Here is a 140,954-nt window from a genome sequence, read left to right on the forward strand (position 1 = left end):
AGCAATTTCGTCGCCGTCTTCGGCTCTTTCGGTCCGCCGCCACCATCCCTCCCTCCGCAATGGAGCGCGCAAGACGGAGGTGCGGTCGGAGGCGGGCGGCACGCAAGTGGCCGCGTAGGTTCACGCGCCGGCCGGCACGCGAGGAGGCGCGCAAAGGGGAAGCCGAGGCGCCCCCCGCGGGCTCGTGCAGCCCGCCGCTGTCAGCGCTTCCGCCGCGCGGCGACAGCAATGACGACGTCAACATAGACGGGCCGCCTCTCACATGCAAGAGCTCAGCGGAGGCGGCGCCGTTCGAGGTGGTCGCGTTCGTCGTCGCATAGGCGTCGTCGGCGCGGAAAAACCCTCCTCCGCCGCAAGAACAGCCCCGGTGACAATCCCGGAGCTAATTTCGTAGTTTGACTAGTCGAATTAATGAGCGCTGTAGGGTTAGTGAAGTATTTTTGGGTAGTATTTATAAATTATCTTCAAATGTAGCTCGATCGGAGCAAGATTTGGTTTCATTTCGCAAGATCATCGCAACACATTTTCCCGCATTGTTTTATTTTCCATTTTCCAGTTCGCGAGTTTAGTTTCTATTCTGCGCGGTGACTAAAAACATCTAAGCTGAACAATTCGAGAGACCGAACTCCGTGTTTTCGGTTCGGATAAATACGAGCACTACTAGCTCTAAGATTGGTCCCTTGGACAGGGTCGCAACAGGTAATTTGGCGCCGGTTTGCTTTGGGCTGCGCCACTGCTGCGGGATTGCACGCTAGATTTCAGACCTTTTGTTTGTAGCTACAATATAGCATTGTTTTCCAAATCAAATAAGGCACACATAATTTGTTTTGAAAATCAAGTATTTCTGTATAACATGTAAAGATGTACAAATGTGTTTTGTCTTTAACGTAGGCAGTGCGTTTTCATCGATAACGTCAAACAAGAGTTGCACATTATAAAAAAAACCTACATCCTCTGGTTCAAAATAAGATACATTTATTTTTGGACAATTATTTTATACCGGAGGGAGTACCAAAAACCATATACGGCAGGACACACCACGCCGACCCCGAGGACACTCCCACATGAGTTGGTGACCAAGTCGCTCTAGCGACAGAAGTAGACAACCTAACAGCTCAACGCAACATGGCGGGTGAAGAAAAGGACAACGCCAACAAGAAGAACAAAGCAAGCATGGCAAAACGGAAGGTTAAGGGACTCCACAACGGTGCCTTCAAGGAGGGGGAGCGACAAGAGATAGCGTTGCCATTGCCGACAAGAGCTGAGTCTGATACATGGTTTTCACCTGGAGCTCATCAAATCCGTAGTTGTGTCCGCCTGTTTGCCTTAGCCGAGGCTCTGATATAGGAATTTCATCCGCAGCTCACCAAACCTGAAGTTGCATTTGCCTGACTGTTCTCTCAAGCTAGTCGAACTTCCAAGGAGAGGCTCCAAGAGGCAAACAATGCAGGAGTGTCGCCTTTTCGATCCCATGTGGCATCTAGGTATCCCCCGAGGAAACCTGGGCGGAGGAGAGAGGACACCACCATGACGACGCGACGCCCAAGGACGTTGTCATCGTCGGTCTCGGCTGCAGGGCGGAGCCAGGAATGAGGTATAAGGGGGGCAATCTTAATATGAGGGGGGCAGAACTAGCTAAAATCACATAATAAGAAGCTGACATGCCTTGTGTTCAAAGAAAAATCATAAGCATAGGGGGGGCTGCGCCCCCCCCCCCCCCCTCGTCCCCCCTTGTCTCCGTCCCTGCTCGGCTGGCTACCAGGACAAGGCTTTCCCCGGGTAGTGAGTCGCGAACCACACACCCGTCATACGAGGATCGTACAAACCACCACCTCCAACCATCATGCAAACTGCCAGCACACACAACCCCCGTCCGATGATCTAAGGCCACAAATAGAACTAGATGTCGGGCCAGATCTGCCTCTTGCAGAACCACCTCCTAACTCAACTACATAATAGATAACTGCCATCCTAGGCCGCCTCCCTAGCATCCGGATGCCACATCAACATGGGTGGGCATATGTGTATTCATGGGTATGCACGATGAGTACCCAAATTTTGTGTCAAAATTTTAAATTCATATGGTACAACTATCGATTATCGTTTACATTGTATAAAATCCGCTCTAGATATTGATAAACATAAGTTCTTGATCTGCTGGCTAGAGGAAGTTGGCTTATATAACCATGTCCTGGTCTCAAAACCTGGATTCCTCACTATATTTGTTTTTAAATTTTTGTATATTTTTAATTTTGAATACCCATTCACAAAGTTCTAGGCCCGCCCATGCACGTCAAGTCGAAGTCCGACGGACAGCCTCCAAGCTCAGCAGACAACCGCCATCCGCCCTGTAGCTAGAAGTTTGCAAACTATCTAGTTGCCAAACCTAAAGTTGGGCGCCCTGTATCTTTCATTTTTGTTTATTTAGTACTACGTATCATCCAATCCTTTTATTAAGTACGTTAGATATACATCCTCCGGCGGATCAACGATCAACCAAGGTTGTTGGAGTCAGCCATTTTGTTCAAGGGATTTCTATTTTCGTGCCCTCAGGTCCTTAGTTGTACTCAGTTTTCCCCAGCTCCTTAGTTTTTCCTCAGTTTTCCCCAAGCCCTTGTCTGAACCGCAGAAGGAGCTCGGACGGAAGGAATCCGTTAAGTTGACCGTTCCGTGCTGACGAGTGGGGTCGTGTCGTTTGTGGGGTCGCGTCGTGTGGGACCGCGTCGTGTGGGGCTGGTAGGAAGGGACCGCGTGGGACAGGACGAGGCCGTGTTTGTGTGGCCGTAGCGTGTGGGGCCGTAGCGTGTGGGTCCGGGACGGGGGCACGAGTGGTTTCTGTCTCTTTCGCCCAGATTAGCAGTTTTCAATGTACCTTTTTCCTCTCTATCGCTCGATCTCATTCATATTTGATAGCCCAAATTGGTAGCAAATCTAGAGCAGCTTCTCCTTCTGTTTTTTAACGCCATTCATTTCTTTATGCCTTCGTTTTTACCCAATCAGGTAGGAAATCTAGGGCACAAATCCAGAGAAAAAATATAGGATAAGCTGCATACAGCAACCAACATAGCATAGATATATTCAGGACAGATCCAAAAGTAGTACCGATAGATCCAACATAAGCTACATTTTACATGAAATTAAGCTGCTCTCTGAGATAGAGCGATCACATACGAGAGAGTGCAGTAGGCACGTTCAACGCCTCCAGGGAGCGCGTGTGACTCGCTTGGAGGTTGCGCAGGTGAATCCCAAGTGCTTTGTGTTTGGCCATGTACGCATGCACGTTCACGGTCCTTCCAACTCTAGCGCCACATCTGCCAATGGATTCAGCATGGTTCACCAGGGGAGTTGAAGTCGGTGGCGCGGAGCTTCTGTTGCAGAAGGGGCACTTGTAAATGCCTCGAGCAAAAGGGCCATCGTAATGGCCGGACTGCAACCTCCCGAGGACGTGACGAGTCTTGGTGTGGAAGGACTCGTCGTCGTCGCCGACGTCGCTTGCTCGCACTGTCACGTAGCACCAAAGATCGTGCAAAAAACACGGAGTCAATTGCAACGATGATGGAACAGAGAGTGAACAAAAAATCATGCATGATAATATGGGCTCGAAAAAAAGAGGTAGCCTCAGTTACATTGGACACACTTATATCCAGGATTTGAGTCAGCAAACCAAAGATCATGCACAATAAATTTGTACACACCAATTGTTTACTGACCAAACCCTGAATCAATTTATGCCCAAATATTCATCATCATCGGCACAAATCTTAAACAAAAGCAAATCACAAACACTAATAACGCAAGATCTAACACAAAAGGATCGAACTAGGAACAGATTTAACAGTAATAACGCAAGATCTAACAAAAAAGGATTGAACTAGGAACAGACGAACCGTAATAACGGTAGAGCTAACACACAATGAGTGAAATGAGATACGAACAAGGGACCAAAGGGTTACCTCCGGCTCGTTGTCGACGAGGGTGGTGTCGTCGGGGTTCTCCGGCGCGTCGTCCTGCAGGGGTGCGTACGGGTCCCAATCGACGGGGGCCTGGACGGGGGCGGCGGCCGATGCGCCGGCTGCTACGATGGAAGCAGCGACAGGGGCCTGGACGGGGGCGGCGGCTGATGTGCCGACAATGGGCATCTCATTCTTCTCCATCGCCGGCGGTTTTATTCGGGGTTTTTTCTTCGGTTGTGGAGAAGATGATGGGACAGGAGAGGCGGTTGCAGTGAGCCAGTGAGAACGTGCGTCGAGGGAGAGAAAGAGGGGCTCTATAAAGACGAAGGTGGCGTGTACCGCAACACGCGTCCGCTATGCACGGCAACACGCGTCCGCTATGCACGGCTGCAGCGTGCACCGCTACCCGAGTCTAACCCTGGGACGGTTGGTGTAGTCGGTTATAACCTCGGGCCTTATACAGAAATTTTATACTGTACTCGGTTTTCCCCTCGAGGACTTAGACCGGCAAGTGCAATATACTCAGTTTTACCCTCGGGTAGCTGGTCAACAGAGAGTCAACAAATGAGATTAACATAGCTAATTGAGTCATTTCATGCGCAAAAAAATCCAAAAAATAAAAACATAGTGGCAACTACTCATGGAGTCTTCGTACGCAACCTGCCACCTAGAAAACCTTAACAAACATATATAAATCAAGTTTTACCACAAATTGCCACTTCTCAGAATCACTAGTGTAGCTATGAAGATGCATGGTTTTCCACCCAAACCCCTTTGCAAAACATCTTTCCCAAAACATAGTTTGTCTAAATGATGCCATAATTGTCACACTCATGTATATTTGAATTGCAAATAATTTGATGTAGCCCAATATGAATTATATTGTACAAAACACACATTTTTCATTTTGTAATTCTTTTGTTTGAATCCCTTAGTCTATTTACTATTTATGTGCCCTTGGATTCTTAGTACTACTCAGTTTTGCCCTCAAGTACTGTCACAAATGCTCCGAGAAGCCCAAACTTATCCCGATTGGTTGAGCCGTTGTCACACGGATCGACTCCACGAACCGTTGATCCACTGATCTAACAGGCAGTATACCCCTATCCGTCTCTTCGTGGCAACCTCTCTCTCTCTCTCTCTCTCTCTCTCTTCGTGGCCACCCATCTCTCTCTCTCTCTCTGTCCGTCGGTGGAGAATGCAATGACGAGTTTGCCACTTAATATAGTTTGGGATATAGTATTGGTATAAACATGAGGCATACATATTTGCGGATTTCGGTGATTGCATTATTTGTCAGCCCTCTAACAATTATCAACTATCTTGAGCTGTCCTTTTCTTTTAGGGAATATAGTTTGGGATATAGTATTGGTATTTTGAAAAGGCCTAAAAGTGGTATAATTTTGTTATAAACATGAGGCATACATTTTTGCGGATTTCGGCGATTGCATTATTTGTCACCCCTCTAACAATTATCAACTATCTTTAGCTATCCTTTTCTTTTAGGGAATATAGTTTGGGATATGGTATTGGTATTTTGGAAAGGCCTAAAAGTGGTATAATTTTGGTATAAACATGAGGCATACATATTTGCGGATTTCGGGGATTGCATTATTTGTCACCCCTCTAACAATTATCAACTATCTTGAGCTGTCCTTTTCTTTTAGGGAATATAGTTTGGGTTATAGTATTGGTATTTTGAAACGGCCTAAAAGTGGTATAATTTTGTTATAAACATGAGGCATACATTTTTGCGAATTTCGGCGATTGCATTATTTGTCACCCCTCTAACAATTATCAACTATCTTTAGCTTGTCCTTTTCTTTTAGGGAATATAGTTTGGGATATGGTATTGGTATTTTGGAAAGGCCTAAAAGTGGTATAATTTTGGTATAAACATGAGGCATACATATTTGCGGATTTCGGTGATTGCATTATTTGTCACCCCTCTAACAATTATCAACGATCTTTAGCTTTCCTTTTCTTTTAGGGAATATAGTTGGTAATTTCGGTGAATGCACACACTAACTTTGAAAACAACTACAAGTACATGTAACTGAATAATGGATTTGTAACAAGGTATCCCTTGTAACAACTTCTAGCGCCTGGTGAGCAATGATACGAATCCGATCGTAATTATACAACAAAAAAAACAACCAGCCATCGATTAGCTTGCTTCTTCAACTCGATCAGTGCCTTAATCGCTTGTTCATTTTCTTCGATTCTCCCTTCACTTCCACCAGATTCTGCATTGGGAGCATTAGGCATAATCGGAAGGTCCCTAATCGGAACGGCTCCTCTCTCCGCCGCATTCTCTACAAAGAAGTCCCCCTCCCAAATTGCGCCCCCAATAGCGCCAATTGATTCCTGCAATCGAAGCCTACGAACGTACACATCGATCCACTCGAAATGCCTGCATTTCTTCAAGATCTGAAAACAACAACGTGAACCCTAAATCCCAAATTCGAGGGAATAACAAGAAAATCGAGAGAAAACAGAGAAATTGGAGCGAGATCTAACCTTATCCCCCTCTCTATATGGCAAGCTCTCGCATGCAACGAACTCACGTCCACGGTTGCCGTTCTCGTCCGTCTTACAGATCGACCGCTTGAGAGGCTCTGGCGTGGGCAGTCAGGGCATCTTGTCAAAGGCACGGGTCCATACTGCGGCCATGAAGAACGGGAGGTCGAAGAGAAACTAGACATCACCCGCCTACCGGAGAAGGGCTGCCGCTGGCGGAGAAGAAGAACAATGGGGCGCGGAGAAAGAAAGGCGAAGCAATGGCACGGGCACGGGCGCGGGGCTGGCTCGGGCTTCCATTTTGCAATGGTCACCTGGGTAAGCTGTGGGTCCGGCGCACTTAACGTGGACAAGTTGTGGGTCCCACGATGATCTGGATAAGTGAAGACGTGTCCACTGCGGGGCACCAACAGCGGCCCCACTTGCCAGCACCAACCAACGTCAACTAACGGGATTCCTTCCGTCCGACCTCCTTCTGCGGGTTTCAGACAAGGTTTTGGGAAAAACTGAGGAAAAACTAAGGGGCTGGGGAAAACTGAGCACAACTAAGGAACCGAGGGCACGAAAATAGAAATCCCTTTGTTCAAACGATTCTACGCCTTCACGATCCAAGTTTAGAGGACCGATTATACAACTCTTGTTGGTAGAATTTACGATATTATAGTTGTGCTAGTTAAGGTGCAACAATTTGCGATATTATTTATTTCTACGGTATTGTTTCGCTGTTAAATGGAGTGAGCATTTGGTGCACATGAGCACCAGTGCTCTCAGTTTTTTAAATATTAAAAAAATTATGTATCTGTGTTTGAAAAAATTATCACATTTATTTCATGAATACATATATATGTTCTGAATACTCGTGAGAAGTTTCGGAAGAACTTGCATTGTATTTTGAGCTACAGGAAAAAAAAAACAAATTTGTGGCTACGTATAGGTACGTATATTTGTCAGAAATTTGTCTTTTTTGTATAGCCCAAAATATAACATATTTTTCTCCAAAATTTCTACCGTAGCTTCGAAATGTTTATATGTATGTAGGTATTTAATTTCAATTTTTTTAAAATTTAAATAATATGATTTATAGTACCGGGAGCACTGGTGATCATGTGCTAAAGACACTTTTCGTGTTAAATGGGACTATTGAGTACGAAGTATGACAACAACTCCCCACGTTACGTTCCTTCAGTGGGCTGACTACCGGGCGTCGCATGAAGATATTCCTTAATGGACCGTCCACTGTTACGTACTACTGCCCATTAAGAAACATTTTTCCATTTCTTCCTGAAGGTAGACATGCCTCCGCCTATATGTCTTTACAAAATAAATAAACAGTATTCATTTTAACAGAAAATGAACACTGAAAATGTTTTGATAGCATGCAAGTAAGTGAGTCTAAAGAGTTTTTTATGAAGAAGATAACCAAAGGAGAGAGCTTAAGAAAAAAAAAAGGAACTTTACTCATTTGCTTAGAGCATCTCCACATGTGCGTCTCTTAGCGGCCCCAATAGCGATTTGGGGATCTGGCTCTGTTTTTGGGACACACTGGCGTGTTCCAAAAGTAGCCGGTCTGTTTTGGATCCCAATACAATCGCCGGCAACCCCGTGCCGACCCTTTCACATGGGGTGCCGAACAGGCGCACCGGTGTGCACTTGCGGGAAGCCAGCTGCGGGTTATGTCGGTGGCATGTCCAGGTGTTGTTCGACGGGGAAGGCCACATGTTCCTCCACATTGGCTTGTAATATTTCTATCTTAATTAAAATTTATTTTATTTGCTTGCTTATATTTTTTTTAGGATTTCTTATCTGGGCCACCGGTGTGTGCAATCTCTCCCAAAATGGGGAGGTAGGTAATGGCATCCCGCATATATAACGCACTATCGGTGCACATGTCACGCCTATTTATGGGCGACGGTAGAGATGCTCTTAGGTATGGTACATTCTTTCAAGAAATAGTAGGTTCGGACGCTGGCCCCCCTGCCCCCACTACAAGTTAAACTTGGAAGGAGGGCCACTGTTTCGTCCAATTTTTCTGGATAACATTCTCCAATACACCCAGGCATCTTTGACAAGATCTTTGGTTGCTCTTTTTTTCTTATAATTCTTAACGAAAGGGTCATGCTATATTTTTTTAACAAAAAACAAATTCGGTATTGGTCCGGCTAAGCCCAAAAATACTGGATATGTGTTGCCGTGGTGAATTGAAGGGTTTCTTTCGAATAATGAATTGTCTCTGATGTGTGTAGACTCACATGGTGAAGAAATACAAGTTTCTAGCGAATCTAAACCAAATAACATCTGATTTTTTTTGGAGATTTGAAAATGTGCATACTCACGTCTAGTTTGTTTTCATTTTTATGTAACTTAGAATACAATTTCTTTGGAATTGACATTTTGCACGTTTGTGGGATGCATCATTTTCTATATTCAGAATTTTTGAAATTAAACATACATGATTTTTTAAAAGAGGGGATCACTGGTGTCCATGTGCACTAAATCTCCAATCTGTTTATGTGGTTGTGCGTGTGTGGAGAGTTGGGAGCTCTGCCTATTTCACCTAACTCTTTTGAATATAATCCTTTTTTTCAGAATTTGGATTTAATAAATTCCTTTTACAAGGAAAGTCGAAAAAATACCTTTTCTTTTTAGATCAAGTAAAAAAAAAATACAGTTGGTCATATAATCGCGGTTATATGGATACTTTTTATACTAGGGTCTTTACTCTCTACCCTTTCATTCAATTATTGAAGTACGTCAGATGTCCATGGCCTCACGCAGATCAACTAACCAAACATACGGACCAACATGATAGGACACAACAGGTGGCCTAGGGCCTGTCTCCGCCTCTGCTCACGGGGTAATATGCTTGACTATTGTTAGAGTGATTCCCATGCACAAATGAAGCTTTAGTAAAAAAAAACTCATTGCACCGGTCTTTATCTCCAACATGGTATGACAATAGTTCCCTGGGTAATGTTCCTTCATTGTGTTGACCACCCAGCATTGTCGCATGAAGACATCGTAAATGGGCCGTTCACTGATGCCGTCCATTGAGAAACATGTTCCATTTGTTTCTAAAAATAGGCATCTCCATGTATGTTTATAGAGAATTAAAAATAGTCATTTTTATTAAAATTAACAATAAAAAGGTTTTGATAGCATGAGACCAGTCTAAAGAATGTTTATAAAACAATTAAGTAAAGGAAAAGCTTAAGGAAAGTAGGGACTTTACTTAGTTTAATATAATGATGGTTTGTCCTCATTTTATCCGAATCTCAAAGCAAAATGGACGGTGACCGAATACACCCACACCCACACGTGTAAGTAATATTTTCCTATAATGATTTATCCGTTAACTTGAAATATATGATCTCAACCTCAATAATTGGATGTAAAAGCCAAATCTTCATGGGACCTAATTGCCTAGGGGATGCGAATAGAAATGAAAGAAAAAAAAAGCACCCACACTCCAAGTTAAACCTATGCAAATCATCATGATATTTTTCAAACAAATTTTGTTATAACATTGGAGGTATCAAAAATAGGACTACATGATTAAAAAAAATATCATATGAAACATCTATGAGAGGGTCACCATTTCCTCCAAATTATTTGGAGACAACATTTTCCAATACAGCCGGCCATCTTTGAGAAGATCCTTGGTTGCTGACATGTCCTTATTTCTTAATGGTGGGGTCATGCTATTATTTTGTTTACAAAAAATATTTTGAAGTGTTGGACTGGCTCAACAACATATTTTTGGATGTGTGTTGATGTGTGCGAATTGAAGGGCTTCTTTGTAATAATGAACCCTATCTATGATATATGTGTACTCAAATAATGAAGAAATACAAGTTTATGGTGAACCTACACCAATTAAAAAATAGAGAGACAAAACCAAGTCTCCATTTACCAAAAGAAAATTGGTAATAGTTTGGAATCATGTTGATATGAAATTTTCTACTAATAGAACAATGTTGATGTCACTAACGGACGTCCAAAAGAAAATCCCCCATTCATAACTGTGAGATTTTTTGGGGCAGGAAATTGTGAGAAAAATGAAATATGATTACCAAACATCATTATCAAAAACATTAACAACAAATAAGATAAGGAAACACTACATTATAGCATCCACAATAAAAACAAATTACCAAAATATAGCAACAGGTTACATCTATGATAAAATAACATTACCAAACATTGCTATTACAACATGCATAATGTGTCTTTCGAGTCTCCAACTTCATCTGCGTATTGTTTGGAAATAAATTGTGAAATAGAAAATCCTCGGCATAGCTGATCAAAGTATCAATTTACCCATCTCTAAGACAAGAGAGGGAAAATACCATGTCTCCAATACGAAATCGTTTTCTTCGCTGATGAGAAAAACGAGCAAAAACAACCAAGCTCTTCTTCAAAAGAAGGGCGCCTGTGTGGGGGCGCGGTGGACGCCCTTCCGGGCATGTCGACGGTAGCTGATCTTTCCAGTCGTCTGAAGGTTGGATGGACCGAACATATCTCCTTCTTCTGACCCTTCCCGCTTCCGTTTCGGATCAAGGATGAATGTCAGGCTAGCATCAGACGCCATTGATTTAAGCTATCATCAACATATAACGTAAATTTGCATCAGTAAGGTATATAGACCAGTATTCTACTAGCAAGAGGAACTGAGAAGGAAATAAATATCTACATTCCAACATGAAAAAATGTTAACTTTCTAATCTGAATACTATCGTTGCAAAAGCCTATGGCCAAGTCGGGTAGCGAAGTTCTATTGTGGCCCTGCCTCTGCACAAACAAGACAATTCATTACAATTTGAAGCAGTATAGCAAACACTTATGATACACATGTTCTGTCATCTCCAAACATAATGCACAGAGCCATAATTTGGCACCAAATTTGCGTGTTGCGAAGTTCTCCCCTCCCCATCTGGGGAAAATAGTACAAATAATGTAAATGCTTATGTTGATCGGTCATTATATGTTGGTTTGTGTTTTACTTTTACTTTTATTTTAAACATTATACGCCAATAAAACCTAGAAAAATCTACGCCAACACACTACGTGTCAATCATACCCATGATTGGGAGGCTAGGCTATCCAAATGATGTAGATAGTGTCCTATAATTTCTATGCCAGGAATTTGAACGTTCCAAATGGGCAGGTTTTTGCGATGAAACTCTCCCCCGGTAGTATCCCAGTGATCGAGCAAAACATATGTGAATAAGAATATGGACATACAAAAAAAATGGACATATGAGACGTGGGTAAAATATTGGCTTGATTAGATAAACATTCCTAATTAAAGCTTTCCATAACAAAGATTGACCTTCCTAAATGCAGTAGGATACACACAGCCTGCACCTTTCACACTATACTAGATAACAATAGATCTATTCAACAGCTAATGCTAAGTTACACCACAACAACAAAAAGAAGGAAAAATATATGGACGATGGATCTGAGTCCGTCCATTCAAAATCCCGAGCAATCCAATCCATCCACGAAGAACCTACGTACAGAAACAGAAAGGGCTAGGGCGAGGTAGGTAGGCAGAGGCACGCATACCTTGCAGCCGAGTGAGCAGAAGCGGAAGACGGCGTCGACGAGGCCCCTGTCACACCCCTCGCACGCGCCGGCGGCGCCGACGCACTTGCTGAAGTGCTGCGGCGCCCGTGGCCTCGGGTTGAGGAACATCACCTTGTCTGCGTTGATGACGTACGTCTGCACCAGGGACACGTCCGCCAGCGCCTTCAGCTCCGCCACCCGGATCACCTCGTGGTACGACGACCGCCGGATCTGCATCCATCCACAGCACGTAAATCAATGGACGCCGCCGCCATGGTCGTGCGTGATGCGTGCATGCCCGTGCTATATAAAACTAGCTTATCCGTATACCTGGACGACGCAGTGGCTGCGGTGGGCGGAGAGGCAGAGCGGGCAGCAGACGGCGCCGTTGTCGCCGGCGCAGTCGAGGCAGTAGTGGTTGCGCTCGTTCCTGACCAGCTCCGGGTGGAAGGCGCACGGCTCGAAGAACTTGGCGCTGAGCAGGGGACGCAGCCACGACGGGACGAACCGCTCCTCCGCTGCCGCTGCCTCGTCGTCGCTGAAGTCCATTCCCATCAACGACTCCGACGCCGACATTGTTGTACGCTCTGGTAGCGCGATGCTTCTCTTACCTCGACGTTTGTCTGGGTTGCAGGTGACGGCCGGCGGCTGGGCGGTTTGTGCATATTACGAAATGTGGCGAGAGATTTGCTGTATTTATTTGCTGGGAAGGGAACCATCGAGGGTTTCAGACGCGTACAAGGGCCATTTTTTCGAAGAAAACTTGCTCGCGTTTCATTCCAAAGATATCTACGAAAATACGTGTTGACACCTAGGTTCCATGGAACCCGAAACTGTAACGCCCCAAAATTCATATTTTCAGACCTCAAAATATTTCAAATACTTTTTTTTTGCACGTAGAGGATGTACCTGTATATGTACGTGCCATTTATACCCAAATTCGAAAGTGTGTAGTTTAGGCAAAAATCACAAGTTTTAGATGAATAATCCAAAGGAAACTCCCTCCTTCTGAAAATTTTAGATGAATAGCCTCCATTACATGCCGCACTCACTAGTGGAAAAAGGGCCTTTAGTCCCGGTTCACAACGGGCTTTAGTCCCGGTTGTGCAACCGGGACTAAAGTGTCGCGACTAAAGACCCCCCTTTAGTCCTGGTTGCTTACGAACCGGGACTAAAGGTCCATCCACGTGGGCAGCTGGCGTGCACTAGGGTGAAGGACCTTTAGTCCCGGTTTGTAACACGAACCGGGACTAAATGCTATTTCGTTTTTTTTTTTAGTTTTTTAGGTTTCTAATTATTTTTCACTCCTTTTTTTCTTTCTATTTTTCAGAATTTCTATTATTTCAGTTATTTACATAGTTTAGTGTCTAACTGCAATTATCTCTAGTTAAATTACTTACTCGTGGTCACACTTCCCGCTCGGTCACCCATCCTCCAACACTAGCATGCTTAACTTCCGAGTTCCATTCCGTCCCGCATCCAAGTGCTTCGCGCGCATGTATGTGATACTAGTATCATATCAATCCTATTAACATGTTGGTCGATGTCACATTTATTTATTGTTTGAATTTCAAATAATTCTTTTAATAAACAAAAGTAATGATGTAATAATGAACTTGAATAAATAAATAAACATTAACTTTTTAATTTGTATTTTTAAAATTTTTAAAATTTTTTAATTTTTTTTTTGTCAAACCTAAAACCTAAAAATTTGAAAATCAAAAAATTGGTTAAAAGTAATAGTAATCTTTATGCAGAATGCAATTAATAATTTTATTTTCTAAAAAAATAAAAATATAAAATCCATAATTTATAGCAAAAACTAAAATCTTCCTGCTTTCGTATTTTCATTTGGAATTTTGAGAATCTAAAAATTGGCTAACCGGGTAAACCCCAGTGAATTTGGATGTAACTTTTTCCTACGATGATTTTGATATATTATACGTTTTTTTCCGACGTCGTATGCAAAAGTTAATACGGTTTTACCATTTTTCAAACCTTTTTTGCAAAATAAGTGAAAATTTGAATTTCTTTATTTTTGCTAATAGTAGGTTGCGTAGCATATAGGAATATGAAAAGATTTTATTTTTTGAATTTTCTATCATTTTTTTTCTATTTTACAGAGTTAAAAAGACGATCCGGGGGGGGGGGGGGGGGTGAAGGGTGCATGGGGAGTAAAACCAGAAAAATAACCTTTAGTCCCGGTTGGTGTTACCAACCGAGACTAAAGAGGCATGCGCCGGCCGCATCCAACCATAGCCCTTTAGTCCCGGTTGGTGTTACCAACCGAGACTAAAGGGTACCCTTTAGTCCCGGGCTGGAGCATTAGTCTCGATTCACCAGGAGAACCGGGACTAAAGACCCCATTACTCCCGGGTCAAAATATTTGGGGACTAATGAGTTGGGATGGAAGGCCTTTTTCTACTAGTCACTCATCGCACGCGTCGACCATCTTCCATAGAACAAACCGATGACGGTGGTGACCGACAGCCTCGGTGAACCTTCCCTCCTTGTTATACACCATATGGTAAGCTATGATCTAAACCCGTAGACCATGCAAGAATACTATTGACATGCTAACATGGTATGACGGCTGCCCTCCAATTTTGCATCACGTTAGCATTTGGCATAACTGCATATTTTTCCTTTTGAAAAAGGTATTTTTTCTAGCTGATTCATTTTAGTACTTGTGGATAAATTAAAATTAAGTGGTCTTGGCAGTCCACATCAGAGCAAAGACGGAAACAAAATATGTGAGCATACAAAGATGCATCTTGGGGCCCTAGATATGGTTGGAAAGAAACACAAGCAATTCTCCCCGGAAAACTAGCCCTTGTATGCGCATGAAACCTTTGTTGGTTTCCATTCCATTTTGATCCCTTCCCTCTCTCCCCCCTGCAAACACATAGAGCAAATCTCACCACATTCGTAGTTATGCAGAAGCCGCCCAGCCTCCAGCCACCAGCCATCGTCACTACCCCGGTCGGACAAACGTCGAGGTAACAACACCGTCGATACCAATCTCTCGCCAGTACTAAATGTTTACCTCTACATTGCTCTTGGCATTTTCAATCGTAATATGCATGCGACGACAAAGAGAGGAACCATGCTAAAAGAGTGTGGTGGTAGCCAAGTATGGCCTATGAGAGAGTGTGTATATGTTGTCAAGACATATAAGGGTGGGAAACTCCAAGGTGAGAAGGGGTGAAATTTAGACGGTTGAAGACTAGAAAACACAGCCAGTGATAATAAGATTTTCTAGCAAAATAATTTGTTTATTCTAGAGAACACGATGAACTACCCCTCTTTCTGACTTGATAGAAGTTTGGGGTAGCCGCATATATTGTATAGATGCAAGGATGCAACAGAACATGGTAGCGTCGAGATTTGAATTACGAGGTGGAAATTGGGAGATAAGTGTATATAGTAGTTGCAAAATATTTCATTGTCATCCTTCAATAGCCTATTATATTTGATTTTCAACCGTGGTGGTTTTCAGCGCATACTTTATAGGGCGCTTGCCGGGGGAGGGAGGGTTTGCAAAAAATTCAAAAAATATAATAGAATAAATGAGGAGTAATTTCAAGAGGTATAATAATCTCTGCCGGCTCCATCACGACCGATGACGTATATCTTCAATTTTATAGAGTAGCTCCAATTTTTTATATTTATATTATAGTTTATATAATTTTCATGTATAAAAAGATTTGTGATTATAAAAATAGAAGTGGAAGAAAGATTTGGGTTGCTAGGCATACAAAATAACACACACGAAAGAACTATCATGAACAATGTTCTGGGTTAGACATGAACATTTCTTAGGCTAGGTGTTTTTGGGTTAGGGTTTAATAAGACCGAGCTGAAGACTCCAAGCCTGGGATGGGCTCACCTAGCACCAAAACGTAAACAATGCTCTTTTCCTATTAATTTTTTTTCATGATATTATATATGATAGAAAATCGGAGCCGGAGCCTAACTCAACAATCAGGCTTTCTGGCTTGGACTGGGAACACGATGAACTACCCCTCTTTCTGACTTGATAGAAGTTTGGGGTAGCCGCATATATTGTATAGATGCAAGGAGGTAACAAAACATGGTAGCGTGGAGATTTGAATTACGAGGTGGAAATTGGGATGATAAGTGTATATAGTAGTTGCAAAATATTTCATTGTCATCTATACAATGCTAGCTAGGATTTACAAAAAAATTACAAATGACTTGGCGTGCAAAAGGTAGTCAATATTTGTAGGAATACTTAGTGTTTCAGTAGTATGTCCTTGCATTCTACAGGCACATTCCAAAAGTGAAGACATTTTACCATACCACAATTCTTCGATTGTGTAGCACAACGTCATTTTCGAACTGAATTCACACTTTTTATTTTTTACCAACTCACAAAAATCTTCGTAATCATTCCCCTAAGAAATGAAAGCACCGGTAATACTTTTGTTGATGGCAAATCTCACCAGTAAGGAAAATGGTTAATTGCCTAGCAAATCAACCTTGGATTCTTCGCATGTTCCCTTCTAATAATATTGATTACTAGATTTCCTGAAAATCTTACCGGCATGAGCTAATTAATTTGTACGAAATATTTTGTTACTTCCTGGCAAATCTCACCATAAGGAGAACTTTTATGAGTTGCCTAGAAATTCCAACTGGGATTCTTGGTGTGTCCCCTTATAATGAAATATTAATTACTAGATTTCCTGAGAATCTTTACATATACGAGCCAATGAATTCCTATGAATCATTTTGTTACTTGCTGGCAAATCTCACCAGTAAGAAGAATGGTTATGAGTTGCTTAAGAATTTGAAGTTGGATTCTTGGTGTGTTCCCTTCTAATAATGGAAGATTGATTACTAGATTTTCTAATAATTTTTACCGGCATGAGCCAATTAATTCCTACAAAAAATGGACGTCTTTTTTTTTTGGAAAATGACCATGGAATGGATAGGACGGCCGAGCGCCAGCTGAAACTTGGCTAAGGCTTATCCCACAACAGCGAGGCTGAGATAACGAAGCTTAGTAAATGGGCTGGGTCGACCTAGGCAAAATCCACATCAACATGATCCTTAACCGGTATTAATCATGTTGATGTGGATTTTACAACAAGTAGACAATGCTGACATCACTAACTACCAGGCAAAAGCAAGCGGTACCGTAGGAAGAGCCCCTGTTTGGGAACACCCTTTAGCGGCCTAATTTTGAAATTGCGAGAAAATGAAATATCATTACCAAACATCATTATCACGACATCAACAACAAATGAGATTAGGAAACACCATATTATAGCATCCACAATAAAATGAGTTTATCACATCCACGGTAAAACATTACTTAACATTGGCATTACAACATGCATAATGTGTCTTCAAATTGTCCAACTTAAACTGCGAAATGTTTGGAAATAAATTGTGAAATAGAAAATTCTCAGCATAGCCGATTAAAGTATCAATCTCTTGACCCATCTCTAAGCCAAGAGAGGGAAAATACCATGTCTCCGATGCGAAATTGTTTTCTTTGCTGGTGCAGAAAAAACGAAGAAAAACAACCAATCTCTTCTTCAAAAGAAGGGTGCCTGTGTGGGGGCGCGGTGGACGCCCTTCCGGGCATGACGGCGGTAGCTGATCTGTCTAGTCGTCTGAAGGTTGGATGGCCCGGACAGATCTCCTTCTTCTGATCCTTCCCACTTGTGTTTTGGGTCAAGGATGAATGTCAGATTAGCATCGGACGCCATTGATTTAAGCTGCCATCAACAAATAACGTAAATTTGCATCAGTACGTAGCAAGAAATATGTCAGACGAGTAACAATTAACAAGCGAAACTGAGCAGGAAATACATATATATATGTACATTCCTACATGATATTTCTGTTCATACTGAAAAGAAAAAGGTTCAGCAAACTTTCTAATCTTAGTGGCACTTGCCAAATAGGGAACTATGATGATAACCATAGTGTATTTGGCAAGACAGCGACTACGCAACTTTTCGAGAATCAATTGGTGGTACAGTATAATTTTTTGCGATTAAACTTTCCCCCGGTACTAGTATCTCAATGGGCAAAACATATGTGGACAAGAATATGGATATACACATTTGAGACGCGGGTAAAATATTGGCTCGCTTAGATAAACATTCCTAATTAAAGCTTTCCAAAACAGAGATCGATTGACCTTCCTAAATGCAGTAGGATACACACAGCCTGCACCTTTGACACTACCAGAAAAAAAACTGCGTGTGATGCATGCAGATCTATTCAACAGCTAATGCTAAGTTGCACCACAACAACAAAAAATCTACGGGAGGATGGATCTGATTCCGTTCATTCAAAATCCGGAGCAATCCAAACCATCCACGAAAGAACCTACGTACAAAAACGGAAAGCGCTAGGGCTCGGTAGGTAGGTAGTGACACGTGACGTAATACCTTGCAGCCGAGGGAGCAGAAGCGGAAGACGGCGTCGACGAGGCCCCTGCCGCACTCCTCGCACGCGCCGGCGGCGCCGACGCACTTGCTGAAGTGCTGCGGCGCCCGTGGCCTCGGGTTGAGGAACATCACCTTGTCCGCGTTGATGATGTACGTCTGCACCAATGACACGTCCGCCAGCGCCTTCAGCTCCGCCACCCGGATCACCTCGTGGTACGACGACCGCCGGATCTGCATCCATCCAGAGCACATAATCAATGGGCGCCGCCGCCATTTGTTAGCCGCGCGAGTCAGAGAATGGTGTACAGGATCACGCTGTCCTGCGTAATGCATGCATGGGTAAAAGCTTCTCCGTACGTACCTGGACGACGCGGTGGCTGCGGTGGGCGGAGATGCAGAGCGAGCAGCAGATGGCGCCGTTGTCGCCGGCGCAGTCGAGGCAGTAGTGGTTGCGCTCGTTCCTGACCAGCTCCGGGTGGAAGGCGCACGGCTCGAAGAACTTAGCGGTGAGCAGGGGACGCAGCCACGACGGGACGAACCGGTCCTCCGCCGCCGCCGCCTCGTCGTCGCTGAAGTCCCTGCCCATCCACGACGACGAGGACGACATTTCTCTCTGTACGTATTATATACCCGGCCAGCACACAGCCAATACACAGGAAAATCAATCACAAACAGTATGCTGGTATATATAAGATCCAGGAAATTAATTAAGCGAAAATGCCAAGACCAATGTTCCTTGCTAGGATGTATAATAAGCAGCTAGTGCGAGCGAGAGAGTGGTATCGACGCTGCTGTTACCTTGATCGAGGTTTGCTCGGGATGGAGGCAGCTGCCGGCGGCTGGAGGCTGGGAGGTTTGTGCAGATCTACGAAGTGTGGCGACAGATTTGCTCTATTTATTTGCTGGGAGGGAGAGAGTGAAGGGATCAAAATGGAAAGAAAGCCATCGAAAATTTCACGCGCGTACAAGGGCTTGTTTTCGATATTTTCTCGCGTTTCTTTCCACTGATAACAACTGGGCCCCCTAGATGTATGCTCACATATTTTGTTTCAGGCTATCGACTGCCAAGCCAATTCAATTTTAATTATTTCTGCACGAGTACTACAATGAATCAACTAAAATATGCCTATTTTGAAAAAAAGATTAAAATTTATGCCAAGTGCTAGGGAGATGCAAAAAATGAATCAGGTAATTTTTTTTTGCCTATTTTGAAAGAAGAAAAATGCATTTTACAGTTATGCCAAATTCAACCGAGATCCATTTTTTCATCTCGTTAGCATTTGGCATAACTGTATTTCTTCCTTTTGAAATAGACAATTTTAGGTGATTCATTTTGGTACTTGCGGACAAATTAAAATTAAATGGTCTTGGCGGCGCAGTCGAGCAAAGACAGAAACAAAATATATGAGCACACATCTTGGACACAAGATATCCTTGGTAAGAAAAAGCAAGCAAGTCTCATTCGAAAACTAGCACTTGTACGCGCATGAAACCCTCGATGGTTTGTTTCCATTGTGATCCCCCTCTCCCTTCTAGCAAATAAATAGAGCAAATCTCACCACATTTCGTAGATCTGCAGAAACCTCCAAGCCACCAGTGGTTCCCCGGACAAACGTCGATCGAGGTAACACCAGTGTCGATAGCAATCTCTCGCTCATACTACTTATTATCCATCCTAGTTACGAACATTGTTCATGGCATTTTCGCTTTCATGGATCTTTACATATATCACCATCCGGTTTGTGTTTGATTTTGTTGTGCATTTCGCTGTCTGCTGGTCAGGTACAATATGTTCAGAGAGCAATGCCATCGTCGTCATCGTGGATGGGCATGGACTAGTCGTCTCCTCTACCCCACCCGGACAAACGTCGAGGTAACAACATTGCTGATACTAATCTCTCACTCTTACTACATGTCTACCTCTACATTTTTCTTGGTATTTTCAATCGTAATATGTGTAACATAGAAGACAAAAGGGCGAACATAAGAGAGGCATCAGTCATGAAAGAGTGAGCGGTAACGATTTAGGGCATATGCAAGATAGAGAGCAGATATGTTCTCGGGACATATGAGAGTGGAAAACTCTGAGGTGAGAAGGTGTCGAAGATAGACGTCCAGGACGAAAAAATAATGTCAATGGAAATAAGATTTTCTAGAAAAATAATTGGTATTCTAGAGACACGGTGATGATGAACTAACCCATCTTGATCACCTGATAGAAGGTTGTGGTAGCCGCATATGTCGTGTAGATGCGAGGTGGTCACAAACCATGGTAGAACGTCGAGTTGAACTATGAGGTGGGAATTGGGATGATAAGTGTATATAGTAGTTGCAAAATATTTCATGGTCATCGTCCTTCAATGGTCTATTCCATTTGCAACCGTGGTGGGTTATCTGACGCATCTTTATAGGGGCGGGGGGGGGGGGGGGGGGTGCGGCGGTGCATATATGGAGGGGTGCTAGGGTTCGCAAAATATCAAAACAATCTAATAATAGAAATGATGAGGGGTTTAAAGAGGTATAATTGTCCCTAGCTAATTTCCACCGATGACGTATGTCTAGTTTTATGCAATAACTACAAAATTTATATATTCATAATATATTTTATAGAAGTTTCATGTAGAACAAGGATTTATGATTATAAGCGAAAACTAGAAGTGGAAAAAATATGTGGGTTGCGAGGCATACAAAACAACATAAACGAAGGAAAGAAGTATCCCGTCCTAGTTAGACATGGACATTTCTTGGCTCAACTTTTTTGGGTTTGGGTTTAATAAGTTCGATTTGAAAATTCCTAGCCCGGACCGGTCTCACCAGGCGTAAAACATGTAAAAAATACCCTTTTCATATTTATTTATTTATTCATTCATTTTCATGACATTCAGGTAGAAAATCAGAGCCGGAGACTGACTCAACCATTATGCTTTTGGGCTCGCGCTAGGTTTACCCATGCCTAGCCAAGTTCTTAAACTACGATTTGCACAAAATGCGTCTTAGAATGCAAAAGGTAGTTAATATATCTATAAATCTTGGCGTTTCAGTAGCATGTCACTGCGTTGTATAGGCACGTCCCAAAAGTGAAGACATTTTTCCAAACCACAATCATTTGATCGTCTAGCACAACGTCACTTTTGAATTGATTTCACAATGTTTTATTTTTACCAACCCACAAAAAATCTTGGAAATTATTCTCAAAATAAAAACTGCAGTAATCATTTTTTTTTACTTGCTAGCAAATCTCATGCGATGCCTTGGCCATTCCAACTTGGATTCTTGACGTGTTCACTCTAATAATGAAATATTAATTACTAGATTTCTTGAGAATCTTTGGCATGAGCCAATTAATTCCTACGAAAAATAGACTATTAACTCTTGGAAAATTTATTTTTTACCAACCCATAAAAAATCTTTGTACTCATTACACTAAGAAAAAACTCAAGTAATCATTTTGTTACTTGCTGGCAAATCTCACTAGTAAGGAAAACAATTATGAGTTTCCTACCATTACAATTTGGATTCTTGGCGTGTTTCCATCTAATAATGGAAGATTAATTACTAGATTTCTTGAAAATCTTTACTGGCATGACCAATTAATTCCTACCAAAATATTGGTTTTTGGAAAATTTATTGTTTACCAACCCACAAAATATCTTGGCAATCATTCTCCTAAGGAAAAAAATCCCAGTAATCATTTTATTACTTGCTGGAAAATCTCACTAGTAGCAGAAAAGTTATGAGTTGCCTGATTATAACTTGGATTTTTGGCGTGCTCTTTCTAATAATTCAAGATTTTTACTAGATTTCCTGAGAATCTTTACAGGTATACGCAAATTAATACCTACTAAAAATATACTATATTGTCTCTTGTTTTTCCGGAAAATTTATTTTTCACCAACCCACAAAATATCTTGGCAATCATTCTCCAAAAAAAAGCACGAGCATTCATTTTGATACTTGCTAGATTTCATCTAATTTTTTTTGGCGTGTTTCCTTCTAATAATGAAATATTAATTACTATATTTTCTAAGAATCTTTAGCAGCATGAGTTAATATATATCACTGCATTGTATAAGCACGTGCCAAAAGTGAAGACATTTTTCCAAACGACAATTCTTCAGTCGTCTAGCACAACGTCACTTTTGAATTGATTTCACAATATTTTATTTTTACCAACTCACAAAAAATCTTGGAAAATATTCTCAAAATAAAAACTACAGTAATCATTTTTTACTTGCTGGCAAATCTCATGCTTGCCTTGGCCATTCCAACTTGGATTCTTGGCGTGTTCCTTTCTAATAATGAAGTATTAATTACTAAATTTCTTGAGAATCTTTACTGGCATGAGCCAATTAATTCCTACGAAAAATAGACTATTCTCTTTTTTTTGGAAAATTTGTTTTCCACCAACCCACAAAATATATTAGCAATCATTCTCCTAAACGAAGCACAAGTAATCATTTTGATACTTGCGAGATTTCATCTAATTTTTTTTGCCGTGTTATCCTTATAATAATGAAATATTAATTACTATTATATTTTCTAAGAATCTTTACCGGCATGAGGCAATTAATTCCTATGGAAAAATGGATGTTTATCTATTGTTTTTTTTTTTTGGAAGATGACCGTTGAATGGATAGAAGAAGGGATCCCATAGTAGAAGAATGGGGCCGAGCACCAGCAGCAAGGCTTAGCCCATAGCAGCGAGCCTGCTATAACGAAGCCCAGTTGATGGGCCGGGCCGCCGCAAACGGGTAGTCGTGAGTTCGTCCTTCTTCTCGCTTCTCTCTCTGAAAGAAAAAAAAAACTCAAACAAACTCTTCGTCCTCGGTTCCTCCCTAACTCCTCCGGCGAGACGCCAGACCGGAGAAGTTGACGCCGGCGCGGCAGCGAGCAGCGTGGCCTAGGACGTCGGGCGCCGAGCCCCCGACTGCCGTGGCCCTAAGAGGACGCGCACCGGCAACAGGGTAAATCACCCTTCTCCTTCTCCCCCATCTCGTTCCGGATCTACGCGTGTGACTAATTCACAGGGCGTGGGGTTCGTGGTGAACTGCTGCTTTCTGGATTCCTACGCCTTCCGTCTTCAGTTGGTTCCAGCCGTTTCCATCTTCGTATCCTCGTGTAGATGGATGCAGTAGAGAATATAGAGATCTCGTTCCCGCGCCGCTAGGGCTGCCGACGCCGCTCTTGGTTGTCCCGGGAACCTTGGGCCTAGGTCTGATCGGTTTCCATGACACTCGTATTGCGAATTCGTATGATTTTGGTGTTGTGCAGATATGCTGGAACCATGAATTCGGTAGTGAAAATTTCAGGGAGACGAACTGATTTGATACGGGTTATCCTGTACCATGTTTGCGCTTGCTGCTGCCACTTCGCAACTTCCCATCTTAGCCTCCTGTTGAGTAAATGACAAAGCCCTGCTCCTCTTGAACCGTATCGTGCGAGTGTGGTTTCACTTCAGCCGGTCGTTTCTTCACCCATATGTTTGAAAACATAGAAGCAGACTTGTTTGAGAGATGCATGGAGTAGCGTGGTTCACTTAGTGCTGAATTCCGATCAATTCCATTGATTCGCCTGCTCCAGTGTTCACAGTTTATATTACTTCTTTATTAGTTGAGTAGTTAACTTAACTCGAGTTGTGTTTGTCAGGTGACAGAATGCAGTACCCTAGAGGCATGGAACGAGAGGACTTCTCCGCCCCAAAGTCACAGAAGAGGAAGGCTGACTATCGATCTTTGCCTTCAGGCCAGATCAAAACGGAAGTTGAGCTGCTGCGGAGGGAGGTTCCACTACCGTCGCCCAATATACCGAAGCCACCTAAAAGAAGCTTCAAGAACGAGGCTCGCCCTCCCACACCGCAGTCTGATAGAGATTCACAGCCAGATTCTGGCCCCGCAGATGAATACCGGGCATTGCGGAAGAAGTACCTGCTCCTGGAGGAAGAGAACTACGCGCTGGACGAACAGTTAGGCATGGCAGAAGAGGAAGCCAAGACTCTCGAGGATGAAAAGTTTGCACTCCTGGATCAGCTTGTTGTCTTGGAAGGCCTTATGGAGCCTCCACAGCTGAAGCCACAGCGAAGTTTTTCATAGGGTATTTCTGCAACTGGTATTGTTAGTTGTTACTCCTTTCTAGTCGGAGCAATTGTAGTGGAAAAAAAAAAGCTTTAATATCGGGATTTATGGAAGCTAGCCCTATATGAGGTAGCTATGTGGAGTATCAGGATGAAAGAGTGATACTTTGGAATGAAATAGGACGGCAAAGCCCATGTAAAGCTTGCCTCAAGTTCTGTCCAGGATATATGTACTAAGGGATTCATGAATGATGCACTTACCTGTATACGTGCTGAATAGCATTGTTCTTGTAAATTAATAAGTCAATGCTATTCAAATGAATTTTTTTGATCATACATGATGCCACTTGTTCAATCTTATGTTCTACATTTGGAAAATGGCAACACATATATGCAGATGATTACTCATTTCTCAGTTGACTTTGTTTGCGTGACCTCATATCTGTGTTGCGTATCTTAAGATGAGTTGATCCGGTAAACATAACTGGTTTCTTACTATGCACACTGTTTTTTGTAATCTGATATTTAATTGAAATCTTCTGGTAATCAAAAGTAAATGTTAAGTAACTGATTGTCCACCTGATGCTCAGAACAAACATTTTAACGGTGATTTCTTTGATAATTTCCGCTTTCAACACTTTGAAGCCTTCACACCAAGTTGTGCTGGTTAAAGGAACTGAAGGTGTATAGAATATGTCATGGAGACGGAAAATTTAAGACAAATACAGAAGCTAGATCGTAATAGATATAAAGAAGTTCATATAATGGGATTAGTCTTTGGACCGTCTCTGCTCGGAGATTTAACATTAGACAAACATGTAAAAATACGATAAGATTAATTGACTCCTAACCTGACTCTTATTAAGAGTCTGACTCCTAACGCGTAACCACGAAATCATCAGTTGCGTTCTCTCTCCTTGCTATCTCTACTCCGCCTAGCCAATACCACAAAAGTTGAGTTTCACACATTAGACATTTACACATGTCAACTTGGCAAATAATAAGATGATCATACTCATACTCAACTAACAGCCACAACCCAGGTGTAACTTGCACTACTGAACTACTATACCAAACATGATATCATTTCAGAACAACATAAGTGGGGCGTTCCGAGCACATAATATGATGGTGTATCTACGGGTTCTCCTAGACGTATCGACGTTATCCTGACACACAGGCTCCTCCGCCGCGCAGCCTGATGAATCCGCTCTGGGTCCAACCAGCAAACCTGGCGCTGGCCTATCTTGCTGTTCTAGCCTTGTTTCCTGCAGGCGTCGTCGAAGCCTGCTACTTCGGTGGCTCGATCGCTGGAACCACGCTCGGGCATGCTAGCAATACCTCTGCAGCGATCAAACTCGCCTGTTTGAGATACGAATACAGGTCAAAGCAAAAGTAAATTAGCATCAGCCCCAATCGTTGGTATAGAAGTGAATTCATAATATATTAGAGGTGAAACTAGGCAAATGACATTGAAACATGCATTCTACTTGTAGCAGCAGGATTGAATACCCAAACCCCTGGATATTCGATCAACCAAACCAGGATGACATATCTCATTTACTTCAAGTCTCATGATATACCTTCAGTAACTATCTCAGATTCAAGATTGTGCAGATATCTAATGAGCTAAATAGTTTGAACCACGCCTGATGATATGATTGATATCATTCTTCAGAAACCGAACAAAGGATCTAAACCAGGATTTATGCAAGACAGTGCATCATTATGATTAAAGTTGCCCAAAAAGCCAAGAATGTAGTAATCTCACTCCAACACAAATCCTCGATTGATCAGAAGGTCAGAATCATACAGTGTAATTAACAGAAAAAATCTAGCTTCACACAAATAAATCAGTATCCTTCCCTTCTAAGAAAACAGTAAGACTTGATGCACACAAATGAAAGATTGGAAAAAAAAGGTAACAAAAGGTGTGCAAACTGAAGCAATGATGTCTACGTCTACCCTAGAGAAAATTATATGCTCATTTAGGGTAAGATTTACCATGAAGGCGAGCTGCCTCTAATTTCACTTGTGGATAAATTTGCTAAGTTTCAAAATTGTTTTATATCGAGTGTAAGCGAATAAAAATAGATTTCTCTATCTAAAGATTGCCACAATCCAAAATAATAACCTAAATAATACGGATAAATGATTTCCGGTCCTAAGTTGTTAGTGAAAATTCAGAGCACAATAAAGTTATCAGAATAGCTATGTGTGACATATAACTGGATCGGGGCTATTGCAACAATGAAGGCAAGAATGCAGTAATGTCACTCCAACTCAAATCCTCGACTGATCGGCAGGTCAGAATTATTTTAGTCAGTACAATCTAGCTTCACACAAATCAATCAGTATCCTTCCCTTCTAAGAAAGCAGTAAGACTTGCTGCACACAAATGAAAGATTGAAAAAAAAGGGTAACAAAAGCTGTGGAAACTGAAGCAATGATGTCTACCCTAGAGCAAATTATGTGCTCATTTAAGGTAAGATTTACCATGAAGGAGAGGTGCCTCTAATTTCACTTGTCTTGGATAAATTTACTAAATTTCAAATTTATATTATAGACAGAAAGTGTAAGCGAGTACAAACAGATTGCTCTATCTAAAGACTGCCACAAATCCAAATAATAACCTAAATAATACGGAATAAATGATTGCCGAGCTTAAGTTGTTAGTGAAAATTCAGAGCACAATAAAGTTACCACAACAGCTATGTGTGACACCTGCAACAATGCAAAGATGAGGTATTACCTGAAGAGTAGAAGCTTGTGAAAGGATGGTATTGGTGTCTCACAATGCAATCAAAAAGTTTTCTTGACTGCATTGACTCGATTTGAACCATGAAGACATTTTCGTTGAACTTTATAAGAATTGCATCATCATCCTCAGCATACCCCACTATAGAAGCTTCCGTGGCCCTCATATTCGGCACCAGGTCAAGATTCATGGTCTTCCGGGGAACCCATGCGGCAACACCACCACAATTGTCCTTCATGTCCCACATTTGGAGATTGGGGTAGGACAGCATGGCGAAGCCAACACGGCCATCCTCCGGCTGGATGATCACAGTATCCCCCACAGGAAGGCTTTTGATTACAGCTAGGCTCTGCCTACCGATATCGAACTCAACTAGTTGCATGGCATACGAATACGGGCCATGAAGCCACCAGTAAAGGGAACTGCCAACGAGGGTGGAAGGCCGAGAGAAATCGACGTAACCTCTGCATCCTTCCGCCGCCAAGATGAGGTCGCTCCACACGCCGGTCTCCGACGAGTAGACACGGGCGAAGGGTGGGGGACCCCCGGTCCGAAGGAAACCTGCACCAACACCACCTTGAAGGGGCTGGAGTGGCAGCCCCCGTGCACGTGTCCCTCGTCGCCGTCAGCGCAGAGCACTGCCCCGTGGGCAGCGCCACAAGTGCCAAACTCCGGCGGAAGGGCGACGTGTCGCTGGTCGCCGGTGATTGGGTCGCACACGAGGACCTCGCGCCGCTTGGGGTCGACGACGAGGACGCGCCCGTGTCGACACCCGAGAAGGGTGCCGTGGAAGGGGTGGGTCTCGGCGCCGCCGCCGTAGTCGATCCGCATGGAGAAGCGCCGGCGAGGTATGCGGTCCGGAGCGCCGAGGACGGGGGTAAAGGAGACCCATCCTCCGTACTCCTTGAAGAGCCCGAGGAGGGGCGCCTTCCGGTGGTGGGCGCGGAAGCGGATGAGGAATTCGGGGTCGGCGGCAAGGCGACGCCACCGCTTGCAGACCAGGGAGACGCGCGGGAGGGAGGAGGGCTGCGGCGGGAGGCGGAGGAAGATCTCCCAGAGGATGTCACCGATGTTCGGCGTGACGCCGGTGTGTGCGACCACCGTCGCTGAACCCCGCCGCCGCCGGTGGCGGGCCATCTCGCCGCCTTTCTCGCTCTCGCTCATGTTTGGGATCAGGAACTTTGAATCGGAGCTTCTCAACAACACTCGCTGAAATTGATGGAAGGCACGGGCTGGGCTTTGGGATTTTTCTACACCATCTTTGGGCTTTTCCTTTGAAAATTTGTGCTTTGGAGAGGGAGAAGAAACAGCAGGAAGCCCACTAATCACTCGGCATCGGCACAACTGAAAAACAGAATCTGAAATTCTTCAGTAAAATCGAGGATTTTTTTCTTTTGTTTTAGAAACCAATGAGTAGTTGTACACCTACATGCTCAAACAACTTGAGATCAAGTCCAGATATGTGAAATATTGAAATTGATAAAGTCACCAGTAGCATCTTGCTATCGATTATCGAATAACAACTAAAGGATAACTTGACGGGACATTTGAGTAGGAAGCCATAGATAGGGAAATATAAAACTATACAAAAAAAGCATAATGAAGATGAAGGAACCCAACCTCATTGTTATCTTGAAATAGTGTACAAGGTATTCTTATTATATAACAAGTAATTGTGAAAAGACCGAGCAACTTGATGCTCTCGTAATATATATCATCAAGAGATTACAGAGTTTGATTACAAATACGATTAGATGATTAACATGTAATCTTTTGATGATATTTTGTCGGTCGCCATGGCCATGAGTCATTGCCCGATGATAGGACTAACGCGTCCCCATAGTCTGAAGAACTATGTAGAGAGTTGACCCGAAGACTAGAACGAGATTCTTGGAAAAGAGCAATAGGTAAGCCCTTCATGGATATATCCGCTAATTGAGATGATGATGGCACATGTAACACACAAATGTCACCAAGTGCGACCTTCTCATGAATAAAATGAATATCATGCTCCATGTGCTTAGTTCAGCAATGTTGAATTGAAGTTGCAGATAAGTATATGACACACACACTATCACAATAGACAATGGTAGCACTCGAAATTGGCCGACGAAGCTCCTGCAAAAGCTAGTTGACCCAACATGATTCTGACATGCATGGTTGTACCTGAAGTGGATCGTTGGGCACCTAACAACCATCCAATTGGCTTGTTGGTAGGCAGTAAGGGTATGCGAAGAAGTGAGGTGTAAGGAGACCATGGTCTAGAGTGCCATTGAGATATCAAAAATTTCTTTGATAAGAAAAATGTGGTTCACATGTATCATGCATGTGTAGACAAACTCGTTGAATGCCAGACAATGTTAAGGCTAGTGAGGGTAGCATACTAAATAGCACCTGCTAAGATACAATAAGAGAGGGGTCGGCAACTAAAGTGCTAGTAGAGGAAGGGAGCTTGTCTTTGTTGTCTATTGGTGTGGAAACGTGATGATTGTCGCACATGCCAACACTAGTCAGAATTTCATGGACGTATTGGAGTTGAGAAAGGTGAATGCCACTAGATGTATGGCGTAGAGGGACAAGATGATTCATGGTGAATTCACGTGCCATATATCTGCGAGAGTAAAACCAAAGGAGGAAGTGAGAATGATGTCAATATGACATCAGCTTAGATGAGGAATTAGGCCATGGTGGTGCCTTGCTGAAAAATGAAAAGAGGTATAAAACTTTGATGGACTCTGCTATCTAGGGCATGATGCCCCATATTAAAAGTTTGTGTGGATGAACTTAATATGGCAACTGCATGCATGCAACCCACCGCCACGTAGAAATTTATTTTATTTTTATAACTTTAATATATTTTATCTCTTGATCCGTATATAAGTCAAATTTTAGATCTACGAAACTAGATCCCATATTGATATGTTTGATTAAAAAAATTGAACCTAGTTGCCAGTATGGTCATCAGGCAGCGTTGGTTACCAGGTTAAAAATTACAAGATTTTTAGACAATAATTAGAATTTATCAAATACTCACTCTTTAAATATGTAAATCATTTCTCTATGGAAAACACATGTCAAAACTATCTGGTAATTGTTAACTAGTAACTTGGAAAAAATGTATTATATATAACCTGGCAAGTGATGTCTAAAAAAATGTTGTCAAAACATATTAAGATGGTATCTTGTTCTGAAGCCCTCATCGTCACGGATCCGACGTTAAAGAAAGACTGTCAATTGCATTAGCGATTTCAGAGAAATTTTATTTTGAATTTTTGGATATGGAAAAGATTTCTTGCATGCATGCATGTTGTTGGCACCTCCGCCCCTATAGTGCACCCTATAGAGACCGATCGTTAACACCATGCGTCACACAGAAATAGATAACCATAGCACGAGCCTTTATTATAATGATTGAACTTTGATTCAACGAACCCTACCGATCTAGCGAACGAGACAAAATAGTAGAACCATATTCAAGGGGCTTACTTGAGACCATGTAAAGACTTAAGGTCTTAAGGAGCTGACCCATTTGTTTTGGTCTGGCTGGCAATCGTCTCCTGGATCATGCGATTGATTGACTTTGCTCGCGAGACCAGATGATGCATACCACTCCTTCCCAATTTAGGATGCATATTAGGTTTGGTCAAAGTCAAAATTTATAAAGTTGGTTTAACTATATATAAAAATATATTAACTTTTATAATACCAAACGTATATAATATCAAAATATATTTCATGATGATTCTAATAACATTGAGATGATGTTATAGATGTTGCTATAATTATCTATATATTTAATTAAAGTTTACCAAATTTAACTTTAATCAAACTAAAATGCATCCTAATTTAGGAGAGAGGGAGTCGGTTCACCTGGAATCAAGGCGCGGACGTGTGCATCGATCGCGATTGTGTACGGTGGCGCTAGGAGTCCTACATTTTTTTATCTCCCGGCCGGAGAGTAGAAAGAGATACTATATAGAATGGAATTCCGTATCTACACGTGTGCATGCCTTGCGTCCATTATATATTTTCATCGGAGGAAGGGGACTAATTAGGGCAAGCAAAAGCCGTCATCATTAGCTAATAGGCCAGGAACGTGCATACGCTACTACGGATCTTGTCCATCCATGGCGGCGATCCGGCACGCCGGCGGTGCTCTCCTCCGCCGAGTTCCGGCGGCTAGTCTCTGGAGATCTGCCGTCGATGGGCAACGGCCAGCTCTCCGGTTGCTGCAGCAGTACCCGCGAGGGCTCCACCGGCCTGCAGCCGCCAGAGCGGCGTTCTCGACGGCCAGTACTCAAGGCGATATCTCGTCATCCGAGCCTAACAGCTGCATCAAGGTTTTGCATCCATCATTCCATCAATATCTCACAACTTCATCTACAAGAAACATCGATCTCATACCTGTTTTGTTCTCAAATTGAGATCTTTTATAAATCTGACACTGACTTAGCAAGTTGACATAAATTTTGCTTTCACAAAAATTCCCATTGGTACATATACTTACATAGATACCACGATCAACACCAAGATCAATTTCCATAACCTTCAAGCTCGATCTGTTGCGATTTTTTCTCCTAAGAATTGGCAGAATCGTGTGATATCCTTGGCAACTAGTCTAGACTAAGACACTAGATCTGTGTATATATATAGGAGTCTGAGGAGGACAAGAAGAACAGGAGGAGGATGGCCGCGAAGATGCTGATGAAGTCACATGTCACCGACGACCGCGAGTCGGAGATGAGGAGTATCAACGAGCTGTTCGCCTTGCTAGATCCTTCCAATGAGTACAGCTACAGCGAGTTAACGTACTCGATTAACTAAGCCTCGTTTTATTTTTATATATAGTGAAGGCCCTCGACTGGCTGATTCGGTAATTCATTCCGATCTCGTGTATGTATATATATGTTGCAGAGAACTGCAGGATCGACGGGGCCTCTTTGAGAAAAAGAAGAATGAACTGTTGATAGCGCTGCTCAGCGGTGACGCACAGCAGGAGAAGGAGAAGATGGCGGAGCTTGTAGCTGCGGGTCGCTTGCTCCGGGATGCTGTGTCAGGACGTTATCAGCTCCATGGCCAGCGCAGGTACACGGCTCTTCAGCTCCAGATTCCTCATCTTGCATGTTTGCCTGGATCCAACTACTATGAATTTCGTATAGTAGCCTATCATAGAACTATATGTATGTGTAATAATAATATATCAAAGCTAGCAAGACAACCTGATATTTAGTACTTGTAGACATTTTTTAACCCCTCAATTTTTTATTTGCAAACGAGAGAAAAAACAATCCACTGAACTGCACAACTTGATAGTCCAACACTTTACCCCCATGATGCAAATTTTGGTAAGTTATTTTCGTGCATTGTACGTACTCAGATGTGTGCGTTGTTAATGCAGGGACGCACTGAACCTCGAGGAGGACGTGTCAGAAATCAAACGAGATTTGAAGAAGATGATGGATGGCCAGGGGAAGTCGGTGTTCGAGGAGCCAGGGGCAGCTGATAGTAGAGCGCTTCTGGCGAGGGTGCTGGCAGACAACAGAGATATCCTTCAGATTCTCGATAGCTTAAAGGAGTCTGTGGCAAATAACAAAACGATGTTGGAGAGCTTTAAGGGGCAGCAGGAGGAACTAAAGGAGTCCGTTGATAACCTAGATAGCTCTGTGGATACGCTTGACGACTCGGTAAGAGACGCCATGAAGGAAATGAAAGAGCGCATTGGGACAGTCAAAGAGTTGGTGAAAGAGGCCCTAGAAGAGAGTGTGGAAGAGACGCTCAAGGAGACCATAGAAGAGGCGGTGAAAGAGACCATAGAGAGCACGGAAGAGATGCTGAAGGAGACCATAAAAGAGACGGTGAAAGAGGCCATAAATGAGACAGTGAAAGAGACTGTAGAGAATGTGGAAGAGACACTGAAAGAGACCATAGAAGAGGCGGTGAAAGAGACCATAGAGAGTACCCTGGAAGAGTCCGTGAAAGAGACCATAGAGAGTACAGTGGCAGATTCGATGAGAGATGCCATAGAGAGTACAATGGAAGAGACCGTGAAAGAGGCCATAGAGAGTACGGTGGAAGAGTCCATAGAGAGTATGGAGACGTCAGTCGATAAATTGAATGAGTCGGTTGAAAAGCTGGAAGAGACCATTCTCAGATGCCTTGGATCACAAGTATAACTCGATGGATAACCTGGTGGAACAAGCCAGAAATATACTGGGCAAGATGGAGGAGCGCTTAGATGAGTAGCATATTACCTGATTAAGCATAAGGGATAATATATACGGATTTTGGGATATTTTATAGCTAGCATGTGATCCATCGACCAGGAAAAAAATATACTATATGCACTTGATTATTTTCTGCTACCCGTGTGAGGTAGTGAGGTACGTGGATGGGACCAGATGATTAGATTGCTTCATTTTACGTGATTACACGTCTAAAATAGATATGTTTTTCCTGACGGGAGCACTAGATTATATATGTGTGGCCTTAGTTGTTGCTCAGTATGCGAGATGAATTAACTGGTTGGTTAATTGCAAATTTCAAAACTAACGCATATATGTACATGCTGAATTGTAAGAGTACTGTCCATTCGTTCCAAAAAAATCACCACAAGTTAGAATATGATGATTACCATGTGAGGAAGTGGCCCGCACTGTGGTTACCAATGCAATTCTTTTTTGTTCCCCTTCAACACAAGTTAGAATATGATGGGGTTAGACGAAATTGCCAGAAGACATCCAGAACTCCGCCGCTATCGGACGGACGAACCGTTTAGCAGATCCCATCTCCACCGGCGTGAGATCTGGGCCCCTCTCCCTCCGCTTGCCGCTCCGGCGGCAGGAGGGGGAGGGGACCTCGTTTCTCCTCCGTTTTGTAGTTAGGGCTTGTCTGCTGTGGTGCGTCGTTGGGGTGGTGGGAGCGGCGTCCGGGCAAATAAATCTGCCTCAACTCCACTCCCACACCGGCGGCGACCTTCATGGCGGCGTCTCGAAGTTGTTGGCAAAGTGTGCTTGTCGATCTTTCAGGTCGGCAGCTTGGTCTTCTCGCCGTTCTTCAGATCTGGCGAGATCTGTTTCTCGACGTGACACTGGCGTCTGTCATTGTCCACGACGATGCTGGGGGCTGGGGCGAGGTGGTTCTTCTGGAGCGAAGATGTTGGTCCGGAGGTGGTGGATATGCCGTTCTTTCCGACTTCGTCGATGGGAGGCGGCGTATCTTGGTCCAAGACAGCACGGTGACGTCCCCCGGTCGACGTGCCACAGCGACATGTGCCTCGCTGCTTGCAGCAGGCCTGTTCATCGACTCACAAAGCCTCTTTGGCGATGGTGCCTTTTTGGATCTTGCAATGGTGGAGGCTCGGCGTCTCTTCTTGCGTTCGTCTCAGCGGCGGTGGATTTAGACGGCGGCCGCTGGCTATGGTGGTTGCAGGAAACTCTAAGGATCGTTTTGTATTTCTCGATCTTTTAGGATTTTCTCTGCAAATTCAGGATAATCATTTTATCCCGGTTTGTCTTTTAGTTTCCACATATGTTGCTTTATGTAACTTGGTTTTCGATTAATGAAATATGTGGTTTCTCTCAAAAAAAAGTTAGAATATGATGACGTAGCTTTTTATACGTCATTTTTTTCAAACTATTGGCCTAAGTATATAGCCACTGTGATGAATTATTCCTAGTTGAATCTGTTTGTATTTGTCAGCGACGGAGGCATCAAATACAACATGTTTTGACCAGTCGTCCAACCGCTCTTCTCTCCTCCCCCCTCCCTCTCTCCTCCTTCCGCCTCTAAGAATCTCCCCCTGCCGGCCGGCCCGATTCCGAGCCTTCTTCGCCGGCTCAGCCGGCCGGAGATGGCGACGGAGAGGCGCCGGAGTAGATCTTAGGTGTAGATGTAGGTTTTTTGGCTTTTTGCCGGTGTTTAGGAGTAGGGCTTCTGGATCTCTGGCCAGGATCTGGAGCTGATGGTGGTGGGTCGACGGCGGTGAGCTCGAACAGCGGGAGCAGCTGCGGTGGGCTTTCTACTCCAACGTCTCCATCAATAAAGGGCTTTGTAGTTGTTTCTTTCTTTGCAGGTGTTCGCGGCGGTTGACTTGTTCCTCCTGGCTGGCCGTGGCGGCAGGGGGAGGAGCACGGCGGTGAAGATTACATCAAAATCTGTTGGCGAGGGGGAACTGCCTTGCTGTCTCTTGTGAAGAGCGAGATGAATAGGGTTCGCTGGTGTCATCTGCTCAAGGGCTGCATAGCCCGATCTCTTTCTCTATCCGACCATAGAGGCGAGGGGAGAAGAAGGGGCGGTGCGGAGCTTTCGAACAGACGGCGCCAGCTCTATCTCCGGTGGTTCCTCTACAAGCGCAAACACGCAGCTGCCGCAATGGCCGCTGTGATCTGCAGCCGACGAGACGGTTGTTTCTCTGCCTCCAAGACGGAGGCATCTCCATGTCCCTGTTGGAGCTCGACGCCTCCTCGCAGCCAAGTGATTCGTTCCCGGCGGCGAGGAGGTTGCCAGCGGGGGTGGTTTCTCGCCAGACGGAAGAGTTCGAGCACCTTCTCTCCATTCCTTGGCGACGACGCTTTGAGGATGCCGGCGAGCGACGACGGTGGTGCCCCAGGACCCGATTGCTTTTCCACATTTTTTTTTGGGGTGTGCTTTGTAAAGTGCAGGCCTTATCTTCAAATACTAGGTTCTTTAGGGCAAGTATTGTAAAGGGCCTATACGCAAATTGTACCCGTGTCACTCTAATAAAATGCCACCTCCTGTTTCAAAAAAAAAAAAAGACCAGTCGTCCGGCCAGTCGGTAGTGCATCGCATGTGAGGGGTATATATATCCATCTTGAGATCTTCTTGATGTATCCATGGCTGGTCTTTCTTCTCTGACTAGTGCATCGCACTCCAAATATTTCAACGCTTAGTCGTGGCTATTTCTCTCTAGTAGTGGCGGGAGGCCAGCTTCTTCGGTGAGGCAGGGTTTCGGATGTCGGGTGGGCTTGGTCACAGATGTATGGGCTGTCACCTAATTGTTGGAAAATTATCCAGCCAACCTTCTTCTCTGTACGTACTCCTAGTACATATACAGAGGACGCAAGCGGCGGAGACGGGGGACACATGAACCACACAACCAGCTAGCAGGATGAGGATGCACTCACAGGCTTTGCTCGTCGTCCTCCTCTCCTCTCTGCTCGCCGGAGCAGCCAATGCCGAGGCCCCCCGCGAGCCTACTAACAAGGATTGCCACCCCCGCGACAGGGCCGCGATGCTCGCCATCATGGCTGCCCTTGGGCAGTCAGGTACACCCTACCCCGAAAACTACTGCTGCGACTGGTTCGGTGTCACTTGCGACAAACTCACCGGACGCGTCGTCGGCCTCTCCCTCTTCCAACAGCCACAACTCACGGGCACCATCCCCGACGCCATGGCCAACCTCATCCACCTGCAGGACCTCTTCCTGCACCACATCCCGGCGCTGTCGGGCCCCATACCTCCGGCGATCGGCAAGCTCTCCAACCTCACGAGCCTCCACATCGCCTGGACTGCCGTGTCAGGCCCCGTGCCGTCCTTCCTGGCCGCGCTCACAAAGCTGTCCCAGCTGGACCTCTCCTTCAACTCGCTCACCGGCGCCATCCCGGCCTCGCTGGGGAGCATCCCCAACCTGTCCGGCATCAACCTCAGCCGCAACCGCCTCACCGGCGCCATCCCGTCGACGATCTTCAGCAAGTCCGCGGGGAACGTCTACCTCTACCTGTCGCACAACAACCTCACAGGGCCCCTCCCCGCCGAGTTTGCCGACATGAGCTTCGTGCAGCTCGACCTGTCGCGCAACGCCTTGATGGGCGACGCGTCCCGCCTCTTCGGCCGTGGGAAGGCATTGCAGTACTTGGACCTATCCCGCAACGCCTTCGATTTTGATATGTCGGGCGTGGTCTTCCCGGAGCAGCTTGACTTCGTCGACGTGAGCCACAACGCCATCAGTGGCAGCATCCCGGCGCAGGTAGCGAACCTGACCAACCTGCAGTTCTTCAACGTCAGCTACAACCGGCTCTGTGGTGCACTACCGACCGGCGGGAAGATGCCCACTTTCGATCTCTACAACTTCCAACACAACAAGTGTCTCTGCGGTGCTCCCTTCTTCCCTTCATGCAAGACATAAGTAGAATCATCTGGTTTTGACAGAGTAACGACATCATGATGCTTCCTGTACTGAGCATTCCTTTTTATATGTCGATCAACTCGATTGTAACTATTATTTCTCTGGATTAAGAGCTACACTGAAATAAAAGTTAAGATGATCGTACCTGTGTTCCAGTTAATTAGTACTTGCTGTGCTATAACTGTACTATTGCACACACTACTAAGATTCATGTAATTATCAGTGGTCAACTGGACATCACAAGTCAGCTGATGCAGTACTGAGATGCTACCTTGATATAGTCAAATTTGCTTTTATATTACTGTCTCCAATCCAAATTAATTGTCACAGATTTAGGTAAAATGTTACCTAAATCTGTCTAGATTTATTTTAACTTGGACAACTAGTTTGCATCATAGATAGCACAAGTTTTCTCTACTTCAAAGTTATTCCTTGATTATTGTTTTTTCAAACCATAGGAAACTTTCCCTCACGCCATTAAACAAGAAGAGAGTATTCAGAAGTTACTGATATACAAAACACACTATAAACCGTGAACAAAAATACAAAAGACTACTCTCCTGGTAAACATGATTCAAAATATTTTCCGCGGGCTGGATCTTAATGTTGCAAGAGATAGATCCTTATTCCCCTCTAAAAAGAGATAGATTGATGAAAACATCAAAGAGATGTTCATGTTGACCCGAACACTTCTCTCATTCCGAATCTCGTATCAAACCATGATGGTCATCGAGAGTAACCCTTTCCGTCGAGAATCTTTGGTGGGAGAGATGGCTACCCACAATTCCATGGTTAATGGAAAATATGTTGCGGAGAGGCCAATCAAGCAAGCCAATTCTTCATTGTGTTCTAAGAGCAACTCCAACAAAGACGCTAAATAACGTGCACGCTGAAAACACTGCTTGTATAGCGCGTGAACGAGCAAATTCTCGCTCCAGGAGTTGTTGCATTTCCGCGCGCGGTAATTTTTTTTCGAGAGCACGACGTATTTTGTCCCCTCACGTTCTTTCTGTCCCACGTCCAGTCCAGTGCGCGGCAAAGAACGAGCATCGCGTGAATTCCCAACTGCGCGGCCGACGATGATTTTGTTGTCCCGCCGCTCCCCGTTCCGCTGCTACCGACGCTTCAAATCGAAGCGCATCCGCGAAGCAGCAGCCGCTGCGCGTTGACCTGAGCGATTTGGGGGCATCGGAGTGGAAAATCTACAGCGTTGGCGCCGTCACCCCTCCGCTCCACAGGCGCACTAGCGCCAGAGAGATGGCTTGAATAGAGCGGAACCGCCCCTGATTCGTTGCGGCTGTACCTCTCTGGCGAGCGCGAACAACACGCAGGAGCGCACCAACTCCGCGCCGTCTAGGTGCTCGAAGGTATGCGCACCCGCCAAACGGCGGCTATGAAAGATGTTGAGAAAGCTTTTGGGATTTTGCAAGCCCAATTTACTATAGTGAGAGGCCCGGCAAGATTTTGGGATCAAAACATTCTTTGGTACATCATAAATGCATGTGTCATGATGCATAACATGATCATCGAGTTTAACCGTGGTGAAGAAGTGGACCACGCCATCCAAGTGCGTAGGAATCCAGCGAGGGTGGCATGTTTCATTAACTCATACAACGCCATTCGCAACCCCAATGTGCATGATTATCTCCACAGAGATCTCATAGAGGAGTGGTGGACTTGGTTTGGCCAACAACCCCATTAGTACGATGTATTTGTTTGAGAACTATTTGTTGTATTTGATGTATTGTGTGGGAACTATTTGTTGTATTGAGAGAGACCAATTTATTGTATTTGTTCAGACCAATTTATTGTATTGAAAGGGAACTATTTGTCTGGGTTGTAAACAATAAAGGACCAATTTGTTGTTGATTTTAAGCATCATTTTGACCTTTGTAGTGCAACAGTTTGTGTCAATTGTTGTTTGTGCAGCGTCAGCGCGTGGTTAAATCCAGCGTCCGAAAAAGCGCCGCTTCTTCGCGCCAAATTTTAGCGTTTCCGGTGAAGCAAAATGTCTCTGCACATCCAAAAATATCAAAACAGGCGTTGTATCCTTTTTAGCGCGTGGCGCTATAGCACTTATGTTGGAGATGCTCTGAATAGGAGTGTGTGTTTAGAGTAGGTGCGGTGTCGACTCCGGTTCCCGCTAGCAAAGCAGGCAAAGGACAAAATTTTGCCAAACCTCTGCACTCTGAGCAATCTGCATCCAAACACCGTTTTGCAAGATGAGCGATGCAAATAATTTAGATAGGAGAGGCGATGGTCCCTTCAAATTACATCTCGTAGCCGGAGGATGATGTATTTGCACCAAAATGTTTGGATTAATTATGACCGTCGTGTATCTGCATCTTATCATCGAGGCAGCAAAGAATACAGCATGTTTGACCAGTCATCCTGCCAGTCGGCATAGCACATCCAAGTCGTGTATCTGCATCATATCTTATCCTCAGTTCCTGTTGATGGATCCATATGGTTGGTCTTTCTTCTCTGGCTGGAATGGATAGATGCCACTCCAATTGCTTAATCTGTAGTACATGTATAGAGGGCCACGTACACGAAGATGGAGGACGCAGCATACAGAGTGGACAAACATCAAAGACACAGCCCACAGTCAGGATGAGGATGCGCGCGTCGCACTCACAGGCTTTGCTCATCCTCCTCCTCTCCTCTCTGATCGCCGGCGCAGCCAATGCCGAGCCCTCTCGCGACCCTACGAATAAGGATTGCCACCCCGGCGACAAGGCCGCGCTGCTCGCCATCATGGCCGCCCTGGGGCAGCCAGAGCCGCCCTACCCCGACAACTACTGTTGCGACTGGTACTACGTCATCTGCGACGACCTCGGGCGCGTCGTCGGGCTGGAGCTCTTCCAGCATGCCGAGCTCACGGGGACCATCCCCGACGCCGTCGGCGACCTCGCCCACCTGAAGAACCTCTTGCTGCACAAGCTCCCGGCGCTGACCGGCCCCATACCACCGGCGATCGGCAAGCTCACCGACCTCACGATGCTCCGCATCTTCTGGACGGGCGTGTCAGGCCCCGTGCCGTCCTTCCTAGGCGCGCTAAAGAAGCTCACCTTCCTCGACCTCTCATTCAACTCGCTCTCCGGCGCCATCCCGGCCTCGCTGGGTAGCATCCCCAACCTGTCCGGCATCAACCTCAGCCGCAACCGCCTCACCGGCTCCATCCCGTCGTTCATCAGCAAGACTGCGGACCAGGTGTACCTCTGGCTGTCGCACAACAACCTCACGGGGCCCATCCCGGCCGAGTTCGCCGCCGTGAACTTCGCGCACCTCGACCTGTCGCGCAACGCCTTGACCGGCGACGCGTCGGGGCTCTTCGGCGGCGGGAAGGAGCTAGACTACATCGACCTGTCGCGCAACTCCCTGGATTTCGACCTGTCAGGCGTCGTGTTCCCGGCGGGCGTCGAGTCCGTGGACCTGAGCCACAACGCCATCAGAGGCCGCATCCCGGCGCAGGTCGCGTACGTCGACGACCTAAGGTACTTTAACGTGAGCTATAACCGGCTCTGCGGCGAGCTGCCGACCGGCGGGAAGATGCCCGAGTTTGATCTCTATGACTACCAGCACAACAGGTGCCTCTGCGGTGCGCCCCTCTTCCGTCCGTGCAAGAAATAGATTTACGGTCCGGTTTGACAGAGTAACGAGATGATGCTTGCTTCACTAAGTATGCCAGTATGGGTTTTGCTTCAGTGTCCGTGTCCCCTTTACAAACTTTGGCCTCACTTAGAGCAACTCTAACAGACCCTCTATTTGTCGGAACCGAAAAAAGTGAGTTCAGTCTCCCGAAAAATAATTTGGTTGCGGATTTAGCGATGGCGCCGAACAGAAACCGGAAACGTGAACCGAACTCGATGAAATCAAACGTCGCGGCAAACCAAATTTTGCGATCGCACTCGATTTCATCGGATGAAGCTAAATTCGTTCATAATTTGTACAATACTAGGCAAAATACATGCATATTGCACTTACATTACCAACTAGGGACCTAAATTAAACTAAAATTAGTCCCCGGAGTGACTATAGTGTCACCGGGACGCTAATGTCGCCGGCGGAGGGTTTTTGCCCGCCGGGTCTTCCTAGGCGACGACGACCGCCGCCACTTCGACGACCGCCGCCTCGGAGGTGCTCCCTCACGCTAGAGGCGTCCCGGCGGCGTCGTCATCGTCGTCACCGTGCGGGGGCAGCGCCGGCAGAGGAGGGCTGCACGCGGCGGCAGCGGGAGCCCCCTCCGCTTCTCCGGCCGACGCCTCCTCCGCGCGCTCTTGGAGGTAAGCCATCATCTCCGGCCACTTCCGGCCGGCCCTCTTCCACGCCCGGGCAACCGGCGGACGCCGCGTTGACCTTCCGGCGCCGGATCGGCCACCTCCCCTACCCACGCGTCTTGCACGCGTCATTCCGGACGGAGGGGAGCTGGCCGAAGCGGCGCCGCGGCGTCCGAGCGTCCGGAATCGCTCGTCGGAGCGGGGGACTGGCGGCGGCGGAGGAAGAGGAGACGGCGGAGGGGAGTAGGGTTTGCGAACCGAACTCCTCTCCGCGAACCCTTTTAATAGGGGTCGAGCGGTGAGTTTCTCGGGCCCCCGAACTTTCGATTCGGGCCGGCCCGTGTATTCGGGCGCTGATCTGCACGCGTTTCGGCCCGAACCCGTAAATTCGCCGGAAAAGTTCAGTTCCGGCGGGATTTACGGGCTCTGTTAGAGATGCTCTTACAACATCTCTAGCACAACCCGTAAAACCGCGAACTGAAAATTCGAAATTCAGTTCACCAAACTCGTGTTTACGTGTCGTAAAATGGCTGGCGCAGAATATAGCCCGTAAACCAAAACTGTATATTCTGTTTTACAATTTTGATTTACGGCTCTGTTCTGCGTCAGCGGCTTCCGAAACCGTAAAGACAGCATTTTTCATAGAATTATATGCAACACATACAACAATCGATCATAATTAATCAAATAATTATCCAAATTATTACAACACATAAACAATAGTCTGAATCAAATTATTATAACAATTTTGAAAAATTGAACAAATAAAAAATGTCTCAACCAAATTACAACAATTTTCGGAAATTTGGACAAATGAACAAATGTCTCAACAATGATACATGTGACACATAAATGAATGGAATGGTAGGATCAAAGGCGATGGCCATGTCGCTGCCAGTGGTGCATTTTCAGATCATAAACGAGTTGGGCATGGGAACTAGCATTCTCAATCTGCCGATGAGTTTTAAGGAGAGTTTTAATGCGTTCCGGATTACGTTGGGGTTCCACTCGGGTGCCAACGTTGTCATAGAAGCAGGGCAAACTCAACTCTCTTTCATCCTTGATGATCATGTTGTGAAGAATCACACAACATATCATGATGTTGATAAGGGTTCTTTTGTCCCAAATTGGGCTGGGCCACGAACAATGGCAAACCTTGTTGCTAAACATCGAAAGCTCTCTCAATGTCCTTGCGAGCTGCTTCTTGAGCTTTGGCAAATTCATCTTCTATTCTATCTTGGGGATCCTTGACAGACTTAACAAAAGTTGCCCAATTTGGATAGATGTCATCGGCTAGGTAATATCCTATTGTGTACTCATTGTTCATGACCTTGTAGTTGCAAGTGGATGATTTTCCATTTGCTAATTTGGCAAATAAAGAGGATCTTTGCATCATGTTGATGTCATTGAGTGTTCCCGGCAAACCGAAAAAACAATGCCACATCCACAAATCTTGTGATGCAACGGCCTCAAGTATAATGGTTGCATCTTTGCTCTTGCCACAGTACTGTCCATGCCATGCCTTGGGTCAATTCTTCCATGTCCAATGCATACAATCAAGAATACCAAGCATGCCCGACCAACCTCTTTTCTCATTTATATCCATCAATCTTTTGGTGTCATCCTCATTGGGAGCTCGGAGATAGGTTGGCCCAAACAACTTGATAATCAGGCGACCAAACCTACGCACCGACTCCGATGTAGTATCTTCACCAATTCGAAGATACTCATCGGTGTAATCCGCATGGATGCCATACACAATCACCCTCATGGAAGCACAGATTTTTTGGAATGGGCTGAAACCCATCATGCCGGCGTCATTTCTACGTTGCTTGAAGCAATTCGAATTGGCTTTGCAGGCCTTGATGATTTTGACGAACAAACTACGCCACATGCGATACCTCCCATGAAATAGATGGGGCGAATATGTAGGTACCTCGGCGAAGTAGTCCTACATCAGCTGCTCGTGGCCGAGGAGGCGATTCCGCTGGATGTGGTTCCGGCCCATCACCAACCCGCGCCTCCGATTCAGCAGCTTCGCGTGGTCCTCCAGCTCCTTGACGGAGAGGAGGAGCATGGTGGCCTCCATCTCGTCGTCCTGGAGTAGCTCGTCGAGGTCAGAATCGTCCGAGCTCGACGAATCCGACAGATTGACATCGACAAACTCGTCGCCCGAGCTCATCCTCGATTCAGACGGTGCAGCGATACGTCTCCGACGTATCGATAATTTCTTATGTTCCATGCCACATTATTGATGATATCTACATGTTTTATACACATTATATGTCGTATTTATGCATTTTCCGGCACTAACCTATTAACAAGATGCCGAAGAGCCAGTTGCTGTTTTCAGCTGTTTTTGGTTTCAGAAATCCTAGTAAGGAAATATTCTCGGAATTGGACGAAATCAACGCCCAGGGTCCTATTTTGCCACGAAGCTTCCAGAAGACCGAGGGAGAGTCGAAGTGGGGCCACGAGGTGGCGACACACCAGGGCGGCGTGGCCCAGGCCCTGGCCGCGGCGGCCTGTCGTGTGGGCCCCTCGTGACGCCCCTTTACCTGCCCTTCCGCCTACAAATAGCCTTCGTCGCGAAACCCCCAGTACCGAGAGCCACGATACGGAAAACCTTCCAGAGACGCCGCCGCCGCCAATCCCATCTCGGGGGATTCTGGAGATCTCCTCCGGCACCCTGCCGGAGAGGGGATTCATCTCCCGGAGGACTCTTCACCGCCATGGTCGCCTCCGGAGTGATGAGTGAGTAGTTCACCCCTGGACTATGGGTCCATAGCAGTAGCTAGATGGTTGTCTTCTCCTCATGTGCTTCATTGTCGGATCTTGTGAGCTGCCTAACATGATCAAGATCATCTATCTGTAATTCTATATGTTGTGTTTGTCGGGATCCGATGGATAGAGAATACTATGTTATTTTGATTATCAATCTATTACCTATGTGTTGTTTATGATCTTGCATGCTCCCCGTTATTAGTAGAGGCTCTGGCCAAGTTTTTGCTCTTAACTCCAAGAGGGAGTATTTATGCTCGATAGTGGGTTCATGCCTCCATTAAATGCAGGACGATGTGAGAAAGTTCTAAGGTTGTGGATGTGCTGTTGCCACTAGGGATAAAACATTGATGCTATGTCCGAGGATGTAGTTATTGATTACATTACGCACCATATTTAATGCAATTGTCTGTTGCTTTGCAACTTAATACTGGAAGGGGTTCGGATGATAACCTGAAGGTGGACTTTTTAGGCATAGATGCATGCTGGATAGCGGTCTATGTACTTTGTCGTAATGCCCAATTAAATCTCACAATATTCATCATATCATGTATGTGCATTGTTATGCCCTCTCTATTTGTCAATTGCCCGACTGTAATTTGTTCACCCAACATGCTATCTTATGGGAGAGACACCTCTAGTGAACTGTGGACCCCGGTCCATTCTTTTATACTGAATACAATCTGCTGCTATTGTTCTTTACTGTTCTTGCAAACAATCATCATCCTCACTATACATCTAATCCTTTGTTACAACAAGCCGGTGAGATTGAAAACCTCACTGTTTCGTTGGGGCAAAGTACTTTGGTTGTGTTGTGCAGGTTTCACGTTGGCGCCGGAATCCCTGGTGTTGCGCCGCACTACATCCCGCCGCCATCAACCTTCAACGTGCTTCTTGGTTCCTCCTGGTTCGATAAACCTTGGTTTCTTTCTGAGGGAAAACTTGCTGCTGTGCGCATCATACCTTCCTCTTGGGGTTCCCAACGAACGTGTGAGTTACACGCCATCAAGCATATTTTCTGGCGCCGTTGCCGGGGAGATCAAGACATGCTGCAAGGGGAGTCTCCACAATCCAATCTCTTTACTTTGTTTTTGTCTTGCTTTATTTTATTTACTTATTTGTTTGCTGCATTATATCAAAACACAAAAAATTAGTTGATAGCTTTACTTTATTTACTGCCTTGCACTCTATATCAAAAACACAAAAAAAAAATTAGTTACTTGCATTTACTTTATCTAGTTTGCTTTATTTACTATTGCTAAAATGAGTAATCCTGAAGTTGAAGTTCGTTCGTTTAAGCAACAAGGGGGAGAATGTTTAAAAGATGCTTGGTATAGAATTAGTGATGCTCATAGTAGGTGCACTAAGAAACACTCCACCACTATCCTACTCAGGAATTTTTATGTTGGTATCTCTAGCTGGAATAGATATGTTCTTGATTGTCTCGCGGGAGGTAACTTCCTAGGCGCTCCCGCCTTAGAAGCTAGTTGCATTATTGAGAGTTTATTTGGAACACCACCTGTTAATGAAACTAAAATTGAAACCTCTCTTGAGGATGTTATGAAAAAATTGGAAACCATAGAGAAAAATTTTCCGAGTGTTGAAACTAAATTGGAAATGTTACTTGATAAAACTAATGAACTTGATAAATCCTTAGGAGGAATTGATGAAAGAATTAGTGTCCTAGGAACTTGTGTTGTCCATGATAATCAAATCAATAGGATTGGTGAACTTGAAAAAGCTATGGGAACCTTGGGTTCAACCTTTTCATCTATAAAGTTTAGAGAAAAAGCTTATGTGGGTAAGGAGCAAAAGTTTATGTATGTCTCTAAAGTGCCTAAACCAAAGAAATATTATTATAGGCCTAAAATTGACAAAGCCCTTGGTACCACTACAGATGGGGGAGCTTATGATATCAATGCTTCATCTCTTGATAACACTTGATACACACTTTCTGCGCCTAGCTGAAAGGCGTTAAAGAAAAGCGCTTATGGGAGACAACCCATGTTTTTACTACAGTATTTTTGTTTTGAATTTGAGTCTTGGAAGTTGTTTACTACTGTAGCAACCTCTCCTTATCTTAGTTTTGTGCTTTGTTGTGCCAAGTAAAGTCTTCGATAGTAAAGTGAATACTAGATTTGGATTGCTGCGCAGTAACAGATTTCTTTGCTGTCACGAATTCCGATCTGCCTCTCTGTAGGTAGCTCAGAAAATTATGCCAATTTACGTGCGTGATCATCAGATATGTACGCAGCTTTCATTCAATTTGGGAATTTTCATTTGAGCAAGTCTGGTGCCTCAATAAAATCCATCTTTACGGACTGTTCTGTTTTGACAGATTCTGCCTTTTATTTCGCATTGCCTCTTTTGCTATGTTGGATGAATTTCTTTGATCCATTAATGTCCAGTAGCTTTATGCAATGTCCAGAAGTGTTAAGAATGATTGTGTCACCTCTGAACATGTTAATTTTTATTATGCACTAACCCTCTAATGAGTTGTTTCGAGTTTGGTGTGGAGGAAGTTTTCAAGGATCAAGAGAGGAGAATGATGCAATATGATCAAGGAGAGTGAAAGCTCTAAGCTTGGGGATGCCCCGGTGGTTCACCCCTGCATATTCTAAGAAGACTCAAGCGTCTAAGCTTGGGGATGCCCAAGGCATCCCCTTCTTCATCGACAACATTATCAGGTTCCTCCCCTGAAACTATATTTTTATTCCGTCACATCTTATGTACTTTGCTTGGAGCGTCGGTTTGTTTTTGTTTTTTGTTTTGTTTGAATAAAATGGATCCTAGCATTCATTGTGTGGGAGAGAGACACGCTCCACTGTTGCATATGGACAAATATGTCCTTAGGCTTTACTCATAGTATTCATGGCGAAGGGTGAATCTTCTTCGTTAAATTGTTATATGGTTGGAATCGGGAAATGCTACATGTAGTAATTCTAAAATGTCTTGAATAATTTGATACTTGGCAATTTTTGTTCTCATGTTTAAGCTCTTGCATCATATACTTCGCACCCATTAATGAAGAAACACCTAGAGCTTGCTAAATTTGGTTTGCATATTTGGTCTCTCTAAAGTCTAGATAATTTCTAGTATTGAGTTTTGAACAACAAGGAAGACGGTGTAGAGTCTTATAATATTTACAATATGTCTTTTATGTGAGTCTTGCTGCACCGGTTCATCCTTGTGTTTGTTTCAAATAACCTTGCTAACCTAAACCTTGTATCGAGAGGGAATACTTCTCATGCATCCAAAATCCTTGAGCCAACCACTATGTCATTTGTGTCCACCATACCTATCTACTGCATGGTATTTCTCCGCCATTCCAAAGTAAATTGCTTGAGTGCTACCTTTAAAATTTCCATTATTCACCTTTGCAATATATAGCTCATGGGACAAATAGCTTAAAAACTATTGTGGTATTGAATATGTACTTATGCACTTTATCTCTTATTAAGTTGCTTGTTGTGCGATAACCATGTTTTCTGGGGACGCCATCAACTACTCTCTGTTGAATATCATGTGAGTTGCTATGCATGTCCGTCTTGTCTGAAGTAAGAGAGATCTACCACCTTAATGGTTGGAGCATGCATATTGTTAGAGAAGAACATTGGGCCGCTAACTAAAACCATGAATCATGGTGGAAGTTTCAGTTTTGGACATATATCCTCAATCTCATATGAGAACACTAATTGTTGCTACATGCTTATGCATTAAAGAGGAGTCCATTATCTGTTGTCCATGTTGTCCCGGTATGGATGTCTAAGTTGAGAATAATCAAAAGCGAGAAATCCAAAATGCGAGCTTTCTCCTTAGACCTTTGTACAGGCGGCATGGAGGTACCCCATTGTGACACTTGGTTAAAACATGTGTATTGCGATGATCCGGTAGTCCAAGCTAATTAGGACAAGGTGCGGGCACTATTAGTATACTATGCATGAGGCTTGCAACTTGTAAGATATAATTTACATGATTCATATGCTTTATTACTACCGTTGACAAAATTGTTTCATGTTTTCAAAATAAAAGCTCTAGCACAAATATAGCAATCGATGCTTTCCTCTTTGAAGGACCTTTCTTTTACTTTTATGTTGAGTCAGTTCACCTATTTCTCTCCACCTCAAGAAGAAAACACTTGTGTGAACTGTGCATTGATTCCTACATACTTGCATATTGCACTTGTTATATTACTCTATGTTGACAATTATCCATGAGATACACATGTTATAAGTTGAAAGCAACCGCTGAAACTTAATCTTCCTTTGTGTTGCTTCAATACCTTTACTTTGATTTATTGCTTTATGAGTTAACTCTTATGCAAGACTTATTGATGCTTGTCTTTAAGTGCTATTCATGAAAAGTCTTTGCTTTATGATTCAGTTGTTTACTCATGTCATTACCATTGTTTTGATCGCTGCATTCATTACATATGTTTACAATAGTATGATCAAGGTTATGATGGCATGTCACTCCAGAAATTATCTGTGTTACCGTTTACCTGCTCGGGACGAGCAGGAACTAAGCTTGGGGATGCTGATACGTCTCCGACGTATCGATAATTTTCTTATGTTCCATGCCACATTATTGATGATATCTACATGTTTTATACACATTATATGTCGTATTTATGCATTTTCCGGCACTAACCTATTAACAAGATGCCGAAGAGCCGATTCTTTGTTTCTGCTGTTTTTGGTTTCAGAAATCCTAGTAAGGAAATATTCTCGGAATTGGACGAAATCAACGCCCAGGGTCCTATTTTGCCACGAAGCTTCCAGAAGACCGAGGGAGAGTCGAAGTGGGGCCACGAGGTGGCGACACACCAGGGCGGCGCGGCCCAGGCCCTGGCCGCGGCGGCCTGTCGTGTGGGCCCCTCGTGATGCCCCTTTACCGGCCCTTCCGCCTACAAATAGCCTTCGTCGCGAAACCCCCAGTACCGAGAGCCACGATACGGAAAACATTCCAGAGACGCCGCCGCCGCCAATCCCATCTCGGGGGATTCTGGAGATCTCCTCCGGCACCCTGCCGGAGAGGGGATTCATCTCCCGGAGGACTCTTCACCGCCATGGTCGCCTCCGGAGTGATGAGTGAGTAGTTCACCCCTGGACTATGGGTCCATAGCAGTAGCTAGATGGTTGTCTTCTCCTCATGTGCTTCATTATCGGATCTTGTGAGCTGCCTAACATGATCAAGATCATCTATCTGTAATTCTATATGTTGTGTTTGTCGGGATCCGATGGATAGAGAATACTATGTTATTTTGATTATCAATCTATTACCTATGTGTTGTTTATGATCTTGCATGCTCTCCGTTATTAGTAGAGGCTCTGGCCAAGTTTTTGCTCTTAACTCCAAGAGGGAGTATTTATGCTCGATAGTGGGTTCATGCCTCCATTAAATCTGGGACAGTGACAGAAAGTTCTAAGGTTGTGGATGTGCTGTTGCCACTAGGGATAAAACATTGATGCTATATCCGAGGATGTAGTTATTGATTACATTACGCACCATACTTAATGCAATTATCTGTTGCTTTGCAACTTAATACTGGAAGGGGTTCGGATGATAACCTGAAGGTGGACTTTTTAGGCATAGATGCATGCTGGATAGCGGTCTATGTACTTTGTCGTAATGCCCAATTAAATCTCACAATATTCATCATATCATGTATGTGCATTGTTATGCCCTCTCTATTTGTCAATTGCCCGACTGTAATTTGTTCACCCAACATGCTATCTTAAGGGAGAGACACCTCTAGTGAACTGTGGACCCCGGTCCATTCTTTTATACTGAATACAATCTGCTGCTATTGTTCTTTACTGTTCTTGCAAACAATTATCATCCACACTATACATCTAATCCTTTATTACAGCAAGCCGGTGAGATTGACTACCTCACTGTTTCGTTGGGGCAAAGTACTTTGGTTGTGTTGTGCAGATTCCACGTTGGCGCCGGAATCCCTGGTGTTGCGCCGCACTACATCCCGCCGCCATCAACCTTCAACGTGCTTCTTGGCTCCTCCTGGTTCGATAAACCTTGGTTTCTTTCTGAGGAAAAACTTGCTGCTCTGCGCATCATACCTTCCTCTTGGGGTTCCCAACAAACGTGTGAGTTACACGCCATCATGCAGCGGCGGCGGCGGGGACGACACCCGGATTGGCGAGGAACAGCGGCCGGGGTGCGGGGCGACTTGCGCTAGCTCCGGGATGCGGGGCTCGGGTGAATCAGGTGGTGCGGCTGTGGCACAGTGTGGTGGCGGCGTGGGGAGGGAGAGAGCGAGCAGTTGCGCCAGCTGAAATTTCAGCGCGCCCTAGATATGGATCGAGCGTTCGGTTCACTCGAGCGACCCCTACAAATAAATGCTGATTTGGATTTTCGGTCTCGCCCCGATATTTTTTTTATTTTGGGCATTTACGGTAACTGATCGGCGTTATTTTTCAGCTCGAACCCTTAAACTGACGGTTATTTTTCGGTTTTGGTCCTTTTACGGCTCTGCTAGAGATGCTCTTATTGCATTTTGTTCTAGCATAACATGGCCGGCATGGTAAAATCCTGGACATTTTTCTTTTCGGCCGCTGCCTACCCACCAGCCGAAAAATATTTTTACTGTACAACATTTAGTCTATCTGTTATCCGAGAAGGAAACCCACCAGACGTACAACACCGTAGAAGGAATTAGATTACCGTCTTTGAAGCCCTTCTGTAAAGAAGAAAGTCCACTTCTCGTCCTTAAACTTGTGGGAAAGTTCACTTTTCGTCCTAAAAGTTATTTTTAGTTCAGAACGGACCTTAAACTCTGGGAATAGTTCACTTTTCATCCTTTTCGGTTGATTTGAAAAAAAAAATCGTTAAGATGGAAGAAAGAAACAGTCAACCAACCGAATTGGTTTCGAACCAGATTAGATCCAAGCTAGCTGAGATATCGAACCCAAAAAAATTGAAACCCTTGTATCCACGAACTAGTCACTCGCTTGATTTTCTCTCTCTTCAATTCACTTGAAGGGCCGTGCCACGAAGACTAACTTGCTTTGCATATCATCACGTCATGCACCTCTACCCATACACCATTGACTTGAGTTTTTTCCACATGTGACACATATTTGTCTGACTCAACCGGGATATGGACTAAAAGTGAATGACTCTGAGAGTTTAAGGTTCGTTTTGAACCAAACAAAAGTTTTAGGATCAAAAGTGAACTTTCACTAGAATTAAAGGATCAAAACTAGACTTTCTTCTTCTGTAAACAAACAACTTCTTTGCCACAGCACCCTTGATATAGTGAAACACTTAGGAAAACCTCAATCCCAAAACTTACAGATTTTTTTTTAAAAAAAATCAAACCAAGTAAAGTTTGACAAAAAAAAATTAGAAAAATTTATCAACAAATATGATATTTTGTAGACATCATATAAAAAAATATTTCATTATCTATATGATGATATTGAATTTGTATTTAGCATGTTAATGATTTTTAATTAAAAATTAATCAACTTGATATAGTTTAACTTTCTAAAAATAATATAAGCCTTAAGATTTGGGATGGAGGTAGTTGGGAGGATCAATGGACAGTGGCAAAGAAGTTCTTAAGAAGTACACATGAAATTTACCTTTTTTTTATTATGGTCCGAAGGCATTGACAGATGACATATCATCATCGTCCACATCTCTTGTCTTAGTGACATCACAGGAAGGAAATTTTATCATGAGTCTACTGGTAGAAAGGCAATTTAAGAAAAGCAATTTACAAAAACAAAGCAATGCATTAACAAAACATAGCAATGCGACAATGTATACAGACAAACATAGAAGGGGGCGGCCGAGTATGCAATCATGTCCTAATAGTCTTAGAAGATCCTTACTGCCAAAACCAATGGTAGAGAACACCAAAGGTGGGCAGTGGCGGAGCTTGCTAGAATATCTGGGGGAAAACCACAAAACTTCATGATCTGAAGGGACAAAATGCTAAAAAGAAATCTACTATAAGCCCTGTAAAAAAATTTCCTTCACTAATTTTCTACAAGCTGGAGGGGTGGTACCCCTCCCCCCTGAGTTGTACATAGCTACGGTAGTGAAGGTGGACTTCATCAAGTTAAAGTGGGGCTTCCTGTGTAAATTTCACAACTATTTTTTCAATAAGTGAAAAATATGTGACAATAAAAATAGAAATGACCATGAACAATATTTATAAAAATATAAATCACTTTTTTGAACGACCATGAACATTTAAAAAAAACAACGTGAATATTTTTTAAATGAGTGAACTTTTTTAATCCGTGAAATATTTTTGAACCCTGTTAATATTTTTTTTTGAACCAATGAACATTTTCTTAATCTCATGGAAGTATTCATTTAACCACGTGAATATATTTTGGACCATGTTTTTAGAATAAAAATCATGAACAATAATTTGAATTGCCATGAACATTTTCTCTAAACCGTAAATATTTATTTAAACTCATTAACAGATGATGCAACCATGTGAACAATGTTTTTAATATCGGCGAACATTTGTGAAATTGAACTTTTCGGAAATGGTTAACATTATTTAAATCATGTGAATTTACTTTTTCCTAATCCCACAAAACTATATTTTGGCCATTGAATGTTTTCGAACCCATAACCTTCCTCTCGAACCCACTTGAATAATTTTGGACACCCTAGGAATTTTTGTTCACATGGTGAATATTGTCTAAATCTCGTGCATGTGATTTTGTGACCCTTGGAGATATTTTAAAAAACCATGAATTTTTTTTGAACCAGGGTGAACATATTTTTCAAAATCCTTTAATACTAATTTAAATATTTATAATTTTGGAAAACTCGTGACAATTTTTCAAACACGTGGATTTTTTTTAAAAAAAGCTAAACATGTTTTGACACATGAATTTTTTTTTCAAAACATGGACATATTTTAAAAATAAAAGAAATAAAAACGGAATAGAAAGAAAAATCTCATTTTTTTTGTTATGAACATTTTCTTGAAAAGAGAAAAGGGGAAAAAGAACAGAAACAAAACAAAACGTAAAGAAACGAAACGAAAAAAAAGGAAGAAAACACAAAAAAATGAAAAAGTAAAAACCATCGGAAAAAAGAATACGCTGACTGATCCTCCGCAATCCCTATTCGCCGCTTATTGCGGGAGCGATTCGCTCCCACTCAAGCGACGGATTGGGTGGGCTGGCCCATTAGCGCTTGGGACATACAGTTTTCGTTTTTTTTTCAGGGTTTCTCAGGTTTTTTGAGTTTTGGAGGATTTCTTTTATGGTTTTTTGCTATTTTGGTTTGACTGATTCCAAAATTTGTTCAGATTTTTTTGTTTAGATTAAAAAAATGTTCAAATTCAAAATTTGTTCAAAAGTAAATTTTGTTCAAATATTTTTTTTGTTCGATGTCAAATTCTTTGTTTTAAACTTTTCAGTTTTTAATTTTTTCGACTTTGAATTTTGTTCCGTTTTTGTTCAGATTTTTTTCTTCCGATTTAAAAAATGTTCATGTTTGAAATTTGTTCAAATTCAAAAATAAATTTTGTTCAAATATATTTTTTGTTCGATGTAAAATTCTTTGTTTTAAACTTTTCGGTTTTTTATTTTTTCAATTTTGAATTTTGTTCCGTTTTGAATTTTGTTCAGATTTTGAAATCTGAGCTGAACGAAAAAAAAAAGAAAGGCTTAAACGGGCCGAGCCCATACGTGTCTTTCTATCACGCCGGCCCTAAGCGGAGACAACCTTCCGCTCCGCTTAAGGCCTTGTTTGGTACTAGAGTTTTAGTAGGGATTTGCGGGGATAATCCGCTCGAAATTTTAAATCCCCACTTATCCCCAATGCATGTTTGGTGCTAGAGTATGAGAGTTTAATCCCCACTTATCCCCACTTTTCCCCCAAATTTTAGTGTAATTTTTTCAATCCCCAATACTCTACCCCTACCTAGTGGATTGGGGATGGGGTTTTGTGGGGATTGGGTGACATCAGTAATTCACCCAATACTCTAGAGTATTATCCCTATTAATCCCCACTTATACACTAGTACCAAACAAGGCCTAACGCGGGGAATAGGCGCTCCCCTGATCCTCCCGTGAGACTGGAAAGAAACCCGGAGCAGAAACGAAAACGGCCACGATCAGAAAAAAACCAGGGAATGCTACCGTTTTCAAATGGGCTAGGCCCAGATAACTAACGGAACCATTCCTCGGTTTCTTTCATTTCCAATTTCCGTTGACCGATCGGTCTTCGTTTCGTGACCCCGTCGCCGTCGCCAAAAACCCTACTCCTAGCTCTGCGGCGGCCGGCGGCCGGCGGCCACTATCAGCATGTCGGTGCACGGGCTGCCAACGGAGAAGATGAGCCCCGTCGAAGAAGTGATGCTGATTTTCCTCTACGGCTTCCTCCCCTCGCCGCCCGTCTCCACATCCACCTCCATCTGCTGCGCCGCCGCCGCCGCCGACAAGAACGACCACGTCAGCCGCCTCCCCGATAATCTCCTCCGCCGCGTGGTCTCCCTCCTTCCAGCCAAGGACGGCGCGCGCACCGCCGTGCTCTCCTCGCGCTGGCGCGGCATCTGGCGCTCCGCCCCGACCGTCCTCGTCGACACGCACTTCCTCCCCTCGGGACACGGCGAGCGTCGGCCCGCCCGCGCCGGCGCCGCCTCGCGCGCCGTCACCGGCGCCGTCTCCGCCGCCCTCGAGTCGCATCCTGGGCCATTTCCCTTCGACCTTCGTTAGCCTCACTTGCAGCTTCATGATGGACGGCGCCCACAGCGGCCCGCTCGCGCGCTGGTTTCAGCTCCTCGCCACCAAGGGCGTCGACGAGCTCGTCTTCGTCAATCGCTCCTGGCCCCCCTCCCGCGCCCTGCCGCTCCCTTCCTCGCTCTTCAGCTGCGCCTCCCTCTGCCGGCTCTTCATCGGGGCCTGGGTGTTCCCGGACACCACCGCCCTCCCACGCGGCCCGGCCTTCCCCAACCTTCGCCACCTCGTTCTTGCCTGCGTCGCCAGCCCCGTATTGGAGATCCTCACCGTCACCGGAAGCCTCACCCCGTTGCGTGCTCGTCTCACCAGCCACAGCCTACGGTGCGTGCAGCTCTGCTTGTCCACCCTCGAGGAGGTCGCCGTGGTGGACGCCCCGAGCCTAGAGCGTCTCTTCATCTGGAAAAATTGGAACGAGCGCCATGGTCTGAGCAATGTTAGGACGACTGTCAAGATTGGCCATGCCCCTAAGCTGCGTGTGCTGGGATACCTGGAGCCGGGAGTGCACGTGCTGCAGATCAGCAACACCATCATCCAGGTATGTGCATCGTCATGTCCTCCACTCTATCTCAAATTTTATGTTTTTCATGATATGGACGGAACTAGAGGTCGAGTCTGTGCGAAGGAGTCAAATGCTTACAGGCAACAATGTTGAAACTCAGTTTACTCAGTCAATAGTCGTAGTTGTGCGGCACGAGTATTAGTAAAAAACGAGTAATTAACAGGATAGACCGAACTTCTGGGCAGTTACTTGGGAAATCAGTTAGCTGTCTGTGTAATACAAGGTTGCCTATTTAGAATTTAGAACATTGCTAATCATACTTTCGCCTTACGATGATATGGATTGATGAGTGAAACTTATTGTCTGCAATTTGCCATGCATTTTTGCTGATTTGCAGTTTACAGAACATATATCTCTTTAATATTTCGATACTTCTTTCTTCTACAATTAATAGTTCCTCTGAGGTAATGTAGGTTTTTTATACTAGTATCTCTTTGCCTATTCTTATGGAGTGTTAAAAGTAAAAATAAATAGATACAATCTGCTTGTGCTTCAAAGTAACATACATCATCTGCATATGTGTTACTAATGAATAGTTTATTTTAGCATTCGTATTGCTGGTTTCTTTCATACCACTGAATTGGAATATATAGTGAGGGTGTTGGAAACGCATGTTATCATCGCACTATCCTAACATAACAAATTGTTTTCTTTAATTTTTAAAGTACGTTGCTCTGAATACTTGTTCAATTATTTGGAGATATTTGTAACTCCAGAAGCTTGTTTTGTTGAATATTATTTTAATGTTTGGTTTCTATTTTTAAGAATCTAAATTCTATAAATTTGCTTACTATTATTTTTATGTTTTTATTTGGTATGGCACATAGATCAACAGTATATACATCTTTCATATTTTTAATCGTAGCGTTTAATGCATAGTGCTTGTTTACACCTGATTGGCAAGTTGTGAGCTCTTACCTTACACTGTGATAACCAGTGGATCATCCAAAATGGATGGTCCTAAATAAGTCGCATGAGCCTAAGAAACTATATACATTAATCTGCTATTCTAAATAGATGAATCGAGTAAAAGGCGAGTACCTAGTCGATCACCTTATATCACTACATCTAGGCTGGTAAGGTGACCGAGCAAGTAACCTCTGGCGAGTTTTAGAAGATTTGTTGCCAATGGTGTCTGATTGATTTGTGCTCTTTTGGTACATGGAAGGCTGGAACAAAGGCGAGTATGCACACCACTGTGCCAAGTGTCCAGATGTTGGCTGTGCAACTGCAGTTTGCATTCTGCAGTGAAGTTGAGATGCTTCCTAGCTTCCTCAGATGCTTTCCTAGCGTTGAGACGTTGGTTGTCGAGGTACAAGACTCTGGCTTTCCATGAGCTACAAGGGAAGCATAACGAGTTTGCTTTTCTCAAGTTCATTGCAGAGAATGCGCAGAGGCTAGAGAGGATGTTCATTTTGATAAAAAATGAACTATCTTAGAGCATCTCCACTCGTTTGCCCTCCCCACGCCGAAATCCGGGGAAATTTACGTCCGGATTGGACGTAAATTTGGCGTGGAGAGGAGTAGTTTCCCAGCCGCGATCTCAGGCGAAGACGGCGATCTAAATTTGAAAAACGGAAACTTGACAAACTACGGCATAAAACGGTCGAATTTAGACTAAATTTAATGATATTTACTATATAGAGGGCGAAGTTCATACATAGAGACCGAATTCGACTATATTTCGAATTCGGCTAGGGGAATACAACTGTAAATATAAAAACACGGCGCTCTACATGCCGAAATGGCGGTAGAACACCGTGTAGTCGCCGCCATCGTCGTCGTCGAAGCTGTCGTCGTCGAACTGCGGCGGCGCCGAAGCCGCCTGGCTGCTGCCTTGGCCGGCGTCTCCCCACCGGCCACTGGTGCGAGGCGGGGATGGCGACGGCTTGTATAGGTCGTCGTCGGAAGCCTCGAGGTCGACGACGGGGACGACGGCGCCGGATGGAGGCGTCGCAGGCCATCGGTAGCGAGCGACGTCCTGGAGGAGCCTCGCCTGCCGCTCCTCCTTCTCCCACTGCTCCCTCGACCAGGCGCAGGCCTGGTCGAGCGGCATGGAGTTCTCGGCGGGGACGAGGTCCTGGAGGGACCTCGCGATGACGGCCTCGAGGATGGCCACGTCCTCGGCGTCCTCCTCCACCTTCACCTTCGGCGGTTTTCGCTTCCGTTCGCCGGAGGTGTCGTGTTCGCGCTTGGGGCGGCGCCGTCCTTGTGCCGTCGATGGCTCGCGGATGACGACGCCGCCGCCGCCGCGCGTGCGGTGGCTCGGAGGGGAATCCGGCTCCTTTTTGACCGGCGCCAAGGATGGCGCCGACCTGGAGATCGACCTCGCCGCCGAACCGGACGACGAGGAACTGGCAGCCACGCGCCGTGGCTCCCAGCTGTTTCCCCGTTGGCGGCTGGTCGATGCCCTCGATGGAGGGGGCATCGTGAGCCTCGGCGAGTTGCCGCCCTCGATGTGCTCGAGGACGTTGTGGAGCGTCCTATTCGGGGTGCTCCACCAACGCCGGCGATCCGCGGCGTTGTTGCACGGCGGCGGAGGTGGCAGCCCGTCGTAGGACGCCAGCTCGCGCTCCCACCGCCGGAGAAAAAACGAATTCCACCGAGTGTAGTTCTCGGGGTGGTGGCACGGGTCGGCGCGTTCTTCCTCCGTCATCGCCATCCGCGCCTCCTCGATGGCGACGTCGAGGGCGTGGCCCTGGGGCGGCGGCGGGATTGGCACGCCACCAGCGCTTAGCCGCCACCCGCCACCGGGGGGCCTCGTGTCCGGCGGGCAGGGGTACCCCGCCTGGTGGAGGAGGTGCCCCTCCCACGCGTGGAGAGATCGGCGGGGGAACCCGTTGTTGGCTGCGCCGTCGTCGTCGTAGAACGCCATCGGTGGAGGTGGAGGGTGAGTGGAGGGAGAATGGAGGAAGAGTGGAGCAGGGGCGTCGCGGCGAGCGGAGCGGCTTATATAGGCGCGGCGGGCGCGGCGGGTGCCGGCGATTAATGCCGTGTGGAAGACGATGCGTGCGCGGAAGACGATGCGACGACATTAACTCGCCGCGTGGAAGCTACGCGGCCGGCGAATGCTGAACGGCGGCAGGCTTTTACAGCGCGCGGAAGACGATGCGATGAGGACGACGATCGGTGTCCCTCGCCGACAAGTTGGGGCCACCAGACGCGCGGGAAGTTCCCTCGCCGTTTCGCGCACTTTTGTTTCGTCCGGACTCCCCGAGCGCTCCCCAGGGGGGGCGGGGATGGCGTGGGATCGCCGGATGAATTTAGGCCCAAATCCGGACGAAATCGAGGAACCGGGGCGCGACTGGGCCGAGTTTCGCCGTCCGGATGGAAAAAACGTCGTTCGGGGGCCTTGTCGGGGAGACGAGTGGAGATGCTCTTACCCTGAGAGACAAGTGGTGGCTGCCGGAGTGGGGTCTCTTTATTGTGCTAACTGGGCCAGCAGAGACTGCAACGTTCAATATAAGATCAGTAGCTTGCCTGTAGGATGTAGTACCTGGAGCCTCCCAAGGGGATCAGATTTGTTCCTTGATGATCCTTTTGAAGCCTTCCATGAAGAGTAGGCGCTGTTGTGCTGTTGCAAGTGTTGTGTCGCGGTGTTTTGGGTGTTGGAATGTGTTCTCGGAAGACTGGACAGAGTTGTATTTTGTTGACGGAGTTCGGTTGGACAGGGTTCTACTTCCAGTAGCTAATTTATTTGCTAAATTATACTGTTGTGTAATGTATATTCTATGGAGAGTCTGCCTTCTGTTCTTGCTATCTGAATGACAGACTGTCAGTTGGTCAGGGTTCTACTCCGAGTAGCTGATTTATTTGCTAAATTATACTGTATGTAATGTACTTCGGAGCAGAAACTCAATTCGGCTCCCGGGTGCGTATGATCCCTCTACCATAAAAACATATTTCCAAGTGTTAAAAAATTTTGATAAAAAAATTTACATGTACATCTCCATAATATATGTGTATTCGTCAAGTTTTACGAAAAAATGATATTTTTTCTAGTCTAAGCGAAAAAGAGAAAATTTATCTTGTGACAAGTCTTTGTTTCAACACCGAATTTTATCTTTTTTACACACGCCACATGACATGTCGATTTTTCATTAAACGACTTTGTGAGCGCTTAGCACATGAAGATGTACGTGCGAAATTTTTGTTTCAATTTTTTGACATTTTAAAATATGTCTAATATGTATTTCAAAATAAAGGGAGCATATGCTTCCATGTGCCAAAACATCACTCCCACTTCGGAGAGTCTATCTTGCCTTGTTGCTATCTAAATGACAGACTGATATCAACAATTTCACGTTCTTTGGGTGGTGCTATATTAAGAGATTGTGTGCAAAGTACTTGGGTCCATTCCGGTAGTGGTAGAAGCAGTGAACGAATTGTTTCTAAACTATGTTGTATTTTGCTTACTAAATTATCAATATGGCTATCTGTTCTTCAATGTTTCTGGATACGAGAAAGTTACAACACACCAGACAGATGTTTTGTACACACTAACAAAAAAAAAAAAAGAGAATCAATCTTATCAATTGGCAGTCTTTGGTTTTTAGTTATGTCTATCGTAATGTTCCTCTTGATGTTGCATTATATGCTTTGCGTACAAATAATGTTGGTTGATATGAATGTTCAACAATTACTCAAAGGAGTTCTGACAAAATCATGATGTGCGTTTTGTGTATAGTACTTTTGGTTGGTTTGCACTTCACATAGCGGAATGAATGAGAGCGATAGAGATCCATAGATCACTTAGCTCCTCTACATACATATAAGCATGCAACTTCTCATCCTCGTCCCTCCCTCACACGCACACTTTTGTAGACAACACCTATAGCAATTACTAGTTTCTCAAGGTTACACACTTACACTTTTCTCTCATTCAATATGACACTCTAATTTTTGCTTTATGCACTTAGAAGCCCACTAGCACACACGATGAGACCAGAAATTTTAGATGATATAGGCTTAGCAGGCAACGGGAATTGCTTCATGCGAGGTTGTCCAGGAATGAGCTCTTGGAGTTTCTCTATGGTAGTAAACCTCACTAGGTCGAAGAGCACAACGTGAGAAAAATGTGGAGAGCATGAGATAAACATAATTTGATCGGGTCAGGGCCCGCATCATGTTTCTGATTGCTACCATGTATCCACAATCCCATGTGCTCAACCTGCTGGTGGTGGAAGAACTCCAGTTTTGCAGCCAGATTTTGGGCCTGAATATCGGGTACCTGCTGTTTGAGGAAGATATAGAACACAGTGGACTGACAGTGAAGCATCACAAAAGCGGAAGCCAAAACTCTCATTCTCTCGAGGACAGACCATTGACAGTGCAGGATAAACTTATCATTTTCCGAGATGCCCTTGTGTATTTCCTCTTCTGTCAGGGAATTCGCTCGCGCTCCTCACACCGACAAATATGCAACGCCCCAGTTATTCCCATCGGTGCACAAGCAGTGTTGTCTCGTGTGCTTTTCCGTCGATTTTGACAAAACTGACCTATTTTTGGTAACAGCACACACAATAACCTATTGTGGAAAAGATTGGCAAGTTTGGTATAAGCAATGAAAGAGGAGGACAACTCTATAAGCAATGGCAGCTGAGAACAATTGACGGTGATCATCCGCAACTTTGGTAACACGGATATCCTTGCCACTACATGTATGGATCGATTGGCAAGTTACATTGCTCCATTGCAGCCTTCCTCCGAATGGTCTTGCACGCACAACTCATGAACATCCTTCATCCTCACACTTGACTGTGTAGGGCACCTTAACATCCGAGTGAACCACCTTGTACGGTCGATGGTACTTAACCGCGTAGTGCTTGATCCACATTTGAAATTCCAACAAACTTTGAAATTTCACTCCAGGATTAATCCCATACTTTGCTTCATCGCCCATGATTTGCTTCATCGCCCTCGTAGTCACCACCCTCCGTTTCCTCCTCTTCATATTGGTCATTACGAAGCGGGCTCATTGGAGGTTGGCTCATTCGAGTGTCGTACGCATCGGCACTATGGTACTGAGATGGCTCATCGCGAGCACACGGGGAAGCATGCCGGTTCAAGTCAATGCTCAACCGAGCAACAAACTTCCTTGTGGCAAATACCTCAAGAGACTTATCTTGGGATCCCGCCACAAGCTCCTTGTATGCACTCCAATTCAACTCGGAGTCCACGGGAATTATCTTCAACCGATTGTGATGTATAAACCCAGCATTATACCTTCCAATCAATTCACGTGCATCACTTGGTTCCATCCACTTCAAATCGAATCTGAATCTTTCAACAACCTCGGCGTAGGTAGGACTAGTGATGGATATCATGACTACCTTCTATTGGTCAACACACTCGGCATTGCCTTTCAAGAAAGCCGCTTTGTCCACATGATGAACATTCACAATTCTTGCCATCTAAAAAAATGATAACAATTCAAATGCATCAAAATCTTTGATAACCCTAACCCTAAGTACCAATTTCAACACCTAATGTTTCATAGCCGTCTAACCAGCAACCATTGGTCAATTCATAAGAATTAACCTTTCAAATGGAAGATCTAGGGTTTCATTATTTGTGAAAGAAGCACCAAATCCACGAAATTAATTGGACAAAAAAAGGGAGAATAGGGGAGATAACTTCTTGGGCCTAAAGGGAATCAAAATCCACGGAAAAATGCAATAGATGTGAGGGATTTGATGGGAAACTTAAGTGGGGGAGTGAGAGAGAGAGACAAGTGGTCGGGGTCGGGAGGTGGAAGAAATGATTTTTTTTATGCTAAGGACAACCCAGATGCGGGCATGACTGCGTCCGAGGGGCATGGCTCAATCGCGGGTGGCGCCAAACTACATAGCATGACACCGTTCGGGACGGAGCCAAGCTTCCTAGTAGCGGGTCCCACCAGAATCGCTGACTGCCACGTCTGTGTGGGCTTGGCGTCGTGGTGGCACGGCGCCGTCCGCGGCGTCGTCGAGCTATGGAGCTTGGCTCCGGAGCCAAATAAAAAAATTATTTTGTGAAATCTTGTCCAATCTAGGTTATTTTGTGAGTTGTTACCAGAAATAGCTTAGTTTTGCCAAAATCAACGGCCTCTCCCGCCGTCTCCCTATTCTCCTGACGTGAGCTAACTGTGACAGAAGTGACAAACACTTGTCAAGTTCCCGACCTCCATTACTAACCGTGTCACCCGGTCACCCACTTTTTGTCAAGTTCCTGCTTCACTCGCGGCGTCATTGTGATATGTAATTTGACACTCTTTGGGAGAAACAAACAATATTTGTCTGCATCAACTATCAAATGGTGTCTAAACTACATATGTTCTAGTGATTTATAATCTGGAAATGTTACACCGCGATTTATGTGTGAACTAGCTTAATTTCAGGTCATGCCTTGCCACACCTGATTTATTCCAGAATTTATAGTTTGATCGGTTGTGCGGGGAGCTGGGCTGCTATGTAAGAGCATCTCTAGCAGATATCGCAAACCGCGTACACATGTTTATGGGCCGCGAAATTCATGACATTCTGGCCAAAAAAGGGGTTTTTTTTTTGCTTATTTCCAAACATATTCGTCGAATATGTGACAAATCTGCAATATTTCAACAGCCAAATTCAAACATAACCTTCGCGATCAACCATTAAACATGTGGCACGACAACCATGCGAGCCAAAAAAGAGACGCGATGCAAATCGATGAAGGATCATGCACCGCCGACCGTCGCCGTGTCGTCGACGCCGCCACCACCATCACCACCACCACCACCATCACCACCACCACCGCTCGCCGAAGCATCAGCACCACTGCCACCACTTGCCGCCGCACGAGCCACCGCCTCTGTAGTGCGAGCCAACACCGCTCCCCTCCTTCTTGCCAAGATCTCCATCCTAGCATAGTCCCACCATTCCCTTGTGAACACATCCATGTTCTTTGGATCCATCATCATCACCTTGTTCTCCTCTGCAATGAGCTCAGCCATGGCGAGCTTCTCGTCGGCACTAGCCCTCCTCTCCTACACGGCCGCCTTGCGCAGCTCATCTAGGTAGCCCACTATAATATGTGAGGTGCAAACAACCCAACACTAGTAATTGATGATCAAGTGTTATACACAGACCTCATGGACAACACATGATGCTTTGGTTAGGAGTTAGGACTCCTTGGAGCAATTGTTGAGTTTTTTTCAAAATGAGGGTGATTATTGAACATTCATAATCAGCCAAAATGTATTTGTTAAAGGAGGTTTTGTTTTTGAGAGTACGCAACGCGTACCATAATTTTATAGAAGGTAAAAATATTTACAATATGCTAAAGGAGGTTCCATAGTTCATATCTAGGGCCTTCGATGTTTTGTATACTAAATCATAATGGTACAATGAGAAAAGTGAGATAAGGATAAATACTTATAGAATGACAAAAAAGGTCCAGCCTTTGATCAGGTGGTTCCTCATTCCTACAGTATTCTTTGCCATTGTATCTACAAGTATCAGACTGTAATGAATATAACATGACTAACTAGTTTTCCTTGGCTTATATGAGTTCTTCCGTCAAAGCCACAAAATAGCACACGCGTATAATATATCATTATCTTTGTCTTGATGAAGGTGAGACTCGTCTACCCATGTGTCCCCTTCCTCATACGCCGCACCTTGCCACTCGTTTTTCCCCCTTATCAGGTCACTAACGTGGAGCGAGACGAGGAATGTTTTTTTCTGAAACGAGGTAAAAGATTTTGCCATTTTCATTAGTTGAGAAGAAGTTTAGAGTTTTACAACAAATACCTAGGACATGCTCTAGGACTTTAACAAAAGCCTAATTTCCCAGTATTACATTGCTCAAATGTTTTGTGCCGGCTAAGCACCAAGCGCGGGCCTCTTCTTTGATCTTGGCGATGATTACGTTTGTGATGGATTGGTGGTGATGGAAGACTCTAGCATTGCTCTCCTTTCAAACTTCCCAAGATATGAGCATTACCAAAGACGCTAAAACTTTACAATGTTGGTCTCTTTCTAAGGCAATATTTATCCACCACATATTGATGTTTCGTTCATTGATCCATGACTCTCACGCCAAGATAGTGTCTCTTTCCAAATCCGCAAGGTAAAACGACACTTGTTGTAAATGAGGTGCTCCGCCGTTTCTTAGACTTGGTTGCAAATAGGACAATTCTTGGACTTGTTGCAAAGAGAACAATTGCCATAATTCTTCCAACCTCTACGTTGAAACCTATCCGCCGTCTAGACTCTATTTTGCTGAAGCCTATATCCACCGTCTAGACTTTATTTTGCATAGTCAATTAAGCAAAGAATTTACATTTTAGAAGCGTCCAAACTTTCTAAACCGTGGATTTTAGGGAGGTTGAGACGAGGCCTCCAAATCGCATTTTGTAGGCCGCATGAACCTTGGAGGACGCGACGTTGATCAAGGCATTGGAGTCGGTGTCGATCGATGCCGTAACCGGCACCGATCAAACTGACAAGCGCTATTGGCAACGGATTGAAGACACGTTTTTCCATGGCATGTCGCGTCTTGCTTCTTAGCCAACACGCAGCTTCCAATCGCTCCAAGGTCATTGGGACATGATCAAGAACGTCGTGAGCCGTTAGAGTGGGTGCCTTAAGCAAGTGAGAAATGCCCCTCCTAGTGGCACCAAAATCGATGATTGGGTGAGTTCCATTGGTGAAGGAGATATGCCCTAGAGGCAATAATAAAGTGGTTATTATTTATATCTTTATGTTTATGATAAATTTTTATATATCATGCTATAATTGTATTAACCGAAATATTAGTACATGTGTGATATGTAGACAACAAGAAGTCCCTAATATGCCTCTTAAACTAGCTTGTTGATTAATGGATGATTAGTTTCATAATCATGAACATTGGATGTTATTAATAACAAGGTTATATCATTATATGAATGATGTAATGGACACACCCAATTAAGCGTAGCATAAGATCTCGTCATTAAGTTATTTGCTATAAGCTTTTCGATACATAGTTACCTAATGCTTATGACCATGAGATCATGTAAATCACTTATACCGGAAAGGTACTTTGATTACACCAAACGCCACTGCGTAAATGGGTGGTTATAAAGGTGGGATTAAGTATCCAGAAAGTATAAGTTGAGGCATATAGATCAACAGTGGGATTTGTCCATCCCGATGACGGATAGATATACTCTGGGCCCTCTCGGTGGAATATCGTCTAATGTCTTGCAAGCATATGAATAAGTTCATAAGAGACCACATACCACGGTACGAGTAAAGAGTACTTGTCAGGAGACGAGGTTGAACAAGGTATAGAGTGATACCGAAGATCAAACCTCGGACAAGTAAAATATCGCGTGACAAAGGGAATTGGTATCGTATGTGAATGGTTCATTCGATCACTAAAGTCATCGTTGAATGTGTGGGAGCCATTATGGATCTCCAGATCCCGCTATTGGTTATTGGTCGGAGTGAGTACTCAACCATGTCCGCATAGTTCACGAACCGTAGGGTGACACACTTAAAGTTGGATGTTGAAATGGTAGAACTTGAATATGGAATGGAGTTCGAATATTTGTTCGGAGTCCCGGATGAGATCCCGGACATCACGAGGAGTTCCGGAATGGTCCGGAGAATAAGATTCATATATAGGATGTCATTTTATGTGATTTAAAATGATGCGGAAGGTTCTATGGAAGGTTCTAGAAGGTTCTAGAAAAGTCCGGAAGAAACCACCAAGGAAGGCGGAGTCCCGGTGGGACTCCACCTCCCATGGCCGGCCAACCCTAAGGGGGAGGAGTCCCAAGTGGACTCCCCAAGGGGGGCCGGCCACCCCCTCCCCAGGAAGGTGGAACTCCCACCTCTAGTGGGAGTCCTAGCTTGGGTAGGTTTCATGAGTTATGGAAGGTTTTGGTTTGGGGTCTTATTCGAAGACTTGTAGACCAACTCTTGGGTGTTCCACCTATATAATGAGGGCCAAGGGGAGGGGGCCGGCCACCCCAAGACCACAAGCTGGCCGCCCCCCTTGAAGTGGCCGGCCACCCCCTCCCAAACCCTAGCCGCCCCCCCTCTCCTCCATATCTCCCGCGTGCTTTAGCGAAGCTCCGCCGGAGTTCTCCACCGCCACCGACACCACGCCGTCGTGCTATCGGATTCAAGAGGAGCTACTACTTCCGCTGCCCGCTGGAACGGGAGGTGGACGTCGTCTTCATCAGCAACCGAACGTGTGACCGAGTACGGAGGTGCTGCCCGTTCGTGGCGCCGGAGGGATCGTGATCAAGATCTTCTACGCGCTTTTGCAAGCGGCAAGTGAACGTCTACCGCAGCAACAAGAGCCTCCTCTTGTAGGCTTTGGAATCTCTTCAAGGGTGAGACTCGATAAACCCCTCGTTGCTACCGTCTTCTAGATTGCATCTTGGCTTGGATTGCGTGTTCGCGGTAGGAAAATTTTTGTTTTCTATGCAACGTTATCCTACTGGTGGTATCGAGCCGTGTCTATGCATAGATGGTTGCACGAGTAGAACACAATGGTTTTGTGGGCGTTGATGCTCTTGTTATCTTTAGTTTGAGTACTTTGCATCTTTGTGGCATAGTGGGATGAAGCGGCTCGGACTAACTTTACATGACCGCGTTCATGAGACTTGTTCCTCGTTCGACATGCAACTTGTATTGCATAAGAGGCTTTGCGGGTGTCTGTCTCTCCTACTATAGTGAAGATTCAATTTACTCTTCTATTGAAAACATTAGTATCAACATTGTGGTTCATGTTCGTAGGTAGATTAGATCTCTCTCGAAAACCCTAAACCACGTAAAATATGCAAACAAAATTAGAGACGTCTAACTTGTTTTTGCAGGGTTTGGTGATGTGATATGGCCATAATGTGATGATGAATATGTATGAGATGATCATTATTGTATTGTGGCAACCGGCAGGAGCCTTATGGTTGTCTTTAAATTTTATGCTGAGTAGTATTTCAAAGTAGTTGTAATAGTTGCTACATGGAGGACAATCATGAAGACGGCGCCATTGACCTTGACGCTACGCCGACGATGATGGAGATCATGCCCGAAGATGATGGAGATCATGTCCGTGCTTTGGAGATGAAGATCAAAGGCGCAAAGACAAAAGGGCCATATCATATCACATATGAACTGCATGTGATGTTAATCCTTTTATGCATCTTATTTTGCTTAGATCGCGACGGTAGCATTATAAGATGATCCCTCACTAAAATCTCAAGATAATAAAGTGTTCATCCTTAGTAGCACCGTTACCATGACTTGTCGTTTCGAAGCATCTCGTGATGATCGGGTGTGTTAGAATCAACAAGTACATACAACGGGTGCAAGACAGTTTTGCACACGCGGATACTAAGGTGGCCTTGACGAGCTTAGCATGTACAGACATGGTCTCGGAACACGTGATACCGAAAGGTAGAGCATGAATCATATGGTTGATATGATGAACACTTTGAGTGTTCGCCATTGAAATCACACCTTGTCTCGTGATGATCGGACTTAGGTGCGGTGGATTTGGTTCGTGTGATCACTAAGACAATGCGAGGGATATTGTTTTGAGTGGGAGTTCACCTAGATTTTTAATTATGTTGAATTAAAATTTGAACTCAATTTGTCATAAACTTAGTCTAAACTTTTGCAAATATATGTTGTAGAGATGGCGTCCCCAATCAATTTTAACCAGTTTCTAGAGAAAGAAAAACTTAAGAGCAACGGTAGCAACTTCACCGACTGGTTCCGTCATGTGAGGATCTTCCTCTCTGGCGGAAATCTGCAATATGTGCTTGATGCACCGCTAGGTGACCCTCCTGCAGAAACTGAAACCGATGAAGTAAAAGCTGTTTACGAGACTCGGAAAATTCGGTACTCTCAAGTTCAGTGTGCCATCCTGTGTAGTCTGGAATCCGATCTTCAAAAACGTTTTGAGCACCACGATCCTCATGAGTTGATGAAAGAGCTGAAAGCTATTTTTGAGACTCATGCGGCCGTGGAATGCTATGAAGCATCGAAACAATTCTTCAGCTGCATGATTGAAGAAGGCAGCTCCGTTAGTGAGCACATGCTCGCCATGACCGGGCATGCGAAGAAACTCAGTGACTTGGGAATAGTGATTCCTAACAGACTGGGGATTAATCGTGTCCTTCAATCACTGCCACCAAGTTACAAGAACTTTGTGATGAACTACAATATGCAGAACATGAACAAAGAGTTACCTGAACTCTTTGGCATGCTAAAAGCTGTGGAGATTGAGATCAAGAAAGCGCACCAAGTGTTGATGGTCAACAAGACCACCAGTTTCAAGAAACAGGGCAAGTCTAAGGGAAAATTCAAGAAGGGTGGCAAGAAAGCTGCCACGCCTCCTATGAAACCTAAGAACGGCCCTAAGCCTGATGTTGAGTGCTATTACTGCAAGGAGAAGGGACACTGGAAGCGTAATTGCTCCAAGTATCTGGCTGATCTGAAGAGCGGCCTTGTCAAGAAGAAGAAAGAAGGTATATCTGATATACATGTTATAGATGTTTATCTCACTGGTCCTCGTTCTAGTACCTGGGTATTTGATACTGGTTCGGTTGCTCATATTTGTAACTCGACACAGGAACTAAAGAATAAACGGAGACTACTGAAAGATGAAGTGAAGATGCGCGTTGGAAACGGATCCAAGGTCAATGTGATCGCAGTCGGCACACTTCCTCTACATCTACCTTCGGGATTAGTTTTAAGCCTAAATAATTGTTATTTTGTACCTGCGTTGAGCATGAACATTATATCTGGATCTTGTTTAATGCAAGACGGTTATTCATTCAAGTCAGAGAATAATGGTTGTTCTATTTTTATGAATAATATCTTTTATGGTCGAGCACCACAAAAGAATGGCTTATTTCTGTTAGATCTCGATAGTAGTGATACGCATATAAATAACATTGATGCTAAGCGAATTAAATTGAATGATAATTCTACTTATATGTGGCACTGTCGTCTTGGTCATATTGGAGTGAAACGCATGAAGAAACTCCATAAAGATGGATTACTTGAATCACTTGACTTTGAGTCACTTGATAGATGCGAAGCATGTCTAATGGGAAAAATGACTAAGACTCCATTTTCTGGTATGATGGAGCGAGCTACTGACTTATTGGAAATCATACATACCGATGTGTGCGGACCAATGAGCGTAGCATCGCGCGGTGGTTATCGTTATGTTCTAACCTTCATAGATGATCTCAGTAGATATGGGTATATCTATTTCATGAAACATAAATCCGAAACTTTCGAGAAGTTTAAGGAATTCCAAAGTGAAGTAGAAAATCAACGTAACAAGAAGATTAAATTTCTACGATCTGATCGTGGAGGTGAATATCTGAGTTATGAGTTTGGCATGCATTTAAAGAAATGCAGAATACTTTCACAATTGACACCGCCGGGAACACCACAACGAAACGGTGTGTCCGAACGTCGTAATCGAACTCTCTTAGATATGGTTCGTTCTATGATGTCTCTTACTGATTTGCCGTTATCATTTTGGAGTTATGCATTAGAGACAGCCACATTCACTTTAAATAGAGCACCATCAAAATCCGTAGAAACGACACCGTATGAATTATGGTTTAATAAGAAACCTAAGCTGTCGTTCCTGAAAGTTTGGGGTTGCGAAGCCTATGTAAAGAAGTTACAACCGGACAAGCTAGAACCCAAAGCGGAGAAATGCGTCTTCATAGGATACCCTAAGGAAACTATAGGGTACACTTTCTATCACAGATCCGAAGGCAAAATCTTTGTTGCTAAGAACGGAACCTTTCTTGAGAAAGAATTTCTCACTAAAGAAGTGACTGGAAGAAAAGTAGAACTCGATGAGATTGATGAATCTATACTCGTTGATCAGTAGTAGCGCAGATCGGAAGTTGTACACTGCATCGCCTACACCGGCAACAGAGGAAGCTAATGATAATGATCATGAAACTTCGAACGAGGAAACTACTGAACCTCGCAGATCGACAAGGGAACGTGTCACTCCTGATTGGTATGATCCTTGTATAAATGTCATGATTGTGGATAACAATGATGAGGACCCTGCGACGTATGAAGAAGCGATGATGAGCCCAGATTCCAACAAATGGCAAGAAGCCATGAAATCCGAAATGGGATCCATGTATGATAACAAAGTATGGACTTTGGTAGACTTACCTGATAGCCGAAAGGCTGTCGAGAATAAATGGATCTTCAAGAGAAAAACAGATGCTGATGGTAATATTACTGTCTATAAAGCTCGACTTGTCGCAAAGGGTTTCCGACAAATTCAAGGAGTTGACTACGATGAGACTTTCTCACCTGTAGCGAAGCTAAAATCTGTGAGGATTTTGTTAGCAATAGCTGCATTTTTCGATTATGAGATTTGGCAGATGGATGTCAAAACGGCGTTCCTTAATGGAGACATTGAGGAAGAGTTGTATATGGTACAACCCAAAGGTTTTGTCGATCCTAAAAATGCTGACAAAGTATGCAAACTTCAGCGTTCAATCTATGGACTGAAGCAAGCATCAAGAAGTTGGAACCGACGCTTTGATAAGGTGATCAAAGACTTCGGGTTTATACAGTGTCATGGAGAGGCCTGTATTTACAAGAAAGTGAGTGGGAGCTCTGTAGCATTCCTAATATTATATGTAGATGACATATTATTGATCGGGAATGATATAGAACTATTAAGCAGTGTTAAAGGTTATTTGAATAATAGTTTTTCAATGAAAGACCTTGGTGAAGCATCGTATATATTAGGCATCAAGATTTATAGAGATATATCAAGACGCCTAATAGGGCTATCACAGAGTACATATCTGGACAAGATTCTAAAGAAGTTTAGAATGGACGAAAGTAAGAAAGGGTTCTTACCTATGTTACCAGGCAAGGTCTTGAGTAAGACTCAAGGACCGGCTACGGCAGAAGAAAGAGAAAGGATGAGTAACATCCCCTATGCCTCGGCAGTAGGATCTATCATGTATGCCATGCTATGTACTAGACCGGATATAGCACATGCTGTTAGTTTGACTAGCAGATATCAAAGTGATCCAGGAATGGAACACTGGACAGCGGTCAAGAATATCCTGAAGTACTTGAAAAGAACTAAGGATATGTTTCTTTGTTATGGAGGTGACCAAAAACTCGTTGTAAGTGGTTACACCGATGCAAGTTGGAACACTGATCCTGATGACTCTAAGTCACAATCTGGGTACGTGTTTATATTGAATGGTGCTGCAGTAAGCTGGGCAAGCTCGAAGCAGTGCACGGTGGCGAAGTCTTCAACAGAATCAGAGTACATAGCGGCTTCAGAGGCTTCATCAGAAGCGGTATGGATGAAGAGGTTCATTGTAGAGCTCGGTGTGGTTCCTAGTGCATTGGACCCATTAATCATTTACTGTGATAAAATGGGTGCCATCGCCAATGCACAAGAGCCAAGGTCACACAAGAGGCTGAAGCATATCAAGCTGCGTTACCACTCGATTCGCGAGTACATCGAAGATGGAGAAGTAAAGATTTGCAAAGTACACACTGATCTAAATGTAGCAGATCCGTTGACTAAAGCTCTCCCTAGGGCAAAGCATGACCAACACCAGAATGCCATGGGTGTTAGGTATATTACAATGTAATCTAGATTATTGACTCTAGTGCAAGTGGGAGACTGAAGGAGATATGCCCTAGAGGCAATAATAAAGTGGTTATTATTTATATCTTTATGTTTATGATAAATGTTTATATATCATGCTATAATTGTATTAACCGAAACATTAGTACATGTGTGATATGTAGACAACAAGAAGTCCCTAGTATGCCTCTTCAACTAGCTTGTTGATTAATGGATGATTAGTTTCATAATCATGAACATTGGATGTTATTAATAACAAGGTTATATCATTATATGAATGATGTAATGGACACACCCAATTAAGCGTAGCATAAGATCTCATCATTAAGTTATTTGCTATAAGCTTTCGATACATAGTTACCTAATCCTTATGACCATGAGATCATGTAAATCACTTATACCGGAAAGGTACTTTGATTACACCAAACGCCACTGCGTAAATGGGTGGTTATAAAGGTGGGATTAAGTATCCGGAAAGTATAAGTTGAGGCATATGGATCAACAGTGGGATTTGTCCATCCCGATGACGGATAGATATACTCTGGGCCCTCTCGGTGGAATGTCGTCTAATGTCTTGCAAGCATATGAATAAGTTCATACGAGACCACATACCACGGTACGAGTAAAGAGTACTTGTCAGGAGACGAGGTTGAACAAGGTATAGAGTGATACCGAAGATCAAACCTCGGACAAGTAAAATATCGCGTGACAAAGGGAATTGGTATCGTATGTGAATGGTTCATTCGATCACTAAAGTCATCGTTGAATGTGTGGGAGCCATTATGGATCTCTAGATCCCGCTATTGGTTATTGGTCGGAGTGAGTACTCAACCATGTCCGCATAGTTCACGAACCGTAGGGTGACACACTTAAAGTTGGATGTTGAAATGGTAGAACTTGAATATGGAATGGAGTTCGAATATTTGTTCGGAGTCCCGGATGAGATCCCGGACATCACGAGGAGTTCCGGAATGGTCCGGAGAATAAGATTCATATATAGGATGTCATTTTATGTGATTTAAAATGATGCGGAAGGTTCTATGAAAGGTTCTAGAAGGTTCTAGAAAAGTCCGGAAGAAACCACCAAGGAAGGCGGAGTCCCGGTGGGACTCCACCTCCCATGGCCGGCCAACCCTAAGGGGGAGGAGTCCCAAGTGTTCTTGAAGGAGATATGCCCTAGAGGCAATAATAAAGTTGTTATTATTTATATCTTTATGTTTATGATAAATGTTTATATATCATGCTATAATTGTATTAACCGAAACATTAGTACATGTGTGATATGTAGACAAACAAAGAAGTCCCTAGTATGCCTCTTAACTACCTTGTTGATTAATGGATGATTAGTTTCATAATCATGAACATTGGATGTTATTAATAACAAGGTTATGTCATTGTATGAATGATATAATGGACACACCCAATTAAGCGTAGCATAAGATCTCGTCATTAAGTTATTTGCTATAAGCTTTTCGATACATAGTTACCTAATCCTTATGACCATGAGATCATGTAAATCACTTATACCGGAAAGGTACTTTGATTACATCAAACGCCACTGCGTAAATGGGTGGTTATAAAGGTGAGATTAAGTATCCGGAAAGTATGAGTTGAGGCATATGGATCAACAGTGGGATTTGTCCATCCCGATGAAGGATAGATATACTCTGGGCCCTCTCGGTGGAATGTCGTCTAATGTCTTGCAAGCATATGAATAAAGTTCATAAGAGACCACATACCATGATACGAGTAAAGAGTACTTGTCAGGAGACGAGGTTGAACAAGGTATAGAGTGATACCGAAGATCAAACCTCGGACAAGTAAAATATCGCGTGACAAAGGGAATTGGTATCGTATGTGAATGGTTCATTCGATCACTAAAGTCATCGTTGAATATGTGGGAGCCATTATGGATCTCCAGATCCCGCTATTGGTTATTGGTCGGAGTGAGTACTCAACCATGTCCGCATAGTTCACGAACCGTAGGGTGACACACTTAAAGTTGGATGTTGAAATGGTAGAACTTGAATATGGAATGGAGTTCGAATATTTGTTCGGAGTCCCGGATGAGATCCCGGACATCACGAGGAGTTCCGGAATGGTCCGGAGAATAAGATTCATATATAGGAAGTCATATTCCAAGTTTGGAAATGATCCGGTGCATTTATGGTAGGTTCTAGAAGGTTCTAGAAAAGTCCGGAAGAAATCACCATGGAAAGTAGAGTCCCGGAGGGACTCCACCTTGCATGACCAGCCAAACCTAAAGGGGAGGAGTCCAAGGTGGACTCCCCTAGGGTGGCCGGCCAACCCACCTCAAGGAAAGGTGGGAGTCCCACCTTGGGTAGGACTCCCTCCTTGAGTAGGTTTCCCACATATGGGAGGTTTTAGTGTTGGGGTCTTATTCGAAGACTTGGACTAGAACTCTTGGTGCTTCCACCTATATAATGAGGGGCATAGGAGAGGGGGCTGATCACTTCAAGCCTCAGCCTTGGCCGCACCCCTTAGAGGGCCGGCGCCCAACCCCCCTCTCTCCCCAAACCCTAGCGGTCTCTCTCCTCCACCACATCCCGCACGCTTAAGTGAAGCTCCGCCGGATTTCTCCACCACCACCGACACCATGCCGTCGTGCTGTCGGATTCAAGAGGAGCTACTACTTCCGCTGCCCGCTGGAACGGGGAGGTGGACATCGTCTTCATCAACAACCGAACGTGTGACCGAGTACGGAGGTGCTGCCTGTTCGTGGCGCCGGAAGCGATCGTGATCAAGATCTTCTACGCGCTTTTGCAAGCGGCAAGTGAACGTCTACCGCAGCAACAAGAGCCTACTCTTGTAGGCTTTGGAATCTCTTCAAGGGTGAGACTCGATAAACCCCTCGTTGCTACCGTCTTCTAGATTGCATCTTGGCTTGGATTGCGTGTTCGCGGTAGGAAAATTTTTGTTTTCTATGCAACGTTATCCTACAGTGGTATCAGGGCCGTGTCTATGCATAGATGGTTGCACGAGTAGAACACAATGGTTTTGTGGGCGTTGATGCTCTTGTTATCTTTAGTTTGAGTACTTTGCATCTTTGTGGCATAGTGGGATGAAGCGGCCCGGACTAACTTTACATGACCGCGTTCATGAGACTTGTTCCTCGTTCGACATGCAACTTGTATTGCATAAGAGGCTTTGCGGGTGTCTGTCTCTCCTACTATAGTGAAGATTCAACTTACTCTTCTATTGAAAACATTAGTATCACCGTTGTGGTTCATGTTCGTAGGTAGATTAGATCTCTCTCGAAAACCCTAAATCACGTAAAATATGCAAACCAAATTAGAGACGTCTAACTTGTTTTTGCAGGGTTTGGTGATGTGATATGGCCATAATGTGATGATGAATATGTATGAGATGATCATTATTGTATTGTGGCAACCGGCAGGAGCCTTATGGTTGTCTTTAATTTTCATGTTGAGTAGTATTTCAAAGTAGTTGTAATAGTTGCTACATGAGGTGAACAACCATGAAGACGGCGTCATGAACCTTGACGCTACGCCGACAATGATGGAGATCATGCCCGCTGATGATGGAGATCATGTCCGTGCTTTAGAGATGAAGATCGAAGGCGCAAAGACAAAAGGGCCATATCATATCACATATGAATTGCATGTGATGTTAATCCTTTTATGCGTCTTATTTTGCTTAGAACACGACGGTAGCATTATAAGATGATCCCTCACATTAATATCAAGATAATAAAGTGTTCTCCCCTTGTATGCACCGTTGTAACAGTTCGTCGTTTCAAAGCATCTCGTGATGATCGGATGTGATAGATTCAACGATTCACATACAACGGGTGTAAGCCATGTTGCACACGCGGAATACTTGGGTTTGCTTGACGAGCCTAGCATGTACAGACATGGCCTCGGGACAACGGAAACCGAAAGGTTGAACACGAGTCATATGGATGATATGATCAACATGTTGATGTTCACCATTGAAGCTACATCATCTCACGTGATGATCGGTTTTTGGTGTAGTGTATTTGGATCGTGTACCACTTAACAACTATGAGGGATGTTGTATTAAGTGGGAGTTCATTAGTAATTAGATTAAAACATGAACTAATTATCATAAACATAGTTTGAGTAGTATTTTGAATTAATTTTGTAGTATTGGCATCCGTTTACTACTATGCGCTAGTCTTGTAATTGAGATAGAAATACTGTTAAAATCTGACAAGAAACTTTACGGACTGGTACCGTATTGTTAAAGAATTAAAATATAATTAATTCCTATTGCAAACTTTTAGCAAACCTCACATTGTTGATTCAAAGAACTATGGTTTCAGTTAGTACCTAAAGTTATCTTGTCTCCATGAAACTTGAAGTTCAAATCTATTTGAAAAGTAAGGAGCTGAAAATTTAGTTTTCAGAAATAATCAAGGTATGAGATATATGTGATATCTAAGACCTTATTGCAAGATGATAGAATATAATTTGGTGAGACTACATAAACTCATAAGTTTTATGGGAATGTATGAAGGTTGAAGATGCCAGACGTCACAATCCTCCAACTATTGGGGCACTAATGATATTCGCATATCCATGAAGTTATCATCCTTAGTATGCACCGTTGCTAAGACTCGTCGTTTCGAAGCATCACGTGATGATCGGGTGTTATAGATTCTACGTGTGCTTACAACGGGTGCAAGCCAGATTTGCACATGCGAATACTAAGGTTAAACTTTATGAGCCTAGCATGTACAGACATGGTCTCAAAAAGTTGTCATGAATTGATGGATAAAATTATGAGTGAAATTGTTCATCATAGTTACTAATAAGTGAAATCTAGAACACTTGTCATATGATGATCAACTTCAAAGTAAGAACCTCAAGGTTATTGGTATTTGACCAACAAACCTAGAAGTTATTGATGTTGAAGTGTTTTTCTGAATAATGAGGAAAGCTAAAAGAGAAACTGCAAAAGATATTCTGGCAAAAAGATAAGAAAAGACTAGAAAGTCTAGCTCAGGTGTATATAAATGATATACATGTTATGGTTGTATTCCTAGTTAAGTCACACAATGAAATTCTTGGGTATTAGTACTATATTGGTTGGTATGAAGTGTCATACAAAACAACGCAATACAAGAATACAATGGCCTAAGTGACTGACAAGGAATATGATAAGAATGCACGCCTGGAACAAAATAAAGTGTTATTATGTTCGTCGTTAGCATTCTATCTAGCCCTTAGAATTTATAATAAAGAACTTAATAATTGTTATTTTGCTCTGGTCAAATGAAAACAATGAGTTGTTTAAATTATGACATTGCTCCATGTACAATGGATAAGTTATTATAAATCTTAATGGTGAAACACACATACATAACACTGACGCTAAAAATGCCATAAGGCAAATGATTTGAATTCCACTTATTTGTGGAACCGCCATTTAGGTCATGTTAGAAAGGATCGCATGAAGGAACTCCATGCAAATGGATTTTTGGAGTCATTCGATTTGTTGAATCGTTTGGCACTTGCAAAATCTTTTCTAAAAGGTAATGACTGAAATACCGTTCATAGGCCGAAGAGTTGAACGGGCAACTAACTTAGTGAAAACATACATAATGATATATGTGGTTCACTGGGCATAGTTGTGTGCGGAAGATTCTTCTACTTCATGAAAACTTTCAAACAATGAATTGAGTGTATATGTGGATATATTCAATAAGGAAAAGTTTGAAACATTTAAATAGGATTCAAATAAATTTCAGCATGAAGTGGAAATCATCGTAATAGAAAAGTCAAATATCTATGATTGGATCATGGTGGAAATATTTGAATTACGAGTTTTAGCGAACATCTAAGAGAGTTATGAAATTGTTCTACAACTCACGTTTCTTGGAGTATCATAGTGATGAAGAAGTATCCAAGAGATGTATCCAATACTTGTTGGGTCAATGATGAGATAAAATATTGATGTCATTATATTTTTGTGGATTATGCTTTAGTGACTACCGCTTTTACACTGAATAGAGCATCATCATGATCCGATGAAATGACACCATACAAGTTATGGGATGGGTATAAACCCTAATAGTCCTTTCTTTAAATTTTGGTCTAAGAGTTTACAACCAAAATCGGATGAATGTCTTTGTTGGTTATCCCAGAGATTTAATTGGGAATTCTTCCCACGAGACAAAGACAAAAGTGTTTGTCAATGTTTCTTATTTCCGAGAAATTGTTTCTAGTGAAGTATTTGAGTGGGAGGACAATATAATTTGATAAGGTTTATGAACCTGAGCATAATGATCAGAGTAGCGCAGCATCGGAATTGGTTTCGGAAGCGGCCACGACGATCATGGCTCCCATGACTACAAAGTGTTTTAGTCATGAAGATCGAAGTACATATTGAACCTTGTAGGTATGGTTTACTTTGTGATCAAATAAATGATTTGTGGACAAAGGATTGATTTTGAACAATGATAAACCAACTACAAACAAAGAAGTTATGATGGGCCCAGACTCCGTTAAAATGGCCATGCGCCATGAAATCCATGATAGATGAATACTTTTTGAAAGTAAATGGATCTATAGACTTGGATGAAATATCCTTGAAGAAGCTCGACTTCTCGAAAAATTGTTTACGACAAAGTTCAAAGAGTTGACTACGATAAGATTAGATCTTCCGTAGCAATGCTTATAGTCTATGTGGATTATTCTAGTAATCACTACATATTTCTTTTATGAGATATGCTAGTAGGATGGCAAAATACATTACTTATCAGAAGTATGTATTAAAGGTGTATACAAGATACAACCAAGAGTTTTGCTGGTCCGTGGAATACTAGATAGGTATACAAACTTCAATTTGATGAAGTAAGTATAGCGGAGTTTGAATCTTCACTGGATGAAATAGTCAAAGAGTTTTTGATTTCATCAGAGACGATGAAGAGGCTTGCATTTGCAAGAAATTAAGTGGGAGCGCTGAGACATATTTATAATACTTTATGTAGGTGACATATAGTTGGTTATAAATAATGTAATTATATACTTGATTAAAAAAGGTTTCATTGAGAAATTAACTTCAATGAAAAGATATGGACTGAAACAAATTTAGTGTCAAGATCTATGAAGATAGATTGAAACACAAAATAAGTTTAAGTCAAAGTACATAGAATGGATATTGAAATAGTTCAATATAGAAATATTAAGAAGATGTTCTTATCATGTGAAGTTTTAACAAGACTTGAGTGTATTTGACACTCAATGAGTAAAAACACATGAGTGATTATAGATCACGAATAATATGTACACAATCAGATATCCTATGCTCTAAGAGTGTTATGAGCATGATTCATGTGATGATCACTGAAAAACAGTAAGAATATTCTTGAGTTCTTAAGAAGAACCAAGTATATATATATATAGTTTTATATGGAGAAATGACAAACAAATCGTTGTAAGGTGATTACACCGATATTTGTTTTGTCACATATAAAAATAAAATTTCAATCTCAAATTAGACTAAGTGTTGTTTTAAAAGGTAGCACAATGAGCTAGAAGTTGTCTATGCTAGATTTAGAAGAGTTCTAAATATTGTGACGGATTCTACAAAAGAAAGCAGAATATGTCATTGTTTTGACAATGACAAAGGATGTTAAGTCAAGAGGTTCTTTAAGAACTTGGTGTATTTCCGACAGAGTCAGAACTATGAAACTATATTGTGTGTGACAATATTAGTGACATATTTCAGACCGCGGAATTAAGGTTCCACCAGAAGACCAAACATATTTAATGCCAACTCATTTGGAAATGAGTGATGCGTTGAGACGCAAATGAATTACAAAATACATACATTTCTGAGCGTGTCAGATTCGTTGACTAAAAACCTCTCACGTGAGCAATACATGATAAAGCACCATAAGGCCAAGGTGTTATATCTTTACAAATGTAAAGTAGATTATTGACTCTAGTGCAAGTGAGAGACTGAAGGAGATATGCCCTAGAGGCAATAATAAAGTTGTTATTATTTATATCTTTATGTTTATGATAAATGTTTATATATCATGCTATAATTGTATTAACCGAAACATTAGTACATGTGTGATATGTAGACAAACAAAGAAGTCCCTAGTATGCCTCTTAACTACCTTGTTGATTAATGGATGATTAGTTTCATAATCATGAACATTGGATGTTATTAATAACAAGGTTATGTCATTGTATGAATGATATAATGGACACACCCAATTAAGCGTAGCATAAGATCTCATCATAAAGTTATTTGCTATAAGCTTTTCGATACATAGTTACCTAATCCTTATGACCATGAGATCATGTAAATCACTTATACCGGAAAGGTACTTTGATTACATCAAACGCCACTGCGTAAATGGGTGGTTATAAAGGTGAGATTAAGTATCCGGAAAGTATGAGTTGAGGCATATGGATCAACAGTGGGATTTGTCCATCCCGATGACGGATAGATATACTCTGGGCCCTCTCGGTGGAATGTCGTCTAATGTCTTGCAAGCATATGAATAAAGTTCATAAGAGACCACATACCACGGTACGAGTAAAGAGTACTTGTCAGGAGACGAGGTTGAACAAGGTATAGAGTGATACCGAAGATCAAACCTCGGACAAGTAAAATATCGCGTGACAAAGGGAATTGGTATCGTATGTGAATGGTTCATTCGATCACTAAAGTCATCGTTGAATATGTGGGAGCCATTATGGATCTCCAGATCCCGCTATTGGTTATTGGTCGGAGTGAGTACTCAACCATGTCCGCATAGTTCACGAACCGTAGGGTGACACACTTAAAGTTGGATGTTGAAATGGTAGAACTTGAATATGGAATGGAGTTCGAATATTTGTTCGGAGTCCCGGATGAGATCCCGGACATCATGAGGAGTTCCGGAATGGTCCGGAGAATAAGATTCATATATAGGAAGTCATATTCCAAGTTTGGAAATGATCCGGTGCATTTATGGCAGGTTCTAGAAGGTTCTAGAAAAGTCCGGAAGAAATCACCATGGAAAGTAGAGTCCCGGAGGGACTCCACCTTGCATGACCAGCCAACCCTAAAGGGGAGGAGTCCAAGGTGGACTCCCCTAGGGTGGCCGGCCAACCCACCTCAAGGAAAAGTGGGAGTCCCACCTTGGGTAGGACTCCCTCCTTGAGTAGGTTTCCCACATATGGGAGGTTTTAGTGTTGGGGTCTTATTCGAAGACTTGGACTAGAACTCTTGGTGCTTCCACCTATATAATGAGGGGCATAGGAGAGGGGGCTGATCACTTCAAGCCTCAGCCTTGGCCGCACCCCTTAGAGGGCCGGCGCCCAACCCCCCTCTCTCCCCAAACCCTAGCGGTCTCTCTCCTCCACCACATCCCGCACGCTTGCCGAAGCTCCGCCGGATTTCTCCACCACCACCGACACCACGCCGTCGTGCTGTCGGATTCAAGAGGAGCTACTACTTCCGCTGCCCGCTGGAACGGGGAGGTGGACGTCGTCTTCATCAACAACCGAACGTGTGACCGAGTACGGAGGTGCTGCCTGTTCGTGGCGCCGGAAGCGATCGTGATCAAGATCTTCTACGCGCTTTTGCAAGCGGCAAGTGAATGTCTACCGCAGCAACAAGAGCCTACTCTTGTAGGCTTTGGAATCTCTTCAAGGGTGAGACTCGATAAACCCCTCGTTGCTACCGTCTTCTAGATTGCATCTTGGCTTGGATTGCGTGTTCGCGGTAGGAAAAATTTTGTTTTCTATGCAACGTTATCCTACAGGACTCCCCAAGGGGGGCTGGCCACCCCCTCCCAAGGAAGGTGGAACTCCCACCTCTAGTGGGAGTCCTAGCTTGGGTAGGTTTCATGAGTTATGGAAGGTTTTGGTTTGGGGTCTTATTCGAAGACTTGTGGACCAACTCTTGGGTGTTCCACCTATATAATGAGGGCCAAGGGGAGGGGGCCGGCCACCCCAAGACCACAAGCTGGCCGCCCCCCTTGAAGTGGCCGGCCACCCCCTCCCAAACCCTAGCCGCCCCCCCTCTCCTCCATATCTCCCGCGTGCTTTAGCGAAGCTCCGCCGGAGTTCTCCACCGCCACCGAAACCACGCCGTCGTGCTGTCGGATTCAAGGGGAGCTACTACTTCCGCTGCCCGCTGGAACGGGAGGTGGACGTCGTCTTCATCAACAACCGAACGTGTGACCGAGTACGGAGGTGCTGCCCGTTCGTGGCGCCGGAGGGATCGTGATCAAGATCTTCTACGCGCTTTTGCAAGCGGCAAGTAAACGTCTACCGCAGCAACAAGAGCCTCCTCTTGTAGGCTTTGGAATCTCTTCAAGGGTGAGACTCGATAAACCCCTCGTTGCTACCGTCTTCTAGATTGCATTTTGGCTTGGATTGCGTGTTCGCGGTAGGAAAATTTTTGTTTTCTATGCAACGTTATCCTACAATTGGATCATATGCGTCGTTTGCTTGCCCATTTGCATGTTCACTTCAAATTTCATTGTTTGATTATGGATGTAGGATCTCATTGCAATGGAAAGGTACAAGCAAATGTCTGCTTCAAAGGAAGACCATTTTTGCTACATCATTGTTGGAAGTTGCTTGAACATAGTGAGAAGTGGAGATTGAGGGACAAGGAAGCACCACCGGTCAAGGGTGCGTTCATCAAATTGGATGATGATGAGGATGATGAGCTCAATGTCCAGAGGAACTCGGGGGGGGGGGGGGGGGGGATGGAAACAAGGGTGCAAAATATAAGCTAAGGAGGGAAACCGAGAATGCCGGTTTGACAGACAAGATGGACGACATGATGAAGTCGAAGGAGAATTTGGTGAACAAGACATTGGAGGTCAAGATGATGATGATGATGGAGAGGAATATCCAAGAGAAGCAAGCCTACTCCGGCAAGATATATGACACTGCCAAATCTTCGTATCAAAAGATGCCACTTCAAATAATGATTTAAAAAAAATTGATGGCAAATAGTGTTAACTGAATATATGTGACTGCAAGTGTTGATGGTCAAATTGCTTATAAGTTTCTTCAAATTTTACTTTTCAGCTATGCAAAGGCGCCGGTGGTGCCATATAATAAATTGACACACATATAGTTCCTGATATGGCACAATACGGCATCATGGCAACATATAATAATGTGAGCAATTGAGATCCATAAACCACTCGAGTTCTCTATAAGTAGTTGCACACAACCTCTCTTTTTTTTTGACTCCCCACCTCTCACACCTTACACATGTGCACACGACAAAAAAAACATTTTTTTCTGTTCCACAGGAATATCCATAGCGATTTGTTCGTAAACTTGGCTTGATAACCCTCCAGATTTTCTTGTACATCTTCTCCGCAATGTTGTAACTATAATTGCGAAGGAAAGAGGTTTCAAGGTTCAAAAATATATATAGAGATTTGTTCCTCAAGATCACACTATTTTCTTATTCAACTTAACACTATTATGTACGCTTCCTACACTTAGAAGCCTTAATCAGAGCAATGATCTTAGGTTGCACAAAAGTTTCATAGACCTAAACTAGCATACCCCACAAAAAAATGGATGGCAAATAACGAGATTGGTATGAACCATAGAGGATGTACGTTTGGGGCAATGGGAATTCCAAGAATAAGCTTGGTCAGGGACTCCTCTTGGTTCCTCGATTTCTTGGTAAACCTCGCGGGCTAGCTTTGGATGGCACTGCTCTCCTGCTTGGGCTCACTCGTGTGCTGCATCCCCTCCTTGGGGTCATCGTCTAAGGTGTTGCGTCCTTCTACAAGGTGTCTTGCGAGAGAAAATCTTCAAAGCGGTTTTGTGGGATATGCTTCATATGGGCCGCTGAGGTGGATATGCTGTGCTTCACAATTTCGCATGCTTGTACACTTGTGCCAGACCTATTTCTAGGGATGCAGAGCGGTGCCCCATCCGGTTGGCTCCGTAGTCAAAATAGATTAGGTTAGCTTTAGCATCTTTTCAGTGAATTAGCACTACAACACAACCCCTCCTACAGCAACTATCTGTATCTAGATGCCCATATTGGCGTTGCTAACGCAAATACCAACGGATAAAAAAGCGTTGCGTTTTTGGGTGTTGCAAGGGTACCATGCAACGCATATAAGTCCGTTGGTAACCAGTGTGACAAGCGTTGCAAAATATCTACGGTGTACGAGCAATAGTTGTATGCGTTGGTAGAGACATCACACGGATGGGAACTTTTATTTTTGTAAAAGTTTTATTTTCTAGCTTGAATGGTTTGATCGCTCGAGACAACGGTAGACATTTTTCTCATCGAAGGGGCATAATTAATATGAGACATACAAAAGAGACGAAACTCACATATCATGAATGTACTGCTTGACAAAGAGTTCAATATTTATAATGGGAACCATCATCTCATACATAAAAATTGTTTGAAAAATTAAATGTACAATCTTGCATCAAAATATGATATACTAAAGTCCTATATATTCATTCTAAAAAAAAATCCCAGCATATTTGGAGTTGATATCCCAATATAGAAGTCTTGCTGATGTAGACCTTGTATGCGACCTGCAAATAGAGAGTTCCATTTTCAGTATAAGGTTGGCAAAAACAGTGCCAAGGATAGTAAATTTTACAAAGTAGTTGCTTAGAAACACATCAGAATATTTTGCTATCCTTTGCATTTGAAATATCTTAGCAAACTCACAAGTCATAGTGTCCACCACACGGATGGAAATACACAAGGAAATGTAGAAGACAAAACCACGATGAGATCTGAACGAATCCATCTGAAAGAAGACCAAATTATTCTCGTTAACTAAATCATCTATGTAAAGCCACAGCATATATACATATGTTGGAGTTTCGCCAGAAAATCCAACCTTTTCATGTGCAGCATTCGGGGTAAAGTTACATCGTTTCAGGGTCACACGTCCCTGACTTAATCCCTTCGCCTAATTCCTGTAAAAACAAGGAATATTACAATAAGCATCCAAACTTATGTATTTTTCAGATCCTTTTTATAATACCTGGAAAGATTCTAAACCACTGTAATTAGTGAGGGGCCTGTTACAGTGCATCATACTGTATATCTACAGATCCCGCTGTCCTGCATAACCACCATCAAAGGATTTATTTTGTTTAACCTTACCTTCCAGAACGCACTGCTTCTTGACAGATCTCACGTCGCAAGGAAATAAGAACGAGTGGCCTGCACTAGTTGTGCTTTATGCATGTCCGGGCGCGCCGTCCTTGATTGCATCAGACATAGCAGACATGATAGCACCGCGGCAACAATGAGATTACAACCTGATTATCTTTCACGCAAGAGACATGATTGAATAGCTCACCTGTGGAACCACTTAATCTCCATGGGTCACCATCGCATGATGTCACCTTCGCGGATTTATATACATCCACATCCATCCTGACTCGCGAGCAGCTTCCCCCGGCCGCATGTGTCCCTGCCCCGAGGAGGATTATCACGCCGCTGCCGCAGATCTGGATCGTACAAGGACCATGCTGCAATCCGGCCGCCAATGGTCACCAGCGATGGAGGCATCCCAAACATCCGAAATATGTATTGAAGGAGCAGCGGGAGGCGGCTAGGTTTTGGAGAGGGGACGGTGGGGTGTAGGACGTGCGTTCCTGATGGTGGGTTGGCGAAATTAAAGGAGTTGTGGTTAGTGGGCTGGGCTAAAAAAATAACCCGTGATCTGTAGCATGAACAACAGTTCTGCCCGACAACACATACATGTGTATGAGTGTATCTATGATACAATTTTGCAACGAATATTAAGAGCGGTGCTAAGTATGTATTGCTACAAGGGGGGTTTTCCTGTAGTGTAGTCCAGTTTGTTTGGGGTGAAGCTTAAACTTGTACTGCTTCTGAATCTGTAAAAGTACAAGCCCAGCCAAACAACTAACTTCTATTCATAGACTTTTACAAGCGCTTATCTGTTTTGCACTACAAACCCAGAAGCACGTCTGGAGCGACTTCCCCCAGCCCTTGACTTGAAAACGGGTCGTGGACTCGTGGTACCACGCTGCCCCTGATATCCGAGTTATCTCTATACACCAAACTTGTCATTGCCTGATCCGTTCCCAGTTCCCACCCCACCTCTTCCCTGGCACGAGCCTTTGTCCAGAGGAAAAAAACAGGCCCGATAGGCGATAGGTTCGGACCGAGCGCCTGTGAAGGGTTCCCCGCGCTGCCGGCATCTCCAGCCGCGCGGCCGGCCGGCCGGTGCTCGCCATCCCGCCGAGGCGCCGACCCTCGCAGCTCCGCCCTACACGCCCTCCTTCCAATCCTTGTCCCGCGGCCCCCGCCTCATCTCCAGCCGAGCAGGGCCAGGCTGTATACAGCCAGACCCGAGGCTGTATCAGCCAGACCCAACTGCTGCTGAACATCACGGCCTTTTCTTTTTTCTTGATTGAGTTGCTCAACGTCACGTGAATCCGCTAATTCCAATGAGAAATATTTACTATCTCGTTTAGTTTTACCCATTAGTGCATGGTACAGCGATGGATGTACACTATCTTTTTAATCTTTTTTTTTAATGTGCTACTAGGCGAACTGATGTATCCATAACATTATGCAAGTTGTATAAAGAGAAGAAAGAAGTACAAACCACCCGGAACGGTAACCCCCCTTATGTTTTAATTGGAGCAAATTACCACCCTAAGTATCAGATACCGGACAAAATACCCCCTGGTATTGGTTAGCTGTTTTGTGAGCGGGTTTGGCCACGTGTACTCTGGTTTTGCTCCACGCTGGCACGGTTGAGCCGCACCGCACATGATTTCGTCGAACCGCACCTGGGTGAGCCGCAAACCCTCCTCCCCATCGTTGACCGCACTTGGCTCTCATACTCCATCTGCCTCCTGCTCCTCCCCAAATCCGGCCGCGAGCCTATGCCTCCTCCCCAAATCTGGACGTGTTCGTCTTTCTACATCGCCCCGGGAGTTGCTGTCGACCGGCGTTGTGATGGAGGTGGAGGGATCTCAGGTTGTGGGGAGGTGGTACCTGATGCCGGCGATGAAAGAAGGGGCAGAAATTGAGGAAGCGGCAGCGGCGTTCATGGATCTTGCTAGGGTGGAGAAGCAGCAGAAATTTGCGCCTCGTTCTAGGCTGGATATGCAGCGTCTGGGTGTGGACTGTGGAGTGCAGGCGCAGGGGAACCGAGCTCGTGACCAGGCGGGATTCCGATTTCAAGGTGCGTTGTCTGGTCGAAATGCATGCTTCTAACATGGCATATCTGAGGGATGGTGCAGCAAAGGCCATGTCTTGCTCTGAGCAGACGATGTGCTCTGAGCACATGTTTGAGATGAGTAAGATGACCAAGGTGGTTGGAGTGCGAGGGGTGGGAGTGAAGTTCCTTTCAAAGGTGGAAGTGGCTAAATTGGTGGTGAAATCGTTGGAGTATCCAGCTGACATGCTTGGGGTACCGAAGGCATGGTTTCCAGAAGTCGAAGAGCAACTGCCTGGGTTCAATGACAAGTAAATAGCATGGTACAGAAGTAGAAAAATACTTTTGGAGAATGTTAAAGGTAGTTGCAGTTGCAGATGATCTGCAATTAGTAGGAGTAGTGCAGTTGGTAGCTATGTATTAGGAAAGAACTATCCAATGATCAGCTTTTGGAGATGGTTGGAGTTGATTAGCACCTGAGTACCAATCGTGTAGTTAGTACCAATGATCATCTTTGTTTTGTAGATGAAACATATTTGTACTCTGTAATCAGACTAGCAATGAAATGTTGTCACCTTTTGGTGTGAATATATGTCACATGTTTGTCGAAATCGATCTGTTAAAGATAAATTGCATGTGAATATCACTTGGTATTGTCATTGTTGCTTTTTTGTAGATTGGATTTAAATAGACATAAGAAAAAAGATGTGATATTTCGAGAAGCTATTGTCAGTTGCTACTGATCTCTGGGAAAGGTATGTCTCTTACTGTTATAAGGCAGCAACCATATTGACACCAATTTTATTGATAGCAAGTATTTGGGCAGAAACCATATTGTCACACAAACATATGTGGAAAACAAGCATTTGGAGTTTGGACACAAGTTTTTTGGACAGCAAGTATTTGGATAGCTAGGTTTTACAATTTGAACACAAACATTTGTTGTAGCTTGTAGTATTAATATAGACAGCTGCACTTTCTGTTGGTACTAATTTTGAGCAATTCTTGAGCATTTAGCAGCCAACTTCTGTGTCAGTTTTGCACACAGCATAGTGTGCTTGAAACAATTTACTTTCAGAAAAAATGAATTCTTCTTGCACTTTGCTTGATTTCTGCTCTTCCTCTCCAAGCATTTCTGAGTGATTCTTATGTAGATGATGCTCATGCATTTCTACTGTTGATCATGTACATGCTCTTCCTGTTGCTCTGGAATGTGCTGCTATTTCTGAAATTGCTACTCCTGTAGGTGGTGTCCATGCATTTCTTGTTGCTGCTCGTGATGTTCGTCTGAATATTGTTCCTCTTGAAATCGTTGCTCCTCAGCTCCATCTTCTTCTGATCTATCAGCTATCGCATTCTCCGGCAATCTTGCATAGATGTTACTGTATGTTGTACTAGCACGAAAAATGAAATCTTTTCTCAGTTATATGCCTAACACATACGAACAGAAAATCTGTATGTACTAGCACTCCCTACAGGAAATAGTTTCTGATTTTTTTTGCAAAGATCTGGACTTGTTGCCCTGTTTTTTTAGTAACTGAATTTAAGAAACCTTTCTCATAGCAGATTTCAGAGAGGAACTGATCTGCTCTTTGTTAGCCTAAACTCTGCACACACATTTAGCTTTTACTTATTCTTGTAATAAGGCACGATCTCATTGCTTGATCGTGTCCAGTTCTTAGCAACGGCACTAGCACTAGGCTGTGACCGGTTCTTCAGTTAAGTAGTTAGCTAGTTTTCAGTTAGTGGCAGGCGTACGCCGAGGTCGTGGGATGGCGCGACAGAATCGGATCGTGAGCTAGTTAGTTGCCCTGTAATCTCCTTATAAGCTGAATAATAGAAACAGAAAAGTCGCACGTTTACACGCGACACCAAAATTCTCTCTGTCTCTCTCTGTGTTCGTCTGTTTTTGCAGTGCACAGTTCAGATTATCAGAGTTTGGCAACTACACTCTTGTAGGAAGGGGATGACGGATGTAGGGGTTCCATGAACTCACCTGCTCGACATAGCGGCACTACAATCAGCAGATGATGCCGCCAATCGTCCGCCGTCGCCTCTATCCAGGAGTAACCGTCAAGGTCGTCCTCGACATGGAGGCGCCATGGCTGCAGCGAGAGAACACAAGGTTAGGATAACTGCTGCGGAGGAGAGCTGCGCCGGATCGTCAACAAACAGCCGTCGATCATCAACATACCTCGCCCCCGTCGTCGGGAGAGAAAATGCCAGCGGGCGATGGCGCACTGCTCTCCACAGACCACGCAGACCACGCGCGGCGTGCGTATTGATGGCCAGGACGCCAGGTGACGACCAGGTGCGTCCGTGCGGCCGGCCAGGTGAGTCTTGACCTGGTCCGTCTCAACCATGCTTGCGTGGCCTATTTGTTGTGTCCACCGTGGCCAAATTCGCTCACAAAACAGCTAACCAATGCTCAGGGGTTATTTTATCCGGTATTTGATACTTAGGCCTCGTTTGGATGCACGGGGAGCATAACCCAGGGAACGAAATCCACCGACAGGAATTTCCTGGGCACGAGGGAAACCCCAGTTTCCCCTCCCGCTGGGGTAAATTAGCTTTGCCATTTGGACAGCAAATGACGGGAACGGAAGGGAACAGGCAAAGCAGATCTTGGGGGCAGGAGAAGAACGACCGCCGGGATGTCACTGTTGCCGGAGGGAGGCAGAAGCGCCGCTCCAGTCGCCGGAGAGAGACGGAGCTGCCGCTCCTAGGTAGAGGTCGCACCCGACGCGCCTCTCTGCGCGCAGGCGATTGAGGGCAGAGGGAGGACGATCCGACGGAGGAGAGGGGAGAGGGGAGAGGGGAGAGGGGAGAGGCGAGAGAGGCTCCGATCGCCAGAGGAAGAGGGTCGCCGCCTCGCCTCCCTGTCTCGCGAGCGAGTCGCGGATCTCGTTCCCCACCTGTGGAGTCGTGGAACACACTCCCGGGGACGAACGGGGAAACGACGGGGAACCCACACGCCACGGACAACCAAATGGCCTGGTGGGCTAAACCGGGCCAACTCGTCCCAGGGTTAATTCGGCCCGGGAAAATACGGGGAACCCCTCGGGAAAGCCTGCAACCAAATAAGCCCTTAGGCCTTGTTTACTTCTCTCGTATTTTTCTTCCCAATGGGTATGGGGATGAGAGGGGATTTGGTGTTCACCCAATCCCCTAAAATACCCCTCCCCAAAAATACACTAGTATGATGGAGAGTTTTTGATTTAGGCAAAAAATGTGGGGATGAGAGGGGATGGGAGGGGATATCTCGGGATTATGTCGTTCAAAACCGGAGAAATAAACGGACTAGTGGGAATTTTCCGGGATACGAAATAATCCCCTCCCATCCCCATAAATACCCTAGAAGTAAACAAGGCCTTAGGGGGCTAATTTGCCCCACTTAAAACATAAGGGGGTTACCGCCCCAGACCTCATACTTAGGGGGGTGATTTGAACTTCTTTCTAAAGAGAAAGTATTACTCCGTACTATAAAGTATTCTACAGTAGAATATAAGCTAAACGTATTATCTGAGCTAATATAAAGTGTAATCAGCTATATCATGTTATATCAATACTTCAACAACATTTTCAGCATATAAGGGTATTTGGGACTTTCAGCACCAGCTCCATGTCTACCAGATGTTCCAAAATCACGTTGTCAAACATCATTTTTGTATTTCACCAGCTGTCCAGCTCCAGCTGCTTCTTAGAACGTACCAACTCTAGCTTCTTATCGTTCAGCTGTAGCTCAAACAAACAGGCACTGAACTAGCCTCTGCTTTTGTGGGCTTATACGAGGCTCTGCTTTCAACCCTACATATATTTATTATTTATTTATTTTCATGTTAGTCTATATCCATAAATATTGAACCAAGTCTAAAATTTTAAGTATGGAAACAACGTCAACATGTTTTTGATCAGTCCACGTCTAACAAAATTATAAATTATCATAGAAAAATGTTTAAAAAATCGAATTGCCATTCTTCAATACAGAGTATATCTTTATTTCTAGGTCAATAAAGTTGAATATTTATTTTAGAAGAACTTCCCAATTAAAAATATGATGAACTTGTGATTGTAATTCATTTTGATACAACTATTAAGACTTGGCCGTTATGATTGGTATTAGTGTGGTTGGCGCATTCCATTATTTGTGATATGTTCGGATATTGTTATGAAGTTCAGTCAATGTATGGCCGACTCATAAAAAGAGATTCAACCATACCAACAGTCGACTTGTCTTCAGAAATTTCTAGCCTAATTTCCTTTTCTTGTTGTATTCAGTTTTTCATACATAATCCCCTTTTGGTTATCATGAATGTCCAACATCCCTAACCAAAGCAATATGAATTACATACTACCTCCATCTCAAGGCTTAAGGCCTATTTTTTAAAAAAGTCAAACTTAAAAACTATATTAAGTTTGACTAAGTTTTTATAAAAAATCATTGACATGCAAAGTACAAAATCAATATTATTAGACAAATAATGAAATATATTTTCGTATGGTACCTACAAAATATCATATTTGTTCATAAATTCTTCTAAAAGTTTAGTCAAACTTTATTTTGTTTGACTTTCTGGAAAAATATAGGCCTTAAGCCTTGGGATGGAGGTAGTATGAGCCTAACATATGGTACTTGACCATAAATTACCGGTAGTTGAGTCGTGTGTGCTTCAAAATATCATAATTACATGTAGGACGGTAAAGCACCATAGTGAGTGTGAGAAATTAATAAGAGCTGACACAGATCTATAAACCACTCAACTCCTCTACATATAGTTGCACACAACTTTTTCTTCCACCATATGTCCTCCCCCGCCTCATCTGAAGATCTCATATCTTTATTATTTAAGATGTCATTGTACTTTTGCTTTCTAGTATAAGAGCAAATTGTGCTGATAGAATGATATAGGGTGCAAAAGAATGTGCAACAGATCTAGGAAACTGGATGCCAAATATGAAGTTGCCAAAACATATTTCTAGATGATTTTAGGTTTGGGAGGTAGTGGGAATTCCTTCATGCGAGGTTTTCAAGTAAACCTCACTAAACCAAAGGCTCCAACATAAGAAAGACCATGCTTAAAGACTGCAGGTTCATCACTCTTATCTAAAATGTGGATCCTTTGAAGTTGCAGCCACGTCAATGGCTATATGGCAACAAAGAAAAAAAAAAGTGAAATTTGTCTATTTATGTAATCTACAATCATAATTGGTAGCTAATTGTAGTTGAAGTGCAATATCCTATGATATCTGATTTTATGGATGCTATATTATTCTAGAGACTAGAGAATTTAGATATGTAGGCTGGACGAAATAGACAAAGAGTGTGCCCTTTAAGGCCCTGTTCGGTTAATCCCTTATAGACATGGATTGGCCTGGATTGTGGCCCAATCCCGGTTGCCCAGCCCGGCGTGGTATTTTTTTTCCAGACCAACATATTTGTTGTCTTCGGTTACTCCAGGAATGATTATACTGGATAATTAGTCCAGCCCATCCCGTCAAATTTCATTGAGTAGGCCTGGAAAAAAACAATCTCCATCGAACATGTGGAATATTTTCCACGACGCTAGGAAGCGCTAGCGACGGGAGATGATTAGGTGAATACAACGAGTGTGCGCTCTTGTCGGATTAACCGAACGTCTAGAAAACACACCGGGTTATGGGCAAGGGATTAACATGGGTTGATGGGGTTTGGGTGGAGGGTTGGGATTAACCCAATCCAAACCTGGATGTATTCCAGGTCTGGATACAAACCCAACAAAACGAACAAGGCCTAAAGGGAATTTCTAAACGAAATATTGCTGCGAAGTGTACGTGAAGCTGAGAAAGCAAGACTTATTCATGTTAAAATTTATATTTCCATATGTTGTTATTATATTTATACTTCAAAATGGTAACAGACGGCACATGTACAGAATTCTTCATTAGTCATTTCACAATTCACATACCACTTTAATCCAAATGACTGATCTAGGGTAGGCGATCCCAGATATGTGATTCCATTTAGGTTGCTGGAGTGGACCGATTTCAGACTCTGTACAGTGTTGTGGTAACCTGAAATTTCAAAACCAAATACTAATTGCCAACATTGAGGTTTGATTACTGTCCATTGAAAAGTACCGCTTGCTCTGATATTGCGAAATTTTAACATTCACTTGCCATTTACTTATAAAATGGATCCCCTACAGCAGTCTTATAGTTTCTTCGCAAATATTTTTATTTTCAAATTACACAACTTTTATGTGGACTAAAATTTGTTTTGTTATGATTCGGTGTTTTGGGCTGCAGCAACAGCAAAAGCACATCGAGTGGGCTCGTGGATCTGGGCCTCACACAAATTTCAAGCCCAAACCTAACCAGAGCCCAACGATTGTATATAAAACCTAACCCAGATCAGCATCCGCTCCTCAAGAACGGTCCAGCACCACGAATTCGAATCCTCCTCTCCCAACGGTCGGGTTCGGAGCGCCACCCAGACCCATCTATCATGGCGGCGGCGGCGGCGGCGGCGGCGGCGGCGGGAGAGCTGGCGGCGCTCGACGTGGAGACTCTGGCGCTGTGGGGGGTAGGAGCTGAGACGGCGCCGGTGGCAGAGTGCGGCGAGTGGGAGACGTTCAAGGAGAACGTGCGGCCGCTGAAGCGAGGGCGCAACGTCGCCCTCCTCAACAGCGCCCTCAAGGCGCACGCCGACCCCGCCCAGCGCGCCGCGCTCCTCGCCGAACGAAGGTACCGTGACCCCAGCTCTTGCCCAGCAAGGAATTCCTTGGTCCTGGGGTTTGGTTTGGATTGTTCTGGTTGGGTTTCTTGATCAGGGGAAAGTTTCCGACGTCTTGTCTGTTCCGTGTTTGATAAATTAACCGATCCAGGAGGAGGATCGAAGCAATCGAAGAGTACCAAGGCGAAGATCCCCTCCAGCCGTGGGTAGAGTGAGTTCTTCTTGATCCCTCCTCCCCTTCATCTGCCATGTTTCTTGGATTGTACTAATCGGTAGTCACCGCTAGCTAGATACTAGAGTGCGAAGAGCGCTCCTTCCATTAATCTGCACAAGCTAAGCGCTCATAACTCGTGCTCTCCACTTTGCCTGTGCGCAGCTGCATCAAATGGGTTCAGGAGTCGTTCCCGGCCGGCGGGGAATTCTCAGGCCTCGTGGTGATCTACGAGCAGTGCGTGCGTGCCTTCTGGCACGATGAGCGGTACAAGGGTGATCTCCGGTACCTCAAAGTGTGGCTAGAATATGTGGGTTTCTGAATGCAACTTGACCTATCTGCTTTTGTAGTGTGTAAGAAATTAGGCATGTATGCTAAACTTGCAGCTTGGTTTGCAGGCTGGGAATTCTGCTGATGCTGAGGTGATATTCAGATTCCTGGAGGCCAACCAGATTGGTGAGGGCCATGCTGTTTTCTACATCCGTTATGCGTCGCTGATGGAGTCAAAGAACAAGCTAAAGAAAGCTGACGAGATTTTCAACCTTGGAATGGCTAGGTGAGATCCTTAGAAGACGCTGCCACTTATCTATTTAAGATACTGTTGGATTTGAGATTGTTTTGTAGAGCTTTCCTATTACAATTAAACCATCGAATTTGTAAAGTCCACTGCTGCATTATTATGGGTCTACTACGCCACGTGATTGACATCAATAATCAGATACGGAAAAGATTGCAAATATTCTGCAGTGCAGCTCTCTTATAGAAAGAGAGGAAGGGTGAGCAATAAAAATGTGGAGGTCTAAGAGCGCGAGAGTTAAATTTAAAAACAATTTAAAAGCTTCTTACCATGTTTTCTTTGATCCCTGCAACCTTCCCCTATGCAAGATTTATATACTCATGAAAATATATGTTTGCAGGATACATCAGTTTACAACAACCAACTACTAATATGTTAGTCCGTGAATGACAATATGAACAGTGGTTTTTTTTTGTTTCCAGTAAACAAATTATCCAAATTTCTGAAGTGTCCTATATTTCAGTCATGATATGATTTTTGCACCATTACACACTAAATACCCACGGACTTCTTGAATCGTCCTTTTCTATTCATTCGTAGAATTGCTTATTGCTGCTTCCTTTCTTTCATTAATGATTCATGTGTCTACATACTTCATTCTTATCGTCGAGCTGATTTTCTTTTTCATCAGAAAAGCAAAGCCTGTGGAGAAGTTGGAAACTACGTACAGGGCATTTCTTCGGAGATCGACCAGAAAGAAGGAACACGAGGTGCACTATTTTAAACCATTGCAGTATTTTTATCAGGCCTCCACCCTTCACCAAATGATTTTATTCATCTTTTCCAACAGGATGATACAGCAAGTGAGGATCAGCCCTTACGTAGATTCGGTCGCGACGTGAACCGTGGTGATACCAGTAAGTACTATGATCCAGCATCAACTTCAAGTGATTGGCTGGGTGCAAGCTAATCTTGAATTTGATGTGGCAGGAGGTCAGCCTATGGAGAATTCCCGTCTGTTGGCAAAACCTAGGGCGCTGCAAAGGTCAGTTACCTTTACCGTGTAATCATAATCAAACATGGAGGTTTTATTGATTATTACTGATGTTAGAACATTCGTAGGATCAATGTCAATGCGCCTATTTCGGTTTACAAAGAAAATCCATTGCCAAGTCAGGGCCTTGACAGAACTAGGAGCAAAGACAGGGCCTGGAACACCCTTGGAACACAGGCAGATAGAAACAAAGAAAATAACATGATGCCTGCCAGATGGACATCGCACAAGGTATTTTTATGGAACCACAAGATGGACTTCCCAAGGACTACTATCCATTCAGTAAATTTATTTTTAGATAATGGCAGAGACATTCCTTATAATTTGATAATGACATTTCATTGAACAGATTCCACCAAAGGTAGCAGCACGACCAGCGGTTCAGTCAGCTCGTGTCAGCTCCATTGAGGTCTTCATAGATGAAGAATGTGCCGAGTATGTTATATGACATCCTTAAGTTATCATTTTTTTTATGAACCACAAACATAAAGTTTATAAATATTTCCTTTTAATCTTCTTAGGGAACCAGCTCCACCTCAAGTGCCGAAGAGTCCAAAACCATCTGTTCTGAAGCTTAGGCTAGCAACGAGCAAAAACCTTAAGAAGTAAGAATGGTTTATGGCCGCACCTTCTGTTTCCACATATTATAATTCTTTGTCAACGATTGACCCTGCCTGTTTTCTTTGAATAGGGAAACTGAATTGCTTAAGGAGAACCCGCTGCGCAACTTCCCGCTGAGCAGCCTTAGATAATTACAGTTATGTGGTTCATTCAGGTGCTTCTATTGTTTATGACCTTTTGTTTGAATTGTGACTTTATGCTGGAATAAGCTTTAGCCTCTAAAGCTTAGAGATGCAGCAAATATTGTGATCTTGTGTGTTGTAATCTTGTAATTTGATTGGATGCCTCTAAAGCTTACTGTATGGCCTCATCGAGGTGAGGAATGAATAAATCTTCAGTTTTGTCACAAATCATCGAGGCTTGTTTGAGTGTTGTAATATTGTACATTAATGTTCTTTTGTTTGGATGTCCGTACGTTCCATACAGTGTCATACAGTAATTTGATCTTGCTAGCTTTGTTTGTACATTAATGTTCTTTTGTTTGGATGTCCGTACGTTCCATACAGTGTCATACAGTAATTTGATCTTGCAAGCTTTGTTCGGTACTATATCTCTTTATTTTGTAGGAATCTCCAGTGAGGTCAAATCAATGTCGAGACAGCCTGATTACTTCCTAGCAAATAATAAACAACCTTGAAGCATTAGATTCTCCAAATAATATGCAAATGCCATAGCAAACAAAACGTGACTGAAAACTTTGATGCAAGTGGATCCATGACACATTGGATCAGATTATTCTAGTCATAGCAAGCTGCCATTGGCAACAGCTCCCGTAACTTTGTTTGCTCACAGGCAAATAAAAGTGTTCTTTTTCTTCCTTGGATCTCCATTGCTGGAAACGTTCTCAGGTCCTGTCAAGGCCCCCGTTGCCACCACAGCGTACAGAAGAAGGCGACGAAACCAAAAGCGATCATTGCCATTTCGGCCTCGTTTCCTGAAGGATCTTGATGAAAGAAGAAGAAGGTGGCAAAACCAAAAGCGATCATTGCCATTTTGGCCTCGTTTCCTGAAGGATCTTGATGAAAGAAGGAAAGATAGGACGTGTCACAACTCACAAGCCAGTGTCAGAAGCCACCACTTCGAGGATTGGTAAGTATTAGGACATGACTTTGTGGTTAAGCTCAACCTTACTATATTATATCCTCTATTTTGCTTGATTAACAATGTTATGAAACCGTGGAGGGCACATAGATTTCGATCAGCTTGGATAGCAATATAATATATAGTATTATTAGCAGTGTAACAGGCCAAGACAGCAAATTTAGGATTAAGGGCACACAGCATGACATGATGACAGCATTAGGAAAGAAGATGGAGACAAGAGAATTTCCCAGAGGTGGACGACTAGTTTATGCAAAGTGATAATGTATTTAAAAACAATGTCTGGCTACACACTTGACCACATCTTCTAAATCCTTGCATCACACATAGTGTCTTACTGTCTGACCGGCTGAGCCGGCTGGCTGAGCCTGTGCGTTAGTTATTGGCTTTCATTTAACGACAAGTTCATCCAAAAGCTACGGGCTAAGCACTCAGCATTTTGTACAGTAGTGTCCCACTCCCACACCCACCTATATAAGAGGCCATATACATGGTGGACTTTGCACACGCTCAACTCAGGGCTTTAGAGTTCAGACCAGTACTGACCATACCAAGGGTATTTGTCTCTTTGATCTCTCTGCCGTGACAATGATGATGATCCATCAGGCAAGCAGCTGCAAGCAAGGCTGGCGAGGCCGCCGTCGAGTGCGGCATGTGCGGCTGGGGTCGCTGCTCCGGCTGCGCATGCGGCTGTTCCGCCTCGCCGGCCTTGTCATCCGGTGCCTAGAAGGGCTCAACTGCTGCCCCAAGAGGCGGTCCAACCCAAGATCAGCGGCGCAGAAGCCGAGCCACTGTAGACAGGCTGCAGGGGTGCCGGCGGTGCGACACAGGGAGAGTTCTGCATCTTTCCATGCCGATCAGGCCATCGCAGATTGCTTGGAGTTCATCAAAAGATCCTACATGCAGCCTGCGCAAGATGACCATAGGACTAGTGCTGCTTGATAGGCAGGTTGTAGTTAGTTACCCTTCTTGTGATGTGTACTTGTTGACTTTGTGCATCTCAGTTTTGCTAGTTCCTGCCAACTTCATGTTTGCTTAACTCTTTATGAAGCATGGACAGATGTTCTTTTTCCGCAAACACGTAAAAGCAAATGAAAACATGCAAAAGCATGTCTAGAACGCAGCGAAAGAACAAAAAAAATCCTGAATCCTGCCAGAATGAAATGCTTCTGGTCAAATTCCTAGAGAAAAAAAACTGCCGGAATGACACCGAAATGTCATTTTCTCAGTCGAGACTTGAGTGTTGATACCTTGATGGGCGGTAGTTTTCAACAAGGAAGTCGGTTAACCTGAGTCATGGATAGTGACATACAAAGTATATATATCCAAGCTTCGTTTTCCAGAGCAGTTGGCCCTTGGCCTTGCACAGCACAAACAAATTAAGAGGATAAGAGCGGCTTGTGTCATACTGCTACCCTATTTGCCTATTTCCATTAAAGAATCGAAACCTAATATTTTTCCCATGTAGAGATGTCTATTCTCTTACAGGTCCAAACCACATTATTATTCCTCTACTCTATTCGTCTCTAGAAAGTTGTCTTAGATTTGTCAAAATGTGTATGTATAGATACATTCAAATTTGGACAAATCTTAGACAAGTGTCACGAGACGGAGGGGGTATTGTATTTCCATTAAGAACCGAAACATCACTTATTTCCACGAGAAGTGAAAGATTGGAAAGGAATAACATGATATATGCCACTTTATTATAGTATTGGTTTAAATGGAAACGCTATACAAGGCTATCGTCACAAGGGGGGGAAAGTTACATCCCAAAAAAAACAAAATTGTTCACTGGTGATCTGACCACTCCCTTGTAGAACTCCACAGATATTCATCTGCCGTCAGAGCCAACAGTGTCGACGATAAGCCATGAATCAAAATTAATGTTAGGAAAGGAGGGCAAATGCCCTTCAAAATGCCTCCTGCCTCCAGGTAACTGAGTCGATGTTACATGATGCTGCAAAACTGACACAAGCAGATTAATATGCTGCCCTACGTCGATAATAAGTTGCCAAGAAACAGAAAAGAGGTTTTTACCTTCAATACCAGAATTCTGGAGGAGCAGGTTTCAATAATTTACGGCACTGTCAAGCTGTAATTTCCTCTTATCTCATATTTCTGTGTAACCACCATCAATCAAGCTACCCTACCACGGTGTAGTGACAAAATTGTACAGTTGGTGAATAAAACAAGTAATATTTGCTATGCCGATATTATAGGGCCTATTGACGACTGAAAGATACCATACAGTGCAACTTGAACCTCTCCAGAGCTATGCTCACAGCGAATGAGATTAGCTAATAAGGGGAAAAGGAGGGGCAGATTTCTCCTAAAGCATTCCCTCTCTAGGCCACCCAATAACCGCATTACATGAAGGACCACTGAGGTTCTAGCAGACAGTTCCTCTTTCTTAGCAGCGCCCAAAGGTAGCGTCCAGTGTACAACCAGGTCTCTACCAGAAGCATCCTTAGATGGTTCATGACCTGCGCAGTTCAGATACGTTCGCAGTATTTTCTCAGAAACAAGCATAATTTGTGACTCAATGTTCATGTCTCGCGACAAAGATGGGTTGTCGTGAAGCAAAGCTTGCAGGATTTTGAGGTAGCTCTGGTAAGACTCATTCTCGAAGTGGATGACTGCAGGCTCAGGTACCTCCAGAAGAGAGCATGATTTGTGGAATTTGGTGAGCAAAGCAGATTCAGAGCTCACTTCACTGGCATGGGATGTAATGGCTGATAGCATCTCCAACATTATGCCCATATGCTCAGCACAAAAGGATCTCCTGTGCGTCTCATACAATTTTACAATTCCCTGGAGAGAAGCCAAGAAATGGTGAGTGCAGTCTTAATATAACTGTTGGCATGCAAACTTCTTGTAGCAATATTTTTTTTTTCAAATTCCTATTTTAAGTAGGTAAAATGTGCAAAGGAAAGCAGAATTTTGAACTAAATCTATACAGCAAGACATTCTATACAAAAGAGACTGGCACCAAATTTAACTGGCGAAAAGTTTTAAGTACCTGAACAATTAGGAGTTGCAGAGACATATGATTTTTCATCTTGACGATAGCATAAGATGATGTTTCCATATTAGCTTCCTCTTCATCTTCATTGTATATGTCATGCTCTGAATATTGCTCTGCTTCAGAGTAAGACTCATTTTTTTCTGGAATTTCAATATCTTTCATCATCTTAACTATTTTCTCGAAAACAACAAATGTCTGCGCTGCAGATTCTTTAAAGCATAACAAGATCTCTTTCCATTCGTCCTTGGAGAGTTTGCTTGCAAGTCCTTCTGTTAAACGCTGAAAAACGGACATGCCTATGCTAGCAGATTGTCTAGAAGGGCTTTTGATAAAACTGGTAACCACAGAAGTGACTCTAATGAGTTCTGGCCGCATCACGTCAAAAAATGTAACATACAAATCCACTAGACATTTAACAGCCACTGTTTTAGTTTCAAAATTCCAAGAATCGTCCTCGGTGCTATCACTCTGGCTGTTTGGTGTACTGATTTCACCGTTAAAGAGAGGATAAACAACAGATTCAAAGATATTGGTCCAGAAGGACTGCGAGAAAAGTTGCCCATGATCCTTCAGAATATCAAAGAGTACTTCTACTGCACCTTTTCTGATAGTTGGCCGCGTGTCAGCTGTCAATCTAGCTAGACCTGAAAAGGAAGTAAATTCAAGCAAGATCTATATTACAAATGTGATGCATTTCCAAACTTATCCAGCAGTCTCTGCGAAATAAAAGGTAACTTACCAGCAAGCAATGGAACCCAGAAGTAAACATGATCATCCTTGTGCGCTACGGCATTCCCATCTGAAGAATCTAAATTATTTGATTGCTGATCAGTATCCTTGTCATGACAAACAAATCCTTCCTCGGCAAGTTTCACAGCACAGAACCGAAGAAATGCAATAGCATTGAGACTAGCATCACTGCTAAATTTACTACTTGTGAATGTAATAAGACATTTAACACAATCAGTAAATGTTGTGGTTTCAGTCTCAGTTATGTACGGAAAATAGTCCCGAACAATCTTTTCCATAGTTTCAAATGCTAACAGAACAATACTTTTCCGATCATCAGCAGCAGCTGCAGTAAAAACCTGTAAGATGAAATGTCGTAATTATTGAGTGATAATGTAGGAATGTCCCACTAGGTTGTTTCTCAAGAACTAGCTTCTGTACGAAGTTATGCTATAATAATCAAGGCAAACTAACCATAGAGCACCATACATACCGTGAAAACACTTTTCCATCCAGATTTTATATTGTTAACACGACTTAAAACCATTTGGGAGACACACCGAACTACAAGTTCTCGTACTTCTGAAGCATTGCTCTTCTGCATAACAACCGCAAAAGGTTGCAGGAATTCATTCTGGAAATTATAGTTGGCCAGCTCCTCTCTTTCGAGAAATTTCATAGCTAGCTGCCTCAAAGAGTCCATAACAAATATTGCAACAGAAAGATTTTCTGACAATCCGACCGACACAAAGAAGTCTGATAGAACTTTCCAGATACGAGACCACACCAAACGTATGCGATTCATATTGTAATGCCTGCACAAATGAAGCTCTAAATTAGACCACTTTTAAAAGTTGTTGATCATAGCTGCGCTATGACATTACTTTGCATCTGGTAATAGGTTCATAAACTAGATGTGACAAAAGCTTACGCAATCTCCACTATCTTTGTTAGACAGAAAATACGAGGATCAGTAGGTGACTGTAGCTCTGTGATTGAGACCTTGCAAAGAGCTTCCACAAAAGCAACAATTGCATTACTATTCAATCTTTGGCTATGAGCAAATATATGATTCAACTCAAAAATGCCAATCTGGTCTAACAGATTTATGTTTGATATAAAATTATTAATCTGATCAGGCGTAACTAATGGAGAGGCATTGTTTTTTGCTGTTATGCTGTCATAAGAACCGCCTCTAACAGCAGCCATTACAGCTGGATTCTGAAGAGCATTAGTTCGCTTTGAAGCTGTAGTTGTACTTGATTTCTGTGTTTTTTCTTCTGATTCAACCAGAGGAACCGTCAAAAATGAAGCATCAGTAGGTGATCCTTCTCCAAGAAGATGTAAATGCTCAAACCGTGAAAGACAGGTTAGCACATGTTCCCACGCTTCCTGCAAATAATCACCATCTTCGATTGCGATGGATATTATAGCCTGTATAGAAAAATTGGTATGAAGATAGGCATAAGCAATTTGTTCTCAGCAATTTCAACAGACTTTTGTATAAATTCAAGCTACCAAGTACTACTGAAGTCATCTAAGTATTTTTTATAAATAAATAAATTAAGAGACCAAATAGGCATAATCAATTTGTTCTCGGGAATTTTGATATTATAGTGAAAGATATGGAAAACAAAGGGACAAAGTAGCGAAAAAGACAAAAGAATGAAAGGAAAAGCCTCTGCAAGATTATTTTTTAATATAGACTCCGAATGTGTTGTGCCATTACTTCCACTGAAAAATGTAAACCATATAGTTTTAAAGCTTGCTTACAAATGCACCTAAACTTATTTATTCATTACCAGTTTACCAATGAAAAGCTCATGTTCTCTCATAGTGTCTTAAAAAATCTAACCACCTCATTTAGCTTTGTTCAAACTCAAAACATACTAAATTGATCAATGGAAGCCGTTTCTGCGATGTCTTGCATGATAATATCCTTCTGATCAAGGTATGAATTGATCAGAATTTGCAAAAGAACATAATGTACTGTTTGGCCTTCCAAGTTCCTACCTTCACAGCATCCACATTTTTTTGTTTCATGTCCGCAACACAATGAAGATATGTGAACTTGGCTACAGATGTCACAAAGGCATCTCTTTGTGTCTGCATGCACATTACAGAGGTGACGTGCACTGCAGATCTGAATCCCTGCAAACACTGCGACGTGGCAGCCTTATCATCACACTGGTCAAGTGTCATGCTGAATGCAGCCATCATAGGGGCCCAACAAACCTCCATCATGAATCGCAAAATGGTTGTCTCGGTAATAACATAAAATATAGATCTGCATGTAGCACAAGGTTGAATTCATATATATCAGCAGATGCAAAAAAAAAAAAAAGTTTAGCTATGAATAGTTGTTTTGGTCTTACTCTGATTTCCCACTCTTTGCTTTGAATTTCTCATGTATGTTCTTGATGAGCAAGTCATTTGCTCCAAGTGCCTTGTCTTCAGCTTGTTTCCAGTTGACAAGGTTTATAATATTGTCTAAGCCCAAGAGTTTCATTACACTACTAGGTTGCTTGTTTTGTGGAACTGATGAATCAGCACTCATTTTGATCTCATTTTTGACAATTTGGTCATACAATGTACTCAGATAAGATTCAGGCAAATCCTTCCCATCATCAATTCCTCGGTTATTTCGGATGAAATCAGATTTAGACATCTGCACAAGGAAAATCCCATTAGTAAGTATAACTTCTTTTACTGACAACAGAGGCAAACAATCATTTGACTAACCTTATCCTTGACCATCATATTGTGAGCATCAGTATTGAGCATGATGACAGAATAAGCAAGAACATATGCAGTATCTGCACTAGTAAAAGAATTTGGGTTGCATTTGCAGTATCGTTCAGCAAACTTTTCCATGACCCGGTCAATTTTCTGTGCTTCCCCAGGCAACCTGAAACCTCGCAAGTAATACCTAATGGCTTCCCCAAAGTCCATACCTTCAAAATTTAGTGCATCGACATATGCATGCATAACTTTGAGAGGAAACTCATCTCTTTCGCCCAAATAGTCCCCTATCATTGTTGCATTTAAACCAGCAGTATTTCTCAAGAAATAAGCAACATCTTCTGGGGATTGACCTATCTTCTTGCTTTTAGTGAGGAAATCAATACCCTTAGATGGTTTTCTGTTAAACAAGGAAATTCCTTTCTGCGGAACAAAATGCATAATTCAGTAATTAAAATGTGAATCTCCCTCAAAACACACTAACAATGGAGAGAATATAATCCAAGCACACAAATATTTACATACCTGAAGTTCTATTTTATAAGCACGACGCTGTTCAAGCGAGGAAGCATCAGATGTGTCTGGGCTGTAAGAGTCGGATTGCAGTTCATAATCAATTCCATTCCCATCTTCTCCAATAAGGATGTTGGGACTGTCTATCGAATTTAAAGAAACTTCAGAAACTTTGGGTGAAAAATCACCAATTCTCAACTGTTGGTCCATCCATGAACCCATCGATCTGAGTATGGTTGCAAGGCACTTGACTGACTCAATCCGAAATGTTTGGTCTTGGGCTGGGGTTAATGTTGTTGTAGCTCCAGGAGGAACCCCTAGAGCAGTCTTTAAAAGGCCATTGACAGTCCTGCAAATATCTGCTGGAATTAGAAGTGCTTTAATATATGATGGAAAGAGAGAGAATTAAATTTCCATAGAACTGTGCTCTTAGCTCAATGTATCACTATTTGCACCATACCTGACTCGAGGGACAGCGTACAGGACACCCTGACCCTCGGTTGCATTTCAAGTTTTACAACTTACACCATAACTGAAATTTACTATTCATCAGGAAGAGATTTGCATACCTCTCAAAAATATTTGGTGCATCAACATCGCAATCATAATTCACAAAGATATCAATAAGAACCTGAGATTCTTTACAGATCTTCTCCAGCAAATTTAAAACTGTCATCTTCTGCAGAAAACTAGGCTGATGGACATTCTCAAGAACCCTTAGGACAAGCATGGGAAAAAATATTCCAAGTTCCTCTTTCAGCCCAGATCTAAACCTCGACAGCAAACCCACAAATATGGCGCACAGAAGCTGGAAAATACTCATTGCTGACAATGCACTGTTTTTCAACAATGACAGACAAAGATACTGTTTGATTGCTCCAAGGTACCTGCAGCAACAGAAAAAAAAAATCCTTCAGTGTATATGTTTTACTCTCTGTCAAGTTAAAATGGAATGCTCCTTCATGAAATAACCGAAGAAAACCTAGTAACCTCTCCTACATAATCTTAATAATTACTATTGACCATAATCTGAGTAAATAGCAAGTTAGCATATTACTATTGACCATAATCTGAGTAATGGGTTGGGGCATATTGTTTTCCATAGGAAAGTGCAGACATTCAACTAGTTTAACAAAATAGTATTAAGTTGTTCTAGTTATTCATAATATGAATAAAATGGCATTTCCTCTGCCTCCCTCGTGTGTCAATCCTACCACATTCTTCTAATTCGCCGCAATAACAACATTTGCATAGATAGAAATGCAAAAGGCTGAATTATGAAATGCAGATAACTGAAACAAGGGCAGCAACTATGATCATACTTATCGTTTGTTCTCCAGAATGGGCCAGCATTGTCCACAACCATCTTGAGCAACTCGAGAGACAAGACCTTCCCTCTCAACAGCACCTGGTCCTCAGGGTTATCTGGTGTAGAGAGCTTCATCGACAACTTGCAGAGATTCTTGAACAACGCCAGCCCATCCTCCCTGATCTTACTCATCCCCCCCTCCTCCGTCTCATCGGCCTCATCTGCCGCCACAACGGGGGTCCCCGGCTCCGGGACATCGCTCCCCTCCATGGCCTCATTTATAAACCCCTGCGCCACGAGCACAATGCTGGAGTCGTTCAAGCTGCGGTCCGACATGTCCATCATGTCGCTGATGAGCACGGTCTGCACGCGCACGTCCATGGAGTCGGCCTCGACACGGGCAAACACGATGACGAGCACCTGCGCGAGGGCCAGCTTGGCGCAGAGCTGGTTGGCGCTGCTGCCGCTGCTGAGGTAGATGTTGTAGCAGGTCTTGAGCATCTGGGCGAGGCCGTCGCCGCGGATGGCGATGGAGGGGCAGCGCGCGGCGGCGACGAGCACGCGGAGGGTGGCGAGCTCCATGGCGTCGTCGTTGAGCGCGCCGCAGGAGAGGACGGCGGCGAGGAGCCGGGAGGCGGGGGCGTCGTCGGCGGCCGCGCCGATGTCGCCGAGGAGGAGGCGGTGGTAGAGGAGCTTGGCGACGCAGTCGAGCGCCGGGTCGACGACCTTGGGGGACGCGGAGTCGAGGGCGAGGATGAGCGCGTGGAGGGAGGCGGCGGCGGCGGCGAGGGGGAGGCCGAGGAGCGCGGAGGGGTGCGGCGAGGTCGGGTCCGGCGGCGGGTAGGAGGAGGAGGAGAGGAGGTCGAGGGCGGACTTGGCCGCCGCGACGAGCGCCGAGTGTTTCCGCCACGCGGCGTTTTTGATCACGCGGTCCAGCGCCGGGCCGAGCACGCGGCCTGAGGGGGTCGAGCCGCCGAGCGGCGACGTGGGGGACGCCATGGAGGGAGGCCGCTACGCGGTGGTGGTCGCCGGCGCCGTGGTCATTGGAGGCGGAGAGATCTGGAGGAGAGAGGGGCGGAAGAAATGGGAATGCGGAGGAGGTGACGGGTCTCCGTGTGGGAGTGCGCGTGGGGTGGAAGAGAGGAAGGAGGAGGGGTAGGACTGGAATTTCGAATTTCCACGGGGTAAACTGCGAGACTTCTTATCTGGGCGTTACCGAACTAGTACAGTTTAGCACTTTGCTCCCTGCGCTTTGTAGTATTCTCCACGCCCCAATTGACTCCTGACCTCGCCCCCGCCTCACGCGCGTCGCCGCCGTCGCCGTCCCTGCTCTCGCTCGCCGGCGCGTAGGGTTCCTGCTGCCTCCCACCCCGCCCCAGCCTCCGGCCATTGAGTTTCGAGGTATATGAGTCTGTAGTCATCCAGCGATTAGGTTGAATCCCACTGAGCTTCACGGTTCCTAGGTGCGCAGGTGTAGCGCCGTCTAGATCCGCGCCTGGATGATGGAGTGCGTGGTGCAGGGTATCATCGAGACCCAGGTATTCTTCTTCCTTGTGTTTTCCTAGTGATTGATGTACGCGCAGTAGCTACTCGTGCTGTTCTGCTAGGGATAGTTCAAGTCAGCTCTGTGGTCATATATATGATTAATACAATTCCTTTACCCCCGCAAAAAAAAAAAAAAAAGTCAGCTCTGTGGTATAAACTTGTCAAGGATGCTGTAATGCGTGACTGGCTTCGAACATTGACCGAAAGAATCGCATGTCGTAACATAGGTCAGGCTGATGATTTGCGTGTATTGTGGAATGAACCTGTCAAGGATGCTGTAATGCATGACTGATTTGAACAGTATGACCTGGAAAATTACATGTCGGGTTCAGAGTGGTTATTTATGTAAATTATGATTGTTTGTAGGATGGCACACCTTTCGTGTTGCCCCTCTTGACATGCACCAACTTTGTTGATCAGACTTGAGCTTTTGCGCTCTCTTGTATATCTACTAGTCCGTATTTGATTAAAAAAAATTGGCACACAGGCCCTTTGGATTTTCAGGTGGTCGTAATGCCTGTATCCAAGGATGTGGTATCTAGGATTTAGTGTTTAGCGTCTAACTGTTTAAATTAAGTTTCTCTTAGTTGATTTTGTTGTTGGAGTTGTCAGCATAAGTATCTCCTTACAATAAACTATCTATTCTTTTCTCATAAGGGGTCTCTTTAACTGTACATGTGTTGAGGTTTATGCTATCTCTGGTTCAGTCTACTATACGCATCATGCTGAATTACCTGTAAAAAACAGCAAGTACCAAGCACAGTCCTACTTATCTCTCCTTAGTCTGTTCTTAAGATGATAGTTAACTTCGCTATTTCTTCTATAAGCATGATGTGGCATCCTCACTTTATGTTCATAGAGAATAATAAATGATGCTAGAGTTTTTTTTTCATTGATTCATTATCTACCATTCTCCATGCTAAGTTGGTAGTCGCTAGTCGTTTGTTGTTTGCTTGCTTGCTCTATCAGTAAGGAATGAATCAACACTACAGCATTAACAAAAATGTCTCAAAATTGATATTAGATCATGCTGACCACCATATGCGAACCATTTGTCCACTTTGAGGGCACTACTTCTGATATCATAATATAATAGGTTTACTGTACAGTTGGGGGAATCACATATTTATGTTGTTTGTTCACAGTAAAGCGAAATTCATTCCACATATTTAGACTTCAATCATTTAGGGTATTGATTTTGGTGTTGGAGTTGTCAGTATAACTGTCTCCCTGCACTAGTTTACCAGTTGGCTTCTCATGACCAGGGTCTCTAAAACTGTAAGATTTGTGCTATCCCTTGAAAAATATAGCTAAGATCGATGCTATCCCTGGGTTGGTCAGCCACACACTTCATGTTGAACTAGAATCACGTGTGAAATCCATCAGCTGATGTAACTCTCCTTAATATGTACTTTTTGACAGTATCCTTAATATGTACTTAGTAGTATGACAAAGTTTTTATTTATTTCTTAAGCGTGAAGTGATATCTGAATTTATGTTTATCGAGAATAATAATTAATGCTAGATTTGTTTATTGATTCATTGTCTCCAACTCCATGACAAGTTGGTAGTCACCTAGTATGAATCTAGAACAAAAAAGGTATATCACAACAATGATGGGTAGATCATGCTGACCACCAATCCACCATATGTGATATGTCAAACCATATTGCTCCACTTTGGGAGCACTACTTATGATATAATATTAAACATTGATGCACAGTTGGAGGGATCGCATGATTATATGTTGTTTATTTACTGTAAATGGAGATCTGAATCATGTCAACATCCATTTTGACTTCCTTTTTTTTTTTTTTTTTAATGTCATTTTTAGCTTCTTTTTTTTGTTATACAGCATGTTGAAGCTCTGGAGGTTCTTCTCCAGGGCCTATCTGGTGTCCCAAAAGAACGTGTTAGGGTGCATGAGCTTTGTCTTAAAAGTGGACCAAATCTAGGTTAGTTTTTATTTGTGTGTTATTGGTGGTCATAAGCAATTGTTATGTCTACTGATCTTGTTCAACCATACAGGAGTTGTCCCATCAGAGGTCCGTTTGCTGTGTGACTTAGCTCAGCCCACACCATCCTGGTAAACTGATTGTGGTCAGCTGCTGAAATTTTACTCTTCCTCGTAATTTCTTACGCTAATCTGCAACTGGTAATATCCATATGTAGGACCATAAGACATGTCGGTGGTTCTATGAGAGGTGCTGGTGCAGAGCAGATCTCGATTCTGGTGCGGACAATCGTGGAAAGCAAAGCCAGCAACAACGTGTTGCGCTACTTCTACACTATAGGCTACAAGTTAGATCACGAACTTCTGAAGGTGGGCTTTGCGTTCCGGTTCCAGCGCGGTGCCCAGTTCACCGTGACCGTGACTTCCACCAACAAGATGCCGAAACTCCACGCGACGGACGAGGCTGTGCAGGTCACTCCTGGAATACAGCTGGTGGAGATCACAGCTCCCTGCACTGCCAACAATTACAATGATGTCGTTTCCGCTGTCACCTCCTTCTGTGAATACCTAGCGCCGTAAGTAGCCCTCAGCTTGAATATTTAGTGCTTCAGTTTGGTAATCTTTACTATACTTCATCTTCTGTTTAAAAAATGTCTTCACTGACGCGAGACCACAAACGTGCTGCAGGCTGCTGCATCTCTCTAAACCAGGCAACTCAACTGGAATCGTCCCGACTGCCGGTGCTGCTGCTGCCTCGCTCATGTCAAGTGGTGGTGCTAAGACATTGTAAATCTCTTGTCACACGTATCTTTCTGTGTGACATTGCAGTTAGATGCTGGTTTGTAATTCTAACTAGTTGAAGTGGTATGAATAACATTGTGATACCATTTTCACTGTGATGTAACTCGAAGTTAAACCAGTATTGTTGGCATTCAGTTTTGCCCTGTTTAACCTTGGCACCACAAGTAAGGTGCATTGTGGTACCAGTCAGATGTTGCATAAACACTTGAAAAACTCTCAACCTTGTTGTATCCATTCAAGGGAAGAACTTTTGTTTTTGTGAATGAAGCTGTAGTTTGTTATTATTATATGCTCACAGCCGACTATGATTTTACAAGTATTATGAAAACAAGTACTCTTATCTTAGTAAGACTTTATTAGCCTAGACAGACTTCGATGTTGACAGGAGGACTCTATCTGAATACAAGTACAGGAGAGGATTCTGATTAACGACCAAAAGGAAACTCTGAGAATTTGTTTTGGTTGGGGTGCGCCGGGCCAGGGCAGTAGTGCAACGCCCAGGCGACGCTCAAGGGCCCCAGTAGCAAGCTACTGCGGTGGACCCTCCCCCACAAAAAATAAATTTAATATCGTTGTGGACACATGGCCCACATATCAGATATTAAACTGATAAGAACAGATACTACACTTGATCTTAGCCAAAAGGCCGAGAAAGGTATGAGTTCTCCCTCGCCTCTGCCCCTCCTTTTATACAGCTCTCCCCGGCTCCCTCCCCTCAGCGCGGGCGAGGTGGGACTAAACTTTCTGCGCGCTCCGTGTCGTGCGTACCGACGTAGCTGGGCCGCGTGGGCTGTCAAACAAATTCGCCGAGGCCCAAAACGAGACACCTTCTCTGCCAGCAAAGTCTAAAGCCCAAACTAGACGCGAGGAAACAAACCGAGAGACCTCCATCGCCTGCCCCGCCTCCGACGATGGCCACACCGCCGGCTCCGGTGCCGCCGGCCACCGCCAGCACCGCGCCGGTGCCTCCGCCTCCGCAGGCGCCGTACAAGGCGCCGCCCTTCTCCCAGCCCCCCTCCACCGCCGGCACCGTCAAGGCGGAGATCCCTCCCGCCGCCGCCTCGACCGCGCCTCACACCGCAGTCGCCGCCGCCGCCGCGGGACCCGCGACCCAGGACTCACCGTACATCATCAACGTCCCTAGCTACTCAGGTAACCCCCTCTCTCTCCCACACCCACCCCCAACCCCCCGCGCATCGCCTCTCGTAAACCTATCAGAACCCTAGCTGACCGAGGGCGCCGCCTGCAGCCTGGTTCTCCTACGGCGCCGTCAGCGACACGGAGCGCCGCCTCCTGCCGGAGTTCTTCGAGGGGGAGGCCGGGACCCGGGGCCCCGAGGCGTACACGTACTACCGCGACACCCTCGTGCGGAGGTTCCGGGCGAGGCCGGCGCGGCGGCTCACGCTCACCGAGGCCAGGCGGGGCCTCATCGGCGACGTCGGCTCCGTGCGCCGCGTCTTCGACTTCCTTGAGGAGTGGGGGCTCATCAACTATGGCGCCTCGGCGCCCGGGGTGAAGCAGGGGAGAGACAAGAGGGAGGAGGCGGCGGCGGCGTCTCAGTCTTCCTTGCCTGCTGGGGCGGCCATGTCCAGGAAGCTCTGCGTAGGGTGCAGCAGCGTCTGCGGCTCTGCCTATTTCACCTGTGAGAAGGTGAGTGATTTGCCCATTGTTTTGGCTTATTTACGAGCAAGATGTATGTATGTGGAAACTTGTGTTACGGATTAGGTTGTATGTTGCATACATTTGTATCTGGTTAGAACTATCTTAGCTCGTCCATATGATTTTCCAATTGACTATAACTATCTTACTATCTGGTTAGAACTATCTTAGCTCGTCCATATGATTTTCCATGAAACATGTCTTAGATTTCTCTTTTGGATGTAGGGAGTACTAAATTACCAACAACTAATATGGAATGGAGGGATTACATGAGATTTTGGTAAATGGCAACTGTCATATATACTAGCATGGAGAATGTTTGTTGCTACACAAAAAAAAAAACTAAAACAGCAATGATTAGGCCATGGGTACGGGGACTGTCGGAAGAGCCTTGCTTCCTCTTGCAACTGTTATGTGGTTCAGGCAACAAAAAGAGGGTGAAAAGATGACAGGGGGAATAGGGTTTCAACTTGTATTGTGATGGCTCAGTGCCACTCTTTGGATGGCTGCCAATGTGGAAAGATTAGCAAGGTTGCTTCATAATTCGTTTTGAACTAGTCCCTCCAGTTCACATAAACGTGTCACGAACTGGAGGTGGAGAGTATATGTCATAATTGTGCAATAAATATATGCAAACAAGATAGTAATTGCATCCATTTCATTCATGTATTTTGGATGAAAGTGTTATTAGCTTGTTGTCTGTTTTAATTGCAGAAAAACGCCTTCACTTTTGCGTATGATCAGGCGGAGATAAATATCTGTTGTAGATGCTATGTACGTGCCAACTACCGGCCTGGTCTTACTCCAGCAGACTTCAAGAAAGTTGAAATTAGCGAAGATGCAAAATCAGATTGGACAGACAAGGAAACTCTTCACCTTCTTGAGGCTGTCTTGCATTATGGAGAAAATTGGAAGAAGGTTTCTGAACATGTTGGTAGTCGATCAGAGAAAGACTGCATTGCTAGACTCATCCGATTACCTTTTGGAGAACAGTTCATGGGATCCAAGGATCAGAAGTTGCAGTTTGAGACTGATGATGACGTTGCTGATGAATCTAGAGCAGAGATCTCAAAACGGCTTCGTCTCACACCACTGGCAGATGCAAGCAATCCAATAATGGCTCAGGTATGTATATGCTGTCTTTACCATAGTTTCTAACTCCCTTAATTGGTACAGCAGTTAAGTATTCAAAACTAATGATTAGTAACGGTGGGTCTAATCCTTGCCTATACTGACAACACGTCTCTTTCGCTTTGTACTTGAAATACTAATATGTGATGACTACTTTGTTAAAAGAATGCCATGGTAATATGTTATTACCTCCGTTCCAAAATATAAGCCTTCTGAAAAGGTTTATATTTCGGAACGGAGGTAGTAGTTTTTGTATAGCTACACATATGTGGCTTAAGACCTGCCTAACTCACCTGGAAGTTTATACCTATAGTTATGTTCCGTACTTCAGACATGAAACACTGAAAACTTTAAAATTGGTTCTGACAAAGAATTTTAAAAAAATGAATTTGTTCTTCATAGAAGTTTTGCACATAAGTGTACACAAAACAAGTGTACATGCTGGTGTCCACCATACCCTAATAGCTGCTGTATTCATCTAGTTTGAACTTTGAACATAGAAAATTATTGATGGGGCAAGATGAGGAACAGCATTGTTTTATCAGGTGGCGTTCTTGTCTGCCATTGTTGGCTCAGGAGTTGCGGCAGCAGCAGCTCAAGCAGCTATCTCTGCACAATCCCAGGTTGATATGAGTGACAGCCTGGTTGATTCTTCAATCAGCAGCACCAAGGAAGAAGGTAGCAACTGCTCTCTAGCCCATATGAGTGTGACATGCTCTTTGGCTGCTTCTGTCATATTGATGTTGCATTGTTGCTAAACATACTGCTTTGCATGTCACTGTACAAACTATGATAATTCACAAGCGTGTTGACAGCAGTGTTCAAGTAATGCGCTAGGAGCAATAAGCTCAATCATAATTGGTCTATATGCATATAAGAGTATATGTACTTGTTTCCAAGTTCCTTGTGTGCATGAATGGGCCTGTGAGCGGGTAAAAGTTTGACGAACCTCTAATTTTGATTCTTGTTGCTACATGCTGAAATGCATATCATGCTGCTTAGTTCATCACCTTCTCCTACAAATATTTGTTGCAATTGTTCAAAAGAGCTCTCTTGGCCTGATTAGTTTCCTCTGCAGAATCTCCCTACACCAATGGGTTTTCAGCCAACGATTTACTCAAAGAGGCATCTGCAAATGCACAAGTGCAGCTTGAAAAGGAACAGAAGGATATAGAGCAATCTTTATCCGACATAGTGGATGTCCAGGTACCAATGCTGGGGTTCTGAGATGATATTGGTAAAAAAAAGATGGTATTTGTATTGACTTGTTATCTATTGTTTCAAATCCTTTTTAGATGAAGGAAATCCAAGACAAGATAAACCGTTTTGAGCAGAAGGAGTTGCTAATGGAGAGAGAGAGGCAGCAGCTCCATCATTTACGGGAATTGCTTTTCATTGATCAACTTGCGGTTGTGCAGCATCAGAGCAGACCGCACCTTGTGATTGCTGAGAACAATGAGGAGGAGAAACCAAAACCTGTTACCATCACGAGTTAAATCTAATGGACCTTCATCAATAGCATGGGAGTGCTGTGAGAATTGGAACTCAGTTCCTCTCCTGTCAACGGTGGAGATGTTGCTTGAATCCTGTGATAAACACTATATTACATTTCTTCTTCTGCTGGCTCTAGAGTAGTATATATTCTATTTGTGTGTAGCTTCATCTGATGTTGTTAATGGTGTCTAGAAAAACTTTTTTGTAGTCTAGCTAATGGAAACGGTGTTCTTTCTCAAGTTTGATACAGGCTATGTGTGTGTACCTCTTCAGGTGTCAGTAATGGCCGCTCAAGATGTGTATCGCAATAGTAAGGTACCGTCGTAGCGAGAACTTGCATATTGTAGCTACTTCGTTTTATTAAATCTTTTGCAAGATACTAGGAAAGTGTCTGGTTCGCAATTTTCTGCCCGTTATCTGATTATTACGCTGTAATCTGATATAGCTAATCATGTTTGGTTCTCTCCTTCTACGTTAATCATGTTTGGTCATCTTCTACGTTAATCAAGTCAGTATAAGAGCAGCTCGGATATGCATATGCTGAAAAACGTGAAACCGCTTCTTTGGTGCCACTAGAGCTTCGCCTGAACATATCTTGTGAATTTGTACCGGAAATTCTTTACTGTACCAGTTTACGGGATCTGTTTTACTATGCAACCCTGTGGTACAGCAATTAAGGACTAAGGTTAGTCTATATTTATGATTTCAAACAAAATAGAATGTTAATATATCATTAATACAGATCAAAATTATTATTGTTTTAACATCACACAATACAGCAGTAATTTAAATCACAATGAAAGTTCAAATCAAATACAACAACAACCAAGCCTTTCACTCCCAAGCAAGTTGGGGTAGGCTAAAGTTGAAGGGATTTCTATTTTCGTGCCCTCAGGTCCTTAGTTGTACTCAGTTTTCCCCAGCCCCTTAGTTTTTCCCCAGTTTTCCCCTTCTATAGTTTGAAACACTCACAAGTGTTGGAACGGGCGGTAGCCGTCAGGTCAGAGGCCTTGACTGTTAGTCTGACCGGGTGGGGCTGCACAGGGGCAGCTCCTCCCTGACCGCCTCGTGCTGATGGGTAGGGCCAATGACAAATGGGGCCGCTCTATAGGGCTGCCGCAGCCAATAACCAGTGGGGTCGTCTATTTTTCAGGAAAATACATATATTGCCGCTCTGTGGGGCTGCCAGCCAATGACCAGTGGGGTCGTCTATTTATTTTTAGAAAATCATATATTGCCGCTCTGTGTGGCCTCCGCATCCAATGACCAGTGGGGTCGTCTAGAAAAGACATATATTGCCGCTCTGTGGGGCTACCGCAGCCAATGACTAGTGGGGTCGTCTATTTATTTATCATATATTGCCGATCTGTGGGGCCTCCGCAGCCAATGACCAGCGGGGTCGTCTATTTTTCAGGAAAAGACATATATTGCCGCTCTGTGGGGCTGCTGCAGCCAATGACCAGTGGGGTCGTCTATTTAATTTTTCTTAAGCTAGACCCATCAGGTGACTATTTTTGCAGCTTAATCTAAAGTGAATTTTATGCTAAACATGCTGGAACCTAATGTTGTGTATCTCATTAGTCACCGGAGAACTGCTGGCAGCTCGTTCCCCACCCTCGGACGGAGCAACCATCGTCGGTGCCTCGTCGCGCCGCCGGCACTGTCCCCCAGCGGCGTCGGACGGACTGCGGCGGTGCATGTCAACCACGGCTCCAGCACTTGTTTCGTCTGCACGCATTGTACCAACCGCAGGAAAGTCCGCCGCAAGCAGATCCGCCGCCCACGACGACCGGGATTTGTTCCACCGCTTGGTAAGACCTCCGCTTGTGCCTCCACCGCCCCCTAATCGATTCGGTTCCCGTAATTTATTGGAGTTTGCAGGTGCGAAATAGTCCTCAATGTCTGGTCGTAGCGGGTACACCGGCGAGGGTGGGGATTCGATCATGTCGTGGCCACGTTCTACTTCTCCTACCTCGTCGGAAGTGCAGGTATCTAGCTTCTGCTCTCTGTACTACGGTTTAATTTGAAGAGCCGTCATTGCCTGTTGGAGTGATTTCAGTTGTTCTTTTTTCCATTATTGTTATTGTTAGCCAGGCAAGCCGATTTGGAGGAGAAGGTGGCCAATTTAGGTGATGAATTGGCCCGTAAAAACCTGATGATATTCGAGCTGAAGCGTACTATGGAGGAAGAAAAGAAGAATTCAGAGCTTATTCGCAAGGAGAAGTTGAGAGTTGAGACAGATCTTGCCGTATTTGATCAAGTGGTAGAAAATCTAGAACATGAACTTCAGGCGATGGGAGAGGAGAAAAGTAGATTCATCTGGGCAGTTTTATTAGTTGTCATCCCTGTCCTAGCAGTTATGTGATTGTGGTAGACGATTTAGATAGTATATAATTGTTATTCAGTAGATGGCTCTAACCACTGTATTTTGTTGTGGCTCTAACCACTGTATTTTGGCGTACAATTTCCTAGTTGTGCTAAGTAATGCGCGCGATGATTTTAGCATGTACCAGCCTCTCGGATCAAATACATATCAAGTTGAGATAGAATTCAAATCGTACATACGGATGTACATGCACACATCAAGAACATGGAGAAGCTTTTTTTAAGACGGAGGTAGTAGATCGAACAATTTTACCCCGATTGAAATTGAAAAATACAAATTTATCATAATTTATCCCAATTTGCGTCGTCGAACACGGCCGCGCAGCGATGGGCAAGAAGGGCCGGGACGACGGGCGGCTGAGGGGTGGTCATCTGCGCCATCCGTCGTCGAAGCGATGTTGTAGGCGATGGCTTCAATGTTCGTGGCATCGATGACCACTGTCGGCACCGCCGCTGTCTTGGTGTACTTCATCAGCGACGGATTTGCAGAGGGCTGGATCGGCGGCTTCGCAGCGCGGTTGTGGACGATGGCTTCAATCGTCTTGGCATCTATTCGCACTCTCGGCACCGGAAGAGAGACATCAACAGGCTCCAACATTGAAGGCTGGATTTGCGCCGTCGAAGCGATGTTGTAGGTGATGGCCTCAATGTTCGTGGCATCGATGACCACTGTCGGCACGGCCGCCGTCTTGGTGTCCTTCATCAGCAATGGATCTGAGGAGGGCAACGGAAGTGAGACATCAACAGGCTCCGACATTGAAGGCTGGATCTGCGTCGTCGAAGCGATGTTGTAGACGATGGCTTCAATGATCTTGCCATCGATGACCACTGTCGGCGCGAGCGCCGTCTTGGTGTTCTTCATCATCAACAGATCTGAGAAGAGAAACGAAAGTGAGACAGAGAGAGACAATTCAACTATTTCTGAGGGTTAGATCCTCACCGGCACTCTTAAATCCACGCCGCCGCACGGTTAGATCCGCGCCGCCGCATGCCGCCGCACGCACGGTTAGATCCGCGCCGCCGCGACCGCCGGAGTAAGAGAGGAAATAGGAGAGAGGAAGATGCGACTGGAATATGCGACTGCCAGGGTTGGTAGGTATGTGCTCTGCTCTTCTCTCCATATGCGTCCATCGTGGTAGAGAGAGATATACAGGTCGTCCGATCATAAAAGATCGAACGGTGCAAGCGTTCGTTGAGCTTTCAACTAACCAAGATCTGTGTGACATACATCTCGACCAATCAGAGATCAGCCAGTGAGTACAAGTGAGGAAAACTGAGTAGAACTAAGAGGGGGAAGTGACGAAATGTTTATCGGAAGGGCAAAACTGAGTACAACTGAGTAAAACAAGTGGGCCCGGAGGGGGAAACTGAGTAACACTAAGTAAAACAGGGGCACCTAAATAATAAATGGACTAAGGGAAATTGAAGCTTTTGGCATAAAAATTATAAAATTGTGTTATTTGAACAGTATAGTACATTTTGGCCGACGTGATATTGTTTGCAAGTCAAAGATACACAAGTGTGACGAATTTGGACTCATTTGGACAAAGTTTGTAACCATAGTGGGTATTTGGGAGGTGTGTTGAGTAGAAAGCCGTGCATCTTCATAGCTAGTAGCTCATGGACTAGGAAGTGGTTTTGAAGTTTTTGGCATAAAAACTTCATATCTCTATATTTCCTTTTCCATTATTATTTCCCTAGGTTGTAGGTAACATAACAAGACTCCATGGGAAGGTTCCACCTAGGGGTGGGCATAAAAAACCGAAACCAAACACCGAATCCGAATAAACCGAAACCGAATACACCGAAACCGAATTAACCGAGCCTAATTTCGGTGCGTAAATGTTGTAAACCGAATTTATCAATTTAAATTCGGTTTTGAACCCTAATTGACCGAAAAAATCGGAAAAACCGAGATACCAAAGTATTGCTATCAGGTCTCTTTATCTCTTTCTCAACGACTAAGCACTCTAGCAGCCCCATGCACGTGCGATGTATATATACACGTCTTGCATTCATTTTCTTTGCTACACATGCATTCATCTTTGATTTTTGATAGGCGCTATGTTTTTTTTTTGCTAAGCGCTATGCACTTGACTATGGTTACTTCTACAAGCAGTGGTGTGTGCGTGCTCAACATTACTGGTTACTGGTCACGGCAACACGCACGCACGACTGGCTAGTTGCACGTATTGTAGGGTCCCGCCATTTTATTTTGTGTCAGTCTATGTCATATCGGTTAAAAACCGAACACCGAACCGAATTATTGGTAAATCGAAATACCATTTAACAAGAAAACCGATATAATTTCGGTTATCATTTCTTATTACCCGAATTTTAGAAAAAAAACGAAAAACCGAACCGAAATTTCGGTTAAAACCGAATGCCCAGGCCTAGTTCCACCATGTTCAAGGGATCCCTACACCCTAAAACTCTAAAACCCTAAACCCTAGAGAAAATGATAAATGTGGCTTAAATGTGGCTTAACACATACATTCAAGGGATCCCTACATTCAAATTGTTCAATACAAAGGGAACCCCAATCCAAATTGTTCATACAAATTCAAATTGTTCAATACAAAGGGATCCCCAATACAAAGGGATCATACAAATTCAAATTGTTCAATACAAAGGGATCTCCAATACAAAGGGAACATAAAATTCAAATTGTTCATACAAATTAAAATTAGTCGTTCAAAATAAAATCTTTCTCTTGCTCCTAGTGTGATTCGCTGGGGCCACCACCTTACTCCGGTTAACCCTACCAGGGATATTACCGGTGTCTATCTTCCTTTTGCCCTCTTTCTTGTTCTTCTTCTTCTGCGAAGCTTGTGCTTTTTCTTCTGCAATCTGCTCTTCGAAGTTAGCACTTAGCTGGGCAATATTAAATTCAAGGCACTCAGCTTTTTCTTCTGCGAGGCATGTTTTTACTGTCAGTGTAGGTTACCTCAGCCTTGATACGTCTCCGACGTATCGATAATTTCTTATGTTCCATGCCACATTATTGATGTTATCTACATGTTTTATGCACACTTTATGTCATATTCGTGCATTTTCTGGAACTAACCTATTAACAAGATGCCGAAGTGCCAGTTGCTGTTTTCTGCTGTTTTTGGTTTCAGAAATCCTAGTAACGAAATATTCTCGGAATTGGACTAAATCAACGCCCAGGGTCCTATTTTGCCACGAAGCTTCCAGAAGTCCGAAGAGGAGACGAAGAGGGGCCACGAGCGGGCCACACCCTAGGGCGGCGCCCCCCCCTTGGCCGCGCGGCCCTGTGGTGTGGGGCCCCCGTGCCGCCTCTTGACCTGCCCTTCCGCCTACAAATAGCCTCCGTCGCGAAACCCCCAGTACCGAGAGCCACGATACGGAAAACCTTCCAGAGACGCCGCCGCCGCCGATCCCATCTCGGGGGATCCAGGAGATCGCCTCCGGCACCCTGCCGGAGAGGGGAATCATCTCCCGGAGGACTCTACGCCGCCATGGTCGCCTCCGGTGTGATGTGTGAGTAGTCTACCCCTGGACTATGGGTCCATAGCAGTAGCTAGATGGTTGTCTTCTCCCCATTGTGCTATCATTGTCGGATCTTGTGAGCTGCCTAACATGATCAAGATCATCTATCTGTAATTCTATATGTTGCGTTTGTTGGGATCCGATGAATAGAGAATACTTGTTATGTTGATTATCAAAGTTATATCTATGTGTTGTTTATGATCTTGCATGCTCTCCGTTACTAGTAGATGCTCTGGCCAAGTAGATGCTTGTAACTCCAAGAGGGAGTATTTATGCTCGATAGTGGGTTCATGCCTGCATTGACACTGGGACATGTGTGAAAGTTCTAAGGTTGTGTTGTGCTGTTGCCACTAGGGATAAAACATTGATGCTATGTCTAAGGATGTAGTTGTTGATTACATTACGCACCATACTTAATGCAATTGTCTCTGTTGCTTTGCAACTTAATACCGAGGGGGTTCGGATGATAACCTGAAGGTGGACTTTTTAGGCATAGATGCAGTTGGATGGCGGTCTATGTACTTTGTCGTAATGCCCAATTAAATCTCACTATACTCATCATGATATGTATGTGCATGGTCATGCTCTCTTTATTTGTCAATTGCCCAACTGTAATTTGTTCACCCAACATGCTGTTTATCTTATGGGAGAGACACCTCGAGTGAACCGTGGACCCCGGTCCAATTCTCTTTACTGAAATACAATCTATCGCAATACTTGTTCTATCGTTTTCTGCAAACAATCATCTTCCACACAATACGCTTAATCCTTTGATACAGCAAGCCCGTGAGATTGACAACCTCACTGTTTCGTTGGGGCAAAGTACTTTGGTTGTGTTGTGCAGGTTCCACGTTGGCGCCGGAATCCCTGGTGTTGCGCCGCACTACATCCCGCCGCCATCAACCTTCAACGTGCTTCTTGGCTCCTACTGGTTCGATAACCTTGGTTTCATACTGAGGGAAACTTGCCGCTGTACGCATCACACCTTCCTCTTGGGATTCCCAACGGACGCGTGTTGAACGCGTATCAAGCAGCTTTTTCTGGCGCTGCTGTCGGGAGATCAAGACACGCTGCAAGGGGAGTCTCCACTTCTCAATCTCTTTACTTTGTTTTTGTCTTGCTTAGTTTTATTTACTACTTTGTTTGCTGCACTAAATCAAAATACAAAAAATTAGTTGCTAGTTTTACTTTATTTGCTATCTTGTTTGCTATATCAAAAACACAAAAAAATTAGTTACTTGCATTTACTTTATCTAGTTTGCTTTATTTACTATTGCTAAAATGGCCAACCCTGAAAATACTAAGTTGTGTGACTTCACAACCACAAATAATAATGATTTCTTATGCACACCTATTGCTCCACCTGCTACTACAGCAGAATTCTTTGAAATTAAACCTGCTTTACTGAATCTTGTTATGCGAGAGCAATTTTCTGGTGTTAGTTCTGATGATGCTGCTGCCCATCTCAATAATTTTGTTGAACTATGTGAAATGCAAAAATATAAAGATGTAGATGGTGATATTATAAAATTAAAATTGTTCCCTTTCTCATTAAGAGGAAGAGCTAAAGATTGGTTGCTATCTCTGCCTAAGAATAGTATTGATTCATGGACTAAATGCAAGGATGCTTTTATTGGTAGATATTATCCCCCTGCTAAAATTATATCTTTGAGGAGTAGCATAATGAATTTTAAACAATTAGATACTGAACATGTTGCTCAAGCTTGGGAAAGAATGAAATCTTTGGTTAAAAATTGCCCAACCCATGGACTGACTACTTGGATGATCATCCAAACCTTTTATGCAGGACTAAATTTTTCTTCACGGAATTTATTGGATTCAGCTGCTGGAGGTACCTTTATGTCCATCACTCTTGGTGAAGCAACAAAGCTTCTTGATAATATGATGATCAACTACTCTGAATGGCACACGGAAAGAGCTCCACAAGGTAAGAAGGTAAATTGGTCGAAGAAACCTCTTCCTTGAGTGATAAGATTGATGCTATTATGTCTATGCTTGTGAATGATAGGACTAATATTGATCCTAATAATGTTCCATTAGCTTCATTGGTTGCACAAGAAGAACATGTTGATGTGAACTTCATTAAAAATAATAATTTCAACAACCAGGCTTACCTGAACAATTCTAGTAACAACTATAGGCCATATCCTTATAATAATGGCAACGGCTATGGTAATTCTTATGGGAATTCTTACAACAATAATAGGAGTTCACCCCCTGGACTTGAAGCCATGCTTAAAGAATTTATTAGTACACAAACTGCTTTTAACAAATCTGTTGAAGAAAAGCTTGGGAAAATTGATATACTTGCTTCTAAAGTCGATAGTCTTGCTGCTGATGTTGATCTTTTTGAAATCGAAAGTTTTGCCTAATGAAAATCATCATAACAAAATTGTTACTACAGCAAATGCCATCCAAGTTAGAATTAATGAGAATATAAGATTAATGGCTGAACTGCGTGCTAGGTGGGATAGAGAAGAAAATGAAAAACTAGCTAAAGAGAAGAATGTAGCTAAAGTTTGGACTATTACCACCACTAGTAATGCTAATGCTACACATGTTGCTGCACCTCCTACTATTACTAATAAAAGAATTGGTGTTAGCAATGTTTCCACTTCTAATGCAAGGCGCGAAAAACTGCCTGAAACTGCTAAAACTGCTTTAAATCGCTTCGTGATAAAAGCTGCTGAAATTTTTTCCAACATTGGGGATGATGATCCCATTGCTTTAGATTATAATGGTTTGAATTTTGATGATTGCCACATCTCTGAAGTTATAAAGTTCTTGCAAAAACTTGCTAAAAGTCCTAATGCTAGTGCTATAAATTTGGCTTTCACGCAACATATTACAAATGCTCTCATAAAAGCTAGAGAAGAGAAACTAGAGCGCGAAGCCTCTATTCCTAAAAAGCTAGAGGATGGTTGGGAGCCCATCATTAAGATGAAGGTTAAAGATTTTGATTGTAATGCTTTATGTGATCTTGGTGCAAGTATTTCCGTTATGCCTAAGAAAATTTATAATATGCTTGACTTGCCACCGCTGAAAAATTGTTATTTGGATGTTAATCTTGCTGATCATTCTACAAAGAAACCTTTGGGGAAAGTTGATAATGTTCGCATTACCGTTAACAATAACCTTGTCCCCGTTGATTTTGTTATCTTGGATATTGAATGCAATGCATCTTGTCCCATTATATTGGGAAGACCTTTTCTTCGAACTGTTGGTGCTATCATTGATATGAAGGAAGGTAATATAAAATATCAATTTCCTCTCAAGAAAGGTATGGAACACTTCCCTAGAAAGAGAATGAAGTTACCTTTTGATTCTATTATGAGAACAAATTATGATGTTGACATTTCGTCTCTTGATAATACTTGATACACACTTTCTGCACCTAGCTGAAAGGCGTTAAAGAAAAGCGCTTATGGGAGACAACCCATGTTTTTACCTACAGTACTTTGTTTTTATTTTGTGTCTTGGAAGTTGTTTACTACTGTAGCAACCTCTCCTTATCTTAGTTTTGAGTTTTGTTGTGCCAAGTAAAGCCGTTGATAGAAAAGTAAGTACTAGATTTGGATTACTGCACAGTTCCAGATTTCTTTGCTGTCACGAATCTGGCTCTACCTCCCTGTAGGTAACTCAGAAAATTAAGCCAATTTACGTGCATGATCCTCCGATATGTACGCAACTTTCATTCAATTTGGGCATTTTCATTTGAGCAAGTCTGGTGCCATTTTAAAATTCGTCAATACGAACTGTTCTGTTTTGACAGATTCTGCCTTTTATTTCGCATTGCCTCTTTTGCTATGTTGGATGAATTTCTTTGATCCATTAATGTCCAGTAGCTTTATGCAATTTCCAGAAGTGTTAAGAATGATTGTGTCACCTCTGAATATGTTAATTTTTATTGTGCACTAACCCTCTAATGAGTTGTTTCGAGTTTGGTGTGGAGGAAGTTTTCAAGGATCAGGAGAGGAGTATGATGCAACATGATCAAGGAGAGTGAAAGCTCTAAGCTTGGGGATGCCCCGGTGGTTCACCCCTGCATATATCAAGAAGACTCAAACATCTAAGCTTGGGGATGCCCAAGGCATCCCCTTCTTCATCGACAACATTATCAGGTTCCTCCCCTGAAACTATATTTTTATTCCATCACATCTTATGTGCTTTGCTTGGAGCGTCGGTTTGTTTTTGTTTTTTTTGTTTTGTTTGAATAAAATGGATCCTAGCATTCACTTTATGGGAGAGAGACACGCTCCGCTGTAGCATATGGACAAGTATGTCCTTGGTTTCTACTCATAGTATTCATGGCGAAGTTTCTTCTTCGTTAAATTGTTATATGGTTGGAATTGGAAAATGATACATGTAGTAATTGCTATTAATGTCTTGGGTAATGTGATACTTGGCAATTGTTGTGCTCATGTTTAAGCTCTTGCATCATATGCTTTGCACCCATTAATGAAGAAATACATAAAGCATGCTAAAATTTGGTTTGCATATTTGGTCTCTCTAAGGTCTAGATAATTTCTAGTATTGAGTTTGAACAACAAGGAAGACGGTGTAGAGTCTTATAATGTTTTCAATATGTCTTTTATGTGAGTTTTGCTGCACCGGTTCATCCTTGTGTTTGTTTCAAATAAGCCTTGCTAGCCTAAACCTTGTATCGAGAGGGAATACTTCTCATGCATCCAAAATACTTGAGCCAACCACTATGCCATTTGTGTCCACCATACCTACCTACTACATGGTATTTTTCCGCCATTCCAAAGTAAATTGCTTGAGTGCTACCTTTAAACAATTCAAAATCTATTACCTCTGATTTGTGTCAATGTTTTATAGCTCATGAGGAAGTATGTGGTGTTTATCTTTCAATCTTGTTGGGCAACTTTCACCAATGGACTAGTGGCTTCATCCGCTTATCCAATAATTTTGCAAAAAGAGCTGGCAATGGGATTCCCAGTCCCAAATTAATTAATAAAAATAGACACTCCTCCATGGTATGTGATTGATTGGATGGCACCCGAAGGATTCGGTTAGCCATGGTTTGTGAAAGAAAGGTTGGAAGGAGTGCCACACAAAAATAAAATAAAATGGGAGCCGCTCTTTGAAGGTTTGTCTGGCAAGGGGGTTAGAGTACCCGCTACCATTCGTTGACAACAACATACACCTCTCAAAACTTTATTTTTATGCTCTCTTTATGTTTTCAAAATAAAAGCTCTAGCACAAATATAGCAATCGGTGCTTTCCTCTTTGAAGGACCATTCTTTTACTTTCATGTTGAGTCAGTTCACCTATTTCTCTCCACCTCAAGAAGCAAACACTTGTGTGAACTGTGCATTGATTCCTACATACTTGCTTATTGCACTTATTATATTACTCTATGTTGACAATATCCATGAGATATACATGTTATGAGTTGAAAGCAACCGCTGAAACTTAATCTTCTTTTGTGTTGCTTCAATGCCTTTACTTTGAATTATTGCTTTATGAGTTAACTCTTATGCAAGACTTATTGATGCTTGTCTTGAAGTGCTATTCATGAAAAGTCTTTGCTTTATGATTCACTTGTTTACTCATGTCATATACATTGTTTTGATCGCTGCATTCACTACATATGCTTTACAAATAGTATGATCAAGGTTATGATGGCATGTCACTCCAGAAATTATCTGTGTTATCGTTTTACCTGCTCGGGACGAGCAGAACTAAGCTTGGGGATGCTGATACGTCTCCGACGTATCGATAATTTCGTATGTTGCATGCCACATTATTGATGTTCTCTCCCTGTTTTATGCACACTTTATGTCATATTCGTGCATTTTCTCGGAACTAACCTATTAACAAGATGCCGAAGTGCCGATTCTTTGTTTCTGCTGTTTTTGGTTTCAGAAATCCTAGTAACGAAATATTCTCGGAATTGGATGAAATCAACGCCCAGGGTCCTATTTTGCCACGAAGCTTCCAGAAGTCCGAAGAGGAGACGAAGAGGGGCCACGAGGGGGCCACACCCTAGGGCGGCGCGGCCCCCCCTTGGTCGCGCGGCCCAATGGTGTGGGGCCCCGTGCCGCCTCTTGACCTGCCCTTCCGCCTACAAATAGCCTCCGTCGCGAAACCCCCAAGCATCGAGAGCCACGATACGGAAAACCTTCCAGAGACGCCGCCGCCGCCGATCCCATCTCGGGGGATCCAGAGATCGCCTCCGGCACCTGCCGGAGAGGGGAATCATCTCCCGGAGGACTCTACGCCGCCATGGTCGCCTCCGGTGTGATGTGTGAGTAGTCTACCCCTGGACTATGGGTCCATAGCAGTAGCTAGATGATTGTCTTCTCCCCATTGTGCTATCATTGTCGGATCTTGTGAGCTGCCTAACATGATCAAGATCATCTATCTGTAATTCTATATGTTGCGTTTGTTGGGATCCGATGAATAGAGAATACTTGTTATGTTGATTATCAAAGTTATATCTATGTGTTGTTTATGATCTTGCATGCTCTCCGTTACTAGTAGATGCTCTGGCCAAGTAGATGCTTGTAACTCCAAGAGGGAGTATTTATGCTCGATAGTGGGTTCATGCCTCGCATTGACACCGGGACAAAGGATGTGAAAGTTCTAAGGTTGTGTTGTGCTGTTGCCACTAGGGATAAAACATTGATGCTATGTCTAAGGATGTAGTTGTTGATTACATTACGCACCATACTTAATGCAATTGTCTGTTGCTTTGCAACTTAATACTGGAGGGGGTTCGGATGATAACCTGAAGGTGGACTTGTTAGGCATAGATGCAGTTGGATGGCGGTCTATGTACTTTGTCGTAATGCCCAATTAAATCTCACTATACTCATCATGATATGTATGTGCATGGTCATGCTCTCTTTATTTGTCAATTGCCCAACTGTAATTTGTTCACCCAACATGCTGTTTATCTTATGGGAGAGACACCTCTAGTGAACTGTGGACCCCGGTCCAATTCTCTTTACTGAAATACAATCTACTGCAATACTTGTTCTACTGTTTTCTGCAAACAATCATCTTCCACACAATACGGTTAATCCTTTGTTACAGCAAGCCGGTGAGATTGACAACCTCACTGTTTCGTTGGGGCAAAGTACTTTGGTTGTGTTGTGCAGGTTCCACGTTGGCGCCGGAATCCCTGGTGTTGCGCCGCACTACATCCCGCCGCCATCAACCTTCAACGTGCTTCTTGGCTCCTACTGGTTCGATAACCTTGGTTTCATACTGAGGGAAACTTGCCGCTGTACGCATCACACCTTCCTCTTGGGGTTCCCAACGGACGCGTGTTGAACGCGTATCAAGCCTCCATTCCTTTTCTGACGCATTGCATCTTCAATTGTTTTGCCCTGTCATGCAAAGATTTAATCAAAGATGGGAGCATGAGATGGCCATCATATTGTGTGGATGCAATTCTTTGATGCAGATCGATCTTTATCATGATCATCTACCTAATCTTATCAAATATTTGCCACAACATAAGCCCTTTCATTGACTTGACCTTTGAATTGAAACTCTCCGCAAGGTTACTTGTTACATAGTCTACCTTGCAAATTTCATAGAATTGGCTTCTTGACCACACCCTACCATGATGTTCATCCAAGTACTCCTTCACCCCAGGTTTTTGTTTATACAACACATTCAAATGAAACAGATGCTTCCTAGAGCTGCATGTGTAAAATTCTGTACCAAGTGTCGCATACATTCCCTATGCTCCACTCCAGGGAATACTGCTTCTACCGCACTCTCCAAACCTTTGCAAGCGTCTGTGTGGATAAAAAGTCATGTTGGATGACCTATAAGGTCGCGCAAATTCTGCAGAAACCAAGTCCAACTTTCCTATGACTCAATGTCCAAAACTCCATAAGCAACAGGGAACATCCAACTGTGTCCATCAACTGTAGTAGTAGCAACTAGCTGTTCTTTAAACCTGCCATGAAGAGTTGTTGCATTCACGGCCAAATAAGGCCTACAACCATCCAAGAAGCCTTTCCAGCAACCTTTGAAACAAACAAAAGCCCTTCTAAAACATTCCTTGTGCATTACCTTCCCACTTTTCAATTTGTAGGGAACTGTATGCTTGTCTATCGCTATAACACTGCGTGGACTAGCCATCTCCACTTCAGCTTTGAAAGTGTAAAGCAACTGAAAGCTTTCATTCCATGGACCATTGATCTTGTCAAGAGCCATTTCCTTTGCATAGAACATCCTCATGTAAGGTACTTTTATTTGAAACTTCTCAACAATCTTTTTCTGGAGTGCTATTGGACCAAGTGAAGGAGTTTCTCTCAGCCAATCTAGGATTCTATCTGCCAACCACCTAGTCTTCGCTAGCTTTGTTTTCACCTCTGGCTCTCCCCCTCGAGGTGGACACCTATGGACCTCCTCATTCTTCTTTATCTGAAACATAATGATAAGGGATGTCAGTAACAGTTAACAAATTTTACACCGTGATCTAAAATACACAAGTGGTTGGCGTAGTACCTGAACCAAGCTGCTTTTGCGCATTGTGGATGCATGCAGCCTCCACCTACACCTCTTGTATGGGCATTTAACTGTGAACCTACCTGGCTCACTTTTAATAACCTCATAATTATTCTTAGAGAGAAGGCAATATGTAGTAATTGCATTACGGCAGTCCATCATCGTTTGAAATACGGTGCCTGCTGCAAGCTGAGGGTCCTCCCTGTTCCACTCAATTGTTGGCAAGTCATCACCTTCGTAATCAGCTAAAACGAGGCTATCATTGTTCTCATTCCTCTCTTCATCATCAGTGTCATCAAATCTGGCACCAAAAGCAATATCTTCCATGTATTGATCCTCCATCGCCCGCTTACTGCATCGATCTACCAATTCAGGAAACATCAACTCATCCTCATCATCTTCAGGAGACTGATCCCCAATCTCTGCATCGTCCTCCACATCGACCACAGGAACGATCTGGCTACCACTAGCACTGGGGATAGATGGTGTTGTTGTGGACCTACAAGGAGCACCGCAGCGCACACTATTAGCAGAGGCAGCAGCAGTAGAGAGACATGATGTCCGACCACCTGATGATGCCCCAGCACCAGATGATGCATGGCCTCTGTCCACATGGATACGAATTTTACCGAACCGACAAGAAGCATTCAAAGCAAAAAAGAATTCCCAGATCGTCTTCGAAAATTAGTGGAACAAATCTTCGCTCCGGGCTGTTGAAATATTCGAAATGAACTGCACCGAAAGAGCTCCAGGTGTACTTATCGTAGATGTTAGCTTTGAAATCCCTCAACGAGATGGTGGTTGCAACCACCGCAGGGAAGTAAAACCCATACTTATAGCATTTAGAATCACGCGTAAAGCTAGAATCCAGCCTAACCACCAGCCGAAAAGCCAGCGCTGGATCCATCCTATTCGAAAATCAACGCAGTTAGTTGAGCAACAACGATTGGTGCTCAAAAACTGCCTACTGTTAATTCACATAGGCAGATGATGCTTACCCAGATGGAATCCATGCGTTAAATCCATCCGATTCCCAATCTTCTCCGCGGCTGACGGGAATAGGCGGCACACCAGACGGAATTACAAAGAGGACAGGGGTAGATCCAGATCTGGTGGAGGCGGAGCCCTCTCCGCCTCCCGGGGGTGGTGGTGGGGGCGGGGCCGGCTCGGCGGCGGACGATGCCATAAGGTAGGTGGGCAGGACGGCGTGGCGGCGGAGGGGCGGTGTGTGAGCTCCTCCAGTCTCGGGCGGAGGGGAAAGCTTTGGATCAGCTCTTCCAGTCAACAGTCAACACATTTCGAAAGCAACGGTCAAGTCAAAACCACCGCGGCTCCCTAGCCGTCACCGGTAACGGAAGGCCTCTGACCAGACGGCAACCCTCCCGTCCGAGCGTCTGCGAGGGGTTTCAAACTAGAGGGAGGGGAAAACTGAGGAAAAGTTAAGAGGATGGGGAAAAACTGAGTACAACTAACGAACCAGGGGCACGAGAACAAAAAAACCCAAAGTTGAAACCCATAAGATCTCGAAGCCAAGTCATGGTTCCGGAACGTGGATAGCTAACTTCCACGCACCCCTGTTCATGGATAAATCTTTATCGATATTCCAAACCTTCAGGTCTCTCTTAACGGACTCCTCCCATGTCAAGTTTGGTCTACCACGACCCCTCTTAACATTCTCAGCACGCTTTATCCGTCCGCTACTAGCACTTCCGGAGGCCTCCGTTGGATATGTCCAAACCATCTGAGACGATGTTGGACCAGCTTCTTTTCAATCGATGCTACCCCAACTCTCTCCCGTATATCGTCAGTCCGTACCCGATCCTTTCTTGTGTGGCCACATATCCATCTCAACATGCGCATCTCTGCTATGCTTAACTGTTGGATATGTCGTCTCTTCGTTGGCCAACACTCCGCGCCATACAACATCGCAGGTCGGATAGATGTCCTATAAAACCTTCCTTTTAGCTTTTGTGGAACTCTCTTGTCACAGAGTACGCCAGAAGCTTGGCGCCACTTCATCCAACAAGCCTTGATTCGGTGGCCCACATCTTCATCGATATCTCCATCCTTCTGCAACATGGACCCCAAATATCGAAAAGTGTCTCTCTCCGGTACCACCTGCCCATCAAGGATAACCTCTCCCTCCTCGTCCCTAGTAGAACTGAAACTGCACCTCATGTATTCAGTTTTAGTTCTACTAAGCCTAAAATCTTTTGATTCAAGAGTTCGCCTCCACAACTCTAACTTTCTATTAACCCCCGTTCGGCTATCATCGACTAGCACCACATCATCCGCAAAGAGCATACACCATGGGATATCTCCTTGTATATCCCTTGTGACCTCATCCATCACCAAATCAAAAAGATAAGGGCTCAAAGCTGATCCTTGGTGTAGCCCTATTCTAATTGGAAAGTCATCAGTGTCGCCATCACTTGTTTGAACACTTGTCACAACATTATCATACATATCCTTGATGAGGGTAATGTACTTTATTGGGACTTTGTGTTTCTCCAAGGCACACCACATGACATTCCGAGGTATCTTATCAATGAACACCATATGAAGGTCCTTCTTTTGCTCCCTGTATCTCTCCATCAGCTGTCGTACCAAGAAGATGGCCTCCATGGTAGACCTCCCAGGCATGAAACCAAATTGGTTTTTGGTCACGCTTGTCAACCTTCTTAAGCGGTGCTCAATGACTCTCTCCCATAACTTCATAGTATGGCTCGTCAGCTTGATTCCACGGTAATTAGTACAACTTTGAACATCCCCCTTCTTCTTGAAGATTGGTACTAAAATACTCCGCCTCCATTCTTCGGGCATCTTGTTTGACCGAAAAATGAGGTTCAAAAGCTTAGTTAGCCATACTATCGCTACGTCTCCAAGGCCTCTCTACGCCTCGATGGGGATACCATCATGACCCATCGCCTTGCCTCCTTTCATCCTCCTTAACACCTCCTTAACCTCAGACTCCTGGATACGTCGCACAAGTCACATGCTGGTATCATCAAAGGAGTCGTCTAGCTCAATGGTAGAGCTCTCAACCTCTCCATTGTAAAGGTTGTCAAAGTACTCCCGCCATCTACGCTTGATCGCTTCATCCTTCACAAGAAGTTGATCCTCTCCGTCCTTGATGCATTTGACTTCATTGACATCCCTCGTCTTCCTCTCCCTAAACTTGGCCATCTTATAGATGTACCTTTTGCCTTCCTTCGTGTTTAAACGTTGGTAGAGGTCCTCATACGCCCGACCCCTTGCTTCACTCACCGCCCGCTTTGCATCCTTCTTCGCCACCTTGTACTTCTCCATGTTAGCTGCACTCCTGTCCAGATATAGGCATCTGAAACAGTCCTTCTTCTCCCTAATAACCTTCTGGACCTCATCGTTCCACCACCAGATATCCTTAGCTTCCCTTCTACTTCCCTTAGTCACCCCAAACTCCTCTACAGCGACCTTCCGCAAGCAGGTCGCCATACTCGTCCACATCATGTTTGCATCGCCTCCTTCCTCCCAAGGGCCCTCCTTAATAACCCTCTCCCTGAAAGCCTGGGATGCCTCACCCTTGAGCTTCCACCACTTTGTTCTAGCGACTTTGGCACTCTTACCCCGCTGGACACTGATCCTAAAGCGAAAGTCAGCAACCACCACCTTATGTTGAGGGACAACACTCTCTCTAGGTATCACCTTACAATCAATGCAGGCGCGTCTGTCTTCTCTTCTAGAGAGGACAAAATCAATCTGGCTAGAGTGTAGACCACTACTGAACGTCACTAGATGGGATTCTCTCTTCCTAAAGAGGGTGTTAGCTACGACCATGTCATAGGCTAGAGCGAAGCTCAGGACGTCTTGTCCTTCTTGGTTCCTGATGCCATAGCCAAAGCCCCCATGCACCCTTTCAAAACCTGTGTTAGATGTACCCACATGGCCATTGAGGTCTCCTCCTATGCAGAGCTTCTCACCAATAGGTACCGTCCTAACCAAGTCCTCCATGCCTTCCCAGAACTCCCTCTTGGTGCTCTCATTGTGGCCTACTTGTGGGGCATACGCGCTGATAACATTGAGGACTAAGTCCCCAACAACCAACTTGACAAGGATCATCCGGTCCCCTTGCCTCTTGACGTCTACAACTCCATCCATGAGGCTCTTATTGACCAAGATGCCTACTCCATTTTTGTTCGAAGTTGTCCCCGTGTACCACAACTTGAAACCGGTATCCTCCACCTCCTTCGCCTTCTGTCCCTTCCATTTGGTCTCTTGGACACATAGGACATCAACACGCCTCCTCACCGCCGTATCAACTAACTCCCGTAACTTACCCGTCAGGGACCCTACGTTCCAGCTACCTAAGTGTATCCTCCTAGGCTCGGCTAACTTCCTTACCCTCCGCACTCGTCGAGTCAAATGCGGAGACCCATGCTCATTTTTCACTACACCGGGGCGTCGGTGCAGCGCACCACTAAGGATGCGACGACCCGACCCTTGCTCACTTATCACCGTATCCAGATCAAGATACGGCGCGCCACCAAGGGGGTGACGGCCCGGCCCTTGCCCATTTGACACCACACACGGGTTCCGATGTGGCGCGTCGCTAAGAGGGTTACGCCCCAACGAGGTTCCTTTGGGTTTCATCTCCATAAGAGTGGCTGGGTTTTTTACGTTGGCTCGCCCCGCCTATCACAACCCTCCTCCTTTACCCGGGCTTGGGACCGGCTATGTTGAGACAACATAGGCGGAGTTAAAGTTCAAATCAAATAATTAAATAAATTAAGAATGATCAAAAATGAAATGGATGGTTCAAATTACATATGAACAGATATGGAATAAAAAAAGGGAGACTATCCCCCCGCCCCAACTAGGTGCCACTAGTGGTCAATGAGATCATTATGGAGTTGGTCTGAGTTCACATGTTTTCAATTTGCCGATACTTCTCGAGGAGAGCTTGGATCCGGTATGGGTTCCTCTTGGATTTGACATGGTTACCAACATTGTTGAAGAAATTTTCCAAGTCCATGTCCTACTCATCATTGATGATCATTTTGTGTAGAATCACACATGTCGTCATGATTCTGTGGAGGGACTTCTTTTCCCATAAATAACCAAAACCTCGAACAATTGCAAACCAAGCTTGCAAAACACCAAAAGCTCTCTCAAATCTTAATGTCCTCCTGACATGCTTCTTGAGTCTTGGAAAAATAGATTCATCCCTTGTTTTTGAATGTTGAATGGTCTTCACAAATGCCGGTCACGAAGGATAGATGTTGTTGGCAAGATAATACCCCACGGTTGAAAGGATCGTATGCCGCACCTAGAGGGGGGGGGGGTGAATAGGTGCTAACCAATTTTTAGTTCTTTTTCAATTTAGGCTTGACACAAAGGTAAATTCTCTAGATATGCAACTAAGTGAATTTACCTATATGACAAGGTTATCAACTAGGCAAGATATAGCTACGCAATATATAAGAGATAGAGTGGGATAGAGGTAACCGAGAGTGGAGCACGCGATGACACGGAGATGATTCCCGTAGTTCCCTTCCTTTGCAAGAAGGTACGTCTACGTTTGGAGGAGTGTGGTTGCTACGCAAGCCAAACCAACAGCCACGAAGGCTTCACTCAGATCTCCTGTGAGCAACGCCACGAAGGCCTAGCCCACTTCCACTAAGGGATTTCCTCGAGGCGGAAACCGGGCCTTTACAAGGTTCTTGGGGCACACATCCACAACCAAATTGGAGGCTCCCAAATCTGTAGCAACACAACAATTCAACAAGCATACATCAACAACAACCACTAGGGATCCAAAGAGGAACACTAGCAAGGGGGCCCTCAAGCATAAGAGGGGGAAATGAAAAACGCTTCGGTGAGGATGTAGATCGGGGTCTTCTCCTTCGATTCTCCAAAGCACAAGGGATTTGGGTGGTTGAGGGAGGAGATCCGATGGATTTGATGTTCTTGATGGCTCAACAATGGTGTATGTTCTTTTTGGAGGGGGAATGAGCAACCCTAGCACATTGGAGAAGAAAGCTTTAAATAGAGGCTGCTGAAACAGCCGTTGCAGCCGTTGGAGAGGGGTGGCTGGTAGTACCGGCCAGTTTGGGCCGGTACTACCGCTCCTAGGCGACGCGCGCCCGCCCATCAGGAGGAGGCCACGTGGCAGAGGTGCTCGGTCCGGGAGGGGGGGGGGGGGCCGGAGCCTCCGGCCGGGGTACCGGCCGAGGTACCGCCGGGGCTCCAACCCCCCTGGAAGTTTACTGAGGCACCCCCCGCGCCACCGGTACCATGGGCGGTACCATGGCCGGAGCCTCCGGCCGTGGCCAGGCCGGCGGTACCGCCCAGGCCCCCGCTTCTTCTTCTCTTTGCTTTCTTCTTTCTCTTCTCCTTCTCATTTCTTTCTTTCTTCTTTTCTTTCTTTTCTCTTCCAATATCTTGCATACTCTTCACTCTTAAAGCATCTAGAGAATGTAATAACCTACAAATCTTATAAACCGAAATATTCATATATTATCATTGTCATCAACACCAAAACTACATATAAAATGAGATATGATCTTTCAATCTCCCCCTTTTTGGTTTCTTGATGACAATATAAGATTTGCAAAAGATGAGAGTATTTGAGCAGAGAAAATATAAGATTTGCATAAAAGGCTCCCCCTAGACATGTGCATCTAATAGAATTAACATTTGAATGAGAGGCACATAATCTAGGATCAAACTACTCAAGTAAATATGAATCACCAACAAGTGCAAAGATGCTTAGTAAGCAAAAAAATTCATCACTTGTACAGAGAAGAGACAACCATATGTGAGTAAAGACAAGTGTTGAGTTTAGAGATCATACCACATGAAGTTCACTTAGTCTTTACCATAGATAGATAGATAGATAATGTCTCATACATAAATAGATAGCCCCTATGTCTCACACACATAGATAAGGTGCATAAAACAAGATAAGTAGTTCTCAACAATAGATAACCATAAGTCACAAGCATAAAGAGTCAAAGAAAACGCAAGCTTGTGACTTCTCATGCAAATCCCGAACCTAATAGAACTCTTCTCCCCCTTTGACATCAAGATGCCAAAAAGGTTGAAGAGCGATGCTACCGTCCCTAGCCATCAAGGAAGTCCTCGGCAACATCAGAGTCGACATCATAGGAGGGACCATCCTCGCCATCAGACCACTGGCTATGAGCAGAAATCCACTGAGGCTTCGGAAGGATATTCTCTTCAGATCCTGGAGGAGACACTTCCACACCAAGCTTTGCCATGATGCTCTTCTGACGGCGTCGAGCTTTCTTCTCTGCCACATAGGCGTCATACATGCGCTCCTGAATATCCAGCTGGAGACAGAAGGTCTTCTTTACCTTGATCTTGAGTTTGGTGTACCAAGAGGGCTCGAGCATGGGATCATATGCGGAGTGAGCCAGAGGCCCCCCAAGGGCCATATGAGGAGTAAAACCATCAAGGAGTCTAATGCCAGCAAACCGGCGATCAGTGGAAGGATCTGCAGGACCTGCTGAAGGAGGAGGTCTTGAGGCGGAAGGAGCCGCCGAGGCAGAAGGAGAGCTCTTGGGGCTGAGGTAGAATCTAGGAGCTCATGATCTTTGATAAGAAGGTTCTTGCGTTTATGAACAGTGAGTGAAGAAAATGGTTCCAGAATGGCACCCTCAAATTTCTGACGCCACACCTCAGAAATAAGCTTCATGATGAAGGGACCAAAGGCAGGAGACCTCTTCTCAACCATACGCAGGAAAATCTGGTTCCACAGGCAATCCATGACATCCATCTTCACACCCTTGCCCTTTCGGAGATGAGTTTGAAGCATCAAGTCAATAACAAAAGAATGGATCTCATCAACATTACCCACTTTGACGGCAACAGTCTCACGGTAGATGCGAAGCATAATATCATAGACGGGTTGGAGACCAAAAGTGAATCCAAGCTTGCATCGACCGGGCATATAGAGCGGCTCAAGAACATCTTTGGTGCTTGCATTAGAATGCCCATGAAACCTCCAACCACTATCACTGTCATGTTCACAATCTTCCGGAAGAGGATAGCCAAGAATCTGTCCAAAGGTGCTCCAAGTGGTAGTGAGTACCTCATCACGAGTCATCCAAGTGATGGAGTGAGCGTCATCCTCATGAAAATAGACTGTGGCAAAGAACTGAGTCACAAGGTAAGGATCATAGTTGCATTGGAAAGTCATAATGGGAAGCAACCCAAACTCCTCGCAAATACCAAGAGCTTCATGAAAGTAGGCATCCTTCTTCAAATGGTCAATGTTGATATACCGTTGATCAACCACCTTCACCTTGTTGGGAGGATATACTTCATTGAATATGCGTTCTTGAACCTCGGTGTAGAAGTGGCGGTTGTGGGTGCGAGAAGACCGAGGCCCCAAATAGGGGTTAGCGGTGCGAATAGCCATGAATGCATGAAGGCGGACGCTGCCATAGGACTCAATAGCCTTTTTCCCTTTCTTCTTATTTGCCAAAGAAGCACCACGCGCAGTAGTGGCATGGGGTAACACTTCATCTTGTTCAACAAAATCATCCTCAAGGGGCGGATCCCCTCTCCTCTTCCGACTAGCACCTGTGAAATAGACGAACAGAGCCGAGGGAAATATGGGATAAGGGCACAAGCTCATCTCAACTTAACAAAATTTTGACCCAAAATACACATGCATGATGAGAAAAAAAAATAAGGCCACACACAATGGGTAGAAAAAAAATGCTACATAGTAGAGGTTAACGGTGCTACATACTAGAGGACATAGATCAGCAATAGATACAACCTCTTAGAGTAAGATTTAGCCAAAAATCTAAGCATGTAGAACCAATAACCAACACACATGTGAGCCAAAAATACGAGCAAAATACACGGGGGGAGAGGCTAATACCGGGAGCCATGGAGGAGGAGGGGTGGGGGAAGGCTCCCACGGATCCGATCCGGCCGGAGAGGGCCGGAGAGTGGCCGGGGGAGCAAGGGAGTCGGCGGGTCGGCAGGGGCGGTCGGGCGGCTGGGTGTTTGGAGCCTGGGAGAGGAAGGGCGAGTGGGGAGGGACTGGGGAGCAGGGCTCGACCCGCCCTCACTTGGGGGCACCGGCCCGAGGCCGGCGGTAGTACCGGCCAGGCCCCAGGCGGTACTACCGGCCTGGTCAGACCCGGGTCGGCCAGCCCCCGCCCCTTGTTTTTTTTTGTAGGCTGTTTTTGTTAAACAAAATCCCCCTTTTTTTTTAAAAAAAAAGACACCCTCTTAAAACAAACAATTTTGATATGCATTTTTTGAGACGAGCTTGTGCAAGATATAGAATGTTTTAGGGGTGAGAGAATGGCTTAGGATGGACACAAAGAGGGGTATGGTAATATGAACTCAAGTTTGCAAGGAGCAAATCAATAGAAGCCAAACATTGAGCCAATTCCCCTAAAAACAAAAGATAGGCAAATGAAGTCCAATAAAGATCCAAATTACTCCAACTCTTCATAAAGAAGAGTGTGGTGGCCTAGGCCACCATATATGAGTGTTATGGCATGGCACCGCGAAGATATATCTTGGGCCCAAAAACCACTACTCATCATTGAAGCTCACATATCATCATATGATATAAAGAGAATGATTTCTTAATGTTGGCATTATGGGGGGAGGGATAGCTCAATAATTTAAACCGCACTCCCCCTATTTCCATGCCTACATCTAAACCAAATAAAGTTTTGAGACGGAGGTGTGTTTGCAAGATGGTCAAGCTATACTCCTTGAATCGATGATATTTAGCTCATTCCTCAAATAAGTGAACCTTGCTTCATCAAGAGGCTTCGTGAATATATCGGCAAGTTGATCTTTGGTAGGAACATAGATAAGCTCAATATCACCCCGGGCAACATGATCCCTAATGAAATGATTCCGGATCTCAATATGCTTCGTTCTTGAATGTTGCACCGGATTATAGGCAATCTTGATAGCACTTTCATTGTCACATAATAGAGGCACTTTGTCACAAATGACACCGTATTCCTTTAAAGTTTGCCTCATCCATAACAATTGAGTGCATCCACTTGCGGCGGCAACATATTCGGCTTCGGCGGTGGAGAGAGATATACAATTTTGCTTCTTAGATGACCAACACACCAAGGACCTACCAAGAAATTGGCAAGCCCCGGAGGTTGATTTCCTATCATCCTTGTCTCCCGCCCAATCCGCATCGGTGTACCCATTGAGAATAAAACTTGAGCCTTTGGGGTACCAAATACCATATCTTGGGGTATCAACCAAATATCGAAAGATTCTCTTGAGAGCTATCATGTGACTCTCCTTAGGAGAAGCTTGATACCTTGCACACACACCAACACTCAACACTATGTCCGGTCTAGATGCACAAAGGTAAAGCAAGGATCCAATCATGGAGCGATATACCTTTTGATCCACCTCTTTACCATTGGGATCAAGTGCAAGATGACATTTGGTAACCATAGGAGTAGCAACACCTTTCATCTCGGTCATCTTGAACCTCTTGAGCATGTCTTGGAGATATTTTGCTTGATTGATGAAGGTTCCTTCTCTCAATTGCTTGATCTCAAAACCAAGGAAAAACTTCATCTCTCCCATCATAGACATCTCAAACCTATCGGTCATAAGCTTTGAGAATTCATCATTGAAAGCTTTGTTAGTAGAGCCAAATATAATATCATCAACATATAATTGGCAAACGAAAAGCTCCCCATTGACCCTCTTAGTAAAAAGAGTGGGGTCGATTAGCCCAACATCAAACCCACGGTCTACCAACAATTCCTTAAGGTGCTCGTACCAAGCTCTAGGAGCTTGTTTGAGACCATAAAGTGCTTTATCAAGCTTGTAGACATGGTTAGGAAAGTTGAGATCCTCGAACCCCGGGGGTTGCTTAACATATACCTCTTCATGCAAAGGACCATTAAGAAAAACACTTTTCACATCCATTTGTTGTAACTTAAAGTTATGATGCGATGCATAAGCAAGAAGGATACGGATGGACTCAAGGCGAGCCACGGGAGCATAGGTCTCTCCAAAGTCAATCCCTTCAACTTGAGAGAAACCTTGAGCCACCAATCTTGCCTTGTTCCTCACAACATTCCCAAACTCATCTTGCTTGTTCTTGAATATCCATTTAGTGCCAATAACATTGCGGCACCCCTTTGGCTTCTCTACTAAAGTCCACACTTTGTTGCGCTTGAAGTTGTTGAGTTCTTCGTGCATAGCTTCCAACCAATCCGAATCTTCAAGGGCTTCAAATACTTTCTTGGGTTCCACTAAGGAGATATAAGCATGATGGTTGCTAAAATTAGCCAATTGCCTTCTTGTGGAAACCTTTGCCCTTACATCACCAAGAACCTTGTCGTGTGTGTGTTCAAGACGCTCAAGTTGCCTTTCTCTTCTTGCTAGACGACGGGCCTCGATCTCCTCCTTGGTTCTTCTTGGCCTTGGAGGTGTCACTTGATCAACTTGATCATTTGGGTCCCCGTCTTGACCTTCAACTTGAGCAACTACAATCTCTTGTGGGTGCTCAACATCATGTGCTTGATCTTGGACATCATTTGGTGCGGAGCAAATATCAAATGGATACTCGTCGGAACCATCATGAATTCTTGGTTGATCATGACCTTGATCTTGTCCTTGATCTTGTCCTTGATCTTGCACACTAGAGGGAGGGTTTTGTTCTTGTTCTTGGGTTGGTGCATCATTTGCTTCACTTGATGGGGTTTGTTGATGTTGAGAAGATGAGGGCTCCACCGTGGTAGAGCATAGTCCTTCCCGAGACGCCACACCGTGTCCCTCAATGGGGCGGAA

The 140,954-nt window shown here is 44.0% G+C and overlaps 12 protein-coding genes, 3 long non-coding RNA genes, 1 other non-coding gene and 1 pseudogene across 20 annotated transcripts; 9 read left to right on the plus strand and 8 right to left on the minus strand.

Moving 5' to 3' along the window:
- Positions 1–10,887: 10,887 nt before the first annotated feature.
- LOC127310381 (protein RGF1 INDUCIBLE TRANSCRIPTION FACTOR 1-like) lies at positions 10,888–12,617 on the minus strand. Its single transcript, XM_051341062.1, has 3 exons — positions 12,372–12,617; positions 12,042–12,272; positions 10,888–11,070 (listed from the first exon to the last, which is right to left on the minus strand). The coding sequence occupies exons 1-3, from the start codon at positions 12,615–12,617 to the stop codon at positions 10,888–10,890; spliced, it is 660 nt and encodes a 219-aa protein (XP_051197022.1).
- A 4,991-nt stretch (positions 12,618–17,608) lies between these two features.
- LOC127310382 (protein RGF1 INDUCIBLE TRANSCRIPTION FACTOR 1-like) lies at positions 17,609–19,079 on the minus strand. Its single transcript, XM_051341063.1, has 3 exons — positions 18,834–19,079; positions 18,473–18,703; positions 17,609–17,791 (listed from the first exon to the last, which is right to left on the minus strand). Exons 1-3 carry the CDS (start codon positions 19,077–19,079, stop codon positions 17,609–17,611), a joined length of 660 nt encoding a protein of 219 aa, XP_051197023.1.
- A 4,186-nt stretch (positions 19,080–23,265) lies between these two features.
- LOC127307541 (uncharacterized) lies at positions 23,266–24,878 on the plus strand. Its single transcript, XM_051338262.1, has 2 exons — positions 23,266–23,436; positions 24,119–24,878. Exon 2 carries the CDS (start codon positions 24,127–24,129, stop codon positions 24,559–24,561), a length of 435 nt encoding a protein of 144 aa, XP_051194222.1. The 5' UTR covers positions 23,266–23,436; positions 24,119–24,126; the 3' UTR covers positions 24,562–24,878.
- Positions 24,879–25,449: 571 nt separating this feature from the next.
- Positions 25,450–28,507, minus strand: LOC127309566 (uncharacterized). Its single transcript, XM_051340370.2, has 2 exons — positions 27,295–28,507; positions 25,450–25,904 (listed from the first exon to the last, which is right to left on the minus strand). The coding sequence occupies exon 1, from the start codon at positions 28,462–28,464 to the stop codon at positions 27,673–27,675; it is 792 nt and encodes a 263-aa protein (XP_051196330.1). The 5' UTR covers positions 28,465–28,507; the 3' UTR covers positions 25,450–25,904; positions 27,295–27,672.
- A 2,816-nt stretch (positions 28,508–31,323) lies between these two features.
- On the plus strand, positions 31,324–33,667 carry LOC127309567 (uncharacterized). The gene is made up of 4 exons (XM_051340371.2): positions 31,324–31,640; positions 31,954–32,108; positions 32,215–32,385; positions 32,699–33,667. Exons 1-4 carry the CDS (start codon positions 31,428–31,430, stop codon positions 33,471–33,473), a joined length of 1,314 nt encoding a protein of 437 aa, XP_051196331.1. The 5' UTR covers positions 31,324–31,427; the 3' UTR covers positions 33,474–33,667.
- A 2,735-nt stretch (positions 33,668–36,402) lies between these two features.
- On the plus strand, positions 36,403–37,625 carry LOC127307542 (polygalacturonase inhibitor-like). The gene has a single exon (XM_051338263.2). It carries the CDS (start codon positions 36,428–36,430, stop codon positions 37,442–37,444), a length of 1,017 nt encoding a protein of 338 aa, XP_051194223.1. The 5' UTR covers positions 36,403–36,427; the 3' UTR covers positions 37,445–37,625.
- A 2,360-nt stretch (positions 37,626–39,985) lies between these two features.
- On the plus strand, positions 39,986–41,184 carry LOC127307543 (uncharacterized). Its single transcript, XM_051338264.2, has one exon. The coding sequence runs from the start codon at positions 40,058–40,060 to the stop codon at positions 41,075–41,077; it is 1,020 nt and encodes a 339-aa protein (XP_051194224.1). The 5' UTR covers positions 39,986–40,057; the 3' UTR covers positions 41,078–41,184.
- Positions 41,185–54,739: 13,555 nt separating this feature from the next.
- LOC127307545 (putative F-box/FBD/LRR-repeat protein At5g22670) lies at positions 54,740–59,843 on the plus strand (annotated as a pseudogene).
- A 24,961-nt stretch (positions 59,844–84,804) lies between these two features.
- Positions 84,805–86,651, minus strand: LOC127309568 (uncharacterized). 2 transcript variants are annotated; one of them, XR_011746336.1, is made up of 4 exons: positions 85,573–86,651; positions 85,304–85,382; positions 85,129–85,210; positions 84,805–84,989 (listed from the first exon to the last, which is right to left on the minus strand). It is a non-coding gene; the product is annotated as an uncharacterized lncRNA (long non-coding RNA). The 2 variants fall into 2 exon arrangements; XR_007857220.2 differs by having other exon boundaries at positions 85,304–86,644.
- Positions 86,652–88,297: 1,646 nt separating this feature from the next.
- Positions 88,298–89,897, minus strand: LOC139831930 (uncharacterized). The gene is made up of 3 exons (XR_011746337.1): positions 89,805–89,897; positions 89,607–89,715; positions 88,298–89,004 (listed from the first exon to the last, which is right to left on the minus strand). It is a non-coding gene; the product is annotated as an uncharacterized lncRNA (long non-coding RNA).
- Positions 89,898–94,019: 4,122 nt separating this feature from the next.
- LOC127307546 (mitotic spindle checkpoint protein BUBR1) lies at positions 94,020–97,075 on the plus strand. The gene is made up of 11 exons (XM_051338265.2): positions 94,020–94,333; positions 94,474–94,533; positions 94,699–94,843; positions 94,932–95,089; positions 95,742–95,820; positions 95,901–95,967; positions 96,041–96,095; positions 96,173–96,335; positions 96,454–96,539; positions 96,626–96,709; positions 96,796–97,075. Exons 1-11 carry the CDS (start codon positions 94,095–94,097, stop codon positions 96,854–96,856), a joined length of 1,197 nt encoding a protein of 398 aa, XP_051194225.1. The 5' UTR covers positions 94,020–94,094; the 3' UTR covers positions 96,857–97,075.
- Positions 97,076–99,499: 2,424 nt separating this feature from the next.
- LOC127307547 (brefeldin A-inhibited guanine nucleotide-exchange protein 1) lies at positions 99,500–107,302 on the minus strand. 3 transcript variants are annotated; one of them, XM_051338268.2, is made up of 12 exons: positions 106,161–107,302; positions 105,408–105,725; positions 104,851–105,187; positions 104,326–104,748; positions 103,959–104,251; positions 103,597–103,870; positions 102,515–103,017; positions 102,077–102,398; positions 101,594–101,942; positions 100,849–101,498; positions 99,867–100,640; positions 99,500–99,786 (listed from the first exon to the last, which is right to left on the minus strand). In XM_051338268.2, the coding sequence occupies exons 1-11, from the start codon at positions 107,144–107,146 to the stop codon at positions 100,032–100,034; spliced, it is 5,064 nt and encodes a 1,687-aa protein (XP_051194228.1). In that variant the 5' UTR covers positions 107,147–107,302; the 3' UTR covers positions 99,500–99,786; positions 99,867–100,031. The 3 variants fall into 3 exon arrangements, with proteins under 3 accessions (XP_051194228.1, XP_051194226.1, XP_051194229.1); XM_051338266.2 differs by having other exon boundaries at positions 99,500–99,794; XM_051338269.2 differs by lacking the exon at positions 106,161–107,302 and having other exon boundaries at positions 99,500–99,794; positions 104,851–105,197; positions 105,299–105,410.
- A 73-nt stretch (positions 107,303–107,375) lies between these two features.
- LOC127307549 (mediator of RNA polymerase II transcription subunit 18) lies at positions 107,376–110,581 on the plus strand. 2 transcript variants are annotated; one of them, XM_051338271.2, is made up of 6 exons: positions 107,376–107,548; positions 107,611–107,685; positions 109,548–109,647; positions 109,721–109,778; positions 109,865–110,221; positions 110,334–110,581. In XM_051338271.2, exons 2-6 carry the CDS (start codon positions 107,647–107,649, stop codon positions 110,434–110,436), a joined length of 657 nt encoding a protein of 218 aa, XP_051194231.1. In that variant the 5' UTR covers positions 107,376–107,548; positions 107,611–107,646; the 3' UTR covers positions 110,437–110,581. The 2 variants fall into 2 exon arrangements, with proteins under 2 accessions (XP_051194231.1, XP_051194232.1); XM_051338272.2 differs by having other exon boundaries at positions 107,619–107,685.
- A 328-nt stretch (positions 110,582–110,909) lies between these two features.
- LOC127311094 (U2 spliceosomal RNA) lies at positions 110,910–111,106 on the minus strand. Its single transcript, XR_007857583.1, has one exon. It is a non-coding gene; the product is annotated as a U2 spliceosomal RNA (small nuclear RNA).
- A 134-nt stretch (positions 111,107–111,240) lies between these two features.
- Positions 111,241–114,970, plus strand: LOC127307548 (SWI/SNF complex subunit SWI3B). The gene is made up of 6 exons (XM_051338270.2): positions 111,241–111,599; positions 111,697–112,097; positions 112,821–113,231; positions 113,783–113,915; positions 114,316–114,443; positions 114,533–114,970. The coding sequence occupies exons 1-6, from the start codon at positions 111,359–111,361 to the stop codon at positions 114,731–114,733; spliced, it is 1,515 nt and encodes a 504-aa protein (XP_051194230.1). The 5' UTR covers positions 111,241–111,358; the 3' UTR covers positions 114,734–114,970.
- Positions 114,971–116,319: 1,349 nt separating this feature from the next.
- LOC127309569 (uncharacterized) lies at positions 116,320–117,184 on the plus strand. Its single transcript, XR_007857221.2, has 3 exons — positions 116,320–116,542; positions 116,613–116,719; positions 116,822–117,184. It is a non-coding gene; the product is annotated as an uncharacterized lncRNA (long non-coding RNA).
- Positions 117,185–132,134: 14,950 nt separating this feature from the next.
- On the minus strand, positions 132,135–133,862 carry LOC139832415 (uncharacterized). Its single transcript, XM_071822172.1, has one exon. It carries the CDS (start codon positions 133,776–133,778, stop codon positions 132,135–132,137), a length of 1,644 nt encoding a protein of 547 aa, XP_071678273.1. The 5' UTR covers positions 133,779–133,862.
- Positions 133,863–140,954: the final 7,092 nt, after the last annotated feature.

The sequence above is a fragment of the Lolium perenne genome, chromosome 6 (assembly GCF_019359855.2).
Source record: "Lolium perenne isolate Kyuss_39 chromosome 6, Kyuss_2.0, whole genome shotgun sequence".
Taxonomy (NCBI): Eukaryota; Viridiplantae; Streptophyta; class Magnoliopsida; order Poales; family Poaceae; genus Lolium; species Lolium perenne.

Excerpts from the sequence above, each read along its gene's own strand:
- LOC127310381 (XM_051341062.1), bottom strand. The coding sequence starts at position 12,617 with ATGTCGGCGTCGGAGTCGTTGATGGGAATGGACTTCAGCGACGACGAG. Across the intron at positions 12,273-12,371 it reads GCAGCCACTGCGTCGTCCAG|ATCCGGCGGTCGTCGTACCA; the intron begins GTATACGGATAA and ends GGATGGATGCAG. Across the intron at positions 11,071-12,041 it reads TCTGCTCACTCGGCTGCAAG|CTTAAATCAATGGCGTCTGA; the intron begins GTATGCGTGCCT and ends TGTTGATGATAG.
- LOC127310382 (XM_051341063.1), bottom strand. The coding sequence starts at position 19,079 with ATGTCGTCCTCGTCGTCGTGGATGGGCAGGGACTTCAGCGACGACGAG. Across the intron at positions 18,704-18,833 it reads GCAGCCACCGCGTCGTCCAG|ATCCGGCGGTCGTCGTACCA; the intron begins GTACGTACGGAG and ends GGATGGATGCAG. Across the intron at positions 17,792-18,472 it reads TCTGCTCCCTCGGCTGCAAG|CTTAAATCAATGGCGTCCGA; the intron begins GTATTACGTCAC and ends TGTTGATGGCAG.
- LOC127307541 (XM_051338262.1), top strand. The coding sequence starts at position 24,127 with ATGCAGTACCCTAGAGGCATGGAACGAGAGGACTTCTCCGCCCCAAAG.
- LOC127309566 (XM_051340370.2), bottom strand. The coding sequence starts at position 28,464 with ATGAGCGAGAGCGAGAAAGGCGGCGAGATGGCCCGCCACCGGCGGCGG.
- LOC127309567 (XM_051340371.2), top strand. The coding sequence starts at position 31,428 with ATGGCGGCGATCCGGCACGCCGGCGGTGCTCTCCTCCGCCGAGTTCCG. Across the intron at positions 31,641-31,953 it reads AGCCTAACAGCTGCATCAAG|GAGTCTGAGGAGGACAAGAA; the intron begins GTTTTGCATCCA and ends GTATATATATAG. Across the intron at positions 32,109-32,214 it reads TACAGCTACAGCGAGTTAAC|AGAACTGCAGGATCGACGGG; the intron begins GTACTCGATTAA and ends TATATGTTGCAG.
- LOC127307542 (XM_051338263.2), top strand. The coding sequence starts at position 36,428 with ATGAGGATGCACTCACAGGCTTTGCTCGTCGTCCTCCTCTCCTCTCTG.
- LOC127307543 (XM_051338264.2), top strand. The coding sequence starts at position 40,058 with ATGAGGATGCGCGCGTCGCACTCACAGGCTTTGCTCATCCTCCTCCTC.
- LOC127307546 (XM_051338265.2), top strand. The coding sequence starts at position 94,095 with ATGGCGGCGGCGGCGGCGGCGGCGGCGGCGGCGGGAGAGCTGGCGGCG. Across the intron at positions 94,844-94,931 it reads TCAAAGTGTGGCTAGAATAT|GCTGGGAATTCTGCTGATGC; the intron begins GTGGGTTTCTGA and ends CTTGGTTTGCAG. Across the intron at positions 96,096-96,172 it reads AAACCTAGGGCGCTGCAAAG|GATCAATGTCAATGCGCCTA; the intron begins GTCAGTTACCTT and ends GAACATTCGTAG.
- LOC127307547 (XM_051338268.2), bottom strand. The coding sequence starts at position 107,146 with ATGGCGTCCCCCACGTCGCCGCTCGGCGGCTCGACCCCCTCAGGCCGC. Across the intron at positions 104,749-104,850 it reads CTTATAAAATAGAACTTCAG|AAAGGAATTTCCTTGTTTAA; the intron begins GTATGTAAATAT and ends TTTGTTCCGCAG. Across the intron at positions 104,252-104,325 it reads ATATGATGGTCAAGGATAAG|ATGTCTAAATCTGATTTCAT; the intron begins GTTAGTCAAATG and ends TTCCTTGTGCAG.
- LOC127307549 (XM_051338271.2), top strand. The coding sequence starts at position 107,647 with ATGATGGAGTGCGTGGTGCAGGGTATCATCGAGACCCAG. Across the intron at positions 107,686-109,547 it reads AGGGTATCATCGAGACCCAG|CATGTTGAAGCTCTGGAGGT; the intron begins GTATTCTTCTTC and ends TTTGTTATACAG. Across the intron at positions 110,222-110,333 it reads TTCTGTGAATACCTAGCGCC|GCTGCTGCATCTCTCTAAAC; the intron begins GTAAGTAGCCCT and ends AACGTGCTGCAG.
- LOC127307548 (XM_051338270.2), top strand. The coding sequence starts at position 111,359 with ATGGCCACACCGCCGGCTCCGGTGCCGCCGGCCACCGCCAGCACCGCG. Across the intron at positions 111,600-111,696 it reads CAACGTCCCTAGCTACTCAG|CCTGGTTCTCCTACGGCGCC; the intron begins GTAACCCCCTCT and ends CGCCGCCTGCAG. Across the intron at positions 112,098-112,820 it reads CCTATTTCACCTGTGAGAAG|AAAAACGCCTTCACTTTTGC; the intron begins GTGAGTGATTTG and ends TTTTAATTGCAG.
- LOC139832415 (XM_071822172.1), bottom strand. The coding sequence starts at position 133,778 with ATGGAGATGAAACCCAAAGGAACCTCGTTGGGGCGTAACCCTCTTAGC.